Raw genomic sequence first — 144,179 nt, 5'->3', positions numbered from 1 at the left:
ACCGGTGAGATGTATCAATGTTTCACTTCATAGTTTTAAAAGACTATAACTGGCGCTTTAGATCCAATTTGATTCAGGGAACCATGACACGTCCTTTCCCATTGCACTAATATTTATTGTCATCAATTACCTTCCTCTTGTACAAATATTTATTGTTTATAATTACCTCCTCTTGTACAAATGTATATTGTTCTTTAATCTTAATTTCTGTAATTTACCTATCACTGATAATGTCAGGATAGTGACTGACCTGTATATACTTATCTTGTTAAGAGCTGTTACCATGGAAATTACGATTGTGTTTTGTCTTGCTTTTAGAGTTCGGGCTTGGAGTTTTTTGAATAGAGTGATCAAGTTGAATTATAAGAAGTTTAATTTCTTTGAGTGAAATGGATTTTATGTTAGGCATGCAAGAATTTAGTTTGCAAAGAAGAAAAAAATATTTTTTTCTTGGTGAAAACTTGACTTTGATTCGGTTTGAACAACGAAGAGAGATATTACCCCATACCATGAAAGGCATCACGTGAATGCTTTCGAGTCTTCATGTGATCATTTTTGTGTTGTACTTATATAATCATGTTCTTTTGACTTGAAAGAACGTGTCAACCATTTCGAGGATATTAGTGACAGAAAAACGCGCAAATGCCCAACATAGCAATTACAATGATACGGCATTGACAGATACATGTAACTCTTACATTACATTGTTTAAAAAAAAGGAGATTCTTGATCCATATCTATTGCATCTAATAAACAACAGCTTGTACACCTTGTTCGTTCAGAGGCACACAATCAGAGTAGAAATCTGAAGCATAAAAGAACATTACAAAGTCTTGTTTTCTGTCCATAGTACAGACGGATCAGGTTCGTAATGGAATCCGTGCTGGCAAAGAAGAAAAAAGGGTTTCTGTTAAGGATGCAAACGACCCGAGGGTCTTCGCACATGAAGTGTGAGCTTTGACAGGCAATCTTTAACGATATCTCCTCCCCGCCACTCTGTTGCTAATTACCTTCCAAGACAAATTACAGCGAGGACCCAAGGAAACCTCTGACTGAGCGATGAGGCTGATAAAAATTACTGCCAAGCTTTTCCCGAGCAGATCTTTAAGATGACTGATTACCGCATCCAGGAACGAGAGTAAGGAGCGTTATTAATTATCGCCGTGCGGTGAAGTTTCTCGCCCTCACGGCGTATTATCGCACCAAATGCTTCATTCTCCTCACACCTACTTCGGAAGATCATTTTCTTGGTGTTATTTGCTTTGTCTTCGGGGGCTGGTGTCCACAATGTATTTCGATGAAAGCAACATTCTCGTTGGCTGAGCAGCGACAGTTGGTGAGTTAAGTACTGCAACTGTGTGTTTACGAGTTGGGATCCTAGTAGAAACATTTGGAGAACGTTTCTATGAGCTTCAAGAACTCCAAGTAGACACTGTTGAAATCATCCAGGCGATGTTATCTCACACGATATTCACATTTTAGCGACAGTAACATCTGATAGGTGTAGACTTAGTACCACACCGTGGCCGTTTGGTCTACGGGACGCGCGCTGGATAGATTCTCCTGGGAGAGTTAACAACTTTTCTCCTGAGATTTCGGCCTGTGTATGGGACCGGTGGCCAGCCACCATGGATATGAGTAGAGTAACCCGGTCATGGAAACCTACAACTGCGGGGGTTCGTCGTGCTGACCACACGTCTCCCACCTCGCCAGGTCTCCCAACTGTCGGTAGGTAGACCCTGGCTCTCACGGGTTGTTGCTCCACGGGTTATTATATTATTAGGCGTAGACTTAACAAAAGCATTTGATTGAATGAAGGAAAAATTCTGGGTGCTTCAGCACTTAGGCTATTTGGGTCCATCACATTATACGGGGGCCCAGCCCCTTATCATAACTAAAATCTCCTAAACTAGAGCAAAAACTGAGGCAGCGAAGGAGAACGCAGCACACATGACAAAAAACAACATAGCCCCATGGAGAATTAGGCCTTACGGCAGAGACTTGTTGGGTCGCAACATTGCAGTTACAGGGGTGTAACATTTGATTGTGAAGGTAATTCAATTCTAGAATCAAAGTTACTATTCAGAGGGGCTGTCCGATTTACTATTACCGTTTGAGAAGTTAAACTTGTAACACATGACAAATTTGATGATTTGAGGTTCCATGAGGTACAGGCACTGAAAATGAGATTTTTTGTAGAGAAATCAATGTATGGATAAATATTACAAGTGTGTGTATGTGCGTGTGTGTGTGCGCACACAGGCCTGCATCGAGGGGTAGGTTAGGAGGGCTGAAGCCTAGGACGCCATGCTCAGAAGGCGCTATTCAAATCTTAAGAAAAGAAAAGAAAAAGAGACGTCAGAATATACGACAGGAGAAATTTACACTTCGAATTTTCTGTTTCCTATAGTAGTAGTAGTATAGTACGTTTTCAAAGGTATTCTTCATGCACCAAGACGTAACTAAATATTTTCTTAAAATCAGAAATGCAAACTACAATTTTTTAAATGGAACCTATATTATTTTCGCGAATGAACGCGAACTATTGAGATGCATGCGAGAAACAAACGAAGCACATAGCGCTAATTGTCATTTCTGGCTTTGATACGTACATTTTATGCATATGAAACAAAAAATGTACTTACATTCATAGCTTCTCAGCTGCTTCGGTCACTTGTAGTGCAGATGAAACTTATATCAGCTATATTCTAGGCGCACAGCACTGAAATTTGAAGATGCGATTAGAAGAGATTTATTTTCGATAAATAAAATTATTTGAGAACAAGTTTTCGGTTTTATTTTGTAACTCCAATTAGAGTTAGCCGTATTCAAGATAAAACCAAAATTATGCATTAATATTTGTGGAGGAGTTTTAACATTTTAGACTCTGAAGGTCATACATATGTAATATGTTCGAATATCGGCCTGGGCATGGGATCCTCTGTGAGTGTTCCTACATCAATTTTGTCTGTCAATCTAATCGTCGCGATTAGCCAAAAGTGAAAGAAAAGCGACGCTAAATAACAAAAATCAAAATCAGATGTAATAATTACTGCCTATCAAAAAGTGTAAACAAAATATTTTACCAAAACAGAACGTACCCGAGCAAAATTACCCAGCTCGCAAATTCTTTTAAACAGACAACAAACATCCAAATATTACATAGCAGGTATTGAGCGTGATAATGAAAATTTCACAGACTACATGTACATTTAATCAAAACATTTATATTAAGCTAAATACTCAGTAAGACTGTTGCTTGATTAATAATATTATAATAATATTATAAAATACAATGTAAAATATAAATCAGAAACTCTCGACAAAAATTCACACTCTCTCCCTCAAAATTAGATCCCCCACACCAACCTAATTTGAAATAAACTAGGGAAAATATTGTCGATAATGATAGTAATTGTGTCCATCTTTCCTTTCGCTGTTAGTGCTTCGATTATCAGCTACAGTGAAAGTATTGCAAAGTTCTGATATATGACCCTGGCCTTCGAGGCTTCTTACATACATTCTTATCTTATGTTCTGTTCGAAAAGTTACATCCGTTGGCGTTTCTCTGACGTCACACATTGTAGGCCGAAAAGTGTGCAACTTTTGCGTGTCAAAAGTGAAGCCTCCGATGAAAGCGAGGCGTTTTACTGGTGAGCTCTGGGTAGCTGCGAAGATTACAGCGCTAATAATGCAACAATGCCTAGTATTTATGGTCTCCGCAATGTTTTTTAAAGAGAAAAGGGGGCGCGCATTTGAGAGAACCTTGTAGGCTTTTTCGATGAATGCTGTATCACGCTAAGGGAGCGGAGAAGGGGCTACGTACAGCTCGGCATTTCGCATGCATAATTCATATTTCAGAGCGCTCTACAGCGAGTTCGCAGTTGGATTATCTGCAATGAAGAATCTCTTTCCATCCCGAACGAGACGGGAGGGTTATGTATAATCCCGACGACGCTGGAGTCACCCTGCGGGAAAACGCGAAACTAAATTTTGGAAACCTTGCCTTCCCTGCTTGGGGCTTTCTCCTCCTCAACTTCTTCGTCAGCTTATTCGTACGGCCTGTTCTCCAAAACAAAAGACCTGTGTAGAGGCTGAGAAGGGGAGAGAGCGCTGCGAGCGGTATTAGGTTTAACTCAATAGCTACGTCGAAAAAGCGGAGTCGCTCCCAGAGGAGTACAGATGGAGCTGCCATCGCTTGGCGATAAGAATGACATCTGGCGGATAAACCGTTTTTGATACCCAGAAGGCCATGGGAAATTACTCTGCGCGGAATAATACGTTGATGTTCTCTGTCGTCTTGAGATCTTTAGGGAAATTTGTTTTCTGTATTTATTTGTTTTTCAACATCTCTTGCGATGATAAGATTAAGTTTTAAAGTTATTAATAGTATTTTTTCAGCATCCTAGCATATGTTTCAAGTTAGCTTTAAACTTGAATCACGCCCGACCCTGTGGCCGAGTGGTTAGCACATCGCGCTGCGACGCCAAGGATCCCGGGTTCAAATCCTGGTCGGGCTTGGTTGTTTGTGAATGTCCATTCATCAATTTCATCACTCATCCTCATCTTCGCAAATTAGCCAAGAGGCACAAAACGCGAAGTAAAATAAACTAAATCAATCAATCAATAAACTTGAATCTCAGTTCATAGAAGGGAGGGATGTTGTCCAGATTATGTTTTCAAAAGTCAAATACATAAGAAAGATGGTGTAATACTGAATTTATTGCAGAAAGATAGTATTAATAATTGTCTCGGGAATCTGCTGAGCAGGGCAGCGCATAACGGCAGAGAAGGGGAGAAAGAAAACGGCTGGTAGCTGCAGCCGCATCTTCTCCTTCATACTCACTTCCCCTCTCGCGCTTTCTTGGTCAAGTCTTCTCGAGTCACTACTAGTGTTGCCCACGAGACGAGACATGTCTCGTCTCGTCTCGTGTCTCGTCTCGAAAACGAGACGACACACGAGACGGGACAAGCGTTTCAAAATTCGAGACGAGACGAGATTGACCACCTGTCTCGTCTCGTTTTCGAGACGAGACACGGGACGGGACGAGACGAGACGGCTCGTGAAAAGTCTCGTCTCGTCCCGAAAGTCTCGAAAAAAATATAAACAAAATAATTAATCAATTGCGAATATTTATTTACTCGGAGTAAAGGATATTCTTTGGAAACCCAAATCAGCTTCTACTACATATAAAAGGGCTATCTTTTTTAGTTTTTATACTCTTCCGAAACCCAGTATTACTTCCATTTTTAAATGCATTCAAGCTTAGTAATTTTAAACTGTAATAGTACTCCAGATAGAAGTACTTTGCTAAAATACCGATTCAGATATCTATCTGTATAAAAATATTGTGAGAGAGAAGTATTCTCGATAATTTCTTTGAATGGAAAATTTATGAAAAATATTGTAAACCTTACGAAAATTACGAAAATTGCGGGCTTTGTTTGCTTTTCCATACTAACGAAATTTATTATTTGTTTATCCTTAAAACAGCTTAAATATATTTAACGCCTTTAAAGTAAAAACTACTGCTATAAGGCGCAGGGTGGTATTTGTAGGGGGGATGGGGGATTTTTCCCCTTCTGGGTACTTGTATCCCCCTCTGCTTGATAAATTTTATCCATGGGGGGAAATGTTATATGGCATAAAGTCATTATTTCATGCTGTCCCTAGGCAGTCAGTAGAATCCCCCCACTGGAAATTTCTTAAATACCACACTGAACAGTTAAGCGAGACATACAATAGTTGTTATCTTCACAACAGGATTATTCCCGCACAAGGAATAAGGAATATTCCACATAATGTAGTCTGTAGTCTTCTCATGGAAGGAAGTGATGTGATTTTTGACATGTAACCTCCCTTACTAATTGTAATATTTCCCCATCCAAACCCTCTCGCGGTCAGTAATCATTTTCTCTAGGTATCTCGCACCTTTTAACTTTTTATTAAGCATTCTGTCTGTTTAAACATACCATTTCCCGGCGAAACGGGAATTCCCCTTTCGCCTAAATTTTTACTTGGATGGGAAATATGGTATAATGTGCCTCTGGGTAATTTGGCGAAACGGGATTCGGCAAAAATGGAAGACATGGAAACTAAATTTTGAGCAAGAAAATACCTGAATTCTGTGAGGAAATGTAATCAATTTGTGGCATAACTTCCCTGTGTGATCGTTATCCTCTCCTGCTTGTCCCGCCGCTTCGGCACGAAGAATTGCATTTATTACTGTTGGTTCGTTCGCAAGCGACACTTCTCGCTTTTCGCCTGTCCTGTGTTGTTTGTCTTATGGGTCAGACCGAAGTAAGAAGTGACCAGACCAAAGTAACAACCCATGTCAATTTCCGAACCGAAGTAGCACGACGAGCTGCACGTGTCGCTGGGAAAAGGTATTTTCTATCACTGCCCATATCAACATCTCATTTCTAATTAATTTCTTGCGTCGGTTAAGCATTCTCTTATTTCTCCATATTTCTGGATGTTCCAACATTTCTTCGATTCTTTAGCAAGCTCTTTCGAGTTATTTCTGTAAGATTCCCCCTCGCAAAACGTAATTCGCCACACGATGCCCGTTACGAATTTGCCCAGACTATACCCTCGTGTTGCAGGTATCTTTACTTGAAAAATCCTGAAATTTCTTCAACAACTGCTACCCCAAGGGCTTCCTTCCATTCATCCTTGCACCAAACGATGTGGAGGTAGGCACTGCCATTGTTTAGTGTAGGTCCTCTTCCAGCCTTATTGGGGACAATCGTCATAAAATTCTCGCAAGCACAAACAGTTCATTCATTGCGACCCCTCTTCTCAAAATCAACAGCTCCATCCTCAGTACTTGCTGCAAACTCTAAGGATTTCGCACCAAAAACCTGGTAATAGGCCAATATAGTTAGATACTCTGCGTTGGCGTAAAGAATCTATATTGCCTGAAGTCAAAGGAGTAAAAAGCGACATGCAAGAGGCAAGAAGCGACGCCTGCCACTTGGAAATGAACCCTCAGTAATAAATATAACCTTCAGAACCGAAGCGACATGACGAGCGGGACGTGTCGCTCGGACTTGACCGTTTTCTAATGTAGTGCATCGTGTCGCCTCTGTCCATTGGTAGCGCATGCGTGGAGGAAGCCTGCTTAGAGACTAAATGAGCTTGTGTCGCTTGTCGCTTGTCACTTCGGTGCGAAACCCTTGTTTCGTTTGGGGATTCCACCGATCGAACGCAGGCTTGCACGGCGTCTCATGCCGCCACGGTGTGCAATACTGCTGTTGATGGGCTAGTTCCCAAGCAGCATGTGTCGCGTGTCGCTTCGGTTTGAACTCTCCCTTACATGAAACCTTGCAACCGAAGCGACGCAACAAACTATTCGGGGTCGATTGTCGCTTGCGTCTTGAACGGATTAGACCGTTATCTGAATACCGTGCGTCATGTTGCCTCGGACTGTGAATTCTTGCTAATAAACCTAAGTTGCCTGTGTCACGTGTGAACTACCATGTCGCTTGTCACTTCGTTCTGAACAAAGTGACACGCGACAGGCGAGAAGCGACAAGCAACCGCATGGAAACGCCTCAGTAAATATGACCTCCCGAACCGAAGTAACACGACAAGGTGTTCGTATTCTTTATCGCTGAAACTTAATATCGTGCATAGTGTAGCCTCGGTCTGTTAGTTGGTAGTGCATACTATGGGGTGAATATTTGCCTATATACGGAAGGGGCTCGTGTTGATCGTAACTTCGGTGCAAACTCCCCATGCGGCTTGTCGCCTGTCGCTTGTTGCTTCGGTCTGAAAGCTCCCTTAGTGTACGATGGATAAAAGAGTTGATTGAAGGCAGAAAAACAACAAAGTAGATTTAATTCTCTACCTATTGGTAATTAACAAACATTATATTAAATACTAGCTGATTGCCCTTCTTTGCTCAGGTATTTATTATCCCAATCTTCTATTAAACAGGAAAACATTGAATTCCAGCTATAGTGTAAACTGAACTTGAAGTTGAACGGCATTGGGAATGTCACTATTCATCTTAGCGACCCCGAAAACTATGGATTCCACACTAATATCGGTCGTTTTCGATTATTTTTACATGTCAACCCTTCCCACCCCTGACCCTAGAGGTGCCAGGGTTGTCTTACCCCCACAGTATGTCTTTCCAGAGTGTAGTTCATACAGGGGCGTCGACTTGTCAAAATTATTGGGGGGGCTCTGATCACTGAAATAAATTAATGAATGACTCACTCTCTCCCTTTTTTAAGTTTTGATCTCAGTGTTCGGAATCACGTAAAAGCCCATGAATTCCTCAAAAATATCAAAATTTTTATTCACAGTTCTAATGCAAAATATTAATATTGTCCACGAATGGATATTTCACAAATTTCGTCAACCACAATAGCAAAATATTCCCGACTTTTAATATCTGCTACCACGGAGCGCAAAACAGATCTCCCTAATATATCAATTATCTCGTTCTGAATGTCATGTGAGAGCCATTTGTAGCCCAAAAGTCTCATCCACTATCCTAGTTCATGCACATCGTCTTTTGAAACTCTTTTGAGTAAAAATTTTAACAATACTCATAATTACATACTTAGTATATAGTAATAAGTCATGTGTTTTGCTATCTCTGGTCATATCCCCCCCCCCAAAGTTGATGTTTAGTGGTCTCAGCCCCCCCCCCCCCCAAAGTTGATGGTTTAGCGGTCTCAGCCCCCCAAATTGATGGTCTAGAACATTTCAAATGTGTATTTAAAGTTAAGTTCACGTTGCACAATTCAGAGTAAACTTTACAAGAGAAGCAAAATAATACATTAGATCCTCTAAAGCAAAATTATTTGGGGGTTCTGCCCCCACATCGTTAACATTGGGAGGGCTCGAGCCCCCCAAGCCCCATGGAGTCGGAGCCTATGAGTTCATATGTGTACTAAGTCTGGTCATCGTTAATGTCACCAATTAACTTAGCGACTTCAAAAACTATGGATTGGACACTAATCTTGGTAATTTTCGACATTTTAATTTTCACCCCCTCTTAAGCCCCATCCCAATAGGTGATGGAATTGGAATTGAAAGGCATTAGGAGTGTCGCTATTCATCTAAGAGACCCCGAAAACTATGATTCCACATTAATATCGGTCGTTTTGGATTATATTTACGTCACCCCCTTCCCACCCCCACCCCACCTCCACTCCCAGGAATGTCTTATTCCCACAGTATTTCTTTCGAGATTTCAAGTGATACGCGTACCAAGTTTGGTTGAAATCGCTCCAGGCGTTCGAGAGTTATGCCGGAACAAACAAACACACACACACACACACATATCAATTTTTATACGCGTATATTAATGTCCTTATGGTTAACGAACCTTATTTATTCTCACTATATAGTGAACAAAATATTTTAAGGTTTAACCCACTTTCGGGAATAATATTTTGTGATGTCTTCCAGTTTTAACTTTTGTTGGCATAATATCCTGCATTACTTTTACGAGACGAGACGAGACAAAACGAGACGGGACAGAACCCTTCGAGACGAGACATGGGACGAGACAAACGTATATTTTAGAGACGAGACGGCATTTTCACGAGACGGGACGAGACTGTCCAAAGTCTCGTCTCGTCTCGTGGGCAACACTAGTCACTACTTGCGCAGAGACTTGCTTTCGTTCACCTGCTCCAGAGATTCCCGGTGCAGAAAGGCAAAGAAGCAAAGAATTAGAAATGGGTTCGACTGTCTTCGGCTGCCATCGCTTACCTTCGTGTCTCAAAAGAGTCGAACGCTGCTCGCGGTTGAAACAAACGATAGCCCGATACACTGCATGTTGTCAAACAATTGTTAAGGCATAGTGTTCTCCGTAGCAAGCATCCAAAATTATAAATAACAAAAGGAAGCACGGCTCAAAGCGTACTTCACAGACACAAAAAAGGACAAAACATTCGTGCCTACGAAGGCAGAATTATGCTACAGGACAAGCGATGTTACGGCGCTTACTTCGACCTGAGATTGCAACCCCTTTAAACAACATATGTGCGACTCCCCCTTTGGGGCGTGCCTTCGAGTTAGGTTTGCACGATTACAAAAACATTTGGTTCCGATAAACAATATTTAAACAAATATTTCGTTTAACCGGGAACTATTTTTTGGTTATTCCAAACAATCTTTGCCTGTGTGTTCTCTTGTGGAGAGAGTGCCTCCCCGATGGCGCAGTGGTTGCGTCGTCGCCTTGTAATCAAAGGGTCCCGGGTTCGATACCCGGTGGAGGCACATGGTGGTTCGGATCCCGCTGTATGTCCAGTCCCGATTAGCCTTACCGTGCATAAAGTGGACACCAACTCAATCAATCAATCAATCATGTAGAGAGAAGGTCTGATTCATGCTGGAGATATAATCTTGTTGCTATGTAGGGACATAACAGACTGAAGTACACGAAAAAGGACGTATTTAGGGGGTCCAGGGGACTCGACCCCCGCCCCCTTCCAAGACTTACTAAGTACGAAAATTAAATAATGAAAATATAGCTACTTGTTTGGCATTGGTTTTTTCATCGAGGGTTATTTATAGTGTTGTCCACGGGACGAGACGGGAAGGGTTTTAAAAATTCGAGACGAGACGAGATTGACCATGTGTCATAAGAGAAACGAATATTTTCGAGACGAGACAGCATTTCCACGAGACTTCCACGAGACGAGACAGGAGAAAGTCTCGTCTCGTGGGCAACACTAGTTATTTACTTCCGCCCAACTTACTTGAAGGCAAGGATTAGTTGGGATTATACGGCTTGAATGACAGTACTAGAGAAGATTTATATACACTACTAATTAAAATAATTTGGATAAAATATTAACAGGAACTTTACTTTTCGTCAACTTGATTTAACATCCTTTTCTGTTATTCAATACATATTCAAATCTGTATCTTTTCTACATTAATTGTCTTACCTGGAAATTTGTTTTTATACAAATTGTAGTAATCTTAACAAGCTAGATAATGAAATGGTTGCTGTTATTTATCTTTCCGTATGTAGTTTTTTAACCAACAATACAATATTAATTAATTTACATATTGTTATAAATAGCCCACCTCCGTGGCGGAGGGGTTAGCACAGTGCGCTACGATGGCACAAGTCCCGGGTTCGAATCCCGGCTTGAGTGTTCTTTGCGTGTCCCTTCATCAAAATCATCACATCATCAGTCATCATGCGATTAGCCAAAGGTGGCGAAGTAAAATAAACCAAAACAGTCAATCATTATGATCAGATCTATAAATTATACGAGGGTAAGTCATGGCAAACCAGTAATAATTCGACAATCGAAGGATGTATTAAAAATTTGTTATATGCAACTGAAAGAGCATCCATCCATTATGGATATTTTGTTGGTAGGAATCATGAAAGAAAACCCCAGCAACCCTGTGACATACACATGTATTAATGTACAAGTTACAAAAACCTGTCTGACCCTGTGACATACACATGTTACAAAAACTTGTCTGATTATGACAAACCTTTCGAAGGTTTCAGTTGTATATAACAAATGTTTAATACATCCTTCGATTGTCGAATTATTACTGGGTTGCCATGACTTACTCCCCAACCCTCGTATTAACGTATTAATTGAAACAATGGTATTATTACTATCATTATTACTACAACTACTATTACTAATTTTAAAGTACTTGGTTCGGACTCCCCTCCACCAAAATATATTTCTAGCTACGTGCTTTTGCCCAAATTACATTCTTCATTGTTCCTGTAGATGATCCCTGAAACTTTGTTTACATTATATCTCTAAATTCACTTTAAGAGGTAAAAGATTTCAATGGAGTAAGGGGTGGGGGGGGGACAACAGCGTTCCAACGCTTGCGGAAACTAGCTCGTTGCATTGTTCCCACCAGTCCATTCTGGCAAGAGCAGAATGTGTTTTGTTTCTCTCGGCTTTCCTCGACGTATATCTTCCTAATTTACTGCGGAACCGTTTTCCCCGACGTAATTACATTCCAAAACCGGATTTCAGAAGCATTAAAATTTGAAAGGGGGAGGAAAAGATTCATGTTTTTATAAAACCCTCCGCATTCAGGCGGAAGAAATTATTTTCTGTCAGTCAGGCGGAGCAAGAGATTCCTCTATTCGTCGCCAGGTGGCAGCGCAAGTCATCGAGTTTGTGCACGATATCGTTCGTTTTGTAGGGAGGGACGTTTCCTGACATCTAGCGGCTCTTTGGTGAATCAAGTGGTCGCTAAACGTAACATACCCTATTTCAATGGCTTAATTATGCGAGACATATGTAACACCTTGTTTAAACTTTTGCTTTTCTTTATGTACACATTTATTAAATTCTTAAAAGAAGTAAAGAGGTCGAACTTCACTCATTAGCAATTACATATCGTAATGAAAACATGATGTGACTTTTAGGAGGCTTTCGGACAGATGCGAGACGCAACAAGCGACACGTGCAGCTTGGAAAAAAAAATCAGAAATAAATGCAAACTGTCGCCTCGGTCTGTTGGTCGCTCATGCGCGCTGAATGTTTTCTTAGGGAGATTTCAGACCGAAGCGACAGGCGACAATAGACACGCGAAGCTTGGAAACCAACCATAAATGTAACTTGGTCGGGTCGCTTGCGTGACGCTCGGATAGGTCGTCTTCTTAGGGATATTTCACACACGTGTTCATTGCGAACAAGCCAATCAACAACAACGTTTCACACCGTAGCGGCATGACAAGTCACACAAGCCTGCGTTCGATTGGCGAAATCCTCAAGCGACACGTGTCGCTTCGGTATGAAATCTCTCTCAATACCGTGCATCTTGTCGCCTTGGTCTGTTCACGCAAGCGAGGTGAACATTTTGCTTTAGTCTGAATGGCCCTGTGTTGCTTACCCCTTCGGTGTTAAAACTTCGTGTCGCTTGTCGACCTGGCTATTCCGTCTGAAAGCTCCCTCACAGACTCAATGGGACTGTGTCGCTTGCCACTTCGGTATGAAACCCCGTGCCTCGTAGGTCTGAAATAGAGTACTGCATGGGACTACTTTCGCTCGCTCATACTACTTACTCATTCGGGTCTCCCACATATGTAAAATATCCGTCCTGGCAGTTTCAGCCCACAATCATCTATTTCATTTTCATTTTGTTATATCACTGCGTATTCGAAAGGTAGACTAACTACATTTTAACATGCATGTTATGACTATGTTCACTTAAGTTTCAATTTGACTTCATGATCTATGTTTGAGGGACCAAAACGCGAAGTTGCGGTTCTCTATATTTCCTAATGGATGTCTAAACACTGAAGGCAAAAGCGACAACAGCGCTTTGCCGAAAAACAGGTGGTGGCTCGAAACCAGATACGTGTCCGGTCGGCTTCCTCTGGGGTTGTGTCAAAGATGCCGAACTGGTAATACGTTCAAGACTTGAAGGAAAGGCCTACTACTGGGCTTCGAGTGAATACCGCTCGTTTTGCATGTTCGAGTGTTATTCGCTTGAGAAGAAGCTCTCAATTCCGTACGCTATCTAGCGTCGTTCTTGCGAACTATTTGGTGCTCGAGCGAAATGCTCTCTCTCTGCTGCACTCTATAGTGAGAGAGCTTCGTTAAGCACTTTTTATACCTAAGCAACAAACGCCGACCCCCGTGGCGGAGTGGGTAGCACAGCGCGCTACTACGCCAGAGGTCTCGGGTTCGAATCTCGGCCAGGGCCGATGAGTGTTCTTTATGAGTGTCCCTTCATCACGATCACTCATCTTCATCTTCGAAATTATCCAAATGTGGCAGAAAAGCGAAGTAAAATAAACCAAATCATTCCATTATTCACTCCAAGCGACAGAGCCCCATCTATCCAGTATGTAGAGAAGTTTCCACTGCACATGAGTGAGCACTCGACCGAGGCGATGCGATCCCATTGAAAAAAAGACCAACCTGACCGACACGCAAGCGACAGGTGACATTGTCTCGATCTGAAAGCTAAAAAAAAATAATAAAAAAAGAAAAATACTAAATATCTTTCTAAAGCATGAATTAGGTGTAAAATTAAGTTAAAATTAAAATATTAATACCTAGAATTCTTCACTAATAGTAACAAAAATGGCCTCCCGATGGCGTAGCGGTAGCGTCGTCGCCTTGTAATTAAGGGACCACGGTTCGATACCGTGTGGAGGAACATAGTGGTTTGAATCTGACTTTAAACTGCAGGTCTTGTCCTAATCAGCGCAAATCATTCCGAATAATTATGCCATCCATGGTAGAAGTAATTTCAAAGGTACTAGTTACTGAAAATGTATTGAAATCGAGCTCATAGCAATTATTTTTCACTTTTATGTAGCATAAATTAAGAATATTTGAAAATAAAATCCTTAGGAAAATATTTAGACCTAAAGGGATGAGGAGACATGTGAGTGGAGAAAGTTACATAACTTAGAAGTGCACAATTTGTATTCCTGTCCAAATATTATTGGAATAATTAAATCAAGAAGACTTAGATGAGGAGGCCCTGTGATACGAATGGGAGAGGGAAGAGTAGTTTACAAAATTCTTGTTGGGAAACCTGATGGTAAGAGACCTGTAGGAAGGCCAACACGAAAATGGACCTAAAGGGAATAGGAAAAGGATGGAGAAGATTGCATTTTTTCTTTGCTCAGAATAGGGACAGATGGAAGGCTTGTGTTGCTGCAGCCATAAGCCTTCGTGTTTAAGTTGGCTAGAGAGTTAGTTAGATAGATATATTGTAACTGTTTTTATTTGATGTTTTTCCACGAAACAGTGGGGTTAACAAGTTTCAAACTAATAGTGATGTCTAGAAAATGGATGAGGATAGGAGGAACACAAAATTGACATAAATTCATTATTTATGAAATGAAATATAATTAATTACTATACGCCACTAGCGTGCATTCCAGTACAGTAAGGCTAGTACCAATGGGCTACAGTATAGCAATTGCAAAATATTTTCTTCAACTTCTAATTGTTGTGTATTACATCCGTATTACCTCACCAGAATCAACATGTGTGTCTTCAAGTTTGTTCTTTTTCGATACGGGGTCACTAGCACCCTCTTGTGGTGTGTTGACAAAACGGTATAGCCAGGACATAGCCCCGCTTTGATACTTCCAGCCTCGGCGCTTCGCTGCCGCAAATACGATTTTGTGTGCTGGCTGAAACTCCATATTTCTCCGCTAGAGGCGCTCGACCCCGACTGGAGCTGAGCGGACTTTTCATGTGCAAGTGTGTCCATTTACGCTGGTACTGAGTGGATGTTTAATGTTGAATATGTTCGAAGTTATGCTTACTATTGTTGCAAAGTGACAAAACCCTACTTCTATTAATACAAGTTAAAACAAGATCAGCCTTGAATATAAGCTATTTAAAAACAGTTGTTTAACTTCAAAGTAGCAGGGAAACGCTGCATGTGTGCATGAATGAATGAATAGTCCTGTCAAGCTAGGATTTGTTCCAAAGAAACTTCGAATATTTTTGTCCAACTTTGCTGCTGTAAGTTGGCTAAGCAACAATTACCAATGTTCTCATAGCATGTCGAAAAAACCTTGAAAACTTTTTGCTTTTTTTTTATACCAATCCATGACAAAGTGATCCTACCACGTCAAAAAGTAAAATTAGTCCAAATGCTAATTAAACAGCATTAAACTTAAGCTTTGCTTATTGCGGGACACTAAATAGTTACTAATTTGATATTTGCATGTCCTTGAAGGGCTTTAAGAATTCGGACTAACAAAGAGAAGTGGAAAATGTGATCAAGGTTGCCTTTTTACATTAAGACCAGAGAGCTGCACAACGGCCAGAATCGCTTACTAGGCCCGCCTGGTAGGTCGGACGGGCGAGTAAAACTATATACCTGGGTTTTGACCCGTCAAGCATCGAAAGCCCACGGGTAACTAGAAGGCCTTGCAAAACGAAGCTCGCTTATCTTCAGCGAACGCTGATTCCGGTTTTGCACCGTCTCCAGATACATGAGTCACGCAGTCACCGTTGCCAACTTTTAGATTCTAAACTGTTCTAGGAGCACTTAAAATGTTCATCACTTTTATCAATTTGAAATTGCAGACATTTATTCCTTGCTAGAAAACATTTGTATCGCTCACACCCAGTGGCGGCGATTGGGTTCCAAAACTAGAGGGCCAAAATGTACGGGGGGGCAAGGATAATTAATTTCCCTTGGTACATGAGGTTAGCGTGGTGCAAAAGTAGCAAAAAGTGGGGAGGGGGGCAACTGCACTCTCTCGGCCCCGCCCCTAATTGCTGACACTGCTGACACCTGTACAGGAGTACGAACCAAGTTTCGCAAAAAGTGCCATCGTAAATACTTTGGAACTTTGTGTGACTGGTGGTTGTTCTACATTATACTTTTTTCGGGGTGCTCCCCTATGGCGCAGTGGTAGTGTCGTCGCCTTGTAATCAAAGGGTACCAGGTTCGATACCCGGTGGAAGCACATGATGGTTCAGATCCCACTTTAAACTATAGGTCCAGTCCCGATTAGCCTTATTGTGCATAAATTGACCAAATAAATGAATCAATCAATCAAACAGATTTTCTCTCTGGTGTAATTTTGCCAATTCAATATCCGAATTAGTTGCTCAAGATCCCCCCCCCCCCTGAACACTAAGGCACGATGGTCCATAAAATGGAACATGAAATCAGAATTTGCATTATAAAAGGTTTTTGAATATTGTCATCTCTTTCAACAAATCGTCGTTCGCTAGTGTTGTTGCTAGTTATCTTGTTCTCAGACCGCATTGATAGTAATACGATACAAAATATAATTGTTAGCTTGTATTTTCACACGGGTGCAAATAACAGGCAATGCTATTTACACATTTCAACAAACAAACAACGTAAAAATGAAACCGACAGAAGATTTACGATTTCAAGACCAGAAAGGTGACATAAAATGAACAAGACACACAAACCTATTTCAAGACCATCGAAACAAATTTAGAAAATATGTGGTAGTTGGTTTGACATAATAATGACACTAATTTGAGAAGTTACAAAATCTTAGGTGCAGTGGCTTAGCAACATATCGCGAGGTCCTGGGCGAGATTTGAATGCAAGGCCCCATCGTTCTTTAAGTTTGAAATATCAATGTAAATCGATGCACAGTCATCAAGGAAACGTCAGCAAATTACCATATTTATATAATAGCCTACAATAATAATTAATTTCTGACGAAAATTATATTTGATAGTACGCGACAGAGAAATTTACACTTGGCAGAGCTACAGTAACACGCTGCTGGAATTTTCATTAACCAAAGTAGTAGTAATAGTACGTTTTTTAAGATGTTCTTTAGGCAGTAAGATAACTGAAATATCCTTAAGTGTGCTAAACTTTTTTTAAAAAAAATCAGAAATACAAAGTAAGAATCTTGAAATATAACCTATATATTATTTAATGAGTCATTCTTTGTTTCCTCATTTCGAAGTTTGTAGGATGTAAATGTCACAAACCATGGCTTAAGTAGAAAATATGGAAGGACGCACATAAAATGTCAGTGCTTGATAGAGCGGGGGGAAGGGAGTGCGCTAAATCACAATCCTGTCTAGGGGCCCAATGTATCTACCTACAAGCTCTTCTACACAATCGGTGTCAACATCAGCAAATCTTAAAACGATAGTCATTTGCACAATAAATGTGAAATGTTTGGTGTAATCAACTGATACAGCTAATTTGACCTTTTTTTTAAATTAGCAATTTTGACTTTTTTTAATTAGCAATTTTGACTTTGTTGCACATAAATTGTACCAGTTAACTTTGAATTTTAGGACTTAGATGATAATAATAACTGTGAATCTCATTTTGTTGTTACGTCTTAATGTTCTTGTAATATTAAATATTTGACGCAGTGGCGTAATAAAATCGTAAAGTACGCGTCCGCAAGAAATAAACTTGGGTCCCTCAAGTACAGTCAGCTTCTTCCAGGAAATTTACGTAATTACTTAGAATGGCTGGTTGTGGCTGCACTTACATTAATAACTATACAAATCGATGCTCTAACTCTGAATTTTCACATATTACAACATATCTTTCTTTGACATTTATCTATTCAAAAGAAGAAAATACAAATACTTACTTATCCCTTCCCCCAAACAGAAGGCGGTACAGGATACAGAGAACACTGGAAGTTAGTGTAGAGCTATCAAGGAGAAGAAACTTTCCTAAAGCACTTGATTTCAGATTTAAGCACATTCCTGAAACATAGAACTTGATCAGGAAATTCGGAAGATAAATCATCTTCGTGCCCGTTACAAAGGGCAATAGCTGCGTCTGAAGTTGTAGGAACGAAGGAAGAACTGCTAATATTATCCATACCTTTCTTGAGTTTAAAATACCAGAAGTATTTAAATGCCCCGTACTTTGCTCCGTGGCAGTTTGAGGTGCTTTACCATTAACATATTAAAATCGGGTAGGCTATGCAAGGTCACGACACAGAAGAAAAATGGATAAAATTGTCCAAGCAATTTTTGCGTTGATGTTTCACATGAGAAATTAGAATTATCTTGACTTTTTCGGGGCCCCTTAGGCTTAGAGCTCCCGCCCGCCTCTGATTTGACGTATTCATTCAAATTATAACGTTAAACTAGAATATAAAGCCAGTTAAAAATGTCTTAATTTTATTGCCCACAAAAATTAGCCTTTTCTATCTTTCTCACTTCCATTTATTACGTTTTTCGTATCAACCTCATAGGACGCGAGGCCCCTATATGCGCGAGGCCCAGGGTGGTCGCCCACTTCGCTCACCCCTTGCTACGCCAATGATTCTACAACCTCAAGGCACCTGCGCCTAGCAGAAATTCAAATATTTCCATGCGTAGTGAAATATAATGGCCGTTGGCAACACTGACAGTAGTGCTCGCCGTCTACCTGCAAGAACTACATCGAGTCTCACGGGTCTTCTTAAGACCCGGGTAATAGAAAAACCTGGCAGGCATCGAAGCCTGTGCAACACTGTGACGTGAAGCTCGCTTGCGCGATGTCGAACACCTGGGCTTGATGTGCGTGTTGCATATTATTGTAGGCGCGCCTCCTCGCAGACGGGTTTTCTCCGGGTCTTGTGCAGGCAAGACTTGAGTGTATAAGCAATGATCAATAAATTTGGATATTATTAACATTTATTAGTTGAGGAGGTTCTTTTCCCCTTTGATATTGTTCAGTTTAAGTATTAGGTGAGTAATATGGTATTAAATGGAGTTAATTAATTGAGTTATTCACGTAGGTCACACCCGGAACGTTTTTTAAAAAATTAATAACAGTAAGAATAAAAATGTTTTCACTGGAATAAAAGACATGAGATGAAAGGTTGCAATCTACATCCCCTCCAGAAATATGATGGATAAAAAAAGTTGTACAAATTGACAGAGTTTTCAAGTTTTGTGGTAGTAGGTGAAGCTTTTACCGCCGTGTGAGTCACACCCGGAACTCCCGTTATTCTTGAATTGCCCAAAAACAACATTGTCCACAGAGCTTACTCTTCAGGACAGTAACAACGTCATAATTCTGAAACTATAATGATGATATGGATGAGCTCAATGTCTTTGTCCACAAAATATTTAGATCTGAAGCGTGTGATTGTCACACCCGGAACTCATGGATTGGCCCATGTTCTTTTCAAAGTAAGAGAATTATTTCGCTTTGCTGTGTTTGTTCACACACGTATGACATATTCCACACGAGGACAAACTTTTCAAAACATTGACAGTCGATATAGGGTACATGCCATGCGCAGAAGGGGTGGGGGCTGATGGGGCTGCAGCCCCCTCCGAAATTTTGAAAAGAAAATCAACATTTTCAAATAAAAGCAGCAAAGAAGTAAGTAAAAACCAGAGTGGTAAATGCATGCATACCTATCTTAAAATGACCCACGATTGTCATTTTTGAGAGTGGAAAGTTCTAAAATTACGAAGTATCATACTATGTATGCCACCTCCTTAAAAAAGCATCTATGTACTATCCACCAGTACGATTCCAGCCCGTCCCGAAAAGAAATCCTGGGTACGCCAGTGAGCTACATTTATTATATTCCCTGACGTATGATCTTCTTCGGTTCCATTACAGGACATCTAACGCACCAATAGGCACATATGTTTTTTAAATTTATTTATTTCCTTCAACAGAGAAATTATCTCCTTTTACAGAAGGTAGCCACTAAAAAAAACAAAAAAAACAAGAGAAACACATCATATAATACAGTGAGACATAACACAGGTAGAACACATACACAAACATAATGTAATATAAATTACTAAACTATACTATAGAATCATTTAACACATAATTAGCAATTTAGAAGCGCTTCACCCAAAACAATACAGAACAAGACCAAAAAAAACCAAAAACGTCATTTTTATTCATATGCAGTGATATATTGCTAAGTATAACACTAAATCTTATAATTTATGTTGTAAACACTTGTATTAATATTTTTTGTACTCATTGATTGAGATACTAAAATCAAGATTAGATTGCAATATAGATATTTTGTTGTACGCAAAGGACATTCTAAATAATGGCGAATTCTTGAATCTTTCTGTTTTAGGAATAAGATAAGACATCAATTGCCGCAGCCTTAAGCCACATTTCTTTGCATTGAAACATATCTTTTGGAGAAAAGTAGGGTTATCTATGATGCCAGTCATTGTTTTGTACGGAAATATTTGTTGTGTTATTTCCCTTCTATTAATAAGACTTTCATAATTAAACTCATTAAGTAGGTCATTGTATGATAAGTTATTATAGTATGATGGTACATTATACTTTTTGTAATACAAATATCTTAAAAATCGTTTTTGAATTCTTTCAATTACCAACTCCTGGGATTTATAATATGTAAACCAAACATTAGAACCATATTCAACATATATGTCAACAATAGTTATTAACAATGGCTGGGTGTGTAGATTTGAACGTTCCTCTGTTCTGTGGATTGTGCAATATGAAATGTGAAGTCGACACAATTGAAAACTTTGCAAAAGAAACCATTCTCGACCCGTACGTTTAAAGAGAAGAAAGCCATTGTTTCCACGGGGATAAAAAGACTTCAGTAATTCCTGAATTGCGACAGCGGGGAAAATGCTTCTTCCATTTTCGAATTAGTTCAAGGAATTGTATGGCCAGTTCTTTGCTTTCCCCTTCAAGTAGCCACTGATTGCAGACTGTCTTGAGAGAATAGATATTTGGAACGACCACAACGGATATCTGGATTTCAAATTATCCGATATCCCCTTTCAGATTGATTGATATTTTAAGTCCACTTTATGCACAGTAGGGCTAATCAGGACTGCACCCGCAGTTTAAAGTGGGATCCGAACCACTATGTGCCTCCACCGGGTATCGAAACCGGGACCCCTTGATTACAAGGCGCCATCGGGTCGGATTCAACGGATAATCCGCATAGCAGAATATCCATTTAATTCGAATATCTGATAGTACAGATTTGTAGAAAATCCGTACAGTGAAATACGAACATGACGAATAAAATAATATGTGGATAGCCTGTAAGACAGATAAACGATAAAACTGTCCGGATATTTCGGATAATCCGAATATCCGGATATAGGATAAAGATTTGAATATTTATTGAATAACAGAAAAGGATGTATGATCTGAATATCCGTATAATTATCATAATCCGAATAGAAAATTATCCGATATCTGGATAGAAGTGCTCTCTGTTTCAGTATAATGTTCCAAGTAGAATTTTTGATTTTCTGAATTTTCTGGATCTGTTTCCCAACAAAAAAATGTGACCCCAAGTCGCTGCTATAAACGACACCGATATGTAGGAAACCAATATTATTCGAAGTCTTCTGAACATTTTAAGGTATCCTGAGTAAACTACATAAGAAAAGAGATAGTATAACAGCACCAGAGGTGAGTCTGGGGGGCAAGTACCAGGATAAAAGTACTACTAATAATAATAATAATAGTAATAATGATAAAAAATTAATAATAATAATAACATTATTATTATTATTGATCTGCTTTATTTTACTTCGCATCTTGTGCCACTTTTGTCAAATTTGCGAAGATGGGGATGAGTGATGATATGATGAAATTGATGAATGGACACTCACAGACATCTATGACCAAGCCGGGATTCGAACCCGGGATCAACATTATAATAATTATTATTATTATTAGTAGTAGTAGCAGCGGTAGTATCAAAAACGTTATCATCCTCGTAAATTATGTTAAAAGGGTGTAGAAGTTGGTGCTAAAGCATTTGTGTTCGAACAAACAATTTGAATTAATTTTTCAACACGTTAAATTTCACATTAATAATGGAAAACAAGCACGTAAACAATATTTTAAAGATAGGAAATGCTTGTTAAATGCATTCGAAATATAATTATTTCTTACATTAACATGTATAACTTTCATGCAAGATATATGTTTCACATACATGCAACATGGAAATTTAGAATGCATTATAGAGAATAGTGTTAAATTGCGAGCGAAGCGAGCAAGAAAATTTTTGGTTCCAATCTTTTTGCAGGCTGTAATCAATATTGATTTCATAGGGCGCAAATAATTTCTCGAGACGCCAATGGATTCACTCTCTTACAAACTTTTGTGCCTCGCCAATGGTGTAGTGGTAAGATCGTCACCTTGTAATGAAGGTCTCCCGGGTTCGATACCCGGTGGAGGCACATGGCACAGTGGTTCGGATCCCTATTTAAACTGTAGGTCCTGTCCCTATTAGTCTTTCAGTGCGTAAAGTGGACTTAAAATCAAAAATCAATCTTACATCTTATTTTCATTTAGATCATTCGGCACCCAGGGCCGACTCCCGCTGCCCCCTAGCTACGGTTCTGAACTTGATAAGACTAAGAAAAAAAAGGTATCGCGAGCGAAGCGAGGAAGAAAATTTTACGAAAAGTATTTTTATTTCCATAAAATTTGAAGTTGCGGGCGGTAATTGCCCCCTGCAGGTACACTTGGCCGTCAATGTTTGCCCCCCTAGAACTCATTTCAGTCCAAGGTTGGTGGGGATGTTCCCCCTGCCCCCCCTGTGGTTGCACCACTGAACAGCACCCTTTTCATTATCTAGCTTTTTTGTAGTTAAGATCGCTACAATATGTTTTTGCCTTGGCCAGCGTTTTAGTGGGTTCTTTTTTAAGGATGTCTTCCTCTGTTGCAGTTGGAACTCGCTAAGAAGTGGATTTTCCTAAATATGGACCTAGAAACATGACGATACTTATATTGTAAAGTCCTCAAAAGATGGCACTGTGTGTATTATGCACGTCGATATGGTTATGCCTGGCGGAGCTGTATATAAACGGACTAGGGTGTGAAACGCCCTCCCTTGCCAGGGAAAACAAATGCTACCACTACCAAGATAGAGGCGGCAAAATCTCCCTCGGACAAGCGAAATAGCGTTACGGTCCAGGTTAAGTTCGTGTGTAGGAACCGGTGACCGACAGTGCATAGTGATAAGCCATATCGAATAAAAACAAAGACATATGTACTTTCAAATAACCACCTCCTTACCTGTAGCCGGGAAGCGGCTAGCTGCATACCTGAAAATCACGGGTAGCGACATGCGTACGAAATGATATAGCCCAAAATTAACATGAAAATAAAAAGTATATTCTATTCATAATCAACAAAGATCGATTTACTACATCTCCCCCTCTTTCACTCTCACTTTCACTCACAGAATCAATCCTCACGGGGTCATCGACACAAAGAATGATACATGACATGTACAGGTGTTATGACGATAAGCCCTAATTATTGCATTCTCAATTAATTTTACCTTACTTTTTGTCTAATCAGGTCATTTGTGATTTTGCTCCAGTGCTACTCAAATCCTAGCCAGCCCTTACTTAAGTTCACCCTTTTTTAAAAAGAGACTAGGTCGGCGCGGTGACGATACATTATTTGATCAGCATAAACAAAGGCGTCTCAACGGCAATTACATTCACGTGGGCGGACGTTTTCCTTTTACAAGACCTCACGAGGTTCAAACATAACAAATAACCTCCGTTGAGTGACGCAAACATATACTCTCTAGCAGGCGGGACTTAAACACTTCGCCGCGACGAGCTATTCATATTACCAGGCAAATACTTTTAACAAATAATCACACATGCGGCCTGACATAGCTAGCAGCGACACAGCACTGACACATAAAAAATGAACAAACCTCCAGTAGATTAAACAATTAAGTGGGCGGCGCTTTACTCTAATGGTACGCACTTTAAACAAATACAAAGGAGCACAAACAACAATGAATTTAAGATCATTAAAAAATATCACAAGGAATAAGAAAAATTGACCTGAGACGAATAAACTACAAATGACAAGCGCGACGGGAGTTTGATATGAAGTTTCGAGTTGTGTGGGCGTTTTCAAAATGTTGACGAATTTCAAGGGCGTTCTCTAAATCAATCGGGCCGTCACGTGCTGACAATCACACAGATGAATACATTACCATCTCTCAGCTTCCGAGGTGCATCCTGGCGTCTTTATGGGCGATTGAAAAACACATAGTATTCACGCGAAAGGTTTCCTTGGTCGCGACGATGAAGATGCGAAAAGTGTTCATACTTCTGGTCCCTCGGTTTCTCTTCCCCTCGGGATCGGTGAACATCTCCGTGGTCTGGGCGTCGGGACGTCAACGTGGCGGCTGGTAGGCGTCGTCGGAGTGTCGACAGGGCGGCGCTCGACGTCTCTCTCTCTCTCTCTCCGTGGCGGCGGATAGGCATCATCGGCGTGGCTCGTCATTTCTCTCTCTCTCCGCGGCGGCTGGAAGGCATCGTCGGCGTAGTCTCTTCTGACATCGGGCGAATCGACGGTAACACCCTCATCTCTCTTCTCCCTCTAGCCCGCCATAGTTTCCGGTGTTCCTCGTTTCTCAAAAATTATAAACGGCGTCAGGTAATCACGGAAACACGGTCTAGCTTCAACTTCTCCCAGCGGTTGAGGTAGGCGCACTCGTGTAGACTTACTGCCTATCACACACTGGTGTTCGCAAAACACAACAAAGTCCACTGTACACGAAGAGGTAGCACGAAGGTGCTCTCGTTACAAGAATCGCGGCAAAACTGTACACGGAGAGGTAGCACGGAGCTGCTCTCGCTACAAGGATCGCGGTAAGACTGTGTATCGAAAAACCATGTCCATCGTTTTATTTAGATTTTGAAAAAAGACGCTAGGCGTTCGTTGAAGTGACGCTTCCGAAGAGGTCATTCCACTTTGCTCTATTGTCTCCCAACTGGGACGAGCCGTGCTCGAAGTTGAGTTTCTGCGGATTAAGCCTCAGCCTCGCTGTCGCCCATAGCTCAATTGCAACCGGTGCCCACAAACTGATCAATTACAACCGATTTGATCTGGCGTCCGTAATTGTTGCTTGATCGCGACGAAACTCCACACATCCGTCCTTGCACACATGCCGTTGCGCTGGTATAAGTTTCACATGAATCTGGCCGCTGGAAACCGAGATATTTAAATGTTTGTCACTACGGTCGAATTTCCTAAGCTTTAGACGCATAACGTGACCCTTCACAATATTACAAGACACAAAACAAATAGATTCAGTAAACAAATAAAAACAAATAAGGAAATAAACAAAAAAAGCAATCAACAATAAAGTTAAAAAAGGATAGCACTGAAGTCAAACAATCTAAATCAGATAACAAGCAGCAACAAGGATAAACAGAAACCAACATGGAATTCAGAAAGGGACATCAATACCCACAGCCATAGCAAAAATAATAGCTAGTCAAACAAGCTAACTCAGATATGAACCAGCAACATACCTCAGATATCTAGCAGCAACAAGGCATAGAATAGAGTAAAACAGGGCATGCTTATGGAGAAACTCAACAACATAAGAATAAAAGGGACAGCCAAGTCTATTTACAGTACAGAATTATAATTACCCAAATACGCTACATCATACATAGCACCTGCGAATAGGAAATTAACATCATCAGCAGTGACTACTTATACCTGCTAGAACAACTAAGCGACTATAGTTTATCAGAAAAATACATATTTTCACGAACTAATTTACCTCTACGTTAATAATACTGTACTAGCAGAATGCTAAGGCTTCAACAGATAGCTCCCAGAACAAAGTACAGCGTGGAGTATATGGCCGCATGCAAATGATTATTCAAAGGAGCTTCGTAGATCAATAAGACAATAGCGATTATTCTAAGTACTGCAACTTGACCGAAAATAGGAAACCTACACAAGAACATCAACACAAGAAGGAAAGATACTTACTACCATTACAACAGCCACTCAATATCACAAAAGACTATGCAAAATATTCTACAACAATCTGCTTCATAACATAAAAAACTGCTAAGTTCCCAAAAAGTATCCAATCCATGAAATAAAACTGCTTGAAAAGGGAGAACTCTCTACAGTCTCGCAGAATTATAGGAAAATAACAGCAAAACTTGGAAGCATACACACTCAATAATGCTCAATATGCATACACTTCACATGCAATCCCCTGCAAAAGGCACATAGCAGACTCTCATCTGAACTTGGACTCCCAAAAAACAGCACTTTGGGATTACTAATACTCATAAGTACTACATTGCCTGCCCTTGTTTGAATAGCGTCGATGCAAACTTCATAGCAAAATATTGAAAAACGTCAGATGTATGTTCGTATAAGTGTGTAAATGTGTGTGTGTGTGTGTGTGTGTGTGTGTGTGTGTGTGTGTGTGTGTGTGTGTGTGTGTGGCGTGCGTGTGTGTGTGTGGCGTGCGTGTGTATAAAAGAGAATATATGTGTATTTACCAGAGTGTGGTCTTACATAAATTGATAAAAACAGCAATATAGAACCTGATAGAATAGGAAATAGTAAAAAATAAGGTTTTTAACATGCCAAAGTAATTAGTTTAGTTTGTTAATTATAAGAAACATAAGTTAATTACAAGAAATATAAATGAAATGCTCTAAATAAGTACAATTGTTTGGTTTGAAGGTAGTGAATATATCGAATTTGTGCAAAAGTTTGCATTATAACCAGTGAATTAAACAACGTTTGCGTTAGAATAGCACAAAATAGCATACTTATTAGATTAATAACAAACTTTCTGATGCAGTAAAGTATTGACTAGGGCTGAATGATTCAATTACTGTAAAATATTAGTTTCAGATTGAAGTAAATAAAGTGTAAACAATACCATTTGTTTGTAAAATAGGGTTGTTAATTCCTCAGATAGCAGAAATATCAACTTGTACACAGTAAATTTGAGAGTTTTAGCAATATTTGTCCTGAAATGGATATAAGTGTAACGTGTCAAATACAAAATATTTAAGAAACAGTACAGTATAACCTCAATTTTGAAAGCTAACAGTACTCTAGTGTTTCTACATAGGCGTCTGTAGTGGTAAAATACATCCAGTCCTTAAGATTTTTGGCCATCCATTCATCCTCAGCGTCACGATTAGTCACAAAAGCAAAAAAGCGAAATCTTGTGGTTGTTATAATTTCTACTTTTCATGCAATCACCTACACTATAGTACTAAGTTTAGTGAATTTTGTCGTCTTCCTGATTGGGCTGTTAAAGTTAATAATCAATAAAAATATACTTGCATAGAAAAAAATCCTGATATAGTTGGATTCTCAAAAGTATGTACAATCAGTGTTCTTGCTACATTTAGCACCTAATAAAGTATAAATTGAAGTCTAGTTAGTGTTGGGCTGTAAAATGTTTTGGTACATGTAGTTACTTGAAATAGCAAATATTGGCTGTGTAACTGGTAAAGCACTCAAGAAATCAACTTCGTTTCCTCGTAGTACTCCCTGAAAGTGCTTCTTACACGCTAATAAGGCTCTGGCGTGTGTTCCTATGCCTCCTACTAGCCTCTGTAAAATTCATATTGACCAGTGCTTAACCATTCAACATGCTGTAGAGCCTAAGCTTTAAGCTTCAGTCAGTGGAATTTAGTCCGGACTATAGTAAAAATAAGACTCGCATGATATAACAGCCACAAATAATCCCTGGTATTACTAAACACTCAAAAAGTCAATAGTTCTTGAAAAAAGGCCTATAAGGCTAAATAACAACATAGAAAACAATTATTTTTTCACAAATCTTTTATTATTTGCTCTAAAATACATTACATATTGGTAATTTTAGTATTGTACCAAGATACAAGTCTTTGTACATTTCTGAATGCACAACCTTGTTCTGATGGAGGCGAAGTATCAGAATGATACTTGCACAATCCTCCTTGAAACATATACAAATTTCTAAGCGAAGGACAGTTTGCACTTTGCAAATCTACAATATTATAAATATTGAACAAATCTTTGAGAAGTTTGGGTTTTTCTTCTCCCTTGCAATAGAAAGTTGAACCTTGACAGTTCAAATTTCTAATTACACTACGAACATAGTACACTTCACATCCCAGAGGAGTATCGTACGATAAAGCATGAATATTTTCTTTCACCCATTGGGATTCATTATTGTCTTTGAAATATTCTGGCACTTTTACAAGAGCATAATACACAGTATCCAAATTTGTAGAACTAACACACATCTCACTCAATATAAATTTATTATTGTACATAAAACCTTGCGCATCAATAATATATTGCGCCATTTTCACTTTAGATATTAACAAATATTGTTTCTTAACCACGAGCAAGCTCCGCTTCTCGTATAGGCGCTATAAGAGTTTTTACTAGTTCGAAATCATTTGAAATTTCACACAACACACTGTAAAAGTCTCTGTATCCTGTCGATTCCTCCTGTGCCTTCAAACCATCACCTACATCTTCATGATTAGCAAGATAAAAATCGAAAATATGACTTGTATTGTCCGGATCCTGCAGATAACGCTGGATTCTCTCGCACATCCACTCTACACAATTCTGGCATTCATTCTCTCCGCATTCCTCTTGGCAAATTATAAAACAATCGGAGAGTTGAACTTCGTCTTTACCGCGCACATCCTCGCACTCGCAAAAATGTTTAATAACGCAATCGTGGGCTAGTTGGTTGCCTTCATTTGAATAACACCCCCAGCATGTAATGTACTTGTAAGGGGTATACTTTTTCAAAGCCTCCAGCACACAATCCTTATCGATATAATCGAAGAAACATGGACATATAAGCACCAAATCACTCATCGCCCTGGGGTCCTGCTCAGCAACGTCAGTTTTCACTATTCGTTTCTTCCAATCGGGCTTTCAGTTCTTTGCAGAGTACTTCACATCTGCTTCTCAGAAAGAACCTGCAACAATAACAATACACATTGTTAGTGTTATTTTCTAATATTTTTGTATAATATTTTTTTAAAACATCGATCTGACAAAAGAATGGGGGTCCGCGACTACCTGCGCAGGGATATCAAAAGAAACCTCCCTGCCTAGCATGGCAAAGCGTCTGAAATATCTGTTCCGTTCCCCCGCTATTGAAAAAAGGGGTTCGCCCGAACCAATTTGATTCAATATGTTGTGAGCAGTCTCGCAAAACAAAGTCGGATCAGAATATGGATAATCGTAGTAAATAACCACCCTCTCGCAAAAGTTGTAATATGCATTAATAATATCATCTGGAGAAGTGTAATATCCCAGGGTAAAATGGGTTAAAATGGATTCGGCTGTACTCACCGCACTGCTGTTGGACCTGGAGCTGGAAGCCATTCTTCGCTCGTATGTCGAATTCAGAGAAAGTGAAAGAACCTGCAACAATAACAATACACATTGTTAGTGTTATTTTCTAATATTTTTGTATAATATTTTTTACATATTTATATAAAAGTGGCCGCGGTGGCTCAGTCGGTAACGCGTCTGACTACCATGCTAAAGGTTCCGGGTTCGATCCCCGGCCGGTTCAAATCCGGGAACTTTTCTAACGGTGGAAGCGGCCCCGGCGCCCACCCAGCGTCGAATAACATGAGTACCTGGGGGAAACCCTGGGGGGTAAAGGCGGTTAGGGGCGTGATGCTGATCACATCACCCCCACTCACGACCGGATCAAGAAAGTGTGGGGCGTTACCCCCACACCCCCTATACGCCTTCATGGCGTGGTGCTATGCACAGGGGAACACTTTACCTTTTTTTTATCTTTACCTTTATTTTTTACAAAAACATCGCAGTGACAAAAGAATGGGTGGAATTCAGAAAAAGAGAAAGTGACAGAACCTGGAACAATAACAATACATATTGTTAGTGTTATTTTCGAGTATTCTTTGTATAATCTTTTCAAAAATAATGCAAAACGCTTAAACTTTGTTTGCATGGCAGTTAAAAAACAACTTGAAATAAAGAATAGTACACAAAAAAAGATACTTACCAAGTTAAAAAGCCTTTAGTTGCACTGCAACAACTCAGTCACGCTAAAAAATCAGTACGTCTTTCAAGCCAAACACTTGAGAACTCTCTTGGACCGCTTCGTCTTCCGCTCGATATTTATAGATTCTTAGACAAAAGGCCCGTCAATATAAATATTATTTTCATTACTCCTCTCTGATTGGTTGAATCATTTATTAAAAACCTTCTCTCATTGGTTAATATTTTCTAGCCTCTACCCAGGACCGTTCGAGCTCCTCAATTATACCAAATATGACCCACCACCGACGCCAAAATGGCCGGACGTGACGCCTTAGAATAGGCCGAAAGTGTCTTTTGTACATTAATGGAAAAACCATTAATTCCAAGTTCCCACGTGTGCATAAAGCACCCATGACTCATATCCGGCTGAAACTCATATATAAAGTACAACAATAGTGTTAGAATAGTCCGAAAACGAACTCCATAATAGTGTCTTTTGTACATTAATGGAAGAACCATTAATTCCAAACTCCAACGTCAGTATAAATCATCTGTGACTCATATCCGCCAGAAACGCATATATAAAATACAACAATAGGTTAGCTTAGGCCGAAAACGGGATACATAATAGTATCTTTTGTGCACTAATGGAAAACCATTAATTTCAAACTCACACGTGTGCATGAGTCATCGATGACACATCTCCTCCTCCACCCACGACACGTGGCGCTTGATTAATTAACAATAGCGTCACCCTCGATACTGAATTAAAAAACATTAATCATAATTAAAAATGACAGATAATCGATGAAAAACGACGGTAAGTATTTTCAATTCTACTTTTATATATTTCTATACTGCGCCGCTTTTCTACCTCTTAGGTTAAATGCGACGATGAGAATGAATGATGAACCGAAGGAATGGCGATGGGACGGACATGATACAACCATACCTGTCCAATGTCCGAACCTTGGACCTCTAGTTTCGTAGCGTGTTATACTCAGTGGAATTCTTAGGAAGAAAAACTGTTAAAGAAGGGTGAAAAGAAGCAAAGTTGTACGATGCATAAAAAACTATGTTTAGTTCTTCTAAAACCTTCCAATTATCGAGTTCGTGTTTTAAGTCCACTGTATGCACAGTAAGGCTAATCGGGGATCCGAACCACTATGTGCCTCCACCGGATATGGAACCTGGGAACCCTTGATTGCAAGGCAGCGACACTACCACTGCATCATCGAGGAGGCCGAGAAAAACTTACAATTAGTCAGTAAAATTAATATTGAGGGACAAGGCCTGCGAAGAGTTCTTTCATTCGGTTGCGCGTGGTCAGCACATCGAGTCCCATACTTTCGAGAGCAGAATTTGCTTCCATATCGCTTTCAAGTACTTCCCAAATTGTCCTCACGATGTTGGAACAACACAGAAATTTTGGAACTAATACAAGCAGGCACATATCCAGGGAAGGGGCTCGGGGGCTACAGTCCTTTCCCGAAATCCTACAAATATCTGATTTGAATAATGTGTAGTAGTAATTAAATTTACTTCATTAACAGCATTAAACATCTTGTATATGGTTAGTTGCAATATACCAAGAAATACATCTTCAGCGTATTTACTCCTCCCCCAACCTTTTCTTCTTTAGATGGCGGCTGCCGATAAGGTATAAGCCCCTTCCGAAATCAAATTCTGGCTACCGGCTTGACCACCAGCGATCAAACCTCGAACCTTTCGATTCATTGATTAATTGAACTGGTGTTTTAAGTCCATTTTATGCACAGTAAGGCTAATCGGGACTGGACCTACAGTTTAAAGTTGGATCCGAACAACTATGTGCCTCCATCGGGAATCGAACCCGGGCAGGTTGTTGAACCTGTCGAACCAAAGACAAGAGCGTAATTATTTGAGCGTGTGGGAACTTTGTTTTATCCAGTGCCATCATATACCTATTCAGTTTTCCACACACAAATAAGATTAATTTTAAGAAATTAGACGTGTGCATATAATTTCTTATCGTCATCATATCCCAAGTGAACAATCAGATGCCATAGAAGACTCGGGCCCGCCCTTGAACTAAGAGATACCGGATTCGATTCCGGTATGAACTGTATACATGAGATGCCTAGCTTGAACTCGTTACGCACACATTTCATATTTGCACTGTTGCCAATACTTGTAAACTTGGTTCCAGCACTAAAACCACGGAAAAGGGTTTTATCTACTTCACAATTTTCTTCGAGCAAATTTACAAATCTAAAGACTAATAACATTGTTCTTGGTGTATAAGCCATTAAGCTAATGAGTTCATTCTGCATCTACGTAGTTTCCCGAATAATAGCTGTGTATTTCGCGAGAGTATATCCATAAACTGGTGGGGGCTACAGAAGAAAATGATGTTCCTTTCCAATTTATTGATTGATTGAGTTGGTGTTTTAAGTCCACGTTATGCACAGTAAGGCTAATCGGGACTGGTACTACATTGTAAAGTGGGATCCGAACCACTATGAGCATTCAGCGGGTATCGAACCCGGAACCCCTGATTACAAGGCGACTATGCTACCATGAGCCACCGAGAAGGCTCTTGATCCTTTTCTTTCCAAGACTATATATATACACACACATACATATATAATGTATGTATACAGAATAGGTCTATATGGTGTATAAATAGTTTGTTAAATTATAATAGTTTGATAGAAAAAATCTTACGTTTGCCCCCCCCCCCTCAAACTGATCAACCTAGCTACGTCCCTGTAGGTACTTACCAACAATATTAGAAGGGAAAATATTGTATTATAAAATTATGAAATTGTAAAATTATGAAATGTAAAACAAATGTACCTGGTGCATAGCTGAAAAGCTAAAACCAAATATATATTAATAAAAAAAATAAGATTGTTGAGACTTAAATGTTATCAAAATTCTTGATAGTCTCATTAAATCGTCTCATTATAGCGTATACAAATAGGCACTTTGAATCAACCCCGGAAGACTTTTTTGCTCAATGTAAGAGCTGTGTTCAGTGTATTTTTTCGAAGTTTTTTTTGGTGTTATTAGCAGTACTGTTACAGTTATTTAAAGAAAACAAACTAACAATTGAAAAATTATAATATCAACAAGGAAATAATATACAAAAGCATGCTGTACTGTATACATTCAAACTTAATCGATAAAATACGCGTTCCTTATTTTAACATTAAAAATGTCTTCTCAATTGTAACATGTCTCATTTGTGGAAATTATGAGTATATCATCAGTCGTCTATTATTCAAACATCTACTTCACCCGGGTAAAAATTTTGACTTGAGCCGTACCTGTATTGGAAAACCCTTTATTGAAAGTAGAGGGTGGACGTAGTGCGTTAATGAGATTTTGGAAGATTTTCATTATTTGTGTATAATTTTAATAAAATTAATTTCAAGCCACCGTTTATAAGTTTTCGATTGTGCCATCTCTTGACTGACGTGCCTCTAATGGTTTAACGTAAACTGTTCGACACACCTCAATCAAGAACGTAACCATTTCCACGTCAAAGTAAACCTGGACAATGATTACGCAGAGGTAATGATAACATTATTTGTTAGTATAAATCAAGTTGTGATTACAGAAAGCATTATTAATTTCGGCAAGATCTCACGCACGAGGTTACAACTGTACTCAGCCTGTATATTGCATTCTCAAACTTCAGTTTATAGAACACTGTCATTAGGCAACTGCCTGTTGTGTTCTTAATAAATAAATTAATTAATTAACTTTTTGTTATCCGCTAAACAACGCAAGAAGCGAAGTGCAGAGAGAGAGTAGCGTAACGGAGCTGTGAGGGTATGATACGTTAGTACGCGCCAGTGTGACAGTTTTATTTACACAGTGTTGTTCGTTCTGACATTTTCTACAGTGTACATCAGTGTAAACGTTCGGTCGACTGTAGCCTTGCACCTTTATTTACCTTCCTTGTAACGGTAGAACGAAGGAGCAACCAGTATGCAAGCAATGACAACTGTTACGTACCCGATTAGCAAAGGAAGAAGAAAGTTTTCGTAACATAAAGATAGATGGCAGAACGAGGCCAAAGAAAATAAAGAATACACTCAAAATTGACGGAACGAAATGTGAAATAGGAACGAAAATATAGTAAATAAGGATTACTAGTACAGGAAAAGATAAATGGATAAAATAATGTACATACATATTGATATTCTAAGCTATATCCAAATTGTCATAAATAATAAATAGAAAGGATCGGGGGAGAAAAAATTTGGGGTTGAACAAATAGATCATGGTAAAGATTTGCGATCTCTTTCAAGGAATCTTACTTTTTTTTTAGTATTATAATATATTTGATGAATATAAGCATTATACTTTTAATGTAAAGCAAAAATATGTTCAACGGTATTATACGTAAATTTATTTATATTACAAAAAAGAAAAGTAAAAGTTTAAATAAATATAAATGTCGGTGTTTTTGTCGATGATATACCCTACCAAAAGGAATGGCATGTATTGTGAAAAGTTATGATATAAAACAAGCTTTGTTAAACGTTTTCAAAAATAGCTAATAAGGCCTGTATGCAATGTAGAAAAATCTACACATCTTATGATGCGGCGTTACACCATTCAAACACTTGGCGTAACTTCCCAGATCCAAGAGTGTGTTGATCCCGTGTTAGGTGAATGAATGAAATCACACACAAGTAGTAGTAAAGTATATAGGATAAACTCAAGAAAGGAAGAGCTCCCCTCAAGCAGATTTGGCTATACTTAAAACTTGCTCAACATGCCCATATGAGTTTTTTGCTCTAGTGTAGCACCCTGCCTAACCCAAGGATTTTGTAAAAATGCCCTCGGGAATTTTTCAGAAAAGAAGAGCTCTTCTCAGATTGATTTGGCCATACTTACAAAAGTTGCATCAGCCAGATTTTTGTCCATAAACTTGTCAAAAATTGATATTTTTTTGGCTATACCTGAAATTAAGCAAAACACCCACACACACACATATATACCCACACATACCCCCCCCCTCACATACACACACATATATACCCATACACACACACATGTAATGCAAGAGCTCTTGCATCATGCTGTGCAACAAATTATTATCCAGCAACAAATTATGATGCAAGAGCTATTGCATCATGCTGTGCAACAAATTATTATCCAATGCAACAAATTATTAGCCATGTATTGTTTTTTAATTGCTTAATTATGATATAATATGATGATGTGTTATATTTTGATTGGTTTATTTGTTTCAGAAGTTTTAATTTGTGCTTAGGGTATATAAAGAGATTTTGCATTGCATCAGCCAGTATTGTGAGAGTGGCTGAGGGGAGCAGATGTGTTGTTACAGTCCTTCTCATACTTACAGGCCTGTTTGTTTTAATTTATATATTGAACAATATTTTGCCTGACATCCAGCTTGTTTATTGTAATCCACTCATATTTAGGGTCAGGCTTATATCTCTCCCAGCCTGTTATACAAAAAATCAATACATAACAAGGCCATTCTAGACATGCATGTCCGTGCAGGTATTTGCGGAGGGTCAGTTTAGATCAATATTTCTACTTGTGGGCTATTGGCCTTACAACCTGTCATAAGATAAGCATAGAGTTTTTGATTTGGACCCCAGGAAATTTTATATAAATACCAAAGCTAAAAATATTCACACACATACACACATACACACACACACACACATATATATACATACACACACACAAAGCACAGTGCTGAACCCAACTGATATTTTTATCCAGCATAGAATTTTGATTTGAATCCCAGGAAATTGTATATAATAAACAACAACAAAAATGCCAAGTCAAAAATATTGTAATCAATGCAATAAGAATATATCCAGCTCTAATTGGGCCAGACACCAAAAGATTTGTAACCCAGACAAATACAGAACTCCCACAAAAATATGCCCTAAATGCCATAGAAAATACAGCATGCAATACTTCACATATACACATAAAGATACTTGCTCTGCACAGTCATCAGCACAACCATCTACATCTGGTCTGAAAAGGAAGCACGAAGCACCTGTTAATGCTTCACCAGCAAAGCAGCCACGCTATGAATCTATCCGTAGCAGTTTTAATGCCCAATTAAGAGATTATCGGTTTGTATCAGAGCCAAGATGTGGCATTGAGAATTTTTTGAACAGTATAAATTCTGATCTGCAGGCAATTCTAAATGCACAAAATGGCTCTTATAAGCTGTCCCTCAAATTGTTTGCACAATATAAGAAGCCAAATGGCACAAAATTTACACAGCCCCACATAACAGAAACTGTACCGGTATATTCAAATGCAAATTTGGACAGAATAATAAGCAGGTTGATAGATCAATTGAACATTAAACACTCTGAATTTGCAGCAAAAGAATCAGGATGGAGCCTATGTGGTTCTCCACACAAGTTATATGTTAATATTTCTGAATTCAGCTCATTACAAGGATCTACATATTTGCCATTACCTGCCAATATTAAAAACAAAAGAGCCGTGGTTAATATTGAAAATACCGACCAGAAATGCTTTTTGTGGTGTATTTTAGCTGCTTTATTTCCAGTTTCAAGGAATCCTCAGAGAATAAGTTATTATAAACAACATGAAAATGATTTTGATGAGGCAATGGAGGGTTTAGAATATCCAATGTCTGTCCAGAATATTGACAATTTTGAAAAAAAGGCCAGGCACATCAATGGCAAACAATTATCTATTAATGTATTTACTTGTTCTACTGGCCGTGACAATTGCTTGATAGATCCTCTCAGAATCAGTATAATTGATGATGATTCTGCTGTTCCGATTGATCTGCTCTTAATTGAAGGGGATGGCACATATCATTACACTCTGATACATAATCTTGAAGATTTGGTGAGAACACAACTAGACAAATCCAATACAATATTCAAGTTGTGCAGAAGATGTTTAAGTGTATTTGATGGTAAAAAAATAATAAAAGGGGTTTGTAAAGTGAATGCAGAAATTGCCAAAAACAAGTTAATTGAGCATCTGAAATACTGTGGCAACCATAAACCTGTTCATATGGTGATGCCCAATCCAAGTGAAAATTGCAAATTCAAAAAGTTTGAAGCCTTGTTGGAACACCCAGCATATATTGTCTGTGATTTTGAATCAAACCTCAAACCTCTTGCATTCTGCAATCCAGATCCTGAAGAATCTGCAATTACACCATACCAGCTACATGAACCTTCCAGCTTTTGTTATATAGTTATACGGGATGGTGTAGCTAGTGAGCCACACTTATACATGGGACCAAATGCCATCAAAGAATTTGCAGATAGAATAGAAAATGAGTGCCGTGACATAGCATCTAATATTTTATTAAAATCAAAACCTATGTTGCCTTTAACAGAGAAACAGATTGAAGATTTCAACAATGCAGAAAAATGCCCGGTATGTGATTCTGAATTTTCAGATACAAATATCAAGGTGAAACACCATTCTCATACAGATGGTAAATTCAAAATGGCCCTGTGTAATAGCTGTAATATTAAGATCAAGAGACCAAAATTTGTCCCCATATTTTGCCATGGTGCATCCAATTATGATTTTCATCATTTGATCAGGTACGAGGGGTTTGACAAGCAGAATTTAAATATTTTAGCTGAAAATGATGAGAAATATATATCTATTAGCAAAATAATTAAAGTTAATGGTGTTCCTATTCACATAACATTTCTTGATTCTTACAGAATTCTGTCTGCTAGCCTTGCTACACTGGCCACTCAATTATCTGATGATCAATTCAAAATCACACGTGCCTTGTTTCCAAATCAGGACCTGAAATTAATTAGGCGGAAGGGTGTATATCCATATGACTATGTTACAGATTTTTCTAAATTTGATGAGTGTTCCCTGCCACCACAAGAAGAGTTTTACAGCAAAATCAGAGGATCTGGAATCACTGATGAAGATTATCACCATGCCCAATTGATGTGGAACAATTTAAAATGCAAGACATTTGGTGATTATCACATGGCATATTTAAAACTTGATGTCACCCTCTTAGCTGATATAATGCAGGCATTCAGAAAATCTTCTATGCAAAATTATAAACTGGATCCAATATATTTTTTCAGTGCCCCGGGCCTAGCATGGCCCGCAATGTTTTTCAACACCAAAAAGCCATTGGATCTGATCAAGGATCAAGATACGTATCTGTTTATGGAGAAATGTATAAGAGGGGGGATGGTGCAATGTTCCCAGAGATATGCCAGAGCAAATAACAAATATATGCCTGATTATGATCCAGCACGGCCATCAAATTATATAGTGTATGTAGATGCAAACAGCCTCTATGGTCATGCCATGATGCAAAAACTGCCATATGCAGGGCTTGAATGGGTTGAAGATTTCAATATTGAAGATCTTCAGGACTTTGATGACAGTAATTATGGCCTCTTCTTAGAGGTTGATCTGACAATTCCTGATGATTTGCACAATAAATTTTCTGATCTGCCCCCAATTCCCGAGGTTCAGTGCTCACCTGGCTCTAAACAGAAGAAGCTCATGATGACTCTGGAGCCGAAACAAGGCTATGTCATATATTACAAAAACCTCTAGTTCCTGATGAAACATGGTGTCCAAGTGACCAAAATTGGAAAAGTTTTGAGGTTCAGGCACTCAGAATGGTTGAAACCATACATTGATACAAACACAGAGCTTCGAACATCTGCAAAAAGCCAATTTGATAAGGGCTTGTTTAAATTAATGGTCAATTCTGTATATGGCAAAACTATTGAAAATGTCAGAAAACATACCGATGTTAAAATAATTACTGACCCCAGCCTGAGCAAAAAATTGGTTGCAAAGCCTAATTTCAATTACAGAAGAATTTATGATGAAAAAATGGCACTTTTCAACATGAAAAAAACAAAGATCAAGTTTGATAAACCTATTTATGTAGGGGCTGTGATATTGGAATTGGCCAAATTACATATGTTAATATTGTATTATGATGTGTTGAAACCTTTTTATGGTGATAATATAAAATTGATGTACATGGACACGGATAGTTTTATTCTTGATATTAAAACAGAAGATGTTTATCAAGATATAGCACAGCCTGAATTGTTTAAATATTTTGATACCAGTGAACATACAATAATTCAACCCCACAACAAAAAGGTGCCTGGCAAATTAAAAGATGAGACACTTGGTGATGTTATTGTGACATTTGCTGGGTTAAGTGCCAAGACGTACAGTTTTGAAACATGTAGTGGTGTTGCTGCCAAAAAGGCCAAGGGTATTGGCAAAGTAACTGTTGAAAAAGAGCTTGAATTTGAAGATTATAAAAATTGCCTCAAATCCCAGAATTTAATCAAAACATCAGAATCCAGAATTCAGAGTGTGGATCACTTATTGACTAGCAATATTGTAAGAAAAGTGGCTCTGGACCCACATGATGATAAGAGATGCATTTTATCATGTGGCATACATACTCTACCATGGGGTCATTGTGATTTGAAAAATGGCAATCAATGCCCAATTCCAGAGCATGATTTGAAATAAATAAACATACCTATGAACTTATTTGGGTTCAAAAAACAGGCTATTATGGACCTGCCAACACCACAACCCTCTTCTGATATGCTGTCTAAACTAAGTGGCTTGTTAATTATTCATCTGAACAGCATACTTACAGATAATGATGATGAAACAGGCAAAACATTGTACATATTGAACAATAATTTAAATCATTACCAATTACCTGTAGGTGGGCAATTGCAATTTATTACAACCCCTGAGGGTGATGTCAAGATTTCAATAGGGAGAAATATTTATAGAATTAAGCACTCAAACATGATTTCTGGCACTGTATATACTGTTTCTGCTGGTGACTGCTTATATATTGAGGTCCCTGGATCATATGACAAGCTTATACCCTTTTTTATAGAATTAAGAATCAGATATTCAATAATAAATAACCACTAAATCAAAAATGCCTAATGATATATTTGGCCATACAAGACATGAAGATCACAGTGATGAGATTCTGATGCTTGATGTCAGAGTCAAGAAATTAAGAAGTGATTTACAAGCTTTACAAACTACACTGAATGCCAGTCTTCAATTAGAAATTACAAATTTACAATCACAATGCATGGACCCTCTTCTTAAAATTGATTCTGAACTCAAATTATTGCTTCAAAAATATACTGATCTGGCAACATTAGATAATTTTCAAAGTTTAGAAGAAGCTGTAGCAGCTCTTCAAGCCAAATTTAAGACCCAGGCCACCAATTCAGAGCAATTGAAACAACAATTGGAAGAGCAAATAAATAATGTCCAGACACAGCTCCAAACAATTGTCAAAAGCATAAAATCACAAGAAGATTTTGATCTAGTCATTTCCACTCTAAAAGAACAGATTCAATCACTCCAAATACCTAATCTGGACCCCTTGAACAATGCCATAGCCGAGGTTAAAGAAAAAATTGAGACACTTGAAAATTTTATGAACAACTTGCCATCTTCTGATGCTTTGAGTGCAATAACTCGGAGTGTTGCAAACATCAAGCTGCAACTTGAAACATATGAAGATTTTGGAAAAATTCAAAGTTCCATAACCCATCTTGAAGGTACAATAGCAGCAGTGCAAAGTGATTTGGCAAATGTACTAGAATCCCGATTGCCTGGGATTGTAGATACTCTTGTCAGTGTCCAGCACCAAATCACAAAGCTTGAAAACCTCAACACTGAATCTGAACTATCTCATTTTCATCACTTGATTGATGATATTCAAACAAAACTTGAAATTTTACAACAATCCACACCCACTCAGGCAGATATAGCCCTGCTCCAAAATGCTATGCAAAATGTGGCTGATGCTTCTGAATTAAACAATATAAAATTGGCACTTGAATTTTTGCAAAATACAGTATCAAATCTTCCTACATCACAGGAACTTAAAAATATTAAGAGAGCAGTAAATCGCATATTGAAATCAGAAGATATCAAGAATATCCAGGCAGAGATCAAACATCTCACTCAGACAGTGGCCACTCTACCAACCAATCAACATATTAATGAACTGCATGCCCTGTTTGAGGATATCAGAAGACAGGTCCATGATCTTACTGCTCAAAATTCAAAATTGGCAGTTATTGAAAATTTGCAACAAATTGTAGCTAATATCAAGCAACAGCTAGGGACCATGGAATCCAATCAAGCAAATGCTTTGTCTGTTTTTGCCACCCAGCTACAAGAAATTGTGCAACAATACAAGAAACTTATTGTGGACATAAAGATCAAGCCAGGCCATGATGATGTTGTTAGGATCATCAATGAGCACCTTGAATCTGTAACAAGCAGATTGCTTACAGCAGAAAAAGAAATAACCGGCATAATCGAGAATCCAAAACATACAGTAATTCTTGAATTGTACAGCATCCCCAACAAAGAATATGATTCTCCATTTACACCAGGTGGCAAAATATATATGCTGTCCCCTGCACAATTTTATTACCAGTTTTTTGTTGGGGGCACATTGAGACCAATCAAGATCAAATATTGGCTTCAACCACAGGCACACCACTACCCCACCTTATCAATAACAAATGCTGATAACAAAATAAAAATCACCAGTGTAGAGTTAGAGGATTTTACAGATCCCAATACATTAGAAACAGCCTATGCTGAAGATGATGGCTCTTTGGAATTTAAAATACAAATAGGGGACAAATTATATTTAGAAAATCCTGTAGTCTCAGCTGCTGAACACCCTATAGTTGCAATATTCTTGTTTACATATTATGTCTAGAAAAATTATTGTTGATGAATTACACAGACAAGCCAGACATAATTTTAAGAGACTCCCAGTAGTCACAAAGGGCATAGATGATTTATGGCAAAGCGACTTGATTGAGTTGGCAAGTGGGCAGTTGAAAAACTTAGACAAAATCAACAAGGGCTACAAGTATCTACTCACTGTGATAGACACATTTTCAAAATTTGCCTGGGCTGTGCCACTCAAATCTAAGACAGGAAAATGTGTTACAGAAGCCATCAGAACAATTATCAATCAGAGTGGAAGATCCCCGCGCTATTTGCAAACAGATAATGGCAAAGAATTTTATAATTCTGTGTTCCAACAATTTATTAAAAGCCAGGCAATAAAACATTACTCGAGTTACAGTGATATCAAAGCCTCAATTGTAGAGAGATTCAACAGAACCCTAAAAAATCTTATGTATAAACAATTTACCCTCCAAGGTAATTATAAATGGCTTAATATTCTTCCAGAACTTCTACATAAATATAACAATTCGGTCCATTCCACAATCAACATGAAACCCTCTGAAGTAACTTCATCTGATGAGCAAAAATTGATCAGAACTGTATATTATCCTAGATACCAGCCAACAAGAAGAAAGGCCAAATACAGGGTGGGTGATCAAGTAAGAATCAGCAAATATAGGCACTTATTCAAAAGAGGCTTTACAAGAAACTGGAGCACTGAATTATTTACAGTGGTTCAAGTTAAACCTGGGACCCTTAACACATATATAATAAAGGATCACCGAGGAGAAATTCTCAAAGGCAGGTTCTATGAACAAGAGCTCAGCAAAACTAAACAGCCTGACACATATCTCATAGAAAAAATCATCCGCAGAAAAGGCAACAAGTTATTTGTCAAATGGCTAGGTCATCCGGAAAACAGCTGGATCGATGCAAACAAAATAATAATATGAGCACCTGGGATGTTATAAAGAGGCTGCCAGAACCTGAACAACAAAATAAGAGAAATGGCAAGTTGCTGCCTGAAAATATTAGATGTCTTATTGTTGGGCCATCTGCTTGTGGTAAAACTACACTAATGGTTGATAATTTTTTATTGGCACCCAACTGGTTAGACTGGAAAAACAGGCACTTGTATATCTTCTCTAAGAGCTTGGAACAATTAAAATATCAGCAGCTGATGAAGCTATATGATGGATTGGATATTGCCACTTTTGAACCAGATGTTAAGCCACTCCATGAATGTCTCGATAATTCTGTTGTTGTGTTTGATGACATTATACTGGATAATCAAAACAAGGTTAGAAACTTTTTTACACAGGGCCGGCACAAAAACATTGATTGCTTCTACCTGGCACAGACTTTTTCTAAAATACCCAAGCAACTGATCCGGGACAACAGCAATTTTATATGTGTGTTTCATCAAGATCATACCAACCTCAAACACATACATGATGAATATCTAGGTGGGGACTTGAGCTACAATGATTTTTCCAAGTTTTGCAGCAGGTGCTGGAACCAAGACAGTTATGGGTTTGTCACTATTGATATGACAAGAACACCTAATACTGGAAAATACAGAAATAAAATCAACAATTTTCTAGACATTGAAATATAAATAAATAAACATGAAAAGGCCAATTATTGATAATCTTAAGTTAAGAGATTATCTTGTAAAAAGATTTAAGGGATGGAAATCAGAGAACCGGGGAATTTATGAAAAACACAAACAAGCAGAACAGCCTGTAATTGATGCTATTAGTGAATTAGGTAAAAATATCAAAACTGTTACAGAGCAAAATCAAAATTTGATCACAGAGCTTGTACCTGTAGCTGCAAGGAACATATTAGATTATCCATTCACCCCACTTTCCAGTATTCATACACCTAGTCCTGTTGCTCCTAGAAGAATTGAAGCTACTCAGGATCCTATTGAATTGGGTCTTCTTGCTCAAAAATATTTAACCACACCTAAAGACAATAAAGATGAGGTCTTTGGCTTATATGCTGACACAGAGCTTGATGGTAGCATCATACGTAGAATTGGCAATTTCAGAGTAACATTTATGGGAGATGATATAATTGTATATTCAGAATCTCGTCTCGGAGAAAAAGGTGATTTTGTTAAGTACCCCGGCACACCTGGATTGTGGGAACTGATGACTAGGAAAAGGCCTGGCAGCTATACAGATCAAGATTATGATTATTACAAAGAAATATTAATAAAATCAGATGCTCTATACCAGAACAATGATCCCACACAAAAAAGAGTCAAGTCTAGCAGTGGGGCAAAATACAATAATTTAATCAAGCCCATATGGTCACAGATCAAGACTGGCAGTGGAATCAAACAATACAACACCCTGCCTAAAGAATTTGTGTGGGTTGATGATGTCAGGAAACTTGTAGATAGGTTATTGGTGATAGCTGGGGAGGAAAATGCTGGGAACCATAATTTTTACAATGAAAAAGTTGGAATTATGGACATGATAAGCACAAAATTGTCTAATTTTATAGTGAATGACACTAAGGGGATTGGATATCTCATAAAAATTATTAATACTCTACCACCTAAATTTTGGAATATTTCTGAGGGTCGGGGCCTTGTTAATGACATTATAAACAAGCTGCCATTTGAACTACACATTCCAGGCTATCAATATTGTGGCCCCGGTACAAAATTGGATCATAGATTAAACAGAGGGGATCCTGGTGTAAATCCCCTAGATGCTGCTTGTAGAGACCATGACATAGCATACAACACACATTCTGATCTTGACAAAAGACATGTTGCAGACAAGAAATTAGAAGAGGCTGCATTTGGTAGATTTGTAAGCAAAGATGCTTCTTTAAGTGAAAAAATAGCAGCATTGGGAACCACCATAGCTATGAGCACCAAACAAAAACTGGGGTGGGGGTTGTGAATATATATATAATAAACCTACAATGAAGGCCAAGGGTGTTATGTATCAAATACCTTATGCAGGTCTCAAATCTCTTAAAACTATTGATAGTCTTTTAACCAAAAAGCAGCGCAAGAAAAAAAGCTCTTGTATTGCAAAGGGGCATGGTATGAAATTGTTGCTTAGTACCCCCCAATTAAAAAAATTACAGCAATCAAGAAAAAAATCACATGTGGGGGGATTTATATTTACCATCCCTGCCATCTTAGCTGCTCTCGGGGCTGTGGGGAGCTTGGCTGGGGGATCAGCTGCCATAGCAAAAACAGTAATAGATGCCAAGAAAAATAGGGCAGAATTAGATGAGTAGAGGCGCCATAACCTGGCCATGGAGAAACAGGGCAAAGGTGTTAAGAGAGCCATGAATAAGTTTAAAAAAAACAAGAGCCGCTTACAAACCAAGATATTGAAGCTTTAATCAAGCCACTGGGCATCAAACATTTTAGAGGTGTGTACATGTCTGATTCTTTACCGGAACAACCACTCAACAAAGAGTGTGGCATTGTTAATTTGGATAAGTACAAAAATCAGGGCACTCACTGGATCTGTTATCTTAAATATTTAAACAATGAGGAATTTGTATTTGATTCATTTGGAGGTGTTCCACCTGAAAATTTAATAAAATATTTAAAATCACCTAATCTTTATTACAATAATGCCCGTATTCAAAACTTCAAAGATGTTAATTGTGGACATTTGTGTTTATCTGTTCTCAGATATATGTCTCAAATAAATAAACCATCAATTGAAAATTTTCAAAAGGCCTTGTGGTATTTAAAACATCATGGGGGTATTTCATCTCACCAGCCAAAATTCAATATTGAAACTTAAATTGCATGATGACATAGTGTATCACAAAACAATAGCTCTCAGAGCATTTTATGGCATGTACCTAATCCCAAATATTACACACCACAACAACACAATTGCAGTTGGGGATCAAAAAATTGTCATTACTCCAGGGCAATATAATCTGTCCACTCTAAATGCTCAATTACCCAGAGGTGTAGTGTTAAGTCAAAATTCTGTCACTCACAGAGTAGAGATTGTATCTGCAACAGAAACAGTGGATCTGGGTACTATAGGAGAGCTGTTAGGCTTTGAGAACAACACAAAACTTGAAGCGGGCATCAAACATACTGCTATGAATATACCTAAATTCTTGGCCATAGAGACTCTGAATATTCACTGTAATGTGGCTGAGGGTATGATCACCAAATCAAATGGCATAGGCACTCACAAACAAACTGGCATCATTGCAACATTCAAACCTAATTCCGAATTTATGGAGCCAATCATCTACAATCCATCCCCAACATTATATTTTCCTGTGTGTCATAATAGAATAGATTACATCGAGTTGATGGTCACTAATGAAAAAGAAGAATTAGTTGATTTTGCTGGAGCCACAACAACTGCAATCATAGAGATTAATATTTAAATAAAAATACATACAATGGAAAATATTGAGAGTTATGAGCTACAATCATTCCCCCCAAACAGGAGGACATTTGCAAATTTAAATCAACCCAACACAGAGATTGAGGTTGATCTTGATGTTGGGGATGGATTTATACACCCCCACAGAGCAGATCTATACATCAAATTTGATGTTGTAAAGCTCGATGGAACAGATTATCCGGCAAATTCAAATATAAGATTGGTGGACAATTTTGTGCCACATCTATTCTCTGAAATTGAGATCAGAAAGCATGGTGTTGTTATAAACAGAGTGGATTATCCCGGCATTACCTCCACAGCTTTGGCCACTCTAAAATTATCCAAAACCGAGGCTTCTTACTACAAAATAGGTGGATTTGAGGCTGGTGATAAGATATTATCTAAAAATCACACAGTGCTGTTCCCCATGCGCCTGTTGCCAGGATTCTTCTCGGATTACAAAGATATTATGTGGAAGGGTGGTTTAAGAATTACATTTAGAAGAGCTGCCAATGATAATAATGCTTTGATGAGGTACAGCACATTAAACCTTACAGGAGAAGCTCTGCCCAATACCCTACCTGATGAAGGCAAATGCATTATTCAAACTTTGGAGCTAAGAATCCCTGTTGTTGAATATGAGGCCAGTTATGCTCTTAAATACAAAGCTGATATAATAAAAAATCCACAGATTCCTCTGCAATTTTATACATATCAATGTGTACAGAAGCCTGCATCTGGTACATATTATGAATTTGATGCCACAAATTCATTCTCCAGTATTCAATATGACATGCCTGATTTTGTAGTGGTACTGTTTCAGACTGGGAGACACAATAATCAGGAAAAAAATTCAAGCAAATTTGATAGCTGCAACATCAAGAACATATATCTTAAAAATGGCAGAAATGAGGTATTTCCTAGAGAAAATTATAATTTAGACATGTCCAAGGATGATTTCCTCAAATTATATGAGGCATTTTCAGCATTCAAACGAGTCACTATTGGCAATACTGACATGTATTACACACCAGATGAATTCAAAACACAGAGACCCATGTTTGTAATTAACACTTCAAAAAGAAAACAAGTTGTGGTGAATGACAGGACAAACATTAAAATTATCTGTGAATTCCATGAGGCATTACCTGATGACACCATATGTAGTGTTATTCTCATAGGTGAAAAATCATATGTTTATGATGTAAGAAATGAGAGAGTCACGGAGCAATTCTAGAAGATATTTGCTCTATTATCCTGTTGTACAACACACAAACCTCAACTGTATATCAGCTAGCAGTGAATATCTCATGTGTGGGCAGTTGTATGTATTTCAATCTTACATATTTTATCAGGTCTCAAACCCAGAGCCCCTGATTACAAGGCAACAATATTAACACTTCTCCATATGGAATATATCCATATTTTACTGGGTTCTGAGACCCTAATACAGACAAAATTGGATTTTGACTGCAATGAATTATTCTCCAAGCCTTGCCTAGGCTCTTATTATCAGAATAGAATTGCTTTCAGCATGAAAAGCAGTTCATTGCTACTGTGTCAGAAAATATGTATCTTTATCTCAATAATCTTTGTTACACTTTTGCATGTTGCACAGAAAATGTGTATCTTTATCTCAATAATCTTTGTTACATTTTTACATGTCACACAGAAAGATTAATGGCCCCTTCAGTGTATCACACAGAAATATTATTAATGCCCCCTTTTAGCTGTATAGATTATATCTCTTGCGTGCCGGCAAGACATGCAAGCAATTAATTATGCTTACCCGCTCTTCTCCTATTGTATTGAGCGAGTGGTTATAAAACATGAGAAAATAAGGAAACTGAGAAATTCAGTTTTTGTACAATATATTGTTGTAAAACACTTTTTACCAGGTTTTCAGATCTGGGAGTTGTATATCAACTAGGAATAATTATTCTCAAAATCTCACGTGTGGAGATATTATTTTGCAACATGTATTTCAATCTTATACATTTTATCAGGACTCAAACCCGAGCCTCTTGTTTACAAAGCAACAATATTAACATTTTGCCATCAGGGGAGGCTTCATATTTTATGAGGACTTAAACCCAGAAGCCTCCTGATTACAAGACAATAAAAACCATGCACAACACTCCACTAGGTTCTGAGACCCAGTATATCAATTCAAGATTTTGACAGAAAAAAAACACACTATAAATAATAAAATCATATGGGAACTTGGCATTGTTTTAAGTATGGCCAAATCAATCTGAGAAGAGCTCTTCTTTTCTGAAAAATTCCCGAGGGCATTTTTACAAAATCCTTGGGTTAGGCAGGGTGCTACACTAGAGCAAAAAACTCATATGGGCATGTTGAGCAAGTTTTAAGTATAGCCAAATCTGCTTGAGGGGAGCTCTTCCTTTCTTGAGTTTATCCTATATACTTTACTACTACTCACACAGCTAAGAAATACAAAAATGTATTATAATAACTATGATATTTCACAAAATCACAATTTGTACGACGAAGAAATACACACCCTCTCACACACACGAAGACACAGAGTTCAGTTCTAATACGTCATGCATATGACCATATGACACGTACTTCACGTGGCAGCACCTCAATGCCATCTAGCGATCAACTCTAATCACGTTACAAAACTGAACACACAATTCTTTAGAGTTTACCGTGCTTGTTGCTGACCATGGAAACGGACCTTCCTAGAGAACTTACAGTTTATTTTCACGCCGAAAACTACTGTAAGTGAATTATGCTAGACTTTTCGATTTTCAAATATGAGCATCAGAATTTATTACAGAGGAGAGGCAGGAATTTGAGGGGAATGACGGAAAACAATTATTTTTCAATTACGTTTACAAATGTGAAAATGACAAGAGACGTAAATATTACTTTTCCTATTTAGTGTCGCTATTGAATTCGTTTATACAAGAGATCCAACTGTTTATTATTAAGAAAAAAATACAATTTTGAATATTTTGTATATTTGTACAATATTAAAGCCCGTACATACATAACGTTATGTTCTAAACTCTTCTAATAAGAGAACATACTTACTCGTCATTAAAACACTCCGATAGTTTCAAAGGCATTCAGAGCATGGAGGAACTCAAAATGTTGCCGAAGGTCACGTATGCGAGAGCACAAGACTTATCCAAAGGCCACGTCGAAAGTGCGCGAGTCACATTATAAAACTGAACATCTTATTATATACCTCCAGCATGCACTGTGTCCCTCCAAGAGAAAGATTCCGGATTCGACCTATTCATCGTACCCCTCTTGAGATAGCTGTGCACCCCTAGATAACAGATAATGGCTCGTAGTTTATTCAGTTGAGCAGCCAATAATTCAACTGCATGGGTATGACGCATTGGGTAACAAGACTTAACTAAGCAGGGTAGAAACTTAATGAAAATTAAATTGTCTTTCTTCCTTTGCACAAAAACTCATCGCTTTCTAAAACATTTGCAGTAACTTCTGCGCGGTATTGTCAACACCATGCCGTTCAATCAACCAAGATTGTGTTATTTACAAGATTGGGATCCGCGACCTTTACCTTTCCACTTGTTCTTTCAATAGAATCATAGCGAAAAACCACAAGAGCAAGAAACGGCAAGAAAAGACTAACATGATTACGACTTCCGAAAACCCACACTAGAAGCAAACAAGAGAGAAAAAGGCAAGAAATATCAGAAATGACAAAACCAACAGAAGTTTAATATTTGTTTTCTGCCACCTATGTTATTTTCGATTGGAACTTTCTTCCGCTACAGCCAGTAAGAGATTAAATGATAACAGAAGGATGTGTGTAATCTCTTTGAGATGTGAAGCAGTGGTGCCTCAATATTTCGAGTATACGAACGTCATGTCTTAAGTGGATTAAAAACGAAAGAAAATGTTTAGTATCCTTATTCTCTTCTTATTTCTCTGAAGGCCAATGCGTTCTTTTAAGCGATAATTAATTCATAAATTTTAATCGAGCATTGTTTCGTTACTTGTTTAAAAAAATATATATACTTCAACACAAGGCCATGAAACTAGGTGGGTGCCACGTCGAAGCACAACCCCCTGTGTTCGGAGGCTTAACAGAATGAGATCTCGTTGTAGAGTTGGTCTTTGTAATCCATGTGATACAAACTGACGGTATTTGCTCGAAAGGTCAAGGATGACACAAAGTGCCCAGGGGTGCTCACAGGGGAGGGGGGATTATGGTGCAGCTTGCGCGATCGAGATTTTTGGGGGGCATTTTTTTCTCTTCAAATAATATAAAATTGAACATTTATATCTTTTTCCACAATATATGTAAAGATTTCACACCTTAAATGCACCATTATTAATCCATTAGATGAAGAAAAGAAAGTGGTTAAGGATATTATCGGAGGTGGTGGTGGTGGAGGGGAGGGGAGATATCCAACTTTTATAGATTATGCCTTAATTGACATGTGGGTTCTGGGGGGGATTCTGAATTAAATTTTGGGGGGACAGTATCCAACTCTACATCTTAGATGATGGCGGGTATTTTAGTTAAAGGGGGAGATTGAGCATTAAATTGAGGGGGTATCGAATTCTTGTATATTACTATTGTCTTAGACTGTTGCGGAAATTCTGGTGTGGAGACTGAGAATTATTTTTTTGGAGGAGGCAATATCCACTCTTGAATATCAACAATAAGTCTAAAATTGATTATTAAATTTAAAGCGGCAGATAGAAAGCTCTTGATAAAGTGTTAAATCTTAGATTGTCAAGGGATTTCTGTAGTGGAGAGAGATCGAACATTAAATTTTGGAGACTGTATTTAGCGATATGGTATCCACACGTTTTCGAACCCCGAACGTGCCAGAGGGGAAGCTGGAAAAGACTAAGAAAGTATTGACATCCTATTAAATTAATATTCTTGAAAGCCTGCAAAGAAATGGATGAAAAAATTGTCTTTGCTAGGATGCGTGTCTCGCGCTTTAATGAGGTGAATGTGAAGTTTATATACTAAAGCTCCATTACAATTCCTATTCTCTATTATGATGAACTATTTTAGAGGTGGTCTTGAGTAATGAGCCCCTGTTTAGGGAGGAGGTTAGAGAGGAGTATAGTGTTCAATAAAGCTAAGGAAAAAGTTACTTTCGGTAGACACGCTGTTGTAATTAAATACTTTGTGCGGATTACGATATGGATTGAGGGCGCGAATGATATGATTTGAGGGGGGACGCATGACATGATTTTGTGGGGATGGGCACCCCTGAAAGTGCCCCGGAGAGAGGTAGGTCTGACGCCGGAACTAAACAACGCAGCCCGGTCGACGTTGCTACACAGAGCGCGGGAACCAGCGACTTTTATCCCACTCTCGCTTTGTTTTCTCATATGTGGCATGAGCGCAATCCTGCCCAGACGCTCATTTTAATAGCCGCGCGTTTAGTTTAAATCAACTTTGAAACAACTTTACCCCAAAATGTAACTCTGAGCATGTGGGGGATGACGTACTGTTTCGATATCTGGGAACATGAAAAACCTATAAATTTTAGTGTATTTTGGGTTTGGTTTGAGTTGTTGTTTTAAGTCCACTTTATGCACAGTAAGGCTAATCGGGACTGGACCTACAGTTTAAAGTGGGATCCGAACCACTTGTGCCTCCACCGGGTATCGAACCCGGGACCCCTTGATTACAAGGCAATGACGCTACCACTGCGCCATGGGGGAGGCCGATATTTTGGGTTTGGCAACTGCTAGTTTAACATGGCATAAATAAACTCGACTCTCTATGGTAGCCAAACAGTTGAAAGTGAATCAGCATTTGTAGTGAAATTATTTTAGAAACAACTAAAAGCATAATTTCGAAAGCAAGTTTCTGAATTTTTAAAATAATTTCGTCCTCTTTTTAGCCTCTTTGAATTTTTATTCAAATTCACATTTCCTAGGCATATATGCGAGGCCTTGGACGATGGTGCGCAACCTTACTAAAAATATCTTGTAAAATTTTATATGAATGTTTTTGGCTGTCAAATGGGATGGTACAGTGGGATCCATGAGTATTACCTTGCAAATTGTCCATCACCATGTTCGTGCACTTTAATTGACCCAATAAGAGCCTCAAGAATTAAAAGAGAACTCAAAACAAGCTGTTGACAACTTCTTCACCAGCATACATAAAAATCCATCGCTTAAAAACACACAGGATGTAAGAGAAAAATTAATGAAAATAGTCATGGACAATTTGCACGGTAATACTCATGGATCTCACTGTACAATGTCATACATCTATATAAATATAGGTACATACATTAATATTGAACTCATGTCTTCAAAAAAAAAAAAGGCCTACACTTTTTTTTAATGGTCACGATGCCTTCTTTAAATTGAATAAAGTCGGTTCGGAAAATAATATTCATAAACATATAGATTCTTCTCACGAGTTCACCATTTTCTTACTATTTCGTGACTGCCCACGTATCCCTCTACCTTGAATAGACTCGCATTCGATTCTGGAGATGTTCTTGTCGCCTCACGATCGAGGGAGACTTATAGGGAAATATACTCATCTAGCATTCAGGACTATAGCCGCCTGTCCATTCCTTCCAGAGCATGAGAGAGAAAGGGGTGAATTTGTAACGTTTATCAACGTGACGTGAAAGCATATAGAGGGCGAAGGGGTGAAGTTCCGCTCTCACTTCGGAGATGAAGATGCTGTGATCAGTGGGACTAGGATTTTATTGACAAAGAATTATCAAAATTAGCTTTTTTATAAAGAAACAAAGAAAAAAACACATTGTGGACCTAAAAAACTTTCAAAAATGACAAAATGTTTCCCCTCACATGAAACGTGCAATAAAAAGAATTTGAACCATCAAACTCATAATCCATGACGTAAGAAAAAAATTATTCTCAAATCAGAATGATTCTTCTAGTACCACTTCATACAAAATTAGCTGGAACTAGGCCTATCATCAGTGTTCAACTTTCAGTTTCAATATGTTACAAAAATTTTCTGCAAGTTTCCAACAAAAAATGAGAATGACGGGGGGACAATGAATAGTAGGATTTTATATTCAAGAAGGTCACCCATTAACATAAATACAGTTTTAAAATTTTTAGTTTAATAAATCGTTAAATGTAAACATGATATATATACAAAAATATTTTAAAAATATATGCAAACCTACTGTTGGGTAAAGAAGCTTGGTTTTTCATATTAAGAGAGAAACTAAATTAGTGGTTGTAATAGAAATATACACTTTCAACATTCTATACGAACCCAACTATTATAGGCGTAGTTTAGATGATTTTGTAGGGAATGCATAAGTTTGTATTATTCTGATATTCTATGCGGAACTTTTAAAATGAGCCCGTAATGCTATCTTTGTTTGATTTGTAGAAATATTAGTTCACAAATTTCCCGCAAGAGACTCTTTTAGTCTTGTGTAACTGAAGAAAGCTGACGTGTCACCCATATGCAGATGAGTTATGAAGTTTGTTGGCTATTCGCCGATGTTGGATCGCCCTAACGTGTTCTCAAATTCAGCTGGACGACAGTTTCTTGTGTAGCGGCGGTACGCATGTGGAAGAATAAACAGAAGCAGAAATAAAGAGAGAGAAAGTGATGTGAGAAACGAGGAAAGAAAATAGAAGGAAGAGGGGTTAAGGAAGGGGGAAGCAATGAAAGACTTATGGCAGCAAAGAAAGAGGAAATAAAGTGAAGAAGGAAAGAAGAGAATACAGGGGGAGAGACGAGGACAAAATATACAAATAAAAAATAAAAAGATAAAGATTCGAAGAGAGAAAGAGTACCACATGAATAAAGAGGCAGAGGAAGAAGAGAAACAAGGAAGAAAGTAGAAAGAAAGAGAGAAACAAGGAAGAAAGTAAGTAGAAGGAAGAGAGAAACAAGGAAGAAAGTAAGTAGAAAGGTAGAGAGAAGCAAGGAAGAAAGTAAGTAGAAAGGAAGAGAGAAACAAGGAAAAAAGTAAGTAGAAAGGGAGAGAGAAACAAGGAAGAAAGTAAGTAGAAAGGAAGAGAGAAACAAGGAAGAAAGTAAGTAAAAGGAAGAGAGAAACAAGGAAAAAGTAAGTAGAAAGGAAGAGAGAAACAAGGAAGAAAGTAAGTAGAAAGGAAGAGAGAAACAAGGAAAAAGTAAGTAGAAAGGAAGAGAGAAACAAGGAATAAAGTAAGGAGAAAGGAAAAGAGAAACAAAGAAAAGAAAATAGAAAAACATGGATAAAAAGGGAAATGAAGAAAGGAGAGAAACTCAGGAAGAAAGAGAAAGGAGAAAATAAATATATGTAGTAACAAAGAGAGAGAAAGGAACGAGCAAGAGAAACAGGTAGGAAGATAGAAAGAAGTAAAGCAGAGATAAGGATTAAGGTGAAAAAAGAGAAACGAGAAAGACAGAGTGGGAAAGAGGAAGACATAGAACCCACCCAAACAAAAATTTTCAGGCGACGTCACTGTACTAAAATGGGGACATCCACTTTCTGGGACAATTTTAACGAATCCAAATAAGTACCTAGGAACTCTGTTGTTTTCGAACGCATCTCCACAAGACGCAAACCGAGAGCAACGCCTCCAGTACGAGCTCATCCGCACTCAATCTCGATTAGAGGAACTCGCAATTGCCTGACGACCTTCTTTTCAGAGCTAGGGCTTCGGGACGCTTCCTACTGCTTCTTTTCATTAGGACAGCCTCGCGCCTTGCGATGACAAACAAGGAGAGGGGGAGGGGAGGGGAAGCAATGCGGGAATTGCTGGCCAAACCGAGGAAACTTTCCGGTCGGTTTTGAAGTGTCCTATCCACCCGTTATGCGTGGAGCCGCAATCGACGGACAAAGCCTGACCGTCAGGTGAAGAAGAAAGAAAGGGTTGATTTCCTAATTGAACCACGACAGGACCATTCACTCAGAATTATTATATTTTTCTTTCTTTTTCGAAATTTGTAAAGCGTGGTCCAGTGCTTTCAATCCCATTTATTCGCTGCTCCTATTAACAGCTACAAACGGCCTCGTAACTGTAAATAAAGGCTTTTCCCTATCCTTGCTTCTGGAAAACGTTTTAAATGACCCGGAAGAGAAGGTTCAGTTTGGTGACAAAGGTGGCGCTACTGCTGGACCTATAATTTGAGTTTGTACGGTTCTTTTTGTTTTAGATCCTCTTGATCGGGACTCGATCAATAATTTACTATTTTCTTTTGTTTTAAATCTACGTTTTTGCTCATGTAGGATAATCGAAATGGATCTATAATTTGAATCGAGTTTGACATGTCCTTTCCGGACGTATGAACAGACTGTTGAAGTACACCATCCCGCCTGGTATATATGAATCTTGTAGCTAGGAGTTACGAGATTAATGGAAGTGCATGAGAGAAAGATTGTGCTGTTACTGTGATTTCTTTTTTGTGAGTTTCGTTATGATGTACAACTTTGGTTCTTTTTAAATTGCATAATCAAGATAAATAGATTCTGAATTCATATGTTAAGACGTAAGTTCTGTGTTTTTGTGTCTATTTACTGCAAATCTTAATGTTTTCCCGTGCCCTGGATGGTATCACGCGTATACCAATATATAGTCTCATGTTGCTAATTCTCAATTTGTATTGTGGTAAATGTATTCTTATGGCTATTAATAATATACTATGGTTCACTCTGGCACGACCGTGTCAAGTTTTAATTTCAGGTTTTGTTTTAAGTCTCTATGCACAGATAGGCTAATCGGGGCTGGATCTATAACTTTAGTTTGTTGTTGTTGTTGTTTTTCTTTTAAGTCTACTTTATACAGACACTCGCGCACTTCCATTGGCTACGTCTCGTGCGCTCGCCGACGTGTTTTGCTTATTTGAAAAGTTGTCAATGTAACGTTATGTGTGTACGGGGTCTAATATGGTACAAATATTCAAAATTGTCTATTTCCTTTGTCATTGACACATTTGTAAACGTAATTGAAAAATAATTGTTTTCCACATCAAATTCCTACCTCCCCTCTGTAATAAATTCTGACGCTCATATTTTGAAATTTGAAAAGTCTAGCATTTCGGGGTGAAAATAACTTTCCTTACGTTCCCTAGCAACGTCAGTTTCCATGGACAACAGCATGAACGGCAAGCTCTAAATAATTGTTTGTTACTATACCTCTAAACATTTAGTTAAAACAAGCTCGATGTAGACATTTTCGCATTGAGTATACCAATATCTAATTGTATCTGCACTGAATCACCTTATGTAGATGTCACTCTTCTTTGAAGCACCTTTTCTAACCAGGAGTTGATTCATCTGAGAGTTATTCATCTGTGAGAAATAATGTAGTTTGACAATGAAAACATGAATGAAACAATGTGTGCAAAAAAAAATCCCCGTGGAAACCGGTTGCTAAGGACATAAGAAAAGGGCATTTCGCCCTTTAAAAAAGGGGGCAAGTGAGCGATTTCTCAATTTTCTCGAATATGGAGCTTTGGTATATTGTAGGAAAGAATTACTTTCCATAAAACTAGCAACTTTAAATCTTCAAGTTTCTCAATCAAGTTTGATTGAACTGGATTTACTTCTTTAACCGTACCACCTAAACCTTCAACCACTGTATTATAATATAATATTATATTATATTATATAATAGTATAATTCCAATATAATAAGTAGGGAAACCCGGGGCAGAATGCGTACGCTGCCTAAAACCTCTCGTAGATGCTGCATCCTGTGCAGATGGTGCAATTTTCTTTATTTTGTTCTGTTGCATCACGGGAAGTCGTGAATCACATTGAAGAGTGGTTCATATACGAGGATTGTGCATTTCGCATACATTTTTGTGAATTTTTTATAATTTTTAAGAATATCTCTTTGCAGGTACGCCGAATTGTGTTAATACTACATGTTTAACAATCGCAGGAGGTAAATCCCAATAGTTTTAGCTCTATATTATGATAAATAGTTATTATTAAACATAAGCTAATGCTGATTTTCAGTTACCATAGCCAAACAACGACACCTGGGTCAGAATGGAGCAGGATTGATTGATTGATTTAGTTTATTTTACTTCGCGTTTTGTGCCTCTTGGCTAATTTGCGAAGATGGGGATGAGTGATGAAATGATGAAATTGATGACCCTTGGCGTCGCAGCGCGATGTGCTAACCACTCGGCCACAGGGTCCGGCAGAATAGAGCAGGAAAGTAAGAATGTGAAAGAAGAGCGGGGGATCCCCAAGAAACAAAATATAGAACAAATCGATAGAAGTTGATGTAGAAGGCTCTATTAGAAGAGTTAGAGTCAAGTGAAGATGATGACGAGGAAGATACGGTATGTCTATACTGTGGAGACTTGTATGTACTTTACTTCGATGGACGGCTGGGTGTCTTGTGTTCTATGTAAGAAGGGTCACACAATTCGTGTGCTGGTATAGACAGTGATGACCAGGTAATGGTATATGTAGTAAAATTTGCTAACACCAAAATATGGAGTTAAATATGGACGTAAAATTGTAAAAAAAATACAATTTTAATAACATGAGACATTACACGAGTTACATAAAATACAGTACCCTTACATTGTCATTAATTGTAAAACAACACAAAATGTGTTTTCATTCTATGTTTCCAAAACAATGATAACAAAACCTTTTTGTAAGTTTACGAACGTGAATTTCCTTTTGTTGTCTTTTAAGAAATTTTAATACTGACTAAAACTGCGTTCAATATTGCAAGAAGTAATGGGAGTGTATTTCAAATTTGTCAGTTATTCACAAGAAGTTCATCCAACTCTCTCGGTCGAACGGAGACATGTAATTATTGCACGAATATGGAGTATATGTTGGGAAATGTTCTGAAATATGGAACTAATATGTAAAAATAATGAAAATATGTAAAATATGAGGCAAAATCTAATATATCTACAAATATGGAAAATAAAACTGAATTTTTTATAATCTACATGCCATGATGAGCAAAAATAATACAAAATATAACTCATTTCAGCTTCATACATAAATATGTATTCACATATACGTAAATCCATTTACTGCTGATAATTTTTAAAACCATGACGATTCAAAACAAGAAGATTCTCATTCGAGACCGATTTTGTTCAGGGATTTATGGTTCTAATCAGAACAAAGGGGTAAGAAAACATTCACTGGGCTCTTACTATTTATGGATACGATAATGGAAACATCAGGCTTCTTACAGATATGAACCCATTTACATTTAACGTACTGTTGGCTGCATAACGTCCAGGCGTTAACACGAAAAGAGACTCCATATATTTTCTCAGAAGAAAATGTCGGGCAATTTTGTTTTCGGTTCTCTTTTGTGCTCCGAAAAATTAACCGGAAGTAAATTTAGTTTAAAGTACTCTACTGAGAATGAAACTAGTGACCGCTTTGCCCAATACGCTGTCCAGGAAGCCACACATTTCCTTCACTCTTCAAAAGTCAAATTTCCATTACAAATAAAGAAGTAATGTTGCATTGTTTTGATCTACTTTATGCACATATAGGCTAATCGAGATTGTATCTACAGTGGCATCAGAATCACTGTGGACCTCAACCGGGCATCGAACCCGAGACACTTTGATTACAAGGCGACGACGATACCACTACGTCACTGGGGAGGTCCAAATAATAAAAAGCAACTGTTCTTATAAACAAGAAATACAGTTTCGTTCACGAAACGCCACGAGCCGAGCAATAGTGATATCTGCGCTATCTAGCGGCAGGATTGTTACAGGGTTCTCATGAAAGTATTATTTTTGAAGTAATCCAGGAACAGTTTTTCAATGTAATTGGACGGAAAGGAAAGAAACGTTGAGTAAGAACTACAGGGTGTCAAAGTTCATGACCATCTCTTATAAAATGAAAGGGAGTGTAGATTTCAGCAATTGGACATGGTAGTAATATGTTAGGCCTAGGGGGAAACTTTTTGGTGAATGTCATGACAACGTCCGCCATCTTGGTGACCGTCATCTTGGATCAAACTTCATTTCTTTAAATAGTAAGGTGGCATGTGGGTTATGGTTTTGGGCTAGAATTTCAGAAGGAATTCAATGGTGAAGTCAGATTTATGAAAACTCTAATGATAAGGAAGTTATGGGCATATGAAAGTGATAATTACGTATCATTTGCAGGTGCTGAACCATGCCATTGACAAAGGATGAACGAATCCAGGGGCGTGGGGGGAGAAGGACCCGTGCTGTAGCTCTTGATGTCAATGGACGGAACCCTCAACGGAATCCAGCGTCTCACGTTACAGTGTCCCAATCGATGAACAGGTTCAAAGAGAGCGGTACAGTCCAGGACAGGCCACGATCTGGTAGGCCCAGAACTGCTGCTGACGAAGGAACAGCTACGGCAGTGCCAGCATCGTTTGCTAAGTCTCCGCAGCGCAGCACACGTCGAATGTCTGTGCAATGTGGTGTCAGTCAGAGTTCCATTTTGCAGGTGTTAGAGATGGTTAAGTGGCAACCGTACAAGCTGCATCTGCAGCACCATCTCTATGAGGACGACCCGGATAGGAGAATGGAGTTTTGTGAATGGGTTGTGGAGCAAATTCGCCAGGACTCACACTTTGCACTGCATATTCTGCATTCCGATGAAGCAAATTTTTATGTGGATGGGGAAGTGAATAAACAGAACATGTGGTATTGGTCCTCCGAGAACCCATTGTGGAGATATCCGAGAGGGCTACTTGCAGTTGTTACAAGAAATCATTTAACCGTCAGTTTTGACGGAGGATTGCAGCTTCCCCTCATATTTTCAGCAGGATGGGGCTCCACCTCATTATGGGCGACAGGTTCGTCACTATCTGAACCTCCAATTCTCTAGTGGATGGATTGGTCGACGTGGGTCAGTGGAATGGCCTCCCCAATCACCAGATTTTGAGACACTCGATTTTTACCTGTGGGGTCATGTGAAGTCAATCGTGTATGCCGGAAAGATTCGGGATGTGGGTCTCTTGGAGCAACGGATACTGGATGCCTGTGCACAAATCACACCTGAGATATTGCTCCGTGTCCACAGAGCATGGTAGAACAATCTCAACATGTGCGCAAGAAGGACAGCATATTGAACACATTGTGTAACTTTCATATGCCCATAACTTACTTATCATTCAAGTTTTCATAAATCTGACTTCACCACTGAATTCTTGGTGAAATTCTAGCACAAAACCATACCCCACATGGCCCTTCCCATTTAAAGATATGAAGTTGGATCCAAGATCACGGTCACCAATATGGCGGACGTTGTCACGACATTCACCAAAAAGTTTCCCCCCAAGCCTAACATATTACTACCATGACCAATTCCTGAAATCTACACTCCCATACATTTTATATGGGGTGGTCAGGGACTTTTGACTCACCCTGTAGTTACGAAAGATGCCAGAGTAGTGAAATCTTTAAGTTGAAGAGCGCGATATCTTTATTTCCAATAAAAGAAACATGGGAAGCGAAACATATTTATCGATGTTATTTTTAATAATCTACCGATTACACTCAAATGATGATGTGATGAAAAGTGATAAAGGGACACTCACAAAGAGCACCCACGATCAGGTTTCGAACCCGTGACAATATTTTTTGGTTTGTTTGTTATGCCCAAGTTTGTTCCAAGTCCACTTTATCCACAGCTAACACCTATAGTTTCAAGTGAGTTCTGAACCAGTATGTACCTCCACCGGGTATCGACCCCGGAACCCCTTGCTACAAGGCGACAAAGATACCATTACGCCTTTGTGGAGGACGCGTGCCGTGCTATCGTAGAGTTGTAGAGAAAAACTTAAGGAAATTCGATCTCTTCCTAATAAATGTGCTTTTATGTTCGTTGATAATTACTTGTAGAATTATACTGAAAAGTTTTGAATTGTAAACAATATCTACTGTTAATAGAAAGTAGAAAATATTTTTTACCTCTATCAAGCCGTTGAAGATATTTCATTTTTTAATCGATTTATTTATTAACACACTGTATATTTTCATGGAATAAATGTAAAAGTCCATAGCACTTCTCTAAAACTTTGGGGACTGTAAAAGAATAGCGACCCACTAGGGGTTCACGGGCCACAGGTTAAGAACCGCTGACATCAACACGAATGAGTCTGGCCAAAATATTGTCGAGGAAAGTTATGCAATTTTTTGGCCATCTGAGGAACTAATTGCAACAGAAATGAAACCAACTGCCCCTATAGTAAAAAAATGTGAGTAATCCGATTTGCAAGTGTCTGCCACTCCCTGACCTGTATGGCTGCCGCTTTCTTGAAAAAATGGTTCCCAAAATTTACCTTGAAAAGTAAAAAAAATAATATCTCGAAAACTGTGCACTTTACACGAAAAGTGAAGATAACCAAAATGAAAGAGCAAACATTTGCTGAAATATGGTTTTTGTTTGATAGAGCTATCGTAAATCTTAATTGTATTACAAATCTTCAAACATTTTTTTCTTTCATTTTTAGAATTAGCGTAAGAGTTGGTTTCCGACACAAATAACAGAAAATGTGTAAGAAACTATGCAATTTAAGTCCTAAAGTCTCTGGACCAAATTCATTGCTCATGAGTTCCTCTAGAGAATGGTTTTTGTTATGTACCTAGAGAGTCAGGGGTTGAGAAAATATGTAGTTTAATGCAGACGCAGAGTCATGTGTTTCCCTATATTTTACGTGTTCCGTTTCTTATGGTATTAGTTTGAACGTAATACATTTTTTTCTGCAGCGTTTCTTTTACTTGTGTTTGTGACATATTGCTTTTTTGTTTAAAATTGTATGCACACAGTAGCTACGGCTAGGTGTCTAAACTGAGGGGGGGGGGCAACGGCAGTTACTGCAATTACAAAAAAATCGTATTTAAAATGGAGTTAGGGCAGATGATTTTGGGTCAAATCCACTGGAAGACAAGGCTTAGCATTAAGAGACCATAGTGTGGGGGCAAGAAGTGTGTGTGGGAGGGAGGGAGAACTGCTTTCCATGGCCCTCCACACCTAATCGCAGCCACTGTCAATGTATTGAACTAACATGATGCGGTAAAATACGGTTCTAAACCTGTCACTTTTCCTAACTTATATTCCATTGCAGAATTTTTCGTAGACACCTGGTGATAACATGTTCAGTTTCATCATTTCCTGTACATACAGACGTGCACTTGTAGCACAGGTGTTGCCCCTCATGCAGCAAAAGGAGAACAAATGCGTAACTGATTGAAGATGTAATCTCCACTTTCCAATACGCTCGGCTTGAATGAAATTCCGAAGAATATCGAGCATCCTAATGTATTGCAGCCACAGAGAAGCAGTATCCAGTTATCTTTCAGAGTTGAACCAAATGTAGATCAATTTTTCAGCACCTGAGAGCTTGAACTTACATTAGCGTCTACTTCATAATAGAGCAGACCAACGATTATTGAACATATCTCAGAAATATGTTCATTTGCAATGCACTTTGTTTCTTCGAAGTAGCGTGAAGAGTGCTGCATACATAAACTATGAAATGGCCCCTGGTAGCTCTGGCTTTGGCTTTTCCAGTTTGATTTGATTTTTTTATTTTTATGACGTTTCTCTGCCAGTTTTGGCTAATCGCGAAGGCGAGGACTGATGATGATAAGGCGAGATGGATGATGGAACAAATGGACGACAACAAGAGCCCCACAGAGGACTGTACTGACTGTGAGTCCAGACGCTAGAGTCTAGCTACTCTTCAAAATGCATTCCAAGGTGTACTATATTTGGAAGTGAGGGGCTTTTCAGGTGATCATAGTTTATCATCATAGATTTAACAGCACTACATCCGAAAATGATCTCAAAGATTTTTTGGAGGCCTGAATCTTCTAATAGATAACAACACATCTCAGGAAATTCATCTTGATATGAAGACCACCCAGCCTTAATATGAGCTGCTTCAGAGTAGGGATGGCCAGATCCGGATCCGGATCCAAACGGATCCGTTTGGCCATCTCACAAGAGCGCTTCTTTGGAAAGTAAGAATGTGTTTATAACATATTGTTACCTGCTAATATACATACATACACACACACACACACACACACACATATATATATACAGGCTGTCGCAAAACTCTTTCAACAACGCTTGGGTGCTGGTAGATATCATAAAAACAAGTAACTTTTCCCTATAAAGTTTACCTCGAAAGCGCTTAGTTTCTGAGCTATAAGCGCTTAAAATCTATCCCGTACGTATGCAACCCATCACAGCAAACGCTTGCTCTGACATAACTACCAGGGGCGCGTGGCAGGGTTGCCACTAGCATTGCTCATTAAGAAAGACGACTTGAAAACAACAACTTGGGAGTCTTGCCTGAGCAAAATCCAAAACATTAATGATACTTGCGATGTTATAAGAAGCATTGACAGTATTTACAAACTGACCAAGACAAATAACGAGCAGACTGAAATTCAAGATTACTCATTCTCAAATATCTCCATAATTGAATGATTGATTGGGTTTATTTTAATTCGCTTTTCTGCCACCTTTGGCTAATCATGAAGATGAGGATGATATGATGAAATAACAAATGACACCAATGTCTATGCCAGGATTCAAACCCGAGACACCTGACGCCGTAGCGAGCTGTGCTAACCACATCACCACGGATTGTTTCGTGTATCAACAATTGCAAGGAACACGTGAGATAGGGGAAATCCACGAACGAACAAATGTAAACATGATGTGTTTGCTGCCTCGTATCGAACACGCAGACTGTAATGTTATTACAATTTCTTTTATTAGAAAATTGTGAACTAGGGCTAATGCGAATCGAGTTCGTTATAAAAAGCAGGCAAACCTCTATACTGAAGAGAAACAAAAATCTCCGGCAGATGAATATTCTTGAGCCACTACGGTGACTGAGTATGTTTAGTTTTCAACACATGATCTCTCTACCGAATGTTCCGGACAAGAGTTCCGACCTGGACAAAGGTGTCACTGGATCTTACATCCTCGTATTTACTATTTTCCTGAAAGTGCAGCAAAATGACGTACAATAAGAAGAATAGAAATTCACAAGAATTATCCCGGAAATTCATTCTAAATGTCAGAATCTCGCACGTTTGCTACAAAACGTTGTTTCCAGGGCGAACTAAAAGTTGACATTTTGCTGCCTTCCAAAAATATTACTCTTACATTTGAATGTCGATATCAAGTTGCTACAATGAATGATGAATATGTAAAATTTATGACGTGTACTCAATGGTTTCCTTTTGATTATTTTTTTCCACGTTCGATGATAAGAATGCGAAACAAAAACACAAAATGAGAAAACTAGTTCCCATACATGAAAAGAGTGTAAATTACGAGGATTTCTCTTCATGTATGTACCAATATCAAACGATATCGTGAAGTGCAGGACAAACTAGTACAGGCAGTATGCACCGAACTCAATGTAATTTCTTTCAATGAAATATTAATTTCTTCCTAGAACTTCTTTAATAGAGCATTCAAGATGAACCAGTTTGAGTGGAGAGAAAAAGAGAGAGAGAGAGAGAGAGAGAGTTTTTAATTCACAGCATGTTCCTAGTATTGCAAAGAGAATTTTCTTGAAACCCACTTTTAAAACACATAATTTTTCTTACATCAGTAGACACCAACCCCGAAGGTTTCTTCGTATTGTGGATGACGCTAGATTTCCCCTATCTCACGTGTCCCTTGCAATTGTTGATATTGCATGATACACGAAACACTCCGTGGTGATGTGGTTAGCACAGCTCGCTACGGCGTCAGGTGTCTCGGGTTTAAATCCTGGCCTAGACATTGGTGTCATTTGTTATTTCATCATATCATCCTCATCTTCGTGATTAGCCAAAGGTGGCAAGACTCCCAAGTTGTTGTTTTCAAGTCGTCTTTCTTAATGAGCAATGCTAGTGGCAACCCTGCCACGCGCCCCTGGTAGTTATGTCAGAGCAAGCGTTTGCTGTGATGGTTTGCATACGTACGGGATAGATTTTAAGCGCTTATAGCGCAGAAACTAAACGCTTTCGAGGTAAACTTTATAGGGAAAAGTTACTTGTTTTTATGATATCTACCAGCACCCAAGCGTTGTTGAAAGAGTTTTGCAACACCCTGTATATATATATATATATATATATATATATATATATATATAGTGCGCGTGCGCGATTTGTAATTAATACACTTACAAGGGAGGTTATCTAAGTGTCCCCCTCCGATTTCCATGAAATTTGGCAGGTGTATAGAGGGGCCCAAAGGATGAAGTACATTTGAGGGAGGTGGGGTTGCCGCCCTAGAACAGTTTTTTTAGCCGAAGCAAAAATATACGTATTTCTTCCTTTGGGTCCCTTTATACACCTGCCAAGTTTCATGGAAATCGGAGGGGGGCACAGGGGTCAGATCCTCACTTCAATTTGTCCTCATCTTGACATTGAGGGGGTGCTCCTTCCACGTAGTGCACCCAATAGTCAACCTCACTTCCACGTAGTACACCCTGGACTGCAGACTAACGAAGCTCAGGCGACTGGCTCCATGGCCAGTATAATTCTGTGTCGTCCTGTGTTTTGTCCTTATTTGTGCTGAGCGCCCTCTTTAGCCTCAGCTTTTAACCAAGGTAAGGAACTTTTTAATTTTCAGACACGCTTTTATTTTTGTTATGATAAGGGGCTGGACCCCTTATAGTGTGACTGGTGCAAAAGAGCCTCAGTGCTGACGCACCCAAAAAGTGTTAATTCAAATTCTGAAAGATAACAGGATACTGCTGATCTGTGGCTGCAGTCAGTGTCGGATCTACAAATTAGCAAAGACCGCCTTCTTGGTCTCATGTTGCCAAAGTCACACACAAGGACCTAAAGGGTGATTTAAAAGGCCCTTAACACCCCATATAAAAAGTAAAGTATTTAGGCTGGGTACAATTCGTCATGATAGAAACAGATTAGACTATTTTGCAATGAACCTGGCTCATTTAAGAGCATGAAGACTGCAGTATTCCTACGCTTCTTCCTCTATTCTCGCACATATTCATTCATATTATGCCATGCGTTTTCCTTAATTCGTTGTCGGATTGAAAAAGGAAATACTGAAATAGTAAACGCACAAACGCAAGAAAGACACTCAAACTGAGGGATAGTCCCACATTATTTCTGCCCATTTCAGAGCAGAATCATGTATAATATCCCACCCGTTGTGCGCAAAGTTCGTGTGTGCAAAAGTTATGTAATATGTTGAATGTTATACATTGGGCCCCCTATAGGGGGGTGCGCAAACGAGAACTGGAAGGGCCCGGGCCCCCCGCCCCCCGGTTTTGGCGCCCGTGGTGATGTGATATATACGTGTGTGTGTGTGTGTGTATATATATATACATACATGACACTGTTTTATCACACCTGGAAAGTGATACATTTGTTACAACCATGCAGTCATAACTTTTATCCTGATTAAAGATAGGTTGAAGAAACCTTCATCTCTGCGTTTCTCGTCAAATTCTACCCTGATTTGATTGTAGTCTGACTGACCCGGGGTGGGTGATCTAAGGTCGGAATTTTTCCGGCTTTGTCCTCGCATAAATCGGCTCCAGGGTCCAACCAGCCTCAAAAAGGCGAGCGGAGCGTAGTGTTGATCACATCACCTCCAAGATGTCAGACATCGAAAATATGTGGAGCCCTACCCTCACACATCCTAAATGTGCCTTCAGGCACGATGCTATATGCACAGGGAACTTTAACTTTGCCTTTTCCTGCATATGTTGTGTTCGTTTCTGTACCCCTGAGTAACTACATTTATTTTTTACATCCCCGAATCCTATACTATGCCAATGGATGAGGGCCCCCTAGAGGCTTACTGGTCTCCGGGCACACCCGCACTGCGGGTTTTTGTGGCTTGTAGATGCGGCACTGGCTGCAATACATTAGGATGCTCGATATTCTTCGGAATTTCATTCAAGCCGAGCGTATTGGAAAGTGGAGATTACATCTTCAATCAGTTACGCATTTGTTCTCCTTTTGCTGCATGAGGGGCAACACCTGTGCTACAAGTGCACGTCTGTATGTACAGGAAATGATGAAACTGAACATGTTATCACCAGGTGTCTACGAAAAATTCTGCAATGGAATATAAGTTAGGAAAAGTGACAGGTTTAGAACCGTATTTTACCGCATCATGTTAGTTCAATACATTGACAGTGGCTGCGATTAGGTGTGGAGGGCCATGGAAAGCAGTTCTCCCTCCCTCCCACACACACTTCTTGCCCCCACACTATGGTCTCTTAATGCTAAGCCTTGTCTTCCAGTGGATTTGACCCAAAATCATCTGCCCTAACTCCATTTTAAATACGATTTTTTTGTAATTGCAGTAACTGCCGTTGCCTCCCCCCCCCCCTCAGTTTAGACACCTAGCCGTAGCTACTGTGTGCATACAATTTTAAACAAAAAAGCAATATGTCACAAACACAAGTAAAAGAAACGCTGCAGAAAAAAATGTATTACGTTCAAACTAATACCATAAGAAACGGAACACGTAAAATATAGGGAAACACATGACTCTGCGTCTGCATTAAACTACATATTTTCTCAACCCCTGACTCTCTAGGTACATAACAAAAACCATTCTCTAGAGGAACTCATGAGCAATGAATTTGGTCCAGAGACTTTAGGACTTAAATTGCATAGTTTCTTACACATTTTCTGTTATTTGTGTCGGAAACCAACTCTTACGCTAATTCTAAAAATGAAAGAAAAAATGTTTGAAGATTTGTAATACAATTAAAATTTACGATAGCTCTATCAAACAAAAACCATATTTCAGCAAATGTTTGCTCTTTCATTTTGGTTATCTTCACTTTTTGTGTGCAATGTACTGTTTTCGAGATAATACTTCTTTTTACTTTTCAAGGTGAATTTTGAGCTCCATTTTTTTTAAGATGGCGGCAACCCTTCAGGTCAGAGAGTGGTCGACTCTTGCAAATCTTACTATAGGGGCGGTTGGTTTCATTTCTGTTGCAATTAGTTCACCAGAAAACATTATCTTTCCTCGACTAATATATTAAGATACTTCTGTACTTATATTTTTCATGCAAAGTCCTACAACCTCTCAAGGATTTATATTTTCACTCGTGTATTTTGGGGGCTGCAACCCCATCATCACTATTTTGGATACGCCTTGTATATTTAACACTGTATTAGCTATGTGGCAGAGAACATTCTCATAACATACGCTATCAGTGGTGGCAACTTATATGGGGCTGTTGGGCTCGAGCCCTCCCAATTATTAGCCCTCTCTTTTATTTTATTTCAGAAATTAAATACCCGCGCACGAGAACAAAAAATATTTAATTATTATACATTTAAAGGATTCTCACAACTGACTGGGTGTTATAAAATATTTTATAAAAATTTGTTTCATCTCCAACATGATACTTTCCAGTTTCCTATAACATTTACACATCTGTGGTCACATTGTTACTAGGAAAGTAAGGGAGAATAGGGCGTATAACAAGAATAAGGATGGATAGGACAAAACTCTCAAAATAGACAAACAAAATAGGCTATAAAACTTATGAACATCGGCAGATTTGTCATTTTCCTGGATCAGGTAGTGGTAATGTCGCAGTCTTGTGGTACGGATCCCATTTTAAACTGTAGGTCCAGTCTCGATTAGACTTTCTGTGCATGAAGTGGATTTCAAAAGAAACTCAAACAAGCAAGCACTCAAAAAGGTATTATCTTCGAAATAGGCACTGCACTAATGACTGAAATAGACAAAAGAATAAAAAATAAAATAAATATATAAACAGCCACCATAAAATTCATGTATCCCTTACAGAAATAACCTGAAACTGTTTTTACACGTAAAAATCTTCATTTTCTGGCCAAGAATCAAAAAAAGAAATTGAGGGCAAATCCTTAGCTTGCTTATGACACATATTATACCATAAAAAAAAATCAAAAAAAAAATCTCGGAGTTCGGATCACCAGTTTCTCAACCGATGGCGCCACTGTACTTTTTAATGGTTCATTATTCCTATTATTGCTTGTCACATTGAAACCACCGACGATGTGCCAATATTATTTTCAATATTTTTTTTCATCCTCGCATCTCTTTTCCGCCTCGAAAACGAAAGGGAGAAGATAATGGACAACACAATTTTGCGAAGCTGAAATTCGTGGGAAGAGAAGAAGAAGGGGAGGATATGTTGTGAATCAAGTAATAGTTTCGAAAAGCGTTATGCTCAGTCCGGGGCCGCCAACGCTCTTATTTGCCACTGAAGAAAGGCGCGGATGCGTAGGTGCAGGAGGCATTTCTAGAGTAGGGAGGATTCTTTTTTTTCAAGTGGTGTGAATCGGGGTATAAAAACACCAACTCGCTTACTTCAGTTCCAACTCCTGCGAACAGCCGTACACAGGTCAGTCAGCGTGTGACAGACACCAGCGTTTCTCCACCTATCACTATGGTAAGTATGGCGTTGTCTGTAGCAATAATCTATTTTTGTACGTATATGTTTTGTCTTACTAAGAATTTCGTCACTGTGTAGGTTCAAAGAAACCCTATACTCATGGCGCAACAGTAGGGTTGCTATACGTCCCGGAATGGTGTAATTTGTCCCGTTGTCCTGAAAAGTATCTTCGCCACGCACTAATGTCCCGTAATCATGTGGAAAAGCAGAAATGATTAAGACTATACTTTATTGAATTTCGTTATTTATTAAATACATTCTTATGCATGAATATGTTATGTAAGGCACAAAATGGTTTTCTGAAAATTCTTTGGAAGTCTTTGACTATTGTTGCAAAAACGTGTCTTCTAGAATTAGGCCTACAAGGCTGTGTTTTTGGGTTTTGTTTTTTCCTCTCCTCTCCTTCCTTGAAAGTCGTCTTTACAAGCTTCAGAACCCTACGGCTGTTTCAGTGCACAGCCCGTATATAGCAACCGTACGCACCAGCCATCTAAGGGCACTTCTTTTCTAGTACCTCCCCGATTGTCGTCGCTAGACTGGTTCAATTCCTAAATTTTGGTGGCTTCTACCAGGAATTGCACCCGGGAGCGCTAACCAGAAGCTCCTGTGTAGGTTCAGAAGCATATAATAATATGGGAGAATAAGCTTGTGACAGTAAAACTTTGAGTGTGAGATAGGAAAATTATACTAGGAAATAGGGATTGCACAGAGGCGAGACAAGAGTTATAACAGTTTTCTCCCATCTTGTTCACTTTATGTACAGACAGGCTAATCGGGACTGAAACTTCAATTTAAAGATCCTCTCGTCTCCTGAACGAAGAAGCACGCCTAGTTCTCAATTGCTAATACTTGTTTCGCTCTCGGTCTCAGATCCTAGTCAATTTTATACTACTCCACTTTATGTACGATACGTACCAATATGTAATGTTCCTACATCGAGAATACAACCCAGGACCTTTTGACTACAAGCTTTCCCCAATAACGTCGCTGTGTTATGAAGGGGTAGAGGTTCGATTTCTAGAATTGGCGCAGTGCTTCAGATCCCCCATTTTAAACTGTAGGTCCAGTCTCGATTAACCTATCTGAGCACAGAGAGAACGTACAACAAACTTCGTACTTTGCGCATTTCGTGCTGGACTCGCGTCGCCGCCCGAATGTTTCGAATCGAGTCCTGGTACGGGTGTTCCTTTGCGACTGTCCTTTCATCAAATCTGTCATCCCTCATCGTCGTCGCGATTAGCATAAAGAGGCAGAATAAGAGGAGTCGAATAAGAAAAATGTAATTTGAAACAAATTTGTGACTTTCACTACAGAAACGACAGCGTTGGCAAGATCAATATGGGGAAGGGCTTCGTTCTCGGTCTGGTGGAATAGAGTTGCTGCCTCGCTTTGGTTTCGCAGGGGTATAAAAAACTAAAAATAATTCCAAATGTGGGCAAAGATAACTAAGACAAGATACAAAATGTGATCTTAAAACATCTAATTTATTAATTCATACAAGATTGGATTAAAAGTTATTAATTCTTGCACCGGAGTGGCCTTCCTAAAGAAGGCTCAACTGGTAACAGCATGAATAACTATGCAATACGATCTAATTCGTATACGTCTCAACCATATTGCTGCTGATTTTAAAATTCGGCTGAAAACCGTGCCAAAAATTATTATCGCATGTTTATTATTCTGATGTAATGATACACGTGACACAGAAAACACACAAACATTAAAAAACACATACTGTACTCGTTAGTTAGAAAAATTAATGGAAATTTCCGTAATCGAACTCGAAATATTAAAAAAAGAAAAAAAATGAACTGGATTTAAACATTCAGTCGCCAAGTGAAAATTTTCAGGCGTCATGGCGACCGGGCGCAATGTATTTTTCTACTCCCGATTAAAATAAAGAAAACAAGATTTTATAAATTAAGCAGTACATAGAACCTATCAATAGAGCTGCTATCTTGGTTGTCACAGTAAGACAATTTTGTTTTACGTCTGGGGAATTTCCATATACTTCAAATCCAAATCTACAAGTGTCACAAACTCATTCCGATTTTTACAGACACTGCAATCGATACTGTCTCGATACGGTCTACTCTCGCTTTGTTACTAAACGTTGTCTTTTTGCCACTTTTAACTAATTGCGATGTTGTCGATGAGTGATGATTAGATGCAATTGACGAAGCGACATGCAGAAATAGCACACATTCCCAGACCAGGATACGTACCCGGGGAAATTCGGTGGCCACAAAGTCGACTACTCACCGCGCTGGACCACGAATCCGGTTAGTTTCGATCAATCGACCCTTAAACGGTCGATTGAATGATAAATCGATTAGTTGATTGAATGGTTGATTCATTATTTTATTTTACTTCGATTATTTTTTGTAATTCTTCCACATCATATGAAGTTTTTCATTTCTTGTGGCACACTTTTTTAACGTCTCTTTTATTTGATTTAAGTTTTAACGATTTTTTCCCTCATATCCAGCGAATTCTTTGTTGATATATATCGATCATTTTTTGTCACGTGTTGCCCTAAATTAGCGTTCTGCTTTCTCCAATCAATAACTATAATTTTACACTGCTGATGGAAATAAAGAAGTGGCTCAGTTTGGAGTAACTTTAATGCTTAAATCTAGCAATATAATGCTATTTTTATACAGTATACCATCATAAGTGCTCTGCCAGTTTTGTCTAATCGCGAAGATGAGGAGAAATTGCTCAAGGGACACACATTTCTTGGGACCGGTCACTTATAGTCCTCTTACCAATTCTACGAGCCATGAAAATGGCATTGTCTATCAAATGTATGAAATCCCGTGAGTAGCATCGTGGTTGCCACTGGCATTAATTTTTCTATCGAATAAGACACTAAAATCGATAATATGCCATGGGAACAATATCAGGTCACATTCCTTACCGTACGTGACATGTTTGCATAAAGGAAAGAATTCGTAGCATTTGTGAGAGATATTTACACTTCACTTCTGTTTCCCTTTAATTAGAACCAGATAACATTTTTTTTTGTATTTACGGCCTATTTGTCTTTTAGGTCATTTTTCAGTATTTTTAGTTCTTATTTAATTTTGAAAATCATATTTAGGTTCCCATTTTGCTATTTCCCTGTTGTTTTGTGAATGTTTACATGTATTTGCTAACATAACTTAGATATGGTCCTTTTAGCAAATGCGCCAATATTCGAAAATATTTTCAGTGCAAAAGCACAATATTATTTTGACTGAAATATTTGGCAATGGATAAAATAATTAATTGTGGTAAACTTATATTTACTCCAGCAATCTTAAAATACCTTGCACAACACAACTGGATTTTCAGAGGCTGTACTACGGTATCGTGCAGGGCCAACTCCGAAAGGAGGTGAATGACACACAGAAAAACCTCGTGTCGCATTTATGCAACATTGAAGTAAAAATAAAGAGGTAGTTGAAACCACCAAAGAATGGCTTTTATCGAATTATTCAAGTACTTTTTTTGTAATTTATGAAAAATCACTCCCATTTTAAGATCGAAAATTATTTTTTGGCCATATTTTGAAATTTTTAGCCCATTTTTGAATAATTTTAAGCTCCATTCTACAGACGTTTTTTTACTTTTTAGGTCATCAGCGAGCCCTACGTATTACAAATTTGTCGCTTTCAAATAGAAATAATAAATGTCAGTGGCAACCTTGAATCTTTGTAGGATAGAATGAGCAGGTTTAGGATGAAAAACTGTACATAATAACCATAACTAAAAAATGAACATCAAGTCAATCAAACGAAACGATCCCCCCATTCTTGTGTGATGATATGTAGAATTGGTAGGTAAACTATAAAATCGTGTCCCCCAAAAAATTCCCATCACGCAGACGCGTCATGAATTCCCCCTGTGGGCACCCCTGTGTTAGAAAATAATATATATATATATATACACATCCTATTTGAATGATGACCCTTTCTCAACAGACTAGAGCCGGACCCTGTAGCCGAGCGGTTAGCACATCACGCTGCGACGCCAAGGGTCACGGGATCGAATCCCGCTCGGGCTTGGTTGGGAATGTCTATTCATCAATTTCATCACTCATTCCCATCTTCGCAGATTTGCCAAGAGGCATAAAACGCGAAGTAAAATATACTAAATCGATCAATCAACAGACTAGAAACACTACGTTCAAACTATGCCAGTTTTCCAACTGTTCAACACACATTTGCGACAATGATATCGAGTTGTGATCCATGACCTACCACTCATGAATTTGCAAATAAATTGAGTCTCTGTGCTGGCATTATTTTAGAAGGTGGTCCGGATTATGGAGTCTGGCAGTTCAAAAGATAATGTTTTTGTCGTAACAATCTTCCGCTTACCGTGATCGTGAGTAATATACGGACGTTGCCTGTATTTCTCCTCCAAAATAGGCCCGCCCGGTGGTCGACTTTTGATTTCTCCACAGAAGTTCCCGGCCTCGAGTCCCGCTCCGTGCATGGGTGTACGCTGCGAGTATCCCTTCATCAATTTCACCTTATCATCATTCACTCTCATCGTCGCGATTAGCAAAAAGGGGCAGAAAAGCGACGCAAAATAAGTGTAAAAAATAAAATACTTTCTACATAAGTACAGGGTGGCTCAATAAGTCACTTAACACCCTCAGTACAAGGCCACTGCGGCATGGAATTTGAAATTGGCGATGACCAATCTTTATCAGGCCAAGGGGGAACCACATTGACGCCACCCACACGGTCGGCGGCCATCTTGATGTCCGCCATCTTGAATTCAACTTCAGAATTTTAAATGGGAAGGGGGTCGTGCGACATATCAAAATGGGCTAGAATTTCACGAGAAATGCAATGGTGAAGGGTTTTTCGACGTATCTTTAACCAGTAAAAAGTTATGACTGAATTCTTGTACCAATTAGCTCCTTTTCGAGGTGTTAGAAAAATGCCTTAAAATTTGTTTAGCGCATCGGTAATGCATCGAGATCAAAGTGACGTCTAGGGAGAGAAGTTCGCATGCCATTGCACACGATTTTAATCGGATACATCCATGAAGAGCTGCGCATTATAAATGGTTGTCGCGAACAATTTACAGTGTGACGCTTCCATTGAATTAAAAGTCCTTCACAGTGACAAGGCTAATGTTTATGTTCAGAAGGAAGTTCATAAACAGAATATGCGACCCTTGTCATCTGATAACTAACTTTGGACAAAAACAGGTTCATAACGTTCCCATAAGTGTTCTGGTGTTCTTCCCTATTGAAAAAACTCTGTAAAAAGTACCTTCTTCCATAAGCAAGGATGAAAAAATCTGTTTATTTAACAAATCCAAGTAGCCCTAAGCATTTAAGGTTCCGTTGATGGAAAATTGACTAACCAATCGTGTTCCACACAGCACGTCACACCATTAACTTACCAACACTAACCATTCAGCTTTGATCTGTCGAAAATGGGTTATCAGATAAAAAGCATCGAATATTCTGTTTATAAACTTCCTTCTGAACATAAACATTAGCCTTGTCACTGTGAAGGACTTTTAATTCAATGGAAGCGTCACACTGGTAATTGTTCGCGACAACCATTCATAATGAGCAGCTCTTCATGGATGTATCCGATTAAAATAATGTGCAATGGCATGCGAACTTCTCTCCCTAGACGTCACTTTGATCTCGATGCATTACCGATGCGCTAAACAAATTTTAAGGCATTTTTCTAACACCTCGAAAAGGAGCTAATTGGTACAAGAATTCAGTCATAACTTTTTACTGGTTAAAGATACGTCGAAAAACCCTTCACCATTGCATTTCTCGTGAAATTCTAGCCCATTTTGATATGTCGCACGACCCCCTTCCCATTTAAAATTCTGAAGTTGAATTCAAGATGGCGGACATCAAGATGGCCGCCGACCGTGTGGGTGGCGTCAATGTGGTTCCCCCTTGGCCTGATAAAGATTGGTCATCACCATTTCCATGTTGCGCGCTGCAGTGGCCTTGTACCGGGGGTGTTAAGTGACTTATTGAGCCACCCTGTACAGTACCATAACAATATTGCTTAAGCGCACGGTCATGAAAATCGGTGGCTGGGCAGAATTGCGCTTGTGCCACATATGGAAAAGCAAAGCGAGAACGGGACAAAAGTCGCTGGTTCCCGCGGAATGTGTGGCAACGTCGACCGGGCTGCGTTGACTAGTTCGAGCGTCAGACCTCTCTCCGGGGCACGTTTGTGTCATCCCTGACCCTTCGAGCAAATACCGTCAATTTGTATCACATGGATTAGAAAGACCAATTCTACAACGAGATCTTTCATTGTCTTAAACCTCCGAACACATGCTTCGACGTGGCAACAGCGCGAACTTCTGCCACCCGCCTAATTTCATGGCCGTGCGTTGTGTACTATTCCTTTATCTTTTAAGACAGAACTACCACATGAAAATACACCTATGTCTTCATGTACATTTAGAGTCGTATTATCAATACTCTGCCACTTCTTGCTAATCGCAGCGATGAAGATGAGTGATGATACAATTAAATTGATGAAAGACCAATCACAAAGGTTACTCATCCGCACGCCGGGATTTGAACCTTGGACACGACTTGAGTGGGATTCGAACCTGGCACCTCTAGTTTCTCGATGCATACTGACAATTCCGCCACAGAGGCTGGGAAGCGACTACTATCCAGAATCTTCGGCTATGTTATTATATCTGCGAATGCTGAACCCATAACCTGCATATTTACCAATCTGTCCCAGTAAGCTTTCATATATTTGGTGCCGGCCCCCGTGGCGGAGTGGTTAGCACATCGCGCCACGACGCCAGGGGTCCCGGGTTCGAATTCCGGCCTGGACAGATGTCTGTGCGTGTCTATTCATCAACTTCATAATCACTCATACCCATCTTCGCAAATTAGCCAAAAGTGGCGCAAGAAGCGAAGTAAAATAAAGCAAATCAATTAATCTTATATTTGGTGATTGACTCGTAACGGCGTTACAAGTTAATTTAAGTCTTATCTGTGACAAGTGACTTAAGGGGCAAAACCTATCTACATTAGGAACGGTTCATTCATTGTTTTTTTCCTCTACGTTCTAACACATGCCAAGAAATGTCGCACCAAACTTGTACACAAAGTTAAATATTCATAAGTAATACAGCTATCGAAACTATTTTCCTGCTACGTAATAGAAAAGTAAATTACGTGTAGAAATGAGGATTTCTAATTTCCTGAATTTGCTTCACTGTGCGTAGCATTTTTTTTATTGAAATGGTGAAGGAAATTGGATATTCTCACTCATTCGTTTCAAAGATTCTAAATGGAAACTACCAGCGTCATCTCTTGAGCTAATTTGAAATTCCCACTTCAGTCTCATTTCCTTACATAACAATACACAGATTGGTCGATACTCGAAAGCCAATAAGACGGCACCGTTAGGAAATGACAAGAATGCGAAATCTTGGAGCAAAGTACGTTGTTTTCATTACCTCAAGGTTTTGCAAAACTTCCACAGGCATTGGAACTGGAAATTGTAGCGAAACGAAAATCAGAATAGCCCATTCGAGGCTTATCGAGATTAATCCAAGAGAGATGTCTATAAAAGCAAGACATGGCCGAGAGTTACTGTAAAAGAGTCTATGAGCTGATTGAATTAACTGATTTATTTTAATTCGCGTTTTTGCGACTTTGGCTAATTGCGAAGATGAGGATGAATCATAGGCAACGACTTCGGAAGGGCAAGACTTTTTCTGCCCGCCAAAAATTCACTTAGAGGGACAGATATGATATATATTTACATATAAAAAATATTGTTTATGTCAACCTTGCCTCCCCCCCAATTTTTTTTTAAGTTGGCGCCTCTGGGATGAATTGTGATAAGATGGAATAGATGAAGGACAAACACATGTCCAATAGAGGATTATACCGGCCATCGTTCCAGACACCAGAGCCTCGCTAGTCTGCAAAACGCAGTTCAGGGTGTAGTACATGCAAGTAGTACCCATCTATAAGAGTCTAGTCTTGCTCGATTTCATTTGTTATTTAGCGTCGTTTTTCTTCTACTTCTAACGTCTACGACATTTATGGGCGGATATTCTCGTCACCAGTGCTTCATACATTTTTTCTCATTACCTTAACAAAAGTGGAATCATGTTTCTTCTTTGGTGAGGGGAGGGATGGGTGGATTTAATGCATTCATTCATGGCATTGCTCGCCGTACAGGCCTTTTTTTTCGGTCAGGACAGTCCTTGGACGCTGCATTTAACATAATGAAAAAGTAATATAATGGTCCCTTGAGTAGCTCGATTGTCGCATACAGTTTTCAACTTCAGACATTAACTATAGCAGACGAAGTTTCTCGAATGGATAATCTAAAGTTGAGAACCTGTTTCGTCCATCCTGATACTAGTTACATGATTGTTTCATTCTAGAAAGGAGAGAAAATTTATCTGTCTTTGAGGCGCCATCTATACAGAAAACCAACAAGCTATGACAGAAAAAGGAGACTGAAACCGTACTGTTAAGAATATATCTAAATATAGTAATTAATGAAAACCATACATAATTGTTTCCAAAGTTATTAGGTTATTTGACAAAGAAAAAATTCAAGAGATAATGCAATTATGTTTTCCTCGCTTCACAGAACCATGTTTGCATTGTTCTTAAAAATGTCGCTTTTAGCCTCTTTTAGCTAGACGCGACGTTTAGAATGAATGATGAGATTGATGAAGTGGCTCTCAGAAGAGTTCGTACCATGATTCGAATCCGGAACCTTCGATGGCTAGATCCCGAGGCTACTCAAGGAACTTCAACTAATCCACAGTTGCCAGGTCTCACTCTATCCACGCCTTCCATCTGTCCCTATCCTGAGCAAGATCTATATATTCTTTTCTATCCCTACCAATTTCCTTTAGGTCCATCTCAACATTATCCCTCCATCTTCGTCTTCCTACTGGTCTCTTACCATCAGGTTTCCCAACAAGAATCCTGTAAACTCCCCTTTCCTCTCCAATTCGTGCCACATGGCCTGCCCACCTAAGTCTTCTTGATTTAATCATTCTAATAATATCTGGACATGAATACAAATTATGTACTTCGAAATTATGTAACCTTCTCCGCTCACCTGTCTCCTCATCCCTTTTAGGCCCAAATATTTTCCTAAGGATCTTATTTTCAAATACTCTCAATTTATGTTCCTCTTTCAATGTAAGGGACCAAGTTTCGCATCCATATAATATTACAGGCAAAATTACTGTTTTGTATATTTTAACTTTTAGTTTCTTAGATATTAAACGAGAAGACAAAGGTTTATGAAGAGAAAAATAACATGCATTTCCTGAATTAAGCCTGTTTTATATTTCCTCTTTAATATAATTTTAATTTTTTAGTATTACTCCTAAGTACTTGAATTTGGAAACTGGTTCAAACGAGTTGTTATCATTAATTAGATTTTGATTATTGCCTATCACTTGGTTTCGCCCTGTAAGCAAGCATATATTTAGTTTTATCTTTGCTAACTTCCAAACCTATCTCATTAACAAATTTTCGACTGGAAATATTTTGAGGCGGTCAAGTAACAAGTTGCTAAGTGGACTTTGATCTCTCAAAGTTCAGACAAGAGATTTGGATAGCCCGAAGAAGTTGATTTCATTTTTGTTATTTAGTGTATCTTTCCGTTCTCTTTTGGCTAATCGTGATGATGATGAGGATTAATGAAAACGTTATGAAACTGATGAAGGGACACTCACAAAGACAACCAAGGCTTCTGGTGTCGTGACGCGCTGTGCTAACCACTCCTTCACGGAGGTTGGCAGAAGCCGAAGAAGAATGATCATGTACCGGGTTTTCGTAAATGATTGTCGGGGTTTCCTCATTGTTGTAACCGATTTGGGTGAATGACACGGTGAACACAAATGCACGATATTCTTGAGAAACTCAACAAGTTTTGTTCCTTATTTGTTTCATATACCTCTGTTTACAGATTCTGCCACTAGGCGGCAGCTTTCCAAAATGGCAGATATTGCTAGTGAGAAGGCGTTCTGTGTCCTTGAATATCACGCAACGAGGTCCGTTACAGTTGTGCAGCGATATTTTCGTGCGCGATATCGGAAAGATGCACCATCAGACAATTCGATTAGAAGGTGGTATGCGCAGTTCAAGGAAAAAGGTTGCATTTGCAAAAACAAAAGCAGTGGTCGACCATCAGTGCCGGAACATGATGTGGAGCGTGTTCGTGAAACCTATCTACGGAGCCCGAAGAAATCGATTCCTGCTGGATCCAAGGAACTAAACATACCGAAGACAACATTATGGAGTGTTCTACGAAAACGGCTCAACATGAAACCATACCGCCTAAGTCTGCATCAAAAGCTAACACTTAACGACCGTCGTGTACGGGAAACGTTCGCCAGCGATATGCAAAATCTCATGACTGACGATGACAATTTCATCGAGAATTTCGTTTCCACTGACGAGGCGACATTCCACCTAAGTGGAAAAGTAAACACACACAATGTGCGCATATGGGGAACGGAAAATCCTCATCAGTTTGTTGAATTGGTTCGGGACTCGCCTAAAGTGAATGTTTTTTGTGCTGTGTCACGAGAAAAGGTGTACGGTCCATTCTTCTTCATGGTGAAAACAGTTACAGGATTGAAATTCCTGGATATGTTGAATGAGTGGCTATTTCCTCAAGTGGAAGAAGATTCTAACACCTTCATCATTCAATTGGATGGAGCCCCACCTCATTTCCACTGTGAAGTGCGATCATTGCTCAACAGAAAATTACCAAAACGTTGGATTGGGCGCGGGAGTGATGAGGATGAAAACCTTTTATCATGGCCGCCTCGTTCCCCTGACCTTTCTCCTTGCGATTTTTTTCTCTGGAGATACGTAAAGGATACCGTTTACTATCCTCCATTACCCACTACCATCGAGGAACTGAAAACACGCATAACGAATTCCATCAACAGTGTTACACGTGATATGCTATCCCGAGTGTGGCAGGAAATGGACTATCGCTTAGATATCTGCAGGATATCGCGAGGCGAACACATGGAACATTTGTGACTTTGTCATAAAAACTTGGTGAGTTTTCTAACATTTTGCAAAAAATTGCATGTGTCTACCTTTATTACGTAAAGTACAGTGCTTGTTTGTAACCCCGACAATCATTTACGAAAACCTGTATTTAATTCTCTATTGTACTGTTTTCCACAGATGTCTCGAGTAGTCCTGTCAGCCCTGGTTCTGGCAACAGTGTTCCTGGCGCTGTTCGTCGACACAACCACCGCGCAGATCAACTTCTCCCCCAGCTGGGGCAAGCGAGGGGGCGCCACGCCTATCCCAGACGCCTGTAGGCCATCCACGGACTCCATCATGTACATCTATAAACTGATTCAGGTAACAGAAATGGTCTAAAGTTGTAGGTTACTTATTTGGAATGTTGAGTTTGTTCATTTTATATTTGTCAACTGTTTAGAGTGTCACAGACAACTAGTATCAGAAGGACAAGTAGACTAATGTCTGGATCTCACGAGGTTAGATTTGTTGATCGATTTTCCAGTTGGACTTGGACTATAATCTGGTCCCTGGTCATAAGACCCGCACAAATTTTGAGGTGGACGAATTTTCTCTTTTGATCCTGTTAGGGCATGCCTAAAGAAAGAAAAAATCTTGGGTAGACATCTGGCATACCGGGCCCAAGTTTTCTAGGGGCCCATAAATTCAAAATGGCCTTCGCTTCACTCACCAACAAAATAAATCGATCATAACTCCTTTAAAATTGGTTTTTGACAATTTTGCGTAGAGACTTATTTTGTTCAGAGTTGAAAATGGAACCACAAATATTCTTAGTTTTTTTTATATCTTGTACTGTTATGGAGATATATCCAGTCAAAAAATTCCGTACCCTTTTCTGCAAGGATTCTAAGAAATTATTTTTTATTGCAAGATCCTGGTCATAAGATCCGCAGGAATTTTGAGGTGGACGAGTTTTCTCTTTTGATACTGTTACGGCATGCCTAAAGAAAGGGAAAAAAATCTTGGGTAGACATCTAACATACCGGGCCTAAGTTTTCTAGGGGCCCATAAATTCAAGATGGCTGATGTTTCACCACGCACCAACAAATTAAATCGATCATAACTCCTTTAAAATTGGTTTTTGATAATTTTGCATACAGACATATTTTGTTCAGAATTGAAAACGGAACAAAAAATATTCTTACAGTTGTTTTCATATCTTGCACTGTTATGGAGATATATCCAGTGAAAAAATTCCGTACCCTTTTCTGCGAGGATTCTAAGCAATATTTCACACATTACTTGACATTCCGGCATATAAAGGGCAAATAATTACTGCCTGTGATAATTTGTTGATGCATACTATTGTGGCGCATGGCCTGTGTGACGTTATACGTGTCAAAGATGGCTGCCTCTGAAGAACAAAGAACATCGACCATGTCTCCTATCTCCTTCAGAAGTGCGTTGGGTTTTGAATGAAGGGAAGACATGTGTATGGAGGATGCCTTGAGGCATGCAATCATAGGTAAAATTCTAGGTGTTTTGCTGGTCAATGTGTCAAGAGAAGGTACATGGCGTCGAGGATCCAATATGGCCACCACGGAGGTTCTGAGCATAAAATACTGTCCATATCCTGATTTACAGTTCGTTTATCAGATTTTTCCAGAGGAATTATCTGTTCATAAATAACAAGTGAAAATATATTATTATAATTTTTGTAACTACAGTAGTGTCCAAAAGTTAAGCATGACGAAGATATGAGAAAATGTGTTATTGATGAAGTGTCAGAACTGCACAAAACGTAGTGAAAATTAATCAAAATGTTACATGAATTAACAATTATTTTTAGTGTGAAGACAACAAAAAAAAAAAAAAAAAAAAAAAAAAGGAAAAAAATTGAAGATGGCTTCCTTAACAAGAAAAAGAGGTTTCTATGTGGCGTGATCATCTCAAACAGCTACACAGCCTTGCAAAGCCGTAAATCCAGCTCCGGCCACATTAGGGCCGAACTATTCTAGCGTGCACCACAGCCGAGTTTCACTGACCACCGATTCGAACCATTTTTTTATCTGCAGAATTAGCCAGAAGCGTAGTGCCGTGCCCCCCCCTTCCCCCCACCCATTACACTTGATTTCTTGCGTTGTTTGGGTAACAATAATGGACAACAAAAGTTTTACTGAATTACGAACATAAACCATTAGATATGCATTAATCAAGAACTATCACAGTCGGGAACCAGGAAACTGTGGCTTAAAATTAACTTTTTGTTATTAAAAATACAATGTGTGTACGGAACCGGATCGAAACTTGAAATTTCTTTAAAACCATCTACGTTCGGAACAGAAATATTTCACAGTTTCCAGGCCAAGTCGGGAAATTTCCAGCCAATGTAAAAATCTCTCAAATTCTATACATTACTGACCCCCCACCCCGGTCCTCTCAAGCGATATTTTTTTTTTGCATTTCTGGAATAAAAATTGCCAATACCAAGATTTTGTTTTCCAGATCACGGTGCCGACTTTTCGAAATCCCACACACCCCTAAAAATACACGCAAATAACGTAACAAGATTTATTTCATGATGCGGAAATCATAAGTAACCGAGATAGCCTCGACGTGTGACCAACGTTTCTCATATTCCTCGTATTCCGTAGCAGTTTCACAGTTTCTTTTAACGAGGTAAAAAAAAAACATGCGGGAATTACACCACCATTAAACCTAATACCCCTGAACTATCGCAAATGTAAAATTACAACCAACAACGACGTTAATGTGTAGGTGGTGATAAATGGTGCCCTATAAAACCCCATCCATTCCATTGTTTTATAACACATCTACACGAGCTAGAAGCAACACAAACAGTTCTATCTTCATAAACAGAGCAAAATTTTGCACTTTCTCGCAGGTGTATGTACGGCCACCAATATACAAACAAGAAGTAATGCAAAAGAAATATGGTATCTTACCTTTTGACGCTTCGAAACCATAATCCACACCAACATTTGACGATGAAAGCATTCGACATCAAATTCCTTATTTGGAAATAAACAGCTGCGTGGCTATGTCTGTCCATTATTATAGTACGTGTATAGTACTATTATTATATTACGTGTAAAGTACTATAACTGCAGAACAAGGACAATGTAACAAAATATAAGTTATATTCCGTCACTTGAACACACCGCGAACACGTCCGAAGTCAACCATGCAACTAACGCTACTGCAGCACACTCTAGCGGAAAACTGCTGAACTTCAACCAAGTGGCAACTTTGTTCCCTGCAAATGCAGGCAGGCATGAGAGGAATCGGAACAGAGCAGCTACAGGGGTACAAGGCGCTGTAACAGGGACGATGAATGGGAAGTTTCTGCCTTATAGATTTTATAAAAGAGGTGATAAAGGGTGGACTGTGAAAATAGCGGCGAGCTGTTGAATTATCGTTGTGGCAAAAGATGACACGAACAGGTGTTAGGTAAAAAAAGATTTGCAACAAACTGAAGGATGACAATCAGTTTCAGATCAGGTTTTCTAGCTGGACTTTTTCTTTCGAAGGGGAAGGAATTCTAAAGGATGATAACCAAGTCCTTGGGGGTAAGGAGATACCCAATAAACTATTTCGTAATTACCACTCGTAATCTTCGTTTTAAAAGTTGTTCAAAGACAAAAATGATATTTTAAAGAAGTATTTGCATTTTCGGCTTTGCTTTTTTCGCCGAGTTCTCTATTACTTTCATTTGAAAATGTTGATTTTCTCAAAATTTCGGAAGAGACTCTAGTCCCATCAGCTCCTTTATGAGCATTAATGGAGCATTCAGACCAAAAGGAAAGCGACACATGACGTGTCGCTTGGAAACGGACCGACAGTAATAACGGCAAACTTTTGTACAGAAGCGACACGACAAGCTGCACGTGTTCTCCTGAAATTTGTCATTTTAGTTTGCTCAGCAAATTTAATTAACAAATAAAAAATGCATACTTTTCATATATAAATATTTGGTGTGTGAATGTGATGATTGTTCTATTGACAAGTTGACGTCTTCATACTGTTTCCCCTGTTCAGCTGAATGTTACAATGAATTAAAAAATTAACTCACTACCTTTTCTCCAACCAACATAATCGAAATCAAATTAATAATATCGTTGTCAGCACATGGCAACAGCACACAAACCTCTGCATTCATAATAGCTACCAACGGGCTTGCTATGCCATTCGTATGGTGAAATTAATAAATACAATAATTTAAATTGCTTGGTCCATTAATGATTGATTGATTCATTGATTTGGTGTTTTAATTCCACTTTATGCACAGTAAAGCTAATCGGAACTGGACCAACAGTTTAAAGTCGGATCCGAACCACAATGTGTCTCCACCGGGTATCGAACCCGGGATCCCCTGATTACAAGGCAATGATGGTACCACTGCGCCATCAGGGAAGCCGAGTAGTTCATTAAAAGTAAACATTTATTTGTAATTGATAACTTATATTTGCCTGTTTTTTTTTCAACTTTCCCCTGCTGTAACTTCGTTATCCATGGAATATCAATCTCATTTTTTTAAAAGGTATTTCTCATAGAGTACTCTTTATGCTGTATATATCAAATTTTTATCAGGTTCCCAACAAATATTGGCGCCCAAATTTTGAAAAAATATGAAAACTGAGCATTCTCAAAGAGTTGTATCTCAAAGACGAAACCAATAACAGAACTCAAATATTTTCTACTAAAACTTTGGATGTACATCTATCCTCTAAAGAAATTGTTGGTCTGATATTATTAATTTCCCTACTAAAAAAAAATCCTAAACTTTGATTTCTTTTTTCTTTCAAAATTGAATATCAATTTTGGCCCTAAATTTCATCCATTTGCGTTAGAGATGGTGAAAATGGGTATAGAACATAAAATGTGGCTTGAAATGAACTGAAAACAATGTTTTTTTATCCCATCTTTCTATCATTTTCCTTTGCTGAGTTGGTGGAGACTAACCCACAAGCATTGGTGTTTTGTCGACATTCCACTGCCTTTTTTGAAAATATACTAATAGTTGTATTTTTCATTTCCTTACAGACCGAAGCCCAGAAAATCGTTGACTGCAGCAAGTTCACGAACTAAAGCTACCTCGCCCCTCCAGAGTTAAATTTAAACTTCGTTCAATTTGGTGACGTCATGGTGGCTGGCAAAAAATCCCAAGTGACACGGAGATCATAAATCTTCTATATTTGTGCGATCATTGTGGCAAATAAAGATGATTAATTCTTAATAACATTCTTTCCTCCATTGTACAATATGTGTTGTGCTTTTATGTTGTAGTTACTGTCTACAGAGAGATTTTTGAAAATGTGTTAGTTACTTTAAAGTATCCTGTAGCAGTGGCGTCTCGTGGCCTCAAATTTGGCCGGGGCTTATTTTTTAAAGAATTTAAAATATAATGACAATCCACATGAATTACAAAGAATGGGTATTTTTCTTCTTCTAGACTACAAAACTGGACTTATTTTTTTTAAAAAAGTACTTAAAAGGTAATAACAATTCATATGAATTACAAAAAACTGGTATTTATCTTCTTCTAAACTACAAAACTGGACTTATTTTTTTTAAGAATTTAAAATATAATGACAATTCACATGATTACAAAAGAAACAGGTATTGTTGTGAAACATACCTTTCTACGAACGTTGACTCCTGTTCTTCTGCTCAGTAAATTTTGTTATTACTTTTTCGTTGAAGCCCTCTATGTTTGAAATGTATTCTTACTCTATTGTAAGCAAGTGCCAAGGCATTTGGTCTGTCTTGTCCCATTGCATTTTTTAAGCAGGTTTTAATATGCTTCAATGTGCTGAAACATCGTTCAGATTCAGCTGTTGCCACTGGAGTTATTAAAACTATGTTTGTCATTTTTACTGTTTCTGAAAAGGTACCCTCTAAATAATTTTAAATAAAAAATGAATGCAATCTACTGATAGAGTTTATGTTTTTCAACTCTTCACTACAATAAAGAACACGAAGTTCCCTCTTTAGTTTTCCCTCTTCTATGAAGGGATAATGAATCTGGGAAGATGCCTCTGTTTAAAGATTGTTCTCTTTCATTATGTCCTCGTAGAGCAAGTTCATGTCGACCACAGAATTTTAAGCAATCGATAATTCTATTTAATATATGCCCATTTTTCCGGACAAATTCATTGTGTCTTGTAATTGACAGCCTATGTCCTTCATCAATTTATGTTCGAACATCAACCCTGCCAAACTCACTCAAACATAGCGAATGAAAGCCACCAAAACACTACAGAACAACACGTGAGATCGAACGCGACGCAACGAAGCTAGCCCCGAATCAGCACTCAAAGCCATTGCACTATCCCCTTCCCTCTCTGCTAGCATGTGACCTTCACTGTAGCTTAGGTGGGTGTAGGCCACGCCTTCCTTTGCGACGTGCCCCGCAGACCGAAATTGACATCAATACCGCTAGGAGCGCTGTCGTATCCATCGCAGCAGACGAAGAATTTACTTGGGTAAAAATCGCCTTTTAAAAGACTGGGTGATAGTTATGCGTTATGGTGATTGATAATTACTTGAATACGTCCGTTTTTCTTTAGGGGCTAAGCCCCGGAAGCCCCAAGGGACGAGACGCCACTGTCCTGTAGTGCTTAGAAACTACACACACACGCGCGTTACAAGTTACCTAGACGGGACTCGAACCTATTCACTGTCCATTGTAAGAATGAAGTCAGTGTTAACATATACATGTGGCTTGTGAGAATAAGAAATCCTATTGGTTATTACGATGACAGGTGTTCAGGAAACTTGCGCGTAGGAATATAGTGCACGATAGAAAGTTGTCACGTACCCGTGTCCGGCTCCTTTGGACACCACAGGTATCGTTACCTTTCTTTATCGGACTTAGTTTCTAGGCTGAAGGTAACACCTTGTCCGTTGCTAGAAGTTACAGGTCGGAATCTATCCGTTCTCTCCTCGAGCACAATATGTTGTATTCAGTTACCGCTTTTGAGATTTATTTCGTCTCTTGACGTCACCAACTTACGTTGCACCGCTATTCCCGGAACGCACCGCACATCCTTAACTTATAGTTTGCTTAATGTTGCTGATTCCTATGAATAAAGTAAATGTCTTGTTAGCGGTGAGAATGAGGTACCCGAGTGAAGACCCTGGGTCACCTTAACTGCTGACAACGCTGGTGATGACCAAATGATAGGTCCCGTTTAGGTTTAGATAAAAACATCTCTCCCTTCCAAGTTTCCGTAAAGATCCTCAAAGAGCGAGGTCTTCAACCAACGAGTAAAAACCCAGTTGGGTGGAGAGCACACGACTAAAAACCCCGCATGTCTCGTTGGTTCTGCGAAATTGCACCACTTTTATAGCCGGAGTTTGTTGATTTCGTTGCCATGAAGTATTCAAACTGTTTGAGCCTTGCTAAGGCAATAATTTAGCTATTAGCCCTTCTGGCTTTTCATAATTTATAATTAATGCGTCAAAATTATCTTTTAATTTTTAGAAATCCTTTGAGATTATAATCTTTCTTAATTTCTGCAACGTTAATTTTAAGTGAAATATAATTAATATTTGCTGTTCTAATTCCGTCCAAAATGTCCTGTTTGAGAAAGTGGCCGTCGTATAGGGGCATCATGAATATTTGAATATGGGAAGGTGGTGTTTGTATAGGAGAGTCCTAACTTGCTGATGACAGGAAAGTGACGCTCGTAGAGAGGTACCAGTGAAAGTTGTGGGACCTTATATTATGATGAACTGTACAGCTACGACTAATATACATTCATGGGCAAAATGACACCAGAAATAATACATAGTACATAGGAAAGGAACTATTTCGAGAAGTCACGTGGTTACATTTACATTAACTTCATTCTTACAGCAGATTAAGAATGGGATCTCTGAGACATAGAGTGTGTGTTTGTTTGTGAAAAAGTATTTATTTCCGATTCAGGACTTTCCAACTCAGGAACTATGGAAATTTCAATAGAAAGAGTTTCACCTCAGGAACTGATCTTTACCAGTGGGATATTTCAGTGTCTTCGCTCAGGAGTCCTTCTAATTTCCTCTGGGGAGGATGAAATGGCGTTTGAAATAGTTAACATTACACATATCTGTTTACTGCTAACCTAGAAAGATCTGCAATATACTCAAAATATATTGGAGAAAAGAAGAAACTTCCAGTAAAACACAGTACTTTTCTGTAAATGGATACGTAGTATTTCAGAGTAACGTGCAGTAACGAAAAGAACCTATAAAAAAACTGTTCTTACCTCTCCCCCTTCCTTCCCGAGGCAGCGGTTGCCGAGTTGGTATTTGGTTCAATTCAATTCAATTCAATTTTCCTTTATTAAAGGGCGAGGTTCAGCCTGCGGCTGTTCTACCACCTAACCCCGATGGATACATATACATACTAAATACCATCTACCTACTAAATGTTTGTACAATGACAAACAAAGAAGAAAGAGAGAAACATAAAGAAGGCACAAAAAGAAGAAATACAAAATTGAGAACAAAGGCTCGTCTACACACTAAAAATAATAATAATAATAAGAAGAAGATTGGAAACAAATACACAAGGATACACAAATTAATTGACACAATTGTGCTTGGTGTGATATGGTTAAGAATAATACAAATTAATATTAATGTTATGTGTAAAAACATATAAATGTTCTTAATATGCGAGAAAGGACAAAATGTCGCTAAGGGTTGGCAACATGTAAGGGGAAAAGTAAACAAGCAAAATGAAGATGAAAATACTTGTTATTAGGAAGTTGGTTCAGAAATGAGAGCTATTAATGAGTGCTGGAACACAGATATTGTTCATTTAACAATAGAGTTTATAGTTTGTCTTTGAAGTTGTTGCGATTAGTGAGGGACGTCATGGAAGGAGGAAGTTCATTCCACGCTCTTGCAGCTGAATACGTAAATGATGATTCGAAAAGCTCTAGTGTGTGCTTTGGAAGTTCAAGTTTCGATTTTCCCTTTGTTTTGTAATCATGTATTTCCCTTCGGAATTTTCATTTCTGGAATAGTTTTCTAGGCGTTTTGGTTTGTAAAAGATAATGAATAAAGCAACACAGATGTAATTTTCGGCGTCTGGTCATGTTCAACATGGTACACGAAACGGAAACACGAATTTTGGACTTTCTGGATTTTGGTTTTGTTTCGAACGGATAGATTTGGTCCGAAAATTACGTCGCAGTAGTCCAGTAAAGGAAAGATAAGTGATTGGATTAGTCTAATTTTAATCTCTGTTTTTAGGCATTCTTTAAAGCTGTACAGCGATCTTAGCACAGCGTAAGCTTTTTTAATTTGTTCTCGTACATGAATATCCCAGTTAAGGTGTTCATCGAAAATGAAGCCTAGATTTTTCACATTTGTTGAATTAGGGATTATAGATGTGTCTAGTTTCATGCATATCTCATTAGGACTTCTCGTTAGGTTCCTGAATTGGGAACTTTCATCATAGTTTCTGAGTTGGGACCGTGAAAAGAGGGAGACTAAAATTAGGAGGGAAAGGGGGTGGGGTTGAGCGAGACAAAGAGAACAGAAAAATAAAGAGAGATAAATAGAGGGAAAGAATGACGAAGAGATTGAATTAAAGGAATTAATAGGAAAAATGAAGAATGAATGAAAGGGAAATAGGAAAAATGAATGAAAGGGAAATAATAGGAAAAATGAAGAATGAATGAGAAGAAAGTAAAAGAGACAATGAAGAATGAATGAAAGGGAAGTAATAGGAAAAATGAAGAATGAATGAAAGGGAAATGATAACAAAAATGAGGAATGAATGGAAATGGGAAGCAATAAGTAAATGAAGAATGAAAGGGGTAATAGGGAAAATGACTGAAAGGGAGGTAATAGGATTTGAATTTGAATTTGAATTTAAAATTTTGGGTGTGTCAGCACTTAGGCTATTTTGCACCCGTCACGTTGTACGGGGTCCAGTCCCTTACCATAACAAATAACATAACTGTAATGAAGCATAACTAAAATCTTAAAACATTCTGACTTCTGTTAAAAGCTGAGGCTGTAAAGAGGCACTCAGATAACACAAGGACAAGAAACAGGACAACACACAGAATTATACTGGCCAGAGCCACTCGCCAGAGCCTCATTAGTCTGCAAAATGCAGGCCATGGTGTACTACGTGGATGTGAGGCTGACAATTGGGTGTATTACGTGGAAGGTTCACCCCTTACACCCCAGGGAGGTAATAGGAAATGAAGAATGAATGGAAGGGAGGAAAAATGAAGAATGAATGAATAAGAACTATAACTAGTGATGAAAAGAAAGAAGGAAAAGTCTGAAAAGAGAATAAGAGATACATGAAAGGGAGAGAGAGAGAGAGAGAGAAGGAGAGAGAGACAGAATGGACGGGTTGAGAAAGGAAAAGAGAAAAGTATACAATTGCCAGGAAGGATTGACATACACTTTTCAGTAATACTGTTTTGAATATTTTGTAAACTTTTATGACATTTGAAATAAAATAAACTCACACAATAAACGCATGATATTTTTATATCCCAGTACAATTCGTGTAATGAGAAAGTTGGTCCCAGAATACATTGCAACTTCTCCGGACAGCCAATCTGAATAAAATCCCTGAAAAGAAAGGAGAAAAAAATCAAGAAAACGTAGGGAACAACATGTTTGAATAAATTGCATGCACAATATATCAGAATGTATTCTTCTTTACTTGGAAGGGTAAAAATTGAAATAATGTTTAACATGTATTCTCAATTGAATTTCTATCTAAAAGTATGTTCTTAATTTGCAATGTACGAACTCGTCAATATCTCACGAAATATAGCGACTAGAGACAATTGTGAAGATGTATTAAAAATATCAGGTGGTTATAATTAAAGTGACGGTGTTCAGAGTGGTACAGCACGGGCTGTAATGAGAGTAGCAGTCTGAAACTTCGTAGATATGCTAATGAAGCAATGCGCTCGCGAATTATGAAAAAAAAAAAAAAAAAATAGTTCCAATTCTCGCCACCAGGGTAAAAAATGGCGCTGTAAGCAGTCAAAACTTGGTATAGTTACAGGAAAAACACTATAAATCGCAGAAAACAATACTCTTTGTAATAAAATATCGCTACAATTTCACTATTCGAATTACATGAACATTACTAAAGGAAAAAGCAACAAGCGTCACCAACAACAACCAGGGAGCTCACACAATGGTTAGGCAAATTCACCGACTTTGACGTCAGAGTTATGGAAAATTCCACGTTTTGACTGCTTACAGCGCCGTTTTTTACCCTGGTGGCGAGAATTGGAACTATTTTTTTTTTGGCATAATTCGCGAGCGCATTGCTTCATTAGCATATCTACGAAGTTTCAGACTGCTACTCTCATTACAGCCCGTGCTGTACCACTCTGAACACCGTCACTTTAATTATAACCACCTGGTACTTATGGCTAAGAGGCGGATTTTTTTTCATATTTGCATATTTTTTTCGTTGAGAAAATTGCTATCCTTCAACGGATTCATTAATTTCACTTGATTGGGAACACTTTGGCAAAGTCTTATAGTGCATATAAATGCATATTTTAGTTAGTGCATATTTCAGCTTTATGTGCATATATTGGAAGTAATTTAATGAAATCGTTTATTTCAAGTTTGTCTCTTCCATTTTATTGTCCTTTGGGTAAAGAGTCGCCTATCTAGTTGGTCAAGGACATCCATTAACTGGAAACTGCAGTTATTGCAAAGATCAAGAAAACTCCCCCCGCCTCCAATTAATCACAGAGATCGAATAGAAATGCTCAAATGAGTCACAGTTCTAGGTGCCAGTGACAGCAGCAGATTGGCATTATTTGTTGGTTAGCTTTTGATAGGTTATTTTCGTACGTCTGTGTGCGTGCCTGTGTGTACTTGTTTTGCGGGGGGGGGACAGTTACCCTTCTGGTTGCAACTGATCATGCCTTTGAGGGGGGGTGGGTGGATGCTACAGATATATGCTTATGCTTCCAAAGAATTTACTGAAACTTCCCTTCCCGACCTGGAAATATTAAAAATTCTACAGTATGTGCAATTCTTCATCCACTCTGAGATTGAAGTAAATGTAAACAAATGAACGTGACTGTGAAATTCAGACTTCATTCCATTATTCTGACATCGGATAATTTTTAGGTGAGATACGTGAAATAAGGGCCCCACTTCTCTCATCAGTACAGAAGCTTAGGTAAATGGTATTCTTTTGTCAAACACACTATATCGTATAACACCCATATAATATTGTATATCGCAGTGGTAGCGTCGTCGCCTTGTAATCAAGGGGTCCTGGGTTCGATACCCGGTAGAGGCACAAGTGGTTCGGATCCCACTTTAAACTGTAGGTCCAAGTCTCGATTAGCCTTACTGTGAATAAAGTAAACTTAAAACACCAACCCAACTCAACCCACATATGGTATATTTTATTAGAACAGAAAGATAACTCTCTCGATTCTTGGCTATCAGAATCCCAGACAGGAAACAGGCACTAGAAATCCAAGGATTGCTGAGTAAAGAAGTTACATCAGTCTTGATGGATCACTCGGCGTAATAAACAAATTCAAGGAAGTAAACAGGTACATCGACCCGAAATTCATGGCAGAAATCCTTGGAGGATAAATAGTGTGGATTCTGATAGTCACGGGGTCAGTTGGATGTTATTGGTTAGTCAGACAAGAGAGAACGAAAGTCATTAGAGCAGAGGGACAGAGCTGTGTTTGTAACCTGTGTGAACGGTCACTCTTCACGTCGACACGCTGTTGGGAAAAGTCTGTTCTACGAGCCAACGTCTATTGAGAACATCAGCTCCTAGTTGCACCAGGTAATTTTCCAATCACCATGCTGAAACAATTTTAGGGAGACCAAAATCCAATTTGTGCGTATTGTCTATTGCCATTGGAGTAGAAAATCAATTCGCTTGGGTCATGTGGATCTATTTACTAATTCAATCCTTCGGTATTACATTGAAGAGAAAATTACTTAAGCAATGAATAGAGGTGACGATGTGGTTACACTGATGCAACAGTTATTTAATGGCAAACCTACTCTGAGCGTTTACGTATCAAATTTAATATGTTAGGTATATATTGGGTTGGTGCGAATGAAATGTCCGCTTTGACATCTGGTCGGAAACTCAGCTCAACCACACAACACAGGGATTGACTGAGGTCACAGGTCTAACGTCATAAACTCTGTATACGTCCAGCAAACAGGCTGGAGCACCCAGACTGTCAGGAGGCGGTGTGTTGCTAAACAGGGCCATCTGAAAGTGCACCATGCAGAACACACAATTGCGAGTGATTTGTCTTTACGAATTCAAACTTGGACATTCTGCTCAGCAAGCCGCCAAAGACACTAACGGTGTATTTGGGCTAGGAATGGTAAATGAACGCACCATTCGCCGCCGGTTTGTCAAATTGCGTTCCGGTGACACAGCATTGCAAAATGAACCCAGTGGCCATCGAACAACATCATGTTCGGATGAGCTCCTCAGGAACCCCGTGGAAGCGGACCCTAGGAAAAGTGTTCGTGCCATTGCAGACGAGTTAGGCGTACACCATACCACTGTTGTTTGGCGGCTCCCTGCGATCAGTAAAGTGAAAAAGTTGGACTCATGGGTACCACATGATTTGACACCGGTCAACAAGACTCGCCGTCTGGAGGTGTGCAGTATTCTGAGTGTAAGGAATAACCTGGATGGTTTCCTGCATCGGATTGTCACTTCAGATAAAAAATGGATCTGCTATGACAATCATAAACGATCAGGACAACGGTTGAATCGTGATCAACGTCCAGGGCGGTTTCCGAAACCACCTCTCTACCCATGGAAGGTGTTGTTGCTGGTATGGTGGTCTATGGTGGGTGTGATCCATCATGTCTTTCTCAGGCGAGGTGAAACCATCAATGCAAATTGTTACAGTGCTGAACTCCATGAAATGCACCACAAACTTCTCCACAAGCATCCAGCAATGGTCCACAGACATGGTGTCCTCGTGTTGCACGACAATGCTCGCCCACATGTCGCGCAAAGGACGGTGCAGGCTCTCCATGAGTTGCAATATGAAACCCTTCCTCATCCAGCATATTCTCCCGACCTCTCTTCCATTGACTACCATCACTTCCGGCATCTCGATCACTTCCTAACAGGGAAGACCTTCGCTGATGATCGGGCGGTGCAACATGCCGTTGAGGAGATCTTTGCGTCGCAGACTCCAGACTTCTTTCGCCATGGAATCCAATTGTTGGCTGAGCGATGACAAAAGTGTGTGGCTGCAGACGGCGACTATTTTAATTAACCAGGTATTGTAGTTTTGATTTTTTTGATCTTTGGCAATGACGCACCTGGGCCGGACATTTCATTCGCACCAACCCAATAGATTTATTTCTTGTGGTTCACATCAAAATTTACATACACAACACACATAAACTTTTCGCCATCCGTTATGGCCACGATTATTTTTCAAACTTCGGAGTCCATTTCTGTCGTAAAGAGGCTCATTACTCGAATTTCTGGTTTTTTTTTTAAAAAAAAAAATCAGAATACAAGCATTTGTCTCGAATGACATCCAAAGTCAACGTTGAAAAGAGTAGTCTTATTTCTGTTTTGAAGCATTTGATTATTACCACTTTGTGTCCATGTTTTCCCTATATAAAACAATATTACAGTAGGAAATTTGTGCTTTGGGTTTTGGGCAAGGATTTCAGGGCATTGCAAACCCTGTCCAACAGTGTAATTCAACCATGATTTTTTACTGTAAGACCAGTTGTTGTGGTATCTCTGCAACTACTTTCACAAATTTTGGAAGGTACTTTTACTGTTCTTTAGCTGGTTAGTAACTTGTGCATGATCATCCTTTTTTTGGGTGTCAAGAACCGAAAATAAGCCTCGGTATCTAGTCATCATTTTTGGCTTTGTAAACAGTCTTTATCAGTAACAATAGAAAGACAGAAATGCAATATTTTTTTCCTATCCATGTTGAGCAATTATATTAGCCAACTACGCTGAAAACATGGGTCTAAGGCGGGATTTGCTTCAAATCTTGGAATTATGTGGGCAGTTGTAAGCCCTCCAGGAAGGGCGGTAGGGGTGGCATTGATGCAGCCATAAAGCCTATAGATCGAAATACACAATTTTAGGACATTTTTAAAAATTTATAGTGCATATTTTGCCTGTTTTCAATGCATATTTGCATGCATATTATGGAATTTTTAGTGCATATAAAATCCACCCCCTTATGACACGTAGCGTGTCTGTTTATACAATGTGTCCGAAAAGTCCCGCACCATAGGCAAAATTGTAAAGTTGTGATAAAATTGATTTTGTCGTTCTCTGGAGCCGCCGAATGGGCCACACGCTCGCCGGATTTGAATCCGATGGACTATGCTTTTTGGGGATAGGTTAAATCTCTGGTGTACAACGTGAAGATGCACGATATGGCTCATCTTCACACAAGAATCAAGGACGTATGCGAAGCCATCGGCCCAGGTTATGTCCGCCGTGTGCTCAACAATTTTGCGATTCCGCCTACAAAAATGTGTTGAACTCAAACTCAACGGAGAGCAAATTGAACAAATACTGTGATTTTGCCTATGGTGCGGAACTTTTTTTAAACATATTGATTGTTATTTATTTATTAATGAACTCAACAGGTTTACACCAATTTACAGAGTTCATATTATAATAGTACAATTTCTTATACAGTGATTGATTGATTTGGTGTTTTAAGTCCACTTTATGCACAGTAAGGCTAATCGGGACTGGAACTTCAGTTTAAAGTGGGATCCGAACCACTATGTGCCTCCACCGGGTATCGAACCCGGGACCCCTTGATTACAAGGAGACGACGCTACCACTGCGCCATCGGGGAGGCCAATTTCTTATACAATACATAGAATAACAATACTGTAGAGTTTCGTAACATATTTCCATCTGTTTTTCTAGCCAATGTATTCATAACTGTTTTCTTGAATTGTGAATATGACATTGTGAAAAAAAACGATGCTTTTATTCTCTTTCTCCATAGCATTGTAGACCGCACTCATTCTCCAAATAGGTGACCTTTTCATGATATTTGTTCGCGCTTTGCTCACATTGGGTCGTGTTTTAATGTTCAGATTACGTATTTTGAATTGTGAAAGCCACAGAGGAGATCGAAGTTTGGCGTTTAAAAATTTTCCAAAGTAGCATAAGGTCTCGGGCCCTTCTGTGGTCAAGACTGTCCGTATGGAATTGCTCTATTAAGTTAGTATATGATTCGAACCTGTGGTATTCGCCTTCCAGTTTGAGCCGTATTTAGAGAGGGGTTCTAGAGTTTAACTTCCCCCCAGGTTACCAGTACCGCGGCCCCGGTACCAAACTCAAACAGCAACTAAAAAGAGGCGACAAAAGTATGAATCCCCTGGATGCTGCATGCAAGGATCACGATATTGCCTACAATACCAATACCGATCTCGATGTACGTCATGATGCTGACAGAAAGTTAGAGCACGCAGCTTTCGGGAGACTCGTCAGCAGAGACATCTCGCTGGGCGAACGGGTCGCCGCATTAGGTACGACCATCGCCATGAACACAAAACAAAAAAAAATTGGGGTGGGGTTATAAATAACAACCTACCCGAACTGCTCTGTAAAAAAAATAATCAAGGTATGATCACCAAATCCTCTGACGGCATCCCAGGGAGTCACAAGCAGACAGGTATTATCGTTACGTTCAAACCAAACTCTGAGTTCATGGAGCCAATTATCTACACACCCTCCCCACCGATATACTTTCCTGTATCTCGTAATCGCATAGACAACATAGAATTAGCAGTGACAAACAAGAAGGGGGAGGTGGTTGATTTTGCAGGAGCCGCGACCACTGCCGTCGTGGAGATTAACATATAATAAATAGCCATCATGGAACAAATCGAAAGTTACGAGTTGCAGTCCTTCCCTCCCAACCGTCGCACGTTTGCCAACCTTAACGAAGCGAATCGAGAGATAGAATACGATATGGACGTCGGGGATGGATTCATTCACCCTCACAGAGCTGATTTGTACGTCAAGTTTGATGTAGTGAAGAGAGACAACGGCGAAGCATTTCTTGCCAACGCAAACCTAAGACTCGTAGATAATTTTGTGCCGTACCTATTCTCGCAGGTGGAAGTTAGAAAGCACGGCACCGTCATCGATAGGGTTGACTACCCCGGGATTACCTCGACTGCCGTGGGAACACTGAAACTCTCCAAGACCGATGCAGCATACTACCAGGCAGGGGGATTCGAAGCAGGTACAAAAATCAAAACTCAAAATCACACAGTACTATTTCCCATGCGTCTGCTGCCCGGTTTCTTCTCGGACTACAAGGAGATCATGTGGAAGAGTGGTTTGCGCGTCACTTTTCGCAGAGCTGCCAACGACAACGACGCGCTGATGCGATACAGCACTTTGGGCCCGGACGGGACTACCTTGCTTCCCAACACACTACCCGACGCTGCCAAGTGTATTGTAAGGTCCATGGAGCTGCGCGTGCCAGTGGTAGAATACGAATCAAACTATGCTCTCAAGTACAAAGCCGACATCCTGAAGAATCCTCAAGTGTCCATTCAGTTTTATGGCTACCAGTGTGTGCAAAAACCTGCTTCCGGCAATCATTTCGAATTTGACGTAACCACGCAATTCAACAACATTCGGTACGACATGCCCGAGTTTGCAGCCGTACTCTTCCAGACAGGAAGGGGTAACAATCAGGAGAAAAATTCAAGCCAGTTCGACAACTGCAAGATTAAGAACATTTACCTCAAAAATGGTAGGAACGAAGTTTTCCCACGTGAGAACTACAACCTAAACATCGCAGAAGAGGACTACCTGAAACTGTACGAGGCGTACACAGCTTACAAACGAGTGACTTCCGGTAACGTGGACGTGTACTACAATCCAAACGAGTTCATAGCTCGCAGACCCATGTTCGTCATCAACACATCTAAAAGAAAGCAGGTGGTTGTTAACGATCGCACCAACATCAAGATTGTGTGCGAGTTCCACGATGCCTTACCTGCCGACACTCTGTGTAGCGTCATCCTCATCGCGGAGAAAACTTTTGTGTATGATGCCAGGAACGAGCGAGTAACCGAACAGTTTTAAGAAAAAAAATAATATACTGACCAAAGGTCCTTTGTTAACCTGCAACGCTGTGTCCAGGATGTACTGCAAGAAGTAGAGGTTGATAATAAAACATCTTCTTACAATATATATACACACTGCCTGTCAACACCTTGTTTTGTGGTCAATCTGAAAATATAATAAAATTAAATCATGCTTGAGCGCGCAAAGGAACTTCCCCTTTGGCCATGCACATGCCCCTTAACTTGCCCCGTAGGACACGTTCTGTTCTCTTACGAGAATTAATATAGGTTGTCATAGAACCCTCCAATTCATGACTTAGCAGAAATCTGTTTGCTGATTCATCACGTACACCTATACGTGAGTAAAAATATGAATAGAACCTATGTTCGGAAATCGAAAATGGCAACCGGAAGTAGCATTATCTAGGAAACGGTAAAACTTAGGAAAAATCTGTTTGCGGATTCATCATGTACGCCTATACGTGAGAAAAAGTATGAATAGAACCTATGTTCGGAAATCGAAAATGGCGACCGGAAGTGGGATTATCTTGGAAACGGTAAGACTTAGGAAAAATCTGTTTGCGGATTCATCATGTACACCTATACGTGACAAAAAGTATGAATAGAACCTATGTTCGGAAATCCAAAATGGCGACCGGAAGTGGCGTTATCTTGGAAACGGTAAGACTTGCAAAAAATCTGTTTACGGATTCATCATGTACACCTATACGTGAGAAAAAGTATGAATAGAACCTATGTTCGGAAATCCAAAATAGCGACCGGAAGTGGGGTTATCTTGGAAACGGCAAGACTTAAAAAAAATCTGTTTGCGGATTCATCACGTACACCTATATGTGAGAAAAAGTATAAATAGAACCTATGTTCGGAAATCCAAAATGGCGACCGGAAATAGGGTTATCTTGGAAACGGCAAGACTTAGAAAAAATATGTTTGCTGATTCATCACGTACACCTATACGTGAGTAAAAGTATGAATAGAATCTATGTTCGGAAATCGAAAATAGCGACCGGAAATAGGGTTATCTTGGAAACGGTAAGACTTAGGAGAAATCTGTTTTCGGATTCATCACGTACGCCTATACGTGAGTAAAATATGAATAGAACCTATGTTTGGAAATCGAAAATAGCGACCGGAAATAGGGTTATCTTGGAAACAGCAAGACTTAGAAAAAATATGTTTGCTGATTCATCATGTACGCCTATACGTGAGTAAAAATATGAATAGAACCTATGTTCGGAAATTTGAACGAAGCGAACAGAGAGATCGAATACGACGTGGACGTAGGGCAGTGGGAACGTTGAAATTATCCAAAACGGACGCAGCATACTATCAGGTGGGAGGATTCGAAGCGAGAACCAAAATATCGACGAGAAGTCACACGGTGCTCTTTCCCATACGTTTGCTGCCTGGTTTCTTCTCGGACTACAAGAAGATCATGTAAAAAGAAGGACTGAGAATCACGTTTCGAAGAGCTGCCAACGACAACAACGCACTGATGCAATACACTAATTTGAATATTGGCACCACGCCGATAGCCAACACTTTACCCGAAGCGGTGAAAGGTGCTGCCAGAGCGTGTTGCGTGCGGACCAGGTTCGAGGGCACAAACTCAACTGGCATCTCTCGCATTACTATTTCATCGAAGCGTTGTAGAACAAGCAATGTTTGTGTTTCCTACGGTAGCATCTCGAGTATCATCACAAGCTGGTCGGGGGTTACGTACACCGTAACCCTTACATGAACGTGGCACTCAAAAACAGAACAGAGGATGAGATTATTTTGACATTGGGCTTTACGTCACTCTACCCGAGCATCATGGTAGCAGCTGGCCTCTCCCCTTTCAACATGGACTTGGGAGTGGCGCGAATTCCACGCCGCCGGAACGGGCGTTCTGCCCGGCACGGAAGTTGATGTTTATCGCGGCGTCACGAATCCAACCGGCTGCACGGAAGCTAGTTAGGTTAGGTTAGGTTAGGTTAGGTTAGGTTAGAGTAGGTTAGTTTAGGTTAGGTTAGGTTAGAGTAGGTTAGGTTAGATTAGGTTAGGTTAGGTTAGGTTAGAGTAGGTTAGGTTAGGTTAGGTTAGGTTAGGTTAGGTTAGAGTAGGTTAGGTTAGGTTAGGTTAGGTTAGGTTAGAGTAGGTTAGGTTAGGTTAGGTTAGGTTAGGTTAGGGTGGGTTAGGTTAGGTTAGGTTAGGTTAGGGTGGGTGTTGGCAGCTGTCGGTTGTTTAACTCTTCCCTCTCTCTCTCTCTCTCTCCTCTCTCTTTTTTTGTAAAAAGCTATGGCAAAAGTACCAGTAGGTTGGCAACTTTGCTTTATGCACTGTAAGGCAAGTCTTAAGTAAAATTGCCAGCTCCTTGTTTTAGGTTAGGTTAGACAAAAAAAAACTGTAGGTGGGTGTTGGCAGCTGTCGGTTGTTTAACTCTTCCCTCTCTCTCTCCTCTCTCTTTTTTTTGTAAAAGGCTATGGCAAAAATACCAGTAGGTTGCCAATTTTGCTTTATGCACTGTAAGGCAAGCCTCAAGCAAGGTTGCCAGCTCCTTGCTTTAGGTTAGGTTAGACCAAGACAAAAACCTTGGTGATTTTTTTTCGAGTAGGTGTTGGCAACACTGCGAGCCCCACTTCCGGTTGCAGAACTCTCAAGCAAGATTGCCAGCTCCTTGCTTTAGGTTAGATTAGACCAAGAACTTTGGTGATTTTTTTCGAGTAAAATGTTGGCAACACTGCGAGCCTCACCGAGCCTCACTTCCGGTTTTCTGAACTCTCAAGCAAAGTTGCCAACTCCTTGCTGTTTTAGGTTAGGTTAGACCAAAAACCTTGGTGATTTTTTCGAATAAGCGGTTGGCAACACTGCGAACCCCACCGAGCCTCACCGAGCCTCACTTTCGGGCGCAGAACCCGTGCACCTGCACTACTAACATGTTTTTTTCAGACTTGTTTAAAACACATTTTGATACTTCATGTTTGATAGTTTGTAGTTATTTGCGTGTTTTGTAACTATGCCTTTTCACTCAATCCGTGTCATTTTGTTTATTGTGCGTAGAAATCTGTTCAGTGACTGAAAATATACATCAATTAACAAAGAAACATATCGTGATGAATACCCGTGGGCCACGTTTAAAACACCTGGCTATGTTTATTTACATGTGTTTAAAAAATTTTAAAATTGAATACTATGTGGATGAAACAGTTTTGTTCCTCACTTAACATACTGCACATAGTTGTTAATGTCAATATTTAGTTGAATTCACGATAAAATATGTTTAAAATAGAAGCAAAATATCTACCACGTGGTCTGAGTGGGGCCTGGCAACTGTGCATTAGTTGCAGCTTCTCGAACAGCCTACATGCGAGATTTAACATTTAAGACTAACATAAATATGTATTTTAGGAAGTTAGTCAAGCGTTTACTTTATAATCATTATTTTAATCATTATTCTTAGAAAATAATTCTTCTTGCGTTATGTTTTAAACGTTTTATTTGTCTAAAATATGTTTTTTCGGTTCCTGTTTAAAACATTTAAAACATGTTTAAAACAAAAAAATGTTAGTTTTGTTTCTTTTATAAAAAAACACAAATTTTGCCAACCCTGTCTGGAGGTGAACCAGGGGTTGAAATCCACCGAACGCTTGCATTACAATATAGGGGACTAAAGTTCTTAACACTTGTCCGACTGTTTCTGAACTCGAACACACTTCGTCGTGGTATAGAACTTTCCCCATATCCTTGTGCAAGTCTTCGGTGATTTCCCTCCCTCGTACACCTTCAGCCCTACCCAAAATAAAATGGATCACTGCTGACTTCTTATTTGGTGCAAACGTCTTTCAAAAAAAAAAGTGATGAAGGTCAAATTTGCGATAAAGCAACGACAAATGAACATTGTACGCGTATTAAAACGCGCGCGGCGCGCGCTGAAAGCAGTACGGCCAACCTAAAGAAAATTACAGGAAAAGTGCGGATAATCACTGACTAGTCCTCGTATATTCCAACACACATTGTAATATATATACAGGGTGTCATTTTAATGGCGCCCACGGACCACGGAAACGTATAGAGGACATCAAAACAATCAACTTTTTTCAGTAACATTTTTCTCGTTGGAGCGTCGTTTCGGCGCTACAGTCGTTCAAAAAAACCCGTTTTGCCGCCTGAATGCTGGCAACCACACACAACATTTGATTGCATTTGTGACGTCATATCCCGTCGTGAAGCGATGCGTTACAGGGTTGCCAGGAACACACATATTCTGTGAAAAATGACATAGCTACAATCAGCCACATTATGTACCAGACACATAACAAACAAAACAAAAACAAAACGAGAAAACACGTTCTGTAACCTAACAGGAAGTAAACAAACGATACGAAAAATTGTAGAAAGAAAATAGAATTCAAGTGGAAGTGGTCATATCGAATTTTGTATCAGCTTGCATGTCAAATATTTGCAAGTCTAGTTACCAAGTTGGCATCTACAATTTAGTCTATCTACTTCGTCCTTCTGATACTAGTTGTCTGTGACACATTGAACAGATGACAAAATAGAAATGAAAGAACTCAAAATTCCAAAGGTAAGCAACACATAATGTAATGTATATTCAGGGCATTATGAGGCAAGTTACAAAAATGGTTGAAAATACAGGGATATCAATAGTAGTAAAACAAACTCTCCGACGACTGTAGCTGGGCGTAAACACCAGGCTGGGCGTAAACATGTAAGTTGTAAGTACAATAAAAGTTATTGTTGTTGATATTTGACATGTAGGCTGAGACAAAATCCGATATTGACTCTTCATTTTGAATACGTTTTTACCATTTCTCATATCGTTGGTTCACTTCCCCCTTCCCCTGAGATTACTGCTGATCTTCTGGCTGGTAGGCTATGATGTACGGTTTACTGGACGCGTTTCTCGCTTCGTTTTACAGCTAATAATGTGGTTGGTAGTTTGTCATTTTTCACAAAATTTGTGTGTTCCTTGCAACCCTACCGTGCGCTGTTTCGCCGCAGGAAATGACGTCACAGATACGATCAAATGTTGTGTTGGGTTGCCAGCATCCAGGCGGCAAAACGGTCTTTTTTGAGCGGCTGTAGCGTCGAATTGACGCACCAACGTGAAAAATGTTACTGAGGAAAGTTGTTTGTTTTGATGTCCTCTACACGAATCTGTAGTCCGTGGGCGCCATTAAAATGACACCCTGTATATATCATAAATTTTTACAGGGCAGACAAACATACTCTATGTGATCAAAAGTATCCGGACACACCGCGAAACGTGTGTTTTTCATAGAGGGCGACACAGTACTCCCATCTACCGTGTGGAACACATAGTCAGCTAACCCAGTAGTCTGCAGACAGTGTGAGACAGCAGTATGGGATGGTCTGAGGAACTCACAGACTTTCGACGTGGTCAATTGGTTGGGTGCCACTTGTGTAGGAAGTCTGTGTGTGAGATTTCCACCCTCCTAAACATCTCTCTGTCCACTGTTTCCGATGTTATAGTGAAGGGATGTGTACAACCCAAAAGCGTGCAGGCCAACCTTCCATGTTGACCTCCAGAGACCATCGAGTGTTGAAGAGGGTCGTACAGCATTATCGTCAATCATCCATTGCCACCATCACACAGGAATTCCGAACTGCATCAGGATCTACTCCAAGCACCATTACTGTTTGGTGCAAGGTGCGGCAACTTGGTTTCCATGGCCGAGCAGCTGCCCATAAGTCAAACATCACACAGACAAATGGCAAATGCCGCCTTGTGTGGTGCAAGGAGCGTCTAAACTGGACCATAGAACAGTGAAAAACCGTTTTGTGGAGTGATGAATCACAGTACACAGTGTGGCGATCCGATGGTAGGGTGTGGGTGTTGCGAATGCCTGGTGAACGACATCTACCAGCCTGTATAGTACCGACAGTGAAATTCGGAGGTGGCGGGGTTACAGTGTGGTCATGTTTCTCCTGGAGGAGGCTTGGCCCCCTTGTTGCTTTACATGGCAATGTCACAGCACAAGCTTACATTGACATTTTAACAGCTTTCATGCTGCCTACCGTCGAAGACTAATTCGGGGATGACCATTGTGTTTTCCAACACGACCGAGCACCCGTCCATACTGCAGGGCTTGTGGGGAGTGGTTTGACGACAACAACGTCCCACTAATGAACTGGCCTGCGCAGAGTCCTGATTTGTATCCCATAGAACATCTCTGGGATGTTTTGGAATGCCGACTTTGTGCTAGACCACACCAATCCACATCAATACCTCTTCTGATTTTGGCGCTCTGCGAGGAATGGGCTGCCATTCCTCAGGAAACCTTCCGGCACCTGATTGAAAGTATGCCTGTGAGAGTGAACGCTGTCATCAAGGCTAAGGGCGGGCCAACACTGTATTGACTGCCAGTGTTCCTGATGAACGTTTGCCCAAACTTGTACTTTATTTTCAGGTGGGTGTCCGGATACTTCTGATCACATAGAGTATGTCTTGTAAAAACATGCTGTCAAACAATCTCGTCCCGTTCTAGGTTTTTGTAGATCGGAATGAGAAAATTTTGTTTAGATGTGTATGTGAGACAGGAAAAAATATGCGACCTACTAATATATGTGTGTATGTGTCTGTGCATGTGTACATAAACTTTTGGTATTCGTCGATAATGTCGATAATGACTGCATGAATTCGACATATTTTCCAGAAAGACACGAAACATGTTAATTTCTTTATGAGATCAAAATACACACCAACACAAACACGGGAGCAATGATTCCGTAACGGCGTCAACGGAGGGCTAGAGGGGGCCATGACCCATTGAAAATGTAATTAATTGCTAGATTTCATGATAAAAATAAATTGAAAATGTATAGATAATGATCAGGACACGGATTTATATGTACCAAAAAGATACATAAATATATCATTAGTTATATTAATAAAAAATATTGAATTAAAAATGACCTTTCAATTGTGAAAATGGTAATTTTCATTCCGCAACGACTCGCATAAGTAAATAAAATGCATTAGGCTTACATGACATTAATTGTAGAGCAAAATTCAAATACAAAACGTGTTTTTTTTGTTACTAAAACAATGCATTGTCTAACTTTCTTTTAAGTGCTGAAACGTGTATCTCCTCTTGTTGTACTTAATACAGATTTGTATTGACTAAAACTGCGTTCAATATTGCATGAAGTAATGGAAGTATATTTAAAATATGCAATAGACTTCACCGTGAAAGGTTGAGCTTGTATTCTCTTGTCAAGAATATTAGGATAACAGATGCATTTTTATTGCCAAGATTTAAAATAAACAGAGAGTACAAAACTAACAGAATACTGATGAGCGGAAAACCTGTAGTTTTTAACACAAGAAGGAAAAATGTAGTAATCATGCCCAGACCGGGATTCGAACCCGGGACCCCTGGCGTCGTTGCGCAATGTGCTAACCACTCCGCCACGGGGGCCGGCTACAAAATCATGTTAGTACAATATGAAGATATGTAGTATTTGCATATAAATTATTTCCCTGACAATGATAAATAGCCTATAGTGAGAAACCTTACACGATTAGAATCCGGTATCTCATGGAGATCTTAACTAAAAATTTAACACATTTTCAACTTATACATATTTTTTTATAATAGATCCTTGTTTGGATCACATGTGAATATCACAATACATTTGTTTTGAAGATATGATCCACCCAATCATTGTAGGCACCTAACGAGGAATTCTTAGTAGACGGGGCTAAGTTTTAATTTGCGATAGTAAAATTACGTGCGCGGACGTTTCATTTACGATAGCGATAGTGATGGAAATTTACCTCGCTCTGTTCTGATCATTTGTATGTTCACAACGTATTCCCTTTATATATTCCTCATTTTATGAATTTTTGATTTGGACACCAAATAAATCAAATCCCGACATTGGGGACGGAAAAGTTAACAATTTTCTGACTAAGGCCCACTTTAGACGGAAGCATTTTCTTTAAAATTTTGGCAGGCAAAAATACTATGTAAACGTTACCAAAAATATTATAGCAGAAAGTACTTTACATGGAAGAATTTCGTGGAACATTTCGGTTAGCTATTGCGATTGCAATGTATAATATTGACACGAAGGGCACGTCGAGTTACACCATCTATGGTGAAAGCGCGTTGTTTACGACTGAAACAACTAAAATATTCTTCCATATGTGTACTGTATACGTTATAAAGTATGTATTTGAACAGCGCCATTCTTTTGTAACTAAAACCATTTAATTCGAAGCGATATTCCTCTCGGTTGAATAGTTATCGTCTTTTAAAAGTGTGAAGTGATACGTTGATTACATCTCACGCGGCCGCCATTACTTCCTCACTCGTGACCTAGAGGTCGCTTCTGATTGGTTACGCTACGAAAAATGATACGGACCGAGCCTATCCTTGAGAAATGCCATGTCATATGAAATGCCAAAAGATTTTTCATTTTACACGGTAGGAATTTGGTCATGGCATATATGTTAAGAAAATGCAATTATGGTGCAGAAAAGTTCGAGATTCCGAAAAACGGAAAGTCTATCTCTGGAAGCAATTATTTCCCCTCAATCGCAGTACTTACACCATCACGCACAGTCCTTCATAAATTACCAAATCAATGAATGTCTTTGTTACGTCGCTGGAACAGGATTGCACAGATCAGTAAGAATTCCTGGCAGAAATGTGATCATTTCGCACGTGGGGGAAAAGCAGGGTTTCAGGGGACCTGAATCTTTGAAAGCCATAAAATGACCCTCCCCCCGCCCATATCAGAAAGTCTTCACCAAAATATTATTTTTCTGTGAACTTGAAAGTTACTAATGAAATCAGGCAAGTATCTAGAAATATATTTCGGGGGGGAGGAGGGTCCGAACCAAGCACGTATTCATTATCTAGCATACCTATAGCCGGCCCCCGTGGCGGAGTGGTTAGCACATCGCGCTACGACGTTAAGGGTCCCGAGTTCGAATTCCGGCCCGGGCATGGATGTTTGTGAGTGTCCATTCATCAATTTCATCATATCATCACTCATCCCCATCTTCGCAAATTAGCCAAAAGTGACACAATAAGCAAAGTAAAATAAAGCAAATCAATCAAGCTTACCTATAGTTAAGATCGGCATAATTTGTACAAAAAAAAGTGCCCTGGCAAATAAATTAATGTCAAATAAATTAATAATTGAATATATATTGAATAGAAAGGATGTTAGATCCAGTTGGCGATAAATAGAGTCCGTGATTAATATTTTATGCACATTATCATAAATACATAGTAGTGTGCAAGAATAAATCTTTGGTACTGTTCTTCAAAGTCTTATGATCCTAATATAATACTTTCCTTCCAATAAGTTCAGAGGTAATTATAACCATCGATTTTACAATAAATGCTAAAAAGTATATTTTCATTATTTAATTTAGAATTTAATAAGTCTTTCGTGGGGGTCGGGACCCTCTGGAATCCCCCAAATACGTTTTGCTAATGAATACTCTTGGCAACTAAATTTGTGTGTATGAGTTAGGTTTATTATTATTATCATCATCATCATCATCATTTCTTTTAAAGATATACACACTGAAGCATTTGTATTTTTTATATTTACTGTCTCTTTTCTTTCGCTTTAAAGTAATCGCGGCGATGATGATAATGATGATTGCATGAAACGACAAGGGGAACCCCACAAAACTTTCTTAGTGCCATCGACATGAGTGTAAAGAAACTTTAAAACCAATGGGACAAGCGACACGGGATGTTCACACTGTCACACTAGTGACACACGCTTCCAGACTGTAAAATAGCATTCATTGCACATGAGGGTCCAAACAGCAAACGACACGTTCGTATGGCGTATTCGCGTGCTACTTGTTACTTCGGCCGGAAAGCTCCTTAAAGGAAGGGTGCTCAGACCGAAGCGACGCGCTACAGGGGGAGTTCCCAACTAAGTGACAAGCGACATGGTGCCTTCAGTCTATTAGCAAGCGTTCGCTGCTAATTGTGCGAACAACAGATAGGCGACACGATAAACCGCACATTACAACAACAGATCTAGGCGATACGATAAGCCACACGTGTCGCTTTGTCGCTTGTGCGTCGCTCAAACTGGGTCATTTCCTCAATAGCTTGCAACATGTTGCCGTGGTTTGTTGTTCGCGCATGCGCGATGCAATGAGTGTCTTGCTTTAGGTAGATTGCGCACCAAAGCGACAAGCGGCACGCGACACTTATCGCTTGAGGCTTTCACCAACCGAACGCTGGCCTGTGCTTCCCGTCATGCCGCTACGATGTGAAATGTTGTTCTTGATAGGCTCGTTTCCAAGCAACATGTGTCGCTTCGGTATGAAAGTTGCCTTGGACCGAAGGACCCGTGTCGCTTTGGTGTGAAATCCTCGTATCGTTTGTCGCGTGTCGCTTTGGTGTAAAATTTCCTTGAGGAAACGGTGCAGTCAGAGCTTGTGTCCCTACGGTTCGAAAGGCTGTATTGATTACAGACTGCTCGCTTTCAAGCGACACTTGTGGTTTGTCGCCTCGGTATGAAATATCTCTCAGGATACTATTTATATTCTAATAACAGAGAAAAATAAGACTGTAGTACACAATCCAACACCTGACGTCCGGAATCACTTTGCGATGTTTCTTCTTGTGTTACGCATGCTATTTATTTATTAATTTTATTTTACTTTTCTTTCCAAATTAATGCCGTTTCGTGACTGCAAATCACTCCACAAATATAACTGTTTCCATCAATTCACGTATCGCATTTCAAGACAAAACAAATCTACACAATATATTCCAAAAACTAACTAAGCCGCATTACTTTCATAAGAAAATTAGCACTCGTACTGATCGAACTGCCATCTATGTTTCATCCGTCTCGGGAACTAATTTCTTGGGTCGTTTTCCACACTACGTTATTCAAGGCGCTGTAACCGAAGTGTAGTTTTTAAGTGTCTTTAAGTTATCTGGAAGACTGCAGGTTTATAATCCACAGCTCCTTTACACATCGTATAACTACAGAGTAGGTCATAATCAACGTACTTCTTATGATTTACTGCTAAATTCATGTTGAGAGTGACAAACCGAGAAGAAGAATAGACATTCAAATGATTATTGTGCAGATTTATTTAATATTTTTATGACACAGCTTTTGAGACTACAATGCAGCGATAACAACGTTCACTAAATCGGTTCGAGATTCTTTCGGAAACGCTGGAGTTACACTGGCCTGCCATCTGTTGCAAAATGGATGAACTACGTGCATTCGCTTCGGGTGCGAATAGTTTTCTCGATTCAAATATTCTTGATCTGTTGTTGGTTTGAGTACATTACTGGAATATCGTTCAGAACATTTGATTCGGCATATGAGAGACTGGAATCAGCTTTCTTCGCTTGAACTTTGAATTATTAAGAAGTAAATGTAAGTGTCTGTGTGTGTGTGTGTGTGTGTGTGTGTGTGTGTGTGTGTGAGAGAGAGAGGGTGAAAAGTCCCATAGTTATCAAGCGGAAAACATTGTATTTTTGTTGAGATTGTAAAAAAAGCACCCAGTGGCTTGGTCAAGAGGGGTTGGTGGGAGTCATAATTCCCCCTTTGACCTAGTATTCCCTCCGTCAAAGGCAGGTAGAGATGGCAAGGCGAGGACTGACTCCTCAAAATAATAATAATAATAATAATAATAAAAATACGTAATCCCTCGTATCGAAAATCCTAGGCACGCCACTGAAAGCACCTATATAAATTTAGTGACCTTATCGGAAAGTATTGTCGTATATATACAGAAACAATGGCTGGGATTCAACGTGCAATTTCAATAGTTAAATTGTTATTATTTATTATCAATAAATACTTATGAAATATAACCAAAATAATTTTCTCCTTAAACAATTTGGATCTAAATACCGGCAAAATGTACATTAATTATATTGACCATAACAATATAACTTTTACACAGTTAATTTTAAAACTCCACCTTTCTCTGCGTGTATGTGTATAATATACCTTTATTAACCTTTGAACTAGAATAGCGTTTTGACCAATGTTAATATATTGTTTCTTTGATTATACAATTAGTGCAAAATGTTTGCTAAACCAATGGTAGAGGTTTGGACCCGTTAAACCCTCCCCATATATGTATACGGCAATGTTGGAAATCACTTAAAATGTCCCGCGTTTCAGATATATATCCATTTGATTTGGTGTTTTAAGTCCACTTTATGCACATTAAGGCTAATCAGGACTGGACATACAGTTTAAAGTGGGATCCGAACTACTATGTGCCTCTACCAAGTATCGAACACGGGATCGCCTCCAGTGACGACGCCAGAGGAGGGACAGCCCCCCCAGTCAGACACTTCGCTCCCCGTCCGCCCCCAACTGAAGTTAATTAAATATCGAATAATAAGAGAGTTCATTTATAAGAGTATGACGATTTTCACTATTTCTAAGTGGTGTATTCTGCATGATATCACTTTTCCTGCTTATAATACCAACTTGACTAACAAATATTAATTTGTTTTAGTATATGTGTGTGTGACTTTAGTTCATTCGAGCGCCGAACTGGGCATAGGCGATTTCTCATTCATTTATGTTCTGTAATCGTCGCGATTAACTTAAGTTTTAACCAGTTTTAAGAACTAGAAAAAAGCGTTGAATGTGGATGGTTTTAAACATCACACGAACATTCTGAGGACCACAAAACATCATCTGTAGGACGGGCAAATTATTCTAATCGTGGGTTGTTAGTGACAACGCTAATTAGTAAAAGACGTTCAAAGGTGATTCAAGATTTGGTTGGTTGGTTGATTTGGTGTTTTAAGTCCACTTGATGTACAGCAAGGCTAATCTGGACTGGACCTACAGTTTAAAAGTGTCTCCACCGCGTAACAAACTCGGGACCAAAGGTTATCGAAGAAAACCGACACTTCATGTCAGTGGTTGTGGATGCATCGTGGTTTCTTGCTATTCAGGGACTTGATTTTCGAGATGATGAGTCTGATGCAAACCTTAACAAAGGGAATTTCTTCGATACTCTTGAAGTTCATTTCAAAATGAGGGGATATTATTCGGAAATGCATTGAAACGTAAAATGTCAAATATACTCAAAATTCGATTCAAAACAAATTAATCTTATTCTCAGCAAAGTAAGCCAGGAAGTGGAAGAGGCGAAAGTATTCGCACTGATGTCAGATGAAACAAAAGACATTGCGAGAAAGGAACAGGACAGATATTTGTATCGCGGGCAGGTAAAAGAACGCTTCTTAGAATTTGCCATCCTTAATCATTAGATGCAGGTTCGCTGTTTCTCGTACATATCAACATCGAAGAACTTCTTCCCACAAACTCCAAAGGTGCCTGTAATTGTGTAGCACAGACATAGTACGTTGGAATGGTAGAGTAAGAGGTGCACCAGGGTAAGAATATTTCTTGAATTATGAGATAACTGTAACCTTTTTCAGGGTTTTATTCCTGTGATAACATTTCCATGAAAGGTGAAACGCAGATTTTGCCCAAAACTCTTCAGCGTTACGAAGATGCAACGAAAGTACTCCACTTAATGGATTTCTTCGAAATCCTAGGAAAGTACAAATTGGCATTTCACAAGGTTCACACTCTAGTTGTATTCTCTGTAACAATTCCAGTTTCCAATGCAGCGTGTGAAAGAACCTTCTCGTCTTTGAAACCTTTGAAAAGCTTTGCTTGAAACAGGATGCTGGATGCCAGCTGCTTCATTTGGCTGTTCTTGCATTTGAGAAGAAATGTATAACCCTCTGCCCACAAAGTGAGTTGGTATCATTGTATGACGTCTTGTCTCATTTTGATTGGCTAGCATGCTCAGAGCCACGAGGAAGAATCAAGCCTGTTCAGTCGGGAGGCATCCGTTAAGGGGGAAAGAGTGGAGTGACTCTTACTGTACACGTGAATGGTGAGTGTGGCTATGCGATGGGGGATGTAAGTAGATTGGGGTTCCTTTTAATTCTTTAGAGAGATATTTATTAATTTGTTCAATATTAGATTTGTTATTTTCAATTGATAATTAGATTATTATTAGTTTCAGTATCCAGGAACCTAATCTATAATTCTCGGTGGTATGGCCGCGGGCACTACTCACGTATTATCCCCCCAATTATTAAACAATTAAGTTGTAGGATATAAATTTACTTGAATTTGATATTAGATTTCTATATTCTGGCATTGTTAAAAATAAAATTGAAAAGATCTAAGTTCTGGTTTGAATTCGTAAAAATAATTTCCTAGAAGAATGGACTGGGACAACAGCTTACTTTCACTAGCACTCTGCATACGGTAGATCCTGCTTTAAGCAGTTGAGATTGAGCGTGACTACAATGAGATTGGCCCTTTTTTACAGCTTAGTTGCAAGAGAGCGTGGTTCAAGTTCTGGGAAATTATTTGCTGCGAATATTTGTAATTGATAGTATTTTTAATTGCAGATTGATTTGTCCAAATTTGAAAATCAGAAGGTAGAGCGTTGGTTGTTAGAAAGCAGTAAAGATGAGTCATGCGACCGGCAATCCCTTCCACACGGTTGACTTGACTGGTGTGCCAGACACATTGCTGCCACTTGCTGGTGACTGCACTATGTACCAGGGTTTACCTATAAGTTCCACACATTATGAAGGTCAGTCATTAAACCCGTTTTCACCTGCCATGCCAAAACCTCCTTTGCAATTTGGTGATGTCCGAAAGGAGGAAACTTCAGTCAAACAGACTTATAGTAGATTTCCCCATAAACCATGTTGGGTGAATAAAAGACCGTCCCAGAATTTAATAGATTTTTCTGCTGAATCGTCTTCTGACGACGATTCCAACTGTACTTCCGTATTCTCTGGAAGAGCTATAAATAAGTTGTCTAATAATATGGCACAATTTACCTTGAATCACTTTCTGCGAAATATTCCCAATTTGAACGATGAAAAAGCTGAAAATATCTTTAGATTTTTGTATTCCGTTGAAATGCTTATAGAAAAGAAAATGTTTCCGGTAAAAGATATTTTGATTGCTGTAATATCTAAAGTTCAATGTAGAATTAGTAAAATATGGTTACAACATATTCAAGAAGGTTCCAAGTGGGACGTAATTCTAGACAGTATTGTAAAACAATTTTGTAACAGTCTAAGTGTGCATAGTTTAATATCTGAAAAGGTATTAAGAAAGCAAGAAATTTCAGAAGACCCGGTGGATTTCCTGGATACTAGGTTAAGAGGAGCCAAGATTTTGCGAGTGAAATTTTCAGAAGAAGAGTTCGTTGGACTCATGATTGATAGACTTCATCCCTCTCTGTCTCAACAATTGTTATTTTCGGACACTCCTACTTCAATTCACGAGTTGAAAAATAAACTTAAGATATTTCAAAAACATGCTTATCTTTGTCGTGAATATTTCATGGAATGTAAGAACTTTAGTAGGACACAAACTGGGAATTCGGTTAGAGATGGGAATTTATTAAGAAACAATCAGTGCTTTCCTGTAGTTCCCCAGCAAAAACAAAGTTTTTCGAAGCATAAGAACACTTATATGATGCCTCAATATAACAATAGAGACCTTTCCGTTAAAGTAAAAGCCTTGTTTGTCGAAGGAAAATTGGCTAACATTCCAACTCCGCTGTGTTTAGATACAGGGTGTTCTGAAAATGTTATAAGCCAAGGATTTTTAGAACGCATTCAACAAATTTGTAAAGTGGAAGTAAGATAAAAGAATCTAAACGTCATCCTAGGGAACGATGAACAGTTAAAGTTGACGCAAGTAGTGTGTGTGCCTGTTCAACTGGGGCCCCTCACGTGGCCAGTGGAACTGTATGTGTCTCCGACGTTACCTGTAAATGTGATATTGGGAGTAAAGTTTCATATCTGAACGAAGATGGTGTTTCGTATGGACAAAGCCTTGTTAGAATTTGAAACCCTGCCTCAAAAATTTCCTATTATGTGGAACTGTGACAGCATTTTTAATACTGGACGTGTTTTTCAGGAAAATCCCCCTTCTACTTCTACAGTGAAATCCCGTTTCAATGATCGTACTACTAACAAGTTTTCTTCAAATGCATCAAGAAGAGGACTAGGACGACAACTAGGCAAGAAGACTGCTGTACCCAGTGATAGATCCAGAGATGGAGATTGGAAGAATCCACCTACTCGGGAGACTATTCGTGATGTGACATCGCAAGACGAGAACTATTTTGCACATCAACTTGGTGAGTGTAAGAATCAATTTCGTGATGTCATTTGTGATAAGATTGGCATTATAAAAGATTTTGTGTACCATATTCACATGAAAGATAATGTGCCAGTTAGATCAGCCCCTTATTTATTGAATGCCGAGAAGGAGAAAGAACTAGAAGCTATAATATCGGACTTGTTAGCCCAAAATGTAATTGAACCTTCTAACAGCCCGTATGCTAGTCCTTGTTTCCTGATTGACTCTAAAAACAACACCAAACGTCTTGTCGTAAATTATTCAGAGGTTAACAGACATATTATGTTTGACGCTTATCCTCCATGTGTTTTGGAAGAAAGTTTGTCTAAAATAAGTCAGGGCACAGTTTTTTCTGTTCTTGATTTTAAACGGGCATTCAATCAAATCCCAATTAATGAAGAAAGTAAGAAAGTAACAGCCTTCGTCTCACAGTCGGGACAATGGCAGTATCGTACCTTACCATTTGGTTTAAGCGTAGGTCCAAGTGCACTAGCGAGAGTTATGCAAATTATGTTTGGTCATCTTAAAGGAGAATTTTTATTTTGGTATTGTGATGATTTGATAATCTTTAGCCCAGATAAAGCCAGTCATTTGAAACATCTCAAAATTGTACTAGAGATATTACGTAAATATGGTGTTACAATTTCACCTTCTAAAAGTCAATTCATGCAGGATGAAATATTTTTCCTAGGTTTTAAAATTTCTCAAGGAAACTTGCAACTAGACCCCAAAAGAGTAGAAGCTATTCATAATATCAGTCCTCCTAAAAATTTAAGAGCTTTGATGAAACTATTGGGCTTTTTACAATATTTTGCGAAATTTATACCTAATTTCCAACAAGTTGTAGCCCCTCTTAATGACTTAAAGAAAAAGAATGTGAAGTTTAAATGGGGATCTTTAGAACAAAACGCTCTGGATCATATTAAACTTCTTTTTGAACAACATGTTGTACTTAAATTGCCTGATATGAATAAGGATTTTGTTGTCCAAACCGACGGTAGTTTGACAGGCTATGGAGCTATCCTGCTTCGAGAGGACGAATTTGGTAATTTACGTCCTGTGTTTTTTCACTCGAAACGTTTGAAAGATCGAGATAAAAATCGTACGATATATGATATTGAATTATGGAGCCTAATGTTAGCTTTGGATAAGTTTCATTATTATTTGAGAGCTAGGCCATTTAAAATTCAAGTAGATAGCATGAGTGTTGCTTGGATGATCAAGCGGGCAACAAAGTTCACTAAATATGCTCGTTATTTGGAAAAGTTGTTATCATTTAGTTTCGAAATGGAACATATTCCTGCTAAAAATAACGTATGTTCTGATTTATTGTCCAGGATGTATGAGAATAAGAATTTTGACACAGAGACGCACGATTTGGAAGAACTCACAAACCTCAATTTGACAATGTCGTCTCATCCTTTGTATAGTAATATTTTGTCGGACGAACAATACAAAGACGAAATCTTGAAACCTATAATAGATAATATTCGACAAAATAAAGATGTAAAAGATTATAAAATGGTCAAGGATGTTTTGTACAAAAAAACAAAAGTATCGGGGATGCCTTATAGAATTTGTGTACCTAGTAACACTCAAAAATCCTTGATTCAGTATTTTCACAACAATATTTATAGTGGAGCACATTGTGGTTGGTTTAAAACCTTGAAAAGAGTACAGAAACATTTTACCTGGGACAATATGAAGTCCATGGTTAAAGAGTTCTGTCAAACCTGCGACTTGTGTCAGAAAGCTAAAGAACGAAATGAGAATCCTGTTAACATTTTATGTTCACGTGTAATCACGATACCCAGCCAAAGATATCATGTAGATATTGTGGGGCCATTGCCACGGTCTAAGAATTGTAAATATCTTTTATTAATAGTTGATGCTGCAACCAAATTTGTTCATTTGGAAGGGTTAAGAGTTTTGAACTCCAGAGTTATAGTTGATAAGCTTTACGAGTTGTTTATGAACAGCGGTTTGTGCATGGAAGTGGTTAGTGACAATGCCTCTTACTTTGTCTCGCAATATTTCACATCATTTTTGTACAATTTTGGAATTAAACATATTACATGCACCGAATATAATCCTCAGAGCAATTTAGCGGAGAGATATATTAAAGTTTTAAAAACTTCTCTTCGAGCGTATTTTCACGACAGACAAAATGAGTGGATGAAAGGATTGAAAGAGATACAGTATTCTATTAATTGTTCAGAAAGCTATGCTACTGGTAACACTCCGTCAGAATTATTTATGGGGCGTGTATTTTTCGATCCCTTGGAAGTTCGATGGCAATTACACTCAGAAAATGATCACTTGTCAAAGGAACAACTAGAATTAAAATGGAAATCTGCTCTTGAAAACATGCAGAAATCTTGGGAAAAAAGGAATCGCCTTTATTCACGTAAGTTTACGAGAGTTCCCTTTGCTATAGGCGATCTTGTCTTGATAAAATCTCAACTTGTTTCTTCTGGCCCCGAACAGACTACAAGGTCACTGCAACTAAAATACTCGGGACCTTATCGCATAATACGATTCCTCACTCCTGCCAGTGTGCTGGCAGTGGAGGTCAACAACCCTTCTAAGCACAAACGTTGCCATGTAACTTCGTTGAAGAGATATTTGCCCAGGCGAGTTGATAACATGAGTTGAAACTAGGTCACTATGCCTCTCGACCATTCATTGTTTACTTGACTAATCCCTTTCTTTGTATTGTTTTTTTTTTTTGAATGTTTTGTAATACTAAAGATAATGTTACGTGTTTGATAATTGGAGAGCGTGTATGTAAAAATTCAACATATTGAAAATCATTGTAAAAGAGTATATACAGGGTGCACCTAAAATAATTTGTATGTCATAGAATTTCCAGTTTCTGGTTCAGATTTTATTTTACAGGATTTTACTGCGGAACCTGTGTCGACAACCCTTCAACTTAAAATGAAATTCGTAGAAATGATTCCTGAAATTCTGGATAAACCAGAGCAACTTCTATGAAAATATGATGAATGTAATTTGGTAAATGTAATTGATTTGTAAGTTGTTGAAGATGTTTGTGTTCAGAGGTTAAGGTTTGTTATACACTAGGGGGAGGGGATGTTATAACCCTCTGCCCACAAAGTGAGTTGGTATCATTGTATGACGTCTTGTCTCATTTTGATTGGCTAGCATGCTCAGAGCCACGAGGAAGAATCAAGCCTGTTCAGTCGGGAGGCATCCGTTAAGGAGGAAAGAGTGGAGTGACTCTTACTGTACACGTGAATGGTGAGTGTGGCTATGCGATGGGGGATGTAAGTAGATTGGGGTTCCTTTTAATTCTTTAGAGAGATATTTATTAATTTGTTCAATATTAGGTTTGTTATTTTCAATTGATAATTAGATTATTATTAGTTTCAGTATCCAGGAACCTAATCTATAATTCTCGGTGGTATGGCCGCGGGCACTACTCACGTATTATCCCCCCAATTATTAAACAATTAAGTTGTAGGATATAAATTTACTTGAATTTGATATTAGATTTCTATATTCTGGCATTGTTAAAAATAAAATTGAAAAGATCTAAGTTCTGGTTTGAATTCGTAAAAATAATTTCCTAGAAGAATGGACTGGGACAACAGCTTACTTTCACTAGCACTCTGCATACGGTAGATCCTGCTTTAAGCAGTTGAGATTGAGCGTGACTACAATGAGATTGGCCCTTTTTTACAGCTTAGTTGCAAATGTCAATTCCTGGACGAACCGTAGGTGTGCAATGTGTTCTCCAAAGCACATACAGCAGAATTCTACTACAGGAGAATTGCACTATTTCTGTTACGTTCCCCGGAATATTCTCAAAGGATCAACTTACGTTTATTCCTCAACGGCGATCATGAGACTTATCAGCCTACTTTGAAGCCCTCAGGTAGTGGGAAATCAGATAAGGATAGGCTATGTGTGCGTAAACCTTACTAACTCGCGCACACCAAAAATATATTTAGATGTCAGTTAATGTTAATATATTAGAATTAGAATTTCTTTATTCATGGGCGAAGTTCAGCCTGTGGCTGCTCTACCACTTAACCCGCAAAATCTAGTACACTAAAACAAACAGAATACAATTACACTTGCACTCGCAATTAAACTCCTTATTACAAACAAAATTGTATTAAGATCATAATAGTTTCTTGACTACACAAATTAACACGTTCACATTTCCAAAATCCCTTCCATTATCCAGCAACATTCATAATATCTCTCTCCTAACCAAAACACAATCAAATGTTTTAAGGTTCATAACCATAATAGACTACCCAATTGAACAAAACAAATTACGTCATCATAGATATTTAACATATTAAACAATTAAAATGATACAATAAGTGGGTGTGTATCAAGTTGTATTCTCTGTAACAATTCCAGTTTCCAATGCAGCGTGTGAAAGAACCTTTTCGTCTTTGAAACCTTTGAAAAGCCTTGCTCGAAACAGGATGCTGGATGCCAGCTGCCTCATTTGGCTGTCCTTGAATTTGAGAAGAAATGTCAATTCCTGGACGAACCGTAGGTGTGCAATGTGTTCTCCAAAGCACATACAGCAGAATTGTACTACAGGAGAATTGCACTTCACTAAGTGACTTTCGTTGTTTCTAATACTGAAGAAGATTAATTTCTTCCAACGTCTTGTTTATTTTGCAAGAAAGTTAAACTCTTCGAAACATTTTTTCGTCATTTATATTATCTTATAACGTGAATATTTATATCAGTAGTTTCATCTCCAGAAAGACCATGAATTATAAAATTATAATGTCTTCTAATACTGAAATAGGCCACTAGAAACAATGCAACTTGCGGCAGTTCCCACGAATAAAAAAGAAAAGAATTAATGCCTTTATTAAAGGGAAGCATATAGAGATAAACTCGTAATCAAGAAGTAAATTTAGGCAGTAAACGTCCACTCTAAATAAAGAACAAGCACAAAACACCGTACATGAATATAATAATAACAATAATAATAATTATTATTATTATAAATATTATTATATATTTTTATATATTATATATATGTAGTGTTTTCGGGCGTTTTAATGTGACTGCCCCACAACAATATTTTGTCGCCCCCCTTCTGCCCCCTCCGTTACTTTTCCCTGGCGCCATCACTGATCTCCTCGCCTATTTGCTTATCACCACACGTGGATCAGTTCTGACAGCTGTCTACCATTTTAGGCGAAATGGGATATCCCGTTTCACCGAATCTAATTTCACCTAAACAGGTTGGAAGGGAAATATTACAAGTGACGGAAATTTTGAGGGTATCTGATGTAGCTAAAGCACTGTAATCAACGTAAACGCTTAACAATTCGAAACATGTGCCAATGCTAATTACGAGCAGTCACATGGGACAAATAGTCAGCAATATAATAGCCAATAGCATCGTATGTTAAGCGCTAATTAACGTACGGGTAGGTTAGGCTATTATATTGTATTAATAACCTAACTTAACCTAACCTAACCTTAAGCGCTAATTAAGAATACATTAACAGGAGAGCACCCTGTTGAAATATCGTTACATTTCCCTCATTTGAAATGTTTCCCTTTTAACCAGTTTAGGTGAAATGGGATTTGGCGAAAAGGGATATTCCGTTTAATCTAAAATGGCGGCTAGGTCATAAAACGCATTATCTTATGATCATAAGCAACATCGCGAAACGGAACTACACGGAACCAGGAATCCCTTGATTACAAAACGACAACTAGCAGATGCCCCGGCTGCTCTCTTAGCATGATTCAGTTTCTGTAGAGTACTAACGTCAAGGTAACTAATAGAAAAACAATTGGCTCTCGTAAGAATGGATCCGTTGTGCATAGCTGCTTTTAAATCCACTTTCTATACAGAAAGACTAATCGAGACTGAACCCATAGGCGTAACTTGACGGGGGCAAGGGGGCCCTTGCTCCCCAAAATTTTCGGGTTTATTAAAATTTACAAGTTAGGGAACCTAAGGAACAAAGTAACAAAGAGTAATATTTGTTATTTCGCATACGTCACAGTTATTTAGCAAATAATCCTGGACGCTGTTTCTACGGGATGGAAAACTTTTCGAGTCTCTTCCTCCAAAGTTAAGCCCCAAGTTTAAATCTACCCTCTCAAAATTAGGCCCACGTTTTTTTTTTGCCCCCTTAAAATTAGGCCCAGTTTAATTCTCTCCCTCAAAATTATGCCCAAGTTTGATTCTGCACCCCTCCAAATTAGGCCCAGTTTAATTCTGCCCCCTCAAAATTAGACCCAGTTTAATTCTGCCCCCTCAAAATTAGGCCCAGTTCGATTCTGCCCCCTCAAAGTTAGGGCCCAAGTTACGCACACGACTGAACCTATAGTTTAAAGTATCCGTAACACTATGCGCCTCCACGGAGTATCGAATCCGAGACCCCTTGATTACAAGTGACGACGTTACCATTACTCCATTGGTAAGGCACATGCATAACTACACAACAGCTGTCAGGAAGTGACACTACACACAAACTGCAATGACAAAACGGCTTGTTCTGACTGACAGAAAAATGTTGATTGATTGATTGATTTGGTTTATTTTACTTCGGTTTGAAACTTTTGGATAATCGCGGAGATGAGGATGAATGGTGATAATATGAAATAGATGAAGAGACAATTACGAACAAATAAGGAGAGACAGCACAAGTCTCACAGAGGCCGTGAGTTCAGTCGCCAGAGCCTCTTTGGTCTGTAATATACTGTCCAGTGTGTACTGTGTGGAAGTGAGGTTGACATTTGGGTGTATTTAGAAAAACTCCTTATACCCCAATCGCGAAGATGAGGTATTTAGGGGGGGGAGGGGTCCGGACCCCCCCGAAAGATTTATCAAATACTAAAATTAAATAATTAAAAATGTATTTGTTTAGCCGTTGTTATATAAATTCCTCTGAACTTTTTGTAAGACAAGGATTATTTGAAGGGTTTGAAGGTCACGAAGGACGTATTTCGGGGGTCCGGGACCCCTCACCCGATAGACTCATTAAGCAGGTACGAAAATTAAATAATGAAAATATACTCGTTTAGCATTTGTTGCAAAATTTCCTTTGAACTTATTGGAAAACAAGGATTATATTGGGATCATACGGCTTTGAAGGACAGGAAGGACGTATTTAGGGGGGGGTCCAGGGGTCCGGACTCCTCGAAAGACTTACCAAGTACCAAAATTAAATAATGAAAATATTAGCATTTGTTGCATAATCGATGTTTATTAATTTCCTCTGAACTTTTTAGAAGGCAAGGATTATATTGGGATCATACGACTTTGATGTGATTGATTTGGTATTTTTAGTCCACTTTATGCACAGGAAGGCTAATCGGGACTGGACCTACAGTTTAAATTGTGATACGAACCAGTCCGTGCCTCCACCCGGAACCGCTTGATTACAAGGCGACGACATTACCATACGCCACGGAGCCCGGTGACAGCAAAATGCAAAACGTTGCATTTATTACATAAGGTTTGTGGTCAAGTACTCGTAACACGTCTTGTTCCGTTTGTCACGTTGGCACGAAATCTCCTGCAATGTCCACATTCGTTTCCATTACTTCATAGGACACATAAAGCAACCAAGACGCACGTTTGTGTAATTACGTAACTGAATTGCACCAGAAGCCAAGAAAGTCGATGGAGCGAGACATTTTATGCAGACGAATGTTTAACGTCAGTTCGTGCGGAAATACAAAGCACTTCCAAGAGAAAATGCATTTTAAGTAATCGCCCGCCCCCCAAACTCGGTCGTTCTGTTCTTTCAACACAGTAGTTAATGGTAGAACAATTTATATTACGACTTCCAAGTATGAAACATAAATTTGCCAACTGTACACTTTTGCAACGGTAGAGTTCATGTCCGCTACAATTGAAACACCTTAACAAAGGTCTAGGAATTTTAAATAAATTCTATTCCGGTACAGGAGAGAAAATCAGCAAGTGTAAATGGGTTCTGAACCGTAATGATCTTCTTATCTGTAAAGTATTTCAATTCGGTCCAGAAACCTTTCTTTTGGATGAATTTAAATACGGTCCAGGAACCTTTTTTCAATGAAACAATACGCAACTTGGACCGAATTTAAATTGCATGAGAAAAAAGATTCCGGTCCTGTTGCGGAATCCATTAGAATTTATGGGTTCCTCGACTTTTAACAATCTTATCTCAAAACCTCCATGGGCCGGTGCAGACCAAGCTTGATGAAAGTTCAGTCGGAGAAAGAAAAATCTCATTCAATCTCAATGTTTTATTGTACTGATGGGTACTAAACAGGGGTGCATATAGTGTGTGTTCGGATCCACCGAAAATCACTCTATTAGTTCTCTGTTTCCCTCTGGAGAACGAAGAGCGAGAGTCCAATTACATAGGAAATAAACCCGCCGAAGTTGCTTGAAACTTTCGTCGGCTTGAAATTACTTTATTTTTATAAGAGAATAATATTGTTTAATAACGGCAATAAGATTTCTCTAAGTGAGAGTATTAGGACAGCAACTGCACCCCCTTTCCCCCCGTGCGCACGTCTTTGAAAACAAAATTGGATTCGTTATTTTACCGTTTTTCTGCCACTTTTTGGCTAATCGCAAAGATGTGAATGATTGATGATACGATGCAATTGATAAAGGGACACTCGCAGGGATTCGAACCCAGGACCACTGGCGTTGCAGCGCGCTATTCTATCCACTCCGCCACTGAGGTCAGCACATGCATTTTGAAAATGACTCTTTGGATAGCAACCTTGTAATGGCTGCCGTATGTATAAACTTTCCGTTGCTTGAAGACACTCCGTCAATATTGAGCATGTGTGGCTGGACAGGAAGTCAATAACGTAGTCTTCTCCTTTATTCATCGATTATTTCCGTTGTAGTATTTGCCACTCACTTAAACTTGGCACCATTGTAATAATTAGTTTGCTTTCAAACACCAAGGTTACTTTGAGCAGCACGGCATTCGAAGGATCGATAATACCAACACAAGATTAGCCGCAGTCCAGTCTCGTTCTCGTCTCGAAATACAATACAGGGCGAGTCAAAAGTCAGGTTACATAGGGATCTATAGGGGATCTTCAATGTGTGCACCTTGGACATCAATGCATTGGTGCACGCGACGTTTCCAGTTCTCCAGAACCTTTTAAAAAACGTCCGGCGTAATCATGCCTGCACACTACACAATGCGTTCCTTCAGATACTGCACGTTCTGAATCTTAACTGAGTAGACGAGCGCCTTGACCCCAAAAGACAGGATCCATGAGTGTCAGTTCTGGAGACAGCGGTGGCCACTCAACGGGGCCATTGCGACCGATCCATGCACCAGGAAACTGGACAACCAAACCATTCAAGGACAATTAAAGGAAAAGCTCCTATGTAAATTTACTTTTGACTCACCCTGTAGTACAAGCAAAACATACAGCGTGGCACAGTGTACACATTAAGGAAAATAACCAGGGCTAAGCCGATACCGATGTAATTTTTCTTTTATCAGTACTTAAATTCAACCGACACTTTTCGATATCACAAACGCATATGGACAGCACACAACACAAGTCCCATACAACTATATTGGCCATGGGTCCAAACGCCAGAGCCTTGTTAGTCTGCAAAATGGAGTCCAGGTTGCACTACGTAGAAGTGAAGTTGACATTTGGTTGCTTTCCGAAAGGATCATCCCTTACACCCTGATTCTTTGTGAGTTTCCTTTCATCAAATTCATATTATCGTCACTCATCCCCATCTTAAACAAAGCAGTGTGGCCACATGTGTCGTGTATCACTAGACGATTTCTTCAATCGACTTGTACACTGTTGCCACATCAAGAGAAATTTCCCTTATGCAGGGAAATTTGGACCGAATTTTAAACGAAAAGAGAAATTCTATGAAAAATACCAAAATTTCATGGAATATTGAAGGCATCACGCTCAATTTTTGTTCAGGTTATATTTCGTTCCAGTTTAATATCCACCATGACTGACGGAACAAACACAACTGTACATCGTGCTTGACCAGGGTTCGAACCTGGGACATCTGGTCCGGTAGCAAGAAGAATGGCTATAAGCACGTACGTCAAGATTTTTTGAAACATTTTTCATACATACCAACGTGGGTCAAATAAAGCATTACTGCTGCTACTAATTATTATTATTGTTGTTAGATGAAGGGAGAAACCGGGCGAAAAAGGGAAATTCCACTCCTTTGAAAAGGGAAATTGTATCCTGAGATTGTGGCAACACTTGAAAGGAAATTTCCCTTTTGGAGGGAAATGTTAGGCTTAAAGGCAAATTCCATGAAAAATACAAAATTCAGGAACATTTCAGTCCACAGCCGCAATATTGGAACGGTTTATATGTATTAAAGATCATATTATTATAGTTCCACCTTCATATTCATAATCTTTTGCCGTTTAGTTCTTATTTCTAGTCTTGAGTAGAAATCTAGCGTCTCTTTATATTTATAAAATGTTTATTTTACGTCTTTTTCCCTACATATTCGGTTAAACACGACGATGAGGATAAATTATGTACTTATGAAATGGGTGAAGGAACAAACACAATTGTATATTCATGCATCACTTACTAGGATTCGAGAATGGGACATCTGGTACAAAAAAAAAAGATGTATTTGTTTAACATTTTGATTTTAATACATACGAACATGGGCCACCGAATATATTGCTGATACTATTACTACTACTAATACTATTATTATAAATTTTATTATTATTGTGATTTCTTTATATGAAGGGAAAAAGGGAAATTCTGACCCTTACAAAGGGAAATTTTGCTCCTAGATTGTGGCAACACTGCTTGTGCAGCGTTTTTGTGCCGCTAAGGTGTGAAACGTTGCTGTTGGTTGACGCAAATGACATTGGAATTTCTAGTCTATATGAATCCTTCTTTTCTTAATATTGTTACCCTGCCCCCGAGTCAGGGCAACAGTGTTTTTTTCTTATTGCAATATTTATTAATATGTTAATTAATTGGGTAATTACGTGTATAAACATATATATGTGTTATTAGTGTAAATCAATTTATTATGCATTTTTAGGTTCATATTATTCCATGTATAAATACCATGTAGCTCTCTGTTCTTGCTTCGTGTTTCGAACGTTCAAAAGAAAGGCGGGCAGTTTAGCTGTTAAAGATTAAAAATTTTGAAAGAAGGGCGGTTGGCAGCAGACGCCAACCAAACGTATATAAACTCCCAGATGAGAGTAGGGGAGGTCGGCTGTTGGAACTGAGACTTGGAAGGGAGAGGCTGTTTTTGCTTCGGTCGGCTAGGACCGGAGGACAGATCTCCCGAAACGGATGCTGTAAGAGATTGGATTGCCGGGCAAGTGGTGTCCAGTTTACAGGTAAAAAGGTAGTTGTACTGGATGTTATTTTGAAGTAATTACGGTGCGCCGGGCAGCCTAGTGCCTTGTCACCGTAGAGGTTGAGAAATGTACACGTCGGGCGGCCTAGCGCCTGTTAAGACGTTTCTTGGAGTAACGCGAGTCTACCTTGTGACAAGCGTACTTCAGATGTATTTCATAAAATGTAAAGCATCCAGGTACAAACAATAGATATTCCAACATCAAAATTAGAGTTTTGGCCCGATAATTAGAGAAATGAACGTTCGGATACGACTTGTATATACTTCAAATTTTACATTAATTAAACTATAGAAAATATCCAAAATTTCCGTTTTTAATTTCACACATGCTGGACAAGGTAATTTATTCCCCTGATCATAAAGGTTTCGCAAAAGTTATCCGTTGTCTCTTGTAGTTAATTATATAATTATGTTGACTTGTAGCAACCCACGTGCATTGTCGTACAAAGAAAGATACCCCTAGACAAAATTGAGCCGAGTACGAAGTGCACCGAACCTAGAGTGCGGAGGTAAAGTGTGGGGGACAGACGAGTAACATATTTATTTGTGGGCTCTGTCCGGGATTGAACTTATTTATTTGGGGGCTCTGTCCGCGATTGAACTTATTTTCTTTGAAGGCGTGTCGCAGGATATTGAACTAGATTTTTGGTTTGAAAGTTAAGGAGAGAAACGGACGAGGATCGAACCGGTGATCTTGCGAAACAGAAAAGGGGAAGTTACAAGAATGTCGCTTGGTAACTCGAGTAGGTCCAGCCCGACCGAGTCAGAACTTTCTGTTGTTGAGGAACAGAGGTGCGTTCCGAGAGTGACAACGGAGGAAATTCGTTTGCCGCTTCCGACATTTGAGGGAAATGTAGGGAAGGAAGATGCTTTTTCGTATCTGGATAGGATTCAAGATTACGCGAGAACGCTGAAAATTGCTGAAGATGATCTTCTGAAGCAGTTTATTCCTCTTTCGTTGCGAAATGAAGCGAGGGAGTGGTTTTTGTTCACGGAACCGTTCGCTGAGTTTTCACAATTCAGGCATAAATTCTTGCAGGCTTTTCACGGATTGGATTATCAGAGAGAAGCAGAGTTATTTTTGTCGCAAAGGTTTCAACTTGCTAACGAGGGATTGGCGGAATACGTTCGCAAAGTTGACAGGCATTTTAGTAGGATAAGGAATTCGGCTTCTGCACAGGAGAGAATTGACTTTGTGAAATCGCACTGCAATCCGGTATTTAGGGATTATTTGTACAACAAGACATTCACTTCTATGAGAGAAATGTGCGAGTACTCGCTAGAATTGCAAGCGGAGTTTTTGGAAAGGCAGAGATTCAAGTCTTTCGTTTCTGAAGACGAAATTCGCAACTTGGCTCTGAGAAAGTCCGTTAACCAGGAATTCGAAGAGGAGAGGGGGAGAAAGAAATCTGATATTTTCTTGGACCCTGTGAGCATTGCTTTTGACCGCCCGAAAGTCGAGCGCTTGAGGGCTGAACATGTGGTTTCACGCCCTCCACCCTCGCGGCTTGCGGTGAGGGATGAAAACAAACAGAACCGCTTTTCGAAAGAAGATTGCCAGAGAAATAAATTATGCTACACTTGTGGACAGAAAGGTTGCAGAGCTTCAAATCACCATAGGGAAAACAAGATTAATGAACGTGGGAAGGAAGCAACAAAAACTCGTAGAGTCGCCACGAATTTGTCAAGTTCGTGGCGTGGAAACTGCAAATTTTACGCGGAAGGAAAATTTTTCACGTCACAATGTAAATGTAAAAGACGTAAGGAAACCTATCGTTTTATGCAACGTGGCTAACGTGGAAGTACACGCATGTATTGATACGGCGTCGTCCAATAACTTTGTGTCTTTGGAGGTCTTCGAGAAGATGAAGACAAATGGAGTGAAATTGAAGGGTTGCAGAACTAAAGTAATACTTGCGGAAGGAAATGTGGAATCTCTGGGGAGTGCTTACGTGAATATTAAGTTTCACGGACACAAGGCTCGGGATCAGATATTTGTGTTATCTAATGCTAATCATGAAATGTTAATGGGAAGGACATTAATGGCTAAGCTGGGACTTATACCCATGATTCATCGTAACGGGTGGGCAATTGAGCCTGATCTTTCGAAAATCGTGCCTTTTGATGCGCCGTCGACACGTGACAGCGTTGATGCTGTTGGTTCAAGGGGACTGGGTTCGACCACGGATGGAGTCGAAGGAGTCCGAGAAAACGTTTCTGCTTGCGGAGCGGAGACACGTAGCAGCGACATCAAAGGGGAGGGGGTTGACGAAGAGAGAAGGATTGCCATGCTGATGGAGGGTACCGATATCTCAGAGGAAAGCAAGCCGAAATTGAATGCCATACTGAGAAGGCATATTGATGTTTTTCAAGATAAACCGGGATTAGCAAAGGATTATGAGGTTCGTTTGGATGTGAATAACGAAAAGCCGTTCCGAGCGAAACCTAGGCCACTTTCTGAGCAAAAGAGGAAATTAATGAATCAGGCGATTGAGCAGATGCTTGAAGACGGGATCATTGAAAGGGGTGATACAGATTACCTTTCGCCGCCTATCCTTCATGTGAAGAGAGATAACACATGTAAAGTGATCATCGACAGCAAAGGCTTGAATAAGAGATTGGAGACTAGACGTAGAGAAATACCTGATATTACGTCGACAATATGTAAGCTTTCTGGGGGAACTATATTTACAGTTCTGGACATTCCGTTTGCATTTGCAAATATGCAGATTTCTGAAGATACAAGAAAATATGCAGGATTCTTGACAGAAATGGGAACGTTTAGACACAAAAGGTTATTTTATGGCTGTCGTAGTGGACCTTTTCACCTTGCAGAACTGATGCAAAAGACGCTAAGAGAGCATTATCAAACTGATGCAATATGTTATTATGATGACGTAGTTATTGCAAACGCTACCGAGGAAGAACAACTGAGTGTGTTGGATTCTGTCCTGGGAAAGATGAAAGACAAAGGACTGACGATTAGTTATCGAAAGTCGCGTCTCTTCAAAAAGAAAATTGATTTTCTTGGGTTTACAATTTCAGAAAATACTATATCTTGTGCGGAAAGTAAGAGGAAACAAGCAGAGCAATTGCAGCGCCCGAGAAATATCAAGCAAGTTAGGAGACTAGTAGGTTTCTTAAATTTTCTGTCGGATTTCATAAAGGACCAAGCAAAGATATCCAAACCGATCACGAACTTGTTACAAGGAAATAGGAAATTTTCTTGGGGAAAAGAACAAGAAGAGAGTTTGCAGAAGTTGAAGGATGCAATTGTAAATAGTCCTGATCTCAAGATTCCTGACGTTTCGAAACCGTTTCACTTGTTTGTAGACTGCTCTGACATAGCGCTTGGCTATATCGTAGCTCAGGAGGACGACAAAACGAGAAAATTGCAGACTGTTGCATTTGGGAGTAAGAAGCTGTCTGACACTCAGCGTTCTTATTCTGTCACAGCGAAAGAGTTATTTGCGTTGACCATGGGTCTGGAGAAATTTGAATATTACTTTCTGCAAGCACCGGAAGTGATAGCTTACACTGACCATTCTGCGCTCGTGGACATCTTGAAATCATCTCAGATTCCGAGCCACATAAACAGAATGATAAACAGGGTGACCAGGTTTCCAGTTACAGTAAAATACATTGCCGGTAGAAATAACACAGCGGTTGACTACTTGTCGAGGATCGAAACGGGATTCTCTGAGAGGGAGAATTACATTGGATCTTCGGATGCAGAAGAGAATTATCCGATAGAGGACATCAAGCCTGAAGGATATTTCAGATTAGAGATGCCTGATGGGACGATAATGGAACACAACGAGATTCCTAAAGTCGAAGGCAAAGTGTGTCAAAAATTCGACCGGAAGCAGAAAAGGAAAACGGAAGCTATGTTTACAGATGCAGCTGGCAACACTGTAAATGGAAGACAGACGGACGGACAGAAAGAAACTTCGCCGCCCGTAGATCTTAACGATAAAGAAATGTGGAAAGGAGAACAACAGAGTGATCCTTACTTGTCGAAATTAATTGGATGTTTAAATGGAGAAGAAGTTGAAATAAAGGATTCTCGAGAGAAGAGAAAATTTGACTTTTATCTGCAACATTCCTGTCTCGACGATGATGGACTGCTTTACCGTTTCGTTGACGAAAACACTGGACTTTATCCACCGTTTAGCTCCAGATTGAAGCTGTGGGTACCAGAGAAGTTGAAGAGTGAAGTACTTAAATCTTCGCATGATGATTTATTATCTGCGCACTTAGGACATGGAAAGACATTGTTTAAGGTCCTAGAGAATTATACTTGGGACGGAGTAGTCAAAGATGTCAGTAACTATTGCAAAAGTTGTATCACTTGTCTTCAGTATAATCCTGACAACAGCAGAAAGATGGGATTCATGAACTCGAAGAAATCTACTGCGCCTGGATACAAAGTGTTTCTGGACATTTTTGGACCACTGCCTACAAGTACGAAGGGGAGATACAAGTACTGTTTAGTCATTCAAGATGAGTTCTCAAGGCACATAAGCTTGACACCGCTTAGAACTACAACGGCGAGGACGATCTCGCAAGCATTCTTGAGGTACTGTTTTCAATCAGGATTTCCGAAATACGTTGTCAGTGACAACCAGAGTGTATTTCGAAGCAAACTGTATTCACAAACGTTGCGTTCTGTGAATTGCAAGCCTGTCTATATTACGCCATATAGACCGAAGGGAAATAAATCAGAAGCAGCAATTAAGATAATCAAGCAAGCACTTGGGAAGTTCTGCAAGGAACACTCGTCGTGGGCTGTAAACTTAGACGCGATAAGTTTTGCCATTAATAATGCAACGAATTCGATGACTGGATTGAAGTCGTCATTCTTGTTCTTTGGAAGTGATTTGTACACACCGCATGACACTCGGAAAATGGAGCTTCAGAGGGAAGATGGAACCGAGGAGGACGTCACGGCGGAGAGACAGATGGATTACGTCATACAGTTAAAGGAAAGAATGGGCGCGGCTTTCGAATTTGCAAGAGAAAAAGAAGAAAAGGCGAGGCAAAAGGCGTCAAGGGCCTACAATAAGGGCAGAAGAAGGGTTAATCTTCGTGTCGGAGATCGAGTACTGGTTCAAGAGCATAGGATTTCATCTGCTTTTAATAAGCAAACTGCGTGCTTTTTCCCGAAATTCAAAGGGATCTACAGAATTCTGAATTTCACTACTCCAAATAATGTTGTTTTGGAAAAGGAAGGTGAGGGGAAGAGAGTTCTGGCTAACGTTGACCAGCTGAAGGTCATTCCGAGAAGAAATTTGAGAAGTGTGAGGGAAAGCACTCGTCCCTAAATTCTACCCTGAGAATCCATCTCAAGGGGAGGGGGTAGAAGGGCTGTGAAAAATGATGGAAAGGAAGCCGAGTGACAGACTTCTTGTTTGTACAGTAGTAATTAAGTTCCTGATTTATTGTCGATACACATTAGTGTTCTGGTAAATTTATTTCATGTGAATATAAGATTTCAATTACGGACTGTTGGATTTTATGTTATGTCAACCTTTTGCCGATAAAGGGTGGTGACAATTGTGATCATGAAGACATGAGATTTTCATCGTTAAGAGAATGCTGAAGGATGTCAGTTCGATGCCCGGAAAAGGAAGGGAAAGTTTCCTTATAGATGGAAAAATGGGGAAGCCATTTTTAAGTCGGGTCGTATGATCGAACGATAGAACTTTTTAAAAGCATTTGAAGCTGAAATTCGGCAGGAGTCGAACCGAGTACTGCAGAAGTCTCAGACGCAAGGACTAGGGGACTAAGGAGCCGGGAGTTCTTCGGATGGACCGAGGAGGAGGCTGAGTCGACCCTAGAGCGGGAGCTGGACATGTTCGTTGGAAGGTGGAGGAGCTGTCTGCACCTGGGAGCAGTCCTGATGACCAGATGACCCAGATGTCCAGGAGATTCCAGGATTCCAGGAGGAAGAATCCGTGTGGAAGTTGGATATTTAGTGCAGTGAAATCGAGACTCTTCTTTTTCAGAGAGACGATTGTGATGTGTAGTGAAAATAACGTTATCAGTGAATTTTTCTTTTTCAGATACAGTACTTAACTTTTCTCAGTGACTTTAAGACAATTCACATAGACTGAAATTTAAATTTCAGATTGAATTGTAACGCTGGGGAGGGGGAATCTGTTACCCTGCCCCCGAGTCAGGGCAACAGTGTTTTTTTCTTATTGCAATATTTATTAATATGTTAATTAATTGGGTAATTACGTGTATAAACATATATATGTGTTATTAGTGTAAATCAATTTATTATGCATTTTTAGGTTCATATTATTCCATGTATAAATACCATGTAGCTCTCTGTTCTTGCTTCGTGTTTCGAACGTTCAAAAGAAAGGCGGGCAGTTTAGCTGTTAAAGATTAAAAATTTTGAAAGAAGGGCGGTTGGCAGCAGACGCCAACCAAACGTATATAAACTCCCAGATGAGAGTAGGGGAGGTCGGCTGTTGGAACTGAGACTTGGAAGGGAGAGGCTGTTTTTGCTTCGGTCGGCTAGGACCGGAGGACAGATCTCCCGAAACGGATGCTGTAAGAGATTGGATTGCCGGGCAAGTGGTGTCCAGTTTACAGGTAAAAAGGTAGTTGTACTGGATGTTATTTTGAAGTAATTACGGTGCGCCGGGCAGCCTAGTGCCTTGTCACCGTAGAGGTTGAGAAATGTACACGTCGGGCGGCCTAGCGCCTGTTAAGACGTTTCTTGGAGTAACGCGAGTCTACCTTGTGACAAGCGTACTTCAGATGTATTTCATAAAATGTAAAGCATCCAGGTACAAACAATAGATATTCCAACATCAAAATTAGAGTTTTGGCCCGATAATTAGAGAAATGAACGTTCGGATACGACTTGTATATACTTCAAATTTTACATTAATTAAACTATAGAAAATATCCAAAATTTCCGTTTTTAATTTCACACATGCTGGACAAGGTAATTTATTCCCCTGATCATAAAGGTTTCGCAAAAGTTATCCGTTGTCTCTTGTAGTTAATTATATAATTATGTTGACTTGTAGCAACCCACGTGCATTGTCGTACAAAGAAAGATACCCCTAGACAAATCTGAGCCGAGTACGAAGTGCACCGAACCTAGAGTGCGGAGGTAAAGTGTGGGGGACAGACGAGTAACAATATAATTTTATCTTTAAATACACCATATTTTTTACATCAGACGTGAGAAATTGGACATTCTGTGCATGCAAGATACTGAACCAAGTATAATCACTAAAGAATTAGGTCAATCCCATTCAGTTAGAAAACGAATACACACACCACTGAATGATTAGCTACTTCGTGCCGGGAGGTGCCCGATATCTAGTTGGCAACTTGAAAACTGAACATCGATTAAACTTAAAGAATGCGGTTGAACATGAAATTAAAACAGGAAAAAGTTGAATTGGCAATTTGTTTTCGGAAACAGCTAACTTTCCTCTATATCTGTGTTAAAGTACTTTCAAACTATGCTATTTTTAAAATAGTTTTCAAAGTATTGGGGAATTGCAGTCTTAATCTGAACCTTACAAGTCTTGATTGCATGTACACTGTAAGAGTTGGCTGAAGAAATGGTCTAAAACCGTCAATTTCCGCTGCCATGGAAAAATTACTATGACCGTTACATTATGAATGTATGATTCACTTTTAGAAAAATGTTTATGGAGCAGGCGACTGTAATTTATAATCATTCTGTATCTTTATGCGTAATTCTGTATTAACATTTAAATAAAAAGCCGTTACGTCCAGTTTTGTTTTTGTAAATTAACAATCAGACTAAGTTTTAACGGTACAATATTTATATTTTCGGTACTTTTTAACAGTGTAATTAATAGCGTCAGAGATTGATTTGGAAACCTTACGTCCAAAGTCATTATTATTATTATTGCTTTATTTTACTTCGTTTTTGTGCCATTCTTAGCTAATTTGAGATGAATAGAGACTCACAAACAGCCATGCCCAGGACGGGATTCAAACGCGGGATCCTTGGCACCGTAGTGCGATGTGCTAACCACTCCGCCACGGCGACCGGCACGTTCAAACTCATAGACACGTTTCTAAGTATGACTTGAATATTGGAATCCGTGAATTTCGTTTGGTTTTAAGTCCACTTTATGCACAGTGAGGCTAATCGGAACTGGACATACAATTTTAAGTGGGACCCCAACCACTATGTGCCTCCATCGTGTATCGAACCCGGGACCTCTTTACTCCAGGACGACAAGTTTACCAATACGCCGTCGGGAGGTTCTGTGAATTGATTAGTCAGTGTTCAAAAGTTGATTGCAACATTTAGGCGCCATTTGGCTACTATTGCACAATAATGCGCCACATTTGATGTAACAGCAAAGGCAAAATGGCAAAAGAAGTATATGCAAATATCTTCATCTACCAAAAAACCACTGCATGCTTACGCGCGCACCCCTTACCCCATACATTCTTCTTTCTATTTCTCCTTGTCAGTACGCATATACTGTATTATTCCCTATACCTATCTGTCATTTTGTCTTTCTACCGTTCTTGTCTTTTTCTATCTATCTCTGACTTTATCTTTGTTTCCTTCCATTCTCTCTCTCTATTTCTATATATCTGTATCATTATTTCTTCCTCTTTGTTGATACTTCTATTTCACTTCGACTCTTTGTTTTTCTCGTTGTGTATTTTCCTGTCTTAATTTTCTCTCTGTTTCTATTTCCATCTGCTCTGACTCTCTCTAATTCTTTCTTCACGTCTGTTTATCTTTTTATCTGGCTCTGACACTCCCACTCCTCTCCTTTTTTTGTCTCTTCCTGCCTGTCTTTATTTATTTATTACTCTGACTTCATTTCTTCCTCTGTGTTTCAATTTCTTTCTATCTCTGCTTACTCTCTCTCCCATTCTTCTTATCTCTGATTCTATTTCCTACATCTTACTCTGACCTCCTCCCTTCTTCCTTTCTATCTTCCTCTATCTCTATCTGAAAATTCAATGAAAAGTAAACAAGGAGAATTATAATAGATGCTATTGGATACCACTAAAAATTGTAGATAGGTAAAATATCCTTGATATTGAACACACTCAGTTTTGCAATTAAATGTTATAAACATTGCACCAGTGGCAAGTAGGAAATGAAAGGAACAATAATTATCACTGCATGAAAAACAAAAGTGCAGTAAGAGACCACCGCGGTATTGTAAATATATATTGTTTCACGTAATATATTTCCACGCCATGATTTTTAAGGAAATTAACTGTTTTCATTGAAATTTTTTAACACCATATTTATGTAGTAACTTGTTTAGAATATTATATTAGTAATTTGGGATATTTGTAAGTGTGTCAAAACTATCCATGAAGTCAGGAAAAGTCAAATTAGTTGCTTCATTGGAAGCACCACCGTTCTATAAACTCATAATAAACCGTACACATCATATTTAGCTGGCGCGGTGCCATACGAAACGCGGGGTCTCGGGAGTGTCCCGCCCCCCCCCTTGGGTCGGCGTTGCAGAAAGTGCTAGAATACTAGAGATACTATACTTTCGGCGAGTACAGAATTTTTCAGTGGTTTGAAGTTAGGGATTTTTGTCTCTTAGTACGAAGTAAGACTAAATCATTGTCCTATACACACACACACACACACACACACACACACACCCACCCACACACACACACACACACACACACACACACACACACACACACACACACATATATTTATTAGCCTCCTAATAATTCTTGATTTTAATCTTGAACATGTTCTGCTTATTGCTCTAGGTTAAAAATAGGAATATATGATTTAATTGTTTAATAATCGTAATAATGTTTATGTTATGATTAGGGCCCGGGACTTAATGTTATAACATATTTTTCATATATTTTATATATCATGGGATCGAATTCCGGAGTGAGATCTTGACGTATCTGGTGATAATAAACTGAAATTAGCAAATTTGATAGGACATAATTTGGCATATTTTATGATTTTTTGTTTTTACAACATATTTATTCCTTTTTCAGGCAAGATGACATATTCAGCTATCTATAATTTCCTAATTTTCCTACATACAAATAATTATTTAACATGTATCCGGATCTTTATTATCCATTTATTGTGAGACTCGAAACTGAAAACATCCGTGACACCTCTGTGCAGGCACACCCGCAGGAATTTTTTCCTGGAGGAGAGAAAGCGACCCCTTGCCCCCCTCCGGGCGTCCATGCATCTGCGTTATTGTCTGAGCTTGCATGATGTGAACGAACTTTGCCCTTCATTGTTGTACGCATTCACGAGAATCGCCAGCGAGAAACGAAACGAATTTGAACTGTTGTAGACCTTCTTTTATCCATTTTACAACAATTAAAAAAACTGACAGTTACGCGCTCACGTCGGCAGACTTTGATTTTACCAATAATCCGAAGATCAATTTTTAAGACATATTTTTAATTTTTTCTGACATATTTACATACATATTTTACACTTTTATAGGACATAAAGTCCCCGGCCCTAGCTTATGATGATATAGAACACCTGTACTTCGTACTTCCCTGACATCTGAAAAATTTTCGTTGTAGGACAAGCGTATATTGTATGCCCCCCGGCATACCCACCTAGGGCCGGCCCTGACTTCCTGGTTCGATTCCAGTTGAAGCCACAGTTCGAAAGGCAGTGTAAATCCACTCTCATTGAGACATAAAGCACATGTAAATTTCGTATTTACCCTCTTGAAACGACTTTTTTATATATTAGAAAAAACTGGAAAACCCTTGAACTCTTTCATCTATTGTTCAGGTTACGGTTATGCAGGGAGACCTGTGTTGAAATGTGAAAACGACCTTGATCTTCCCATGGAGATATCTTCATGCGGTTGGCAACAAGCGGATATGGTTACAGGAAGCAGTTAGATAAGGCAGTTTTTGACTGCCGCCAAGTTCCCCCAATTGACTTTCTTTATTACCCAAAATGAAGCCAGGTTGAAATGGCTGAAACAAGCTCGATTCTTTTCCTGCTTTATCTTCAACATCCACACGCAAAGGCAATCTGAGAAGTGGCTTCATGAAGTGATAAGACGAAAACTATTTCCCATAGCTGTACTCTCGCAGAGAAAATTAACTCTTCCGTCTCTTCATATCCTTCCTTCTTCCTTTGCTATGGCTACAGCGTTTCTCGCTTTTTTCTCTTTCCATTTCTCTCTATTATTGTTCTTTCTCTCTCAGACTCTATACTTTACTCTTACTATTTTTATATCTTTCTCCTATCTTATTCTTTCTGTATTTCTTTGATTGTCTCTCTCTTTCTTTCTTTATCTGTTTCGTTAATCCTCTCTAGCACTATCACTTTTTCGCTTTCTTACTTTTCCTATTTTTCTATTTCTCCTTTACCATTTTTCTTTACTCTTCCTTTCACAAATCTAATTTTCCACTTATTTCTCTCTCTCTCTCTTTCAGTTTCTCTTCTCCCCCATTCTTCATCTATTTTGCACTTTTCTATTTCTATTACTATCCTTTTCTCGCTTTCCTTCCTACTCTATTCCTTTCTATTTCTCTTTTTATTCTTATCTTTTCCCCATTTTTGATTATCTCTCTCTCTCTCTCTCTGTGTGTGTGAGAGAGAGATAGAGAGAGATTGATTTGTTGTTTTAAGTCCACTTTATTTATGCACAGGAAGGCTAATCGGAACTGGACCTACAGTTTAAAGTGGAATCCGAACCACTGTGCCATGTGTCTCCACCGGGTATCGAACCCGGGACACCTTGATTAAAAGGCGACGAGGTTTACACTACGCCATCCGGGAGGCCCTAATGAGAGAGAGAAGAGAGAGAGAGAGAGAGAGAGAGAGAGAGAGAGAGAGAGAGAGAGAGAGAGAGAGAGGTAGGGAGTGAATGAATTTAGCTCCACTGTAGAATACTAATCGCCTGATTAAAATACTAATTGGCGCTGTCTGATTATTTTCCTGTAGAATATTAATTCCGGAGATATAAATAGTTTCAATGTCAAATATGAAAGTTAATATACTAGCTATTATTACTATTATCGCTAATATTATCTGTCGGTATCAAATTGCTTTACAATAGCATAATGTCGTACTATTCCATTTCGGTTATTTTTGCTTCGATCTTATCGGTCTCTTTGGTGAAATAGTTAGCGGAACACAGACTGACAGACCAATCGGAACCCATCAACAGTTTAAAAGGAGGATGAGAAATACTAAAATGTAGCCCATCTGTAATCGAATCAAAATAATTTGAGAAAAAGGTTAATAATTTTACAGCTGCGTTTTCGGAGATTCCCTAGAAACGGTATAGCGAAACAATTCACCAACAAGGAGGATAAGGAGAACTTACTGCAAAGCGACTTAAGGCGTGTTTTTTTTTCTGTCTCGCTTCTCCACTGCTCTAGGTCCGGTATAGACAAAAAAAATCCATGCCTTACTCAGGACTCGAACCTATTTGTATTTTTGTTATTTAGCGTCACTGTTCTGCCACTTTGGCAAATCGCGACGATGACCTTGAGTGATCATTAGATGAAATTGATAAAGGAACACTCATGCCTAATCTGGACTCGAACCCGGTAACCTTGGTGACGAGATCAAAGTTCGATCACTTCACTATTGTTTACTACTCCCAGATGTCTGAGAATCAGATTGTAGGTACAATGCTGATCTCAGGAGGAATTTTTCCCCACAGTGTCCCAGCTCTGGGGCTCACCTAGCCTCTAACCAATGGCATGGGGAAAACCTGTGGTTAAAGGAGGCCGAAACGTGATGCTGATCACGTCAGCTCTAATACGTATAACCTTACCTGTACACCTCTATGTACCTTCATGGTAAGGTGTACAGGTGATAGATCTTCATTTTCTTTACAGCAGGAGAGATATCCGATGATTATCTTGGGTGAGGTTCCAGGCGCCGTAGCCTCGTTACCCTGCTCTTTCCAGGTAGTAGCACCAAGATGAGGGGTTGTTCACATCGATAAACACCACTAAATAACCAACACAGGCTTTCATTATATGCTGGAAAGGGGTGATCCTCTCAGAAGAAATCCAAATTTCTTCGTACTACACCCTCGGCTGCATCTTGCAGACTGACGAGGCTCTGGCGTCTGGAGTCACAGTCAGTTTAATCCAGGGTGCGAAATCATTGAAATCTGGTGGGGGGAGAAAGTTCTTAATCTACAACCCCCTCCCCCACAAACAAATATGTAAATTATACAATAAACATATTTGTAATGTTATTAAAAGTAAAAATAAATTACTCAATTAATAATGTTTTATTATTATTTACATAAAGGAAATTAAATTGCTACTTTTGTGCATATCAGATATTGTAAAGCAGCCAACTAATTCCTGGTTAAAGATGTTAATAAATTATGAAATAGTTGAAGTGGTTTTATTATGTGTAAGTTTTTGTTTAGTTTGTGCTTTATGTTAACATAAATCAATTAGATTTCATAGTTATTATTGTCTTGCATTCTTGTTTTACTTTTATTGTATTGATGTAGATTTGTTAATGATCTCTTGAGAGAGAAAAAGCATTGAACCCTCACAAATATACTAATTTGTGTATGTTTTCGATATTATTCTTAGTACAGTATATTTGAAATTAGAAGTAATTGCTTATCTTTTGTTTGTTATAACAAAAACTCTCCCCCACAGGTAATGTTTGGTGGGGGGGATTCTTGTTGCCAAGATTGTTGGTGGGGGAAATTCCCCCGGTTACCCCCAGGATTTCGCACCCTGGTTTAATCCACTGTGGAGCTGATTGTGCCTTATCCATCTCATCTTATCATCATTCATCCTCATCTTCGCGATCAGCCAAAAGTGGCAGAAAAGCTAAGTAAAATAAAAAATAAAAATCAATAAAGTCTTCACATGCTCTAGTTTAGTAGTTCTCAACCTTCGTGAGCTCACGGCCCGGAAATTCCTTTATTAAAAGACGATGCCCCGATCACAACAATTCTTCTTGTAAATACTTCTCTATTTTTTTAACTTTATACATTAAACAATTTGTGCCCTTGAAATTGAGTATTACTAAATAATTTATAGTATAAGAGTAATCAGTGGCGATACCACAGGAGGCAGAGGGGCATTGTCCCTCCCCCCCAACCTTGACCGGAAACCAATTGTATGGGAGGCAAGGGGGGAAACTCTGAAGTAAAGAAAAGAAAGGCTAGCAGAATCTGAGAGTAGCAAGACAAAATGACATCAAGAAGGAATTAGTTTTCATATACTGTATTTGTTGCATTTTTCTTGCAGACGTCCGAAAGAGCACATGCAGGGGGGCACAGAGGGGCAATTGCCCCCTCGATTTCAAATTTTTTGCAAATAAAAATTTGTTTCGCAAAATTTTGAAAAAATACCAGGACAAAACGACAACAATAATAATAATAATAATAATAATAATAATGACATTATTATTATTAATATTATTATTATTGACATCTTTATCCTCCTGGTACTTGTCCCCCCCCGACAAAAATTCGTGGTTGCGCCTCTGAGAGTAATAATTAATTCTATTATGTCTAAGCTTGTTGACAAATGTATATTTAAGTTTAAATTAAGTAGTTATCGACAATGGATCTAATGAAATCTTACAGTTTCCCCAGGCCAATACCATTAAATTAATTTGGTAAGTTTTGATTTTCATTGGCATATTGTCGGCCTTGGTGGCAGAGTGGTTACAACATCGCGCTACTATGCCAGAGGTCACGGGTTCGAATCCCAGTCTGGGCATGGGTACTATTTGTGAGTGTCCTTTCATGAATCTCAACATATCATCACCCATTCTCATCTTCGCGATTAGCCACAAAGTGGAAGAAAAGCGAATGAAAATAAACCAACTCAATCAACCAATCACTGGCCTAGGGAAAAGGTAAAGTTCACCGTACATATAATCCGTGACATGAACGCACATTTAGGGGATGTGGGAGTAGGGTCCCACACATTCTCGATCTGGGCCATTTTAGAGATGATGTGATCAGCACCACACTCCAGCTTCCTTTACATTCCAGGGTTGCCCCCGGTTACACATTGATTTGAGGCTGGGTGAGCCCCGGAGACGATTTATGCGGGGACAAGGCGGGAAATAGATCACCCACCCCGGGAATCGAACCCGGGTCTCCCGCGTGGCAGTCAGACGCCCTACCGACTATACCACCGTCAATCATTGGCCTATTGTATTTAAACACCAAAAAATTCCAATTAATCAGAAGCCTTCTACTATAAAAATATTTTCAATGGAAATTCCTACGCTAAACTAAAATGACAAATGTCATGATGTAATTGATGCCAGGGTTGAAAAATATTGCTTCAGACAAACATAAGCACACAGATAATTACCTATGAAGTCCTCCCTTCAGTTTTCCTCTTTCTCTTTGGGTTTGGTGCCCGCCCCAGTGCAACCATCTCTTCTCCTTCCTGCTGCTCTTGCGTCCGTCTGTCCGGATGGCCGCTGTCCGTCTGCAGGAACTGCTTCTCCAGGAAGGTGTTGGCGTCTAGGATCGTGTTCTCGTTCTGCATCATGATCTTCGCGAACTTGGGTAGGTCCTCGTCGACCATCGAATCGCCTCCACTCCACACTCCGCTCTCCGCCAACGATTCGGTCTGGGATGAATGTCCGTCGTTCATCCACTGGCGCGGTATCTCGTTTATGGTACTCGAGAACCTCACGTTTTTCTTGTTACCTCCCGAGGCACTTTCGACAATTCTTTTCCGACGTCCATCCTCCTTTGGAGCAACGTTCGCGAGAGGATCCACCTCTGGCCTCTTGAAGTTAGGATTGTACCTGAACCGCACGTCCTTGTCGTCATTGCTGACGTCACCGTCCGTCTCGACGTCGTCGGTCACGTACATGTCCTCCTCTTTCGCCTGAACCTCCCCGAAATGCGGGGTGGCCTTCATGTTGGTGAAGTCCTCCACTTGCAACGACACGTCGCAGAAATCGCAAACGAACTTTGGTTCCACGGACCATTGGGACTTCCCAAGGCTCTGGTCCAGCAGATCCCTGTTGTCCGTGAAGCCGGAGAAGTTGTCGTCGACCACCCTCAAGTGAAGACCCTCTGACGTTGAGAAGAGTACTGGCGTCTTGAAAGGCGCCACGCTCTTGTACTTCTGCTTCTTCTTCGAGGTTTTCTTCTCGTCCATTTGCAGTGCCTTCTTCTGGGGAAGAGCCGTTAGGAGTCTTGGAGAAGACACGGCAATGGCGTTGGTCCGACAGCAGCAGAAGGTGATCTCGCATTTCTTTCTGATGTCCTTGTTGACCTTCAATATAAGCAAGGGAACGCAGAGGGAGTAGATGTAACGTAACCACACGAACGCCTCGTCGTAAGTCCCTGCAGCCATTTCTGACAGTGCATGTGTCCTCTTTCCTTTGTCTAAACCTGAAGAGTTGCCGATTGGTGCAGTGGTTGGCAATGGTGCTGATGGACTGGTTCCTCCGTCCAAAGTCACTTGATGGATCTGCATGGTGAGAATGTGAGGCACCAGGAGCAGGGTGTATAATACTAGGAGGATTCCGACGAAGACAAGGTTCTCAAGCTCGTTCCACACTTGCGCTGAGGTGAACAGGAAGTTCGTTTCTGAGCGGTTCCTCGTTGTCCTCTGCCGCCTCTCCTGTTTCCTCCTCTCCTCACAGATGAACCCTCCGATGATCACAACGTCCACCAGGATAACGCACCAGGGAACCAGGAACCCGATCGCGGACACCGAAAGGGAATACTCCCACTTCTTGACACCTACAACCGCACAGGAGTACTTCGTGGAAAAAGGTTTGGCGTCGAAAAGGAAGGCTGCCGGAGGAAAAGTCAATGCCACGGCGCACACCCACAAGAACGGCACCACCAATTTGGGAAGAACGCTCTTGAACCTCTGGTTGTACTTTGCAGGGTTCTTCAGCGCCGTCGTTCTGTCCGTCACCACCGCCACCAGAGCAAATGTCGACGTCACCATCATGAGCTGCATGCAGGACGCGTTCACATTGCAAGTCTCCTGTCCAAACTCCCATGCTTGCTTGATGAGGTAGACGATGGACATGGAAACGTTCAGCAGGCACTCGAGGACACAACACAGGCTCACGTTAAGCACAAACACATTGAACTGGTGCCTCCTGAGGGTGAAGCTCGAACCAATAGTCACCACCACGATGGCGTTCAGGGAGAAGGCGATGATGAAGATGATGACCAAGAAGGAGGCACCAACGATCGACGCAACAGTGTCCTCGGGAGGATCGACCATGTAAGGGGTGCCATTCTTAATGATAAGATGCACAGACTGTGAAGATTTCGTATTCCCCATTGTCCATGGGCCTTTGTTGTCGCGCTGATAAGGGGCATTATCTTCCAACAATGTAGAGCGTTATCAACAATAGCGATTTCCAGAAGCTGCTACCGCGACTGGCAATTCCAATACTATAGCCATCACCACGCAACACACAGCATAAAAACACACGTTCGCTTCAGTGCCGTACGGCATTTTGTGCCTCTGGTACGTCCTGCTTGTTGTGGGTATGTAACTATGACAACCATTGCGAGCAATCAATGCCAAGGGACCGTCGGGCATGCGTGAGACGTAATGACATGTGATGTGTCGAGGATATCGACAGTCGGGGAATCGAACCACCTACTTCCAGAAGCGGCTAATGAATTATTGAGCTGCTTTCGACTCGGAATGCTGCGTCCTTGACTTTCTTGCGCGTGGACTAAATTAATGA

General features: G+C 39.2%; 2 protein-coding genes across 2 annotated transcripts; one reads left to right on the top strand and one right to left on the bottom strand.

The window, feature by feature from the left end:
- The first annotated feature begins 69,671 nt into the window (after positions 1–69,671).
- Positions 69,672–85,967, top strand: Akh (Adipokinetic hormone). Its single transcript, XM_083118878.1, has 3 exons — positions 69,672–69,767; positions 80,968–81,150; positions 85,834–85,967. Exons 1-3 carry the CDS (start codon positions 69,765–69,767, stop codon positions 85,876–85,878), a joined length of 231 nt encoding a protein of 76 aa, XP_082975004.1. The 5' UTR covers positions 69,672–69,764; the 3' UTR covers positions 85,879–85,967.
- A 5,276-nt stretch (positions 85,968–91,243) lies between these two features.
- On the bottom strand, positions 91,244–143,949 carry LOC145985169 (uncharacterized). Its single transcript, XM_083118868.1, has 2 exons — positions 141,812–143,949; positions 91,244–91,380 (listed from the first exon to the last, which is right to left on the bottom strand). The coding sequence occupies exon 1, from the start codon at positions 143,762–143,764 to the stop codon at positions 141,812–141,814; it is 1,953 nt and encodes a 650-aa protein (XP_082974994.1). The 5' UTR covers positions 143,765–143,949; the 3' UTR covers positions 91,244–91,380.
- Between the last annotated feature and the right edge of the window lie 230 nt (positions 143,950–144,179).

This window comes from Lepisma saccharinum, chromosome 1 (assembly GCF_977018435.1).
Source record: "Lepisma saccharinum chromosome 1, izLepSacc3.1, whole genome shotgun sequence".
Lineage (NCBI taxonomy): Eukaryota > Metazoa > Arthropoda > Insecta > Zygentoma > Lepismatidae > Lepisma > Lepisma saccharinum.
Note: the sequence above shows the minus strand (reverse complement) of the source record. Positions and strands in the feature narration are given on the sequence as shown.

What these genes read in the sequence shown, in the direction of transcription:
- LOC145985169 (XM_083118868.1), bottom strand. Translation starts at nt 143,764, where the DNA reads ATGGGGAATACGAAATCTTCACAGTCTGTGCATCTTATCATTAAGAAT.
- Akh (XM_083118878.1), top strand. An exon ending in ACATCTATAAACTGATTCAG is followed by an intron (nt 81,151 to 85,833) that starts GTAACAGAAATG and finishes ATTTCCTTACAG; the next exon opens with ACCGAAGCCCAGAAAATCGT.